Here is a 144179-nt window from a genome sequence, read left to right on the forward strand (position 1 = left end):
AGAACACAGTGTTTGTGAGAATCTCCCCTTCCCACCATGGGTTTCACATTAGTTTGTAGCCCAAACAGTTAGGATGCTACAAAACACAAGTTGGCACATCGACGGTACCGGCTTCAGACGAGTCCCCTGACCCTTGTGAGGGTCATAGAACAAAACGGAGAACACCACCGTGGTCGTGAAAGTCTCCCGTATTATGACCATAGAGTCCTAATCGTTTTGTAGGCCAAATGGATTGGACGCTACAGACGTTTTTGCGAGAAGAGCGATTTTCGGGATGGTCTAGACAAACTCTGCTCTAGCTCTGCTACCTTTCACCGCCAATGCGGATGAGGTGGATAGACTGATATCTCTAGCTTAAACTGTTGGATTTTGATGGGGATTTTCTTATTATGTTACTTGGATTGATGCACCGTTGCATCAACTGACTCTATGGGGTTAAAACCCACCTCTTCAGATGGTATTTCTTTCATAGTCCCAGTCTAAAATGTATTTAGCACCTAGCCAACTATTGCTATTGTACCTTCCTTGATTCTAAATGTATTTGGGTTTTTATTGTATATACGTTTTAATTTTTTCCTCCCAGTAAAAGAATTGAGATAACTGTAATGAAAAGCGCGAAACAAATGACATTTATTATTGTTATTATTAGAGTTGATAAACACACCATTTTGGTTCGATACAGTATGTGTGGAAAAGCAAAAAAACAATAAGCTCTGTCACATCATATCCAGTTCTAGCTGGTCTGACATTGACTCCTCAGCAGCCTTCCTATCTCTGCTCGTTTTATATCTCCTTTATGCACACACAATTAGGTCTGTCTATAGGGTTAGGGCTCACTGGTATTACTAGTTAGTTTAGCTGACAGCAGAGGAATGGCAGCAAGGCAGAATGTTATCAGCCATGACTCACTTTCATCCATTAGGCTCCTCCTGCGCTCCTCCCTGTGTCTTTTCTGTGTTAATGTACAGTTGAAGTTGGAAGCTTACATACACTTAGGTTGGAGTCATTAAAACTCATTTTTCAACCACTCTACACATTTCTTGTTAACAAACTATAGTTTTGGCTACTCCCGCTTACATTTGTGAATGATCACATAGACTCACCAGCCAGTTTATTAGGTACACCCATCTAGTACCGAGTCGGACCCCCTTTACCTCCAGAACAGCCTGAATTCTTTATACTATACATATAAATATATGGATGAGCGATGGCTGAATGGCATAGGAAAGATGCAGTAGATGGTATAGAGTACAGTATATACATCTGAGATGAGTAATGTAGGGTATGTAAACATTATATAAAGTGGCATTGTTTAAAGTAACTAGTGATACATTTATTACATCCAATTTTTTATTATTAAAGTGGCTAGAGATTTGAGTCAGTATGTTGCAGCAGCCACTCAATGTTAGTGATGGCTGTTTAACAGTCTGATGGCCTTGAGATAGAAACTGTTTTTCAGTCTCCCAGTCACAGCTTTGATGCACCTGTACTGACCTCGCCTTCTGGATGATAGCGGGGTGAACAGGCAGTGGCTCAGGTGGTTGTTGTCCTTGATGATCTTTTTGGCCTTCCTGTGACATCGGGTGGTGTAGGTGTCCTGGAGAGCAGGTAGTTTGCCCGCTGCGATGCGTTGTGCAGACCTCACAACCCTCTGGAGAGCCTTACGGTTGTGGGCGGAGCAGTTGCAGTACCAGGCGGTGATACAACCCGGCAGGATGCTCTCGATTGTGCATCTGTAAAAGTTTTTGGAGTGTTTTTGGTGACAAGCCAAATTTCTTCAGCCTCCTGAGGTTGAAGAGGCGCTGTTGCGCCTTCTTCACCACACTTTCTGTGTGGGTGAACCATTTCAGTTTGTCCGTGATGTGTATGCTGAGGAACTTAAAACTTTCCAACGTCTCCACTACTGTCCCGTCAATGTGGATAGGGGGGTGCTCCCTCTGCCGTTTCCTGAAGTCCACGATCATCTCCTTTGTTTTGTTGACGTTGAGTCTGAGGTTATTTTCTGACACCACTCTCAGAGGGCCCTCACCTCCTCCCTGAAGGCCGTCTCGTTGTTGTTGGTAATCAAGCCTCCCACTGTAGAGTCGTCTGCGAACTTGATGATTGAGTTGGAGGCGTGCATGGCCACGCAGTCATGGGTGAACAGGGAGTACAGGAGCGGGCTGAGAACGCACCCTTGTGGGGCCCCAGTGTTGAGGATCAGCGGGGTGGAGATGTTGTTTCCTACGCTCACCACCTGGGGGCGTCCCGTCAGAAAGTCCAGGACCCAGTTGCACAGGGCGGGGTCGAGACCCAGGGTCTCCAGCTTAATGACGAGTTTGGAGGGTACAATGGTGTTAAATGCTGAGCTGTAATCGATGAACAGCATTCTTACATAGGTATTCCTCTTGTCCAGATGGGTTAGGGCAGTGTGATTGCAATTGCGTTGTCTGTTACCTATTGGGGCGGTAAGAAAATTGGAGTGGGTCTAGGGTGTCAGGTAGGGTGGAGGTGATATGATCCGTGACTAGTCTCTCAAAGCACTACATAATGATGGAAGTGAGTGCTACGGGGCGATAGTCGTTTAGCTCCGTTACCTTCGCTTTCTTGGGAACAGGAACAATGTTGATGCATGTGGGAACAGCAGACTGAGATAGAGATTGATTGAATATGCTCTGATGACGCGGCTAGGGATGCCGTCTGGGCTGGCAGCCTTGACACGTTTAAATGTTTTACTCACGTTGGCTGCGGTGAAGGAATGCCCACAGGTTTTGGTAGCAGGCCGTGTCAGTGGCACAGTATTGTCCTCAAAGCGAGCAAATAATTTATTTCGTTTGTCTGGCAGCAAGACGTCGGTGTCCGCAACGGGGCTGGTTTTCTTTTTGTAATCCATGATTGACTGTTCAACCCTGCCACATACGTCTCGTGTCTGGGCTGTTGATTTGCGACTCTACTTTGTCTCTATACTGACACTTAGCTTGTTTGATTGCCTTGCGGAGGGAATAGCTACACTGTTAGTACTCGGCCATGTTTCCGGTCACCTTGCCATGATTAAAAGCAGTGGTTCGCGCTTTCAGTTTTGTACAAATGCTGCCATCAATCCACGGTTTCTGGTTGGGGAAGGTTTTAATAGTCACTGTGGGTACAACATCACTGATGCACTTGCTAATAAACTCGCTCACCGAATCAGCGTATACATCAATGTTATCCGGAACATATCCCAGTCCACATGATCGAAGCAATCTTGAAGTGTGGAATCAGATTGATCGGACCAGCGTTGAACAGACCTGAGCACGGGTGTTTCTTGTTTTAGTTTCTGTCTATAGGTGGGGAGCAACAAAATAGAGTCGTGGTCAGATTTGCCGAAAGGAGGGCGAGGGAGGGCTTTGTATGCGTTGTGCAAGTTCGAGTAGCAATGATCCAGAATTCTGCCAGCCCAGGTCACGCATTCGATATGCTGATAGAATTTAGGGAGCCTTGTTGTTTTCAGATTAGCCTTGTTAAAATCCCCAGCTACAATAAATGCAGCCTCGGTTGCAGTTTCCAGTTTCCAATAGAGTCCAATGAAGTTCTTTCAGGGCCATCGAGATGTCTGCTGGGGGAGGGGGGGATATACATGGCTGTGATTATAATCGAAGAGAATTATAGATAATGGTAGATAATGCAGTCGGCACTCGCTGTCATGTTCCAGGCAATGTTTTTCCACTCCTCAATTGTCCAGTGTCGGTGATCGCGTGCCCACTGGAGACGCTTCTTCCTGTTTTTAGCTGATAGGACTGGAACCCGGGGTGGTCGTCTGCTGCAACAGCCCATTCGTGACAAAGATTCATCAGTTGGCCGTTCCGAGATGCCGTTTTGCACCCCACTATTGTACTGCACCGTTATTTGTCTGTTTGTGGCCCGCATGTTACCTTGCACGATTCTTGCCATTCTCCTTCAACCTATCTCATTAATGAGCTGTTTTCGCCCACAAGACTGCCACTGACTGGATGTTTTTTGTTTGTCGCACCATTCTCGGTAAACCCTAAACACTGTCATGCATGAAAATCCCAGGGAGTGCGACCGTTTCATACTGGATCTGGTGACGCCTGGCACCGATGATCATATCACGCTCAAAGTCGATTATTTGACCAATTTTGCACATTTTATCAAACAGTAGCTAATTGCCTCGATGCCTGTCTGCTTGCTTTCTATAGCAAGCCAAAGCCACGCGAGTCACTGTCTGTAAGAGCAATTCATTTTCATGAGCGGGGTTGTGTACCTAATAAACTGTGTAAGTCGCTCTGGATAAGAGCGTCTGCTAAATGACTTAAATGTAAATGTGTATATCTCTCTATTATGTGTGGGAATACTTTGGAACAGATTTCTAAAATGTAAATCACTTGAAGCTGATTTGCTGGTGGTTTTAGTCGTTTATGTCAGACAATGACAAACAAAACAAAATAAAAATGTAAAAAATGGTCCAGAACAGTGGTTTTAATTGCTTCCACTCGTTAATCATTGATACCCAAGAAAATGACAGTGACGGGAATGTGACATGTCAAACTGCAATTATGGAATGAAAGTCCTGCTTCAGTAGTCTACAATACTACATATAGAGTACCACAGTATGAGTCATAATATCCACACAAAACCTAGTGGTCAAACAGGGAAATGGTTCCAATCGTTTTTTTCCACAATTCCAATTTTTCCATGGGGGATTTTAGAAACATATCAAATAAGGGCTGAGTTTCGTGTAGTCTTACCCGAGCCTAACATTTTGATAACCTTGTAATCTCCCTAGGACAAGGTGACTTTTAACAATATATTTGCCTGTATTTACCCCCTCAAAATGAAATGCTAATTTGATGCTAATGTGGCTATCATAAAGAACAACAAATGCCATGATGATCTGGACAAGATTACCGAATCAAGGCAAAGATAAGAATCTCTGGATTAACTATCTAATGTTTGCTAAATTTGAGTAATTCATAGATTGGCTACATTTCATTCAATTGACAATTTTGTGAACTGTCTGTCTGGTGCATGTTTTAAATGGACTTAATACATGTTAGCAAAGGCATCAGCAAGAGATGACATGCAGGAGCTTGCAGGGATTATTTAAAGTGTTTCTAAAGACCTTTATGGGAAAAATGAATGGTAGAAAAACAATTGGAACCATTTCCCTGTTTGACCATGAGGTTTTACCGTTACTATGACACCTTCACTTCTGGGCTGATGGCATATTGTTGTTTTGCAGCTCTCATTTGTTGCTCATGGTAGTCCTACGCCTACGTATTTGCTGCTGAGAAATATGATGAAAGCTATTAGTGCTGCCAGTACGGTCATTGGTGAAAAACACAAGGCTCCTCGTCAATAAATTGCACGGTAGACTATCCTTTGGAGGCTTCTGCTATGCACGATTGATGTAGTGATGTCCCATACCCGATGGTTATTTATCTCTCCCTAGTCCCTAACACTAGTTGCTCCGTTTGAGGGACACTCCCCCACCGAGGGACACTCAAAAACGAGGGGGAGGGCTTAAAGGGTGAGTATTTGGATCGAGCCAATGGCCGTGTTCAAATCAAATCGAACTTTATTTGCCACATGTGCCGAATACAACAAGTGTAGACTTTACCGTGAAATGCTTACTTACAAGCCCTTAGCCAACAGTGCAGTTCAAGAAGAAGACAACCTACTTTACCAAGTAGGCTAAAAAAAAAGAAGTAATTATAAAAAGTAACACAATAAGAATAACAAGGCTATATACATTGGGCACCGGTACTGAGTCAGTGTGCAGGGGTACAGGCTAGTTAAGGTAATCTGTACATGTAGGTGCCAATAACTGAAACAAATTGCAAAAATCACTGAAGCTGGAAACTCATATCTCCCTCACTAACTTCAAGCACTAGCTTTCAGAGCAGCTCACAGATCCCTGCACCTGTACATAGCCCATCTGTAAATAGCCCATCCAACTACCTTTTTTTGCACCTTTGCACCCCAGTATCTCTACTTGCACATTCATCTTCTGCACATCTATCACTCCAGTGTTTAATTGCTAAATTGTAATTATTTCGCCACTATGGCCTATTTATTGCCTTACTTCCCTTATCTTTCCTCATTTGCACACACTGAATATAGACTTTTTTTCCTATTGTAATATTGACTGTATGTTTGTTTATTCCATGTGTAACTCTGTGTTGTTGTTTGTGTCGCACTGCTTTTTTTTATCTTGGCCAGGTCACAGTTGTAAATGAGAACTTGTTGGTTAAAAAAGGTTAAATAAATAAATAAATAAATAAAAAGGTGCTGGCGAAGTGACTATGCATAGGGAACAAACAAACAGCAAGTAGCAGCAGTGTACAAGAGTGTGTCAATGTAAATTTTCCAGAGGCGCTTTTTATGAATTGTTCAGCAGTCTAATGGCTTGGGGGTAGAAGCTGTTGAGGAGCCTTTTGTCCTAGATTTGGCGCCCCGGTACCGCTTGCCGTGCGGTAGCAGAGAAAACACTCTATATAACTTGGGTGACTGGAGTCTCTGACAATTGTCTGGGCTTTCCTCTGACACCGCCTATTATATAGGTCCTGGATGTCAGGAAGCTTGGCCCCAGTGATGTACTGGCCCATTCGCACTACCCTCTGTAGCGCCTTACGGTCAGATGCCGAGCAGTTGCCATACCAGGCTGTGACGCAACCAGCCAGGATGCTCTTGATGGTGCAGCTGTAGAACCTTTTGAGGATCTGGGGACCCATGCCAAATCTTTTCAGTCTCCTGAGGGGGAAAAGGTTGTGTTGTGCCCTCTTCACGACTGTCTTGGTATGTTTGGACGATAATAGTTTGTTGGTGATGTGGACACCAAGGAACATGAAACTCACAACCCACTCCCCGTCGTTGTTAGTCCACGATTAGCTCTTTTGTCTTGCTCACATTGAGGGAGAGGTCCAGACACCACACTGCCAGTTCTCTGACCTCCTCCCTATAGACCGTATCATCGTTGTCGGTGATCACTGTTGTGTTGTCAGCAAACTTAATAATGGTGTTGGAGTCGTGTTTAGCCACACAGTCGTGGGTGAACAGAGAATACAGGAGGGGACTAAGTACACACCCCGGAGGGGCCCCAGTGTTAAGGATCAGTATGGCGAAAGTGTTGTTGCCTACTCTTACCACCTGGGGTAAGACTGTCAGGAAGTCCAGCATCCAGTTGCAGAGGGAGGTGTTTAGTCCCAGAGTCCTTAGATTAGTGATGAGTTTCGTGGGCACTATGGTGTTGAACGCTGAGCTGTAGCCGATGAACAGCATTCTCACATAGGTGTTCCTTTTGTCCAGGAAAGTAATGGCGGTGTGGAGTGCGATTGACATTGCGTCATCTGTGGATCTGTAGGGGCGGTATGCGAATTGGAGTGGGTCTAGGGTGTCTGGGAGGATGCTGTTGATGTGTGCCATGACCAGCCTTTCAAAGCACTTCATGGCTACCGTAATAATCTAGGTAGGTTACCTTCGCTTCCTTGGGCAGAGGGACTATGGTGGTTTGCTTGAAACATGTAGGTATTACAGACTCAGTCAGGGAGAGGTTGAAAATGTCAGTGAAGACACTTGACAGTTGGTCCGCGCATACTTTGAGTACACGGCCTAATAATCCGTCTGGCCCAGTGGGTTTGGGAATGTTGACCTGTTTAAAGGTTTTGTTCACATCGGCTACTGAGAGCGTTATCACACAGTCATCCAGAATAGCTGGTGCTCTTATGCATGCTTCAGTGTTTGCTTGCTTCGAAGCGAGCATAAAAGGCATTTTGCTCGTCTGGTAGGCTCACGTCACTGTGCAGCTCGCGTCTGAGATACCCTTTGTCGTCCGTAATAGTTTTCAAGCCCTGCCACATCCAACGAGCTTCAGAGACGGTGTAGTAGGATTCAATCTTAATCCTGTATTGACACTTTGCTTGTTTGATGGTTAATCTGAGCGCATAGCTGGATTTCTTATAAGCGTCCGGATTAGTCTCTCGCTCCTTGAAAGTGGCAGCTCTAGCCTTTAGCTCAATGCGTACGTTGCCTGTAATCCATGGCTTCTGGTTGGGATATGTACGTACAGTCACTGTGGGGACGACGTCATCGATGCACTTATTGATGAAGCCAATGACTGAGGTGGTGTGTTCCTCAATGCCATTGAATGAAGAGCATCAAAATGACTGCAGGCGAGTTCCCAACTAACTAATCTACAAATCACCTTGCATCATAAGTAATGACTCATTATTTGTAGATCAATTGTCTGTCAGTCACAAGGCACCCATGAAACATTGCGGTTTTGATCCTCTCGAACACGGCCTATGGCTTTCAGTTCTGTAGCCTTCACCAAGTGAGTGCCTAAGTGAATATTTGATCATTGAAATTATGCTATTTTTGACAATACATTACACATATCATAAGGACATACTTTGACAGCATAGATTTACCCTAACACAGTGGTCTGAATCTCCTGGTTTGCAGGCACATCGGGCAGGTCACACTAGGCTGGCATGCAAAGTGATATGTAATTCCCAGCCAGAGTTAGGATATCCAATTTTATTTCTATTTTTTATAACCTGCAACCTCCTTTTAGAATGACTGTCAAGCTGAGATAAATGGATAAATAAAGACAACAAAACCATCTTAACTGGAACAACCATCTCAGTAAAGGATTGAATTCGTTTTGAAAAAATATGTTATTTATCTTTGTGTAGCATAAAATCAATCAATCTATGTGCATGCAAAAACAAACAAACAATTCTAAAAAAAGTCAAGTGGCAATAGAGTATGCTGGGAAATATGATACTGATGGGCAGGTTTTTGAGTGTGTGATGATTGTAACTTCTATATTTTACAAATATTGGGTACAATGTACCATTATACTAGATTATCTGCAGATGTACCCTAAAAGGTACCACACAGTACCATGTGAGATTATATGTCTACCTTGAAAGGTACATTATGTGTATTTTGATATTTTTGTACACCTGTACACCCTCACCGCAACTTCTTCTTCTGAGCGTGAACGAGAAAGGTGGAATCACTGATGCTGATGCAATCCACCCCTAACGTGTCATCTGGGGCAGTGGTAGGCTACAATGAAGGATTTAGATACACTGATCTAGGTTCAGGATGATGCCCTCATTTTAGTGTACTTCTCATTTATCAAATGTAATTTCATTCGTCATTGAAACATATTTATCAATCATAGGAAAAATATGCGTGATTTAATTGCTCATTGTGCGTTTACTTATTTGTCCATTTGAAATTATTTTATTTGTGCAGTCATGGTTTATAAAATGTAAGATGATATTGCTCCCCTTCTATTTGATTTTAGAATTATTTTTGTATTAGGACAGATGGCCTAGAAAGGTTGTTTGAATAGTGTAATGTAATGAATAGGTAATGAAATGGGCACGTCACCAACCTGCATGAGCCCGCCCTCTACTTGACGTTACCAGGCATTTTCCCGGCGCGGGTTGGATTATAAATTACGGGCTGAGAGGCGCAGCAACTCACCGGAGTCATTTCGCTACAATACAAGCTCATTATTACCTCCAACGGCTACACTAACAGATCCTATAGTCAAACAATCTTTGACTATCATTTTCTCTCTCCATATAATTATTTTGTTTAGGTGTTAAGATACACTCAGGGCGCACAATGGCAGAAAAGATCAACTTGGAGGGGAATGCATCCAACGGAGAGGCGCATCAAGATGAGCTGGTAGCCAACGGATTCGGCCACAATACGTCTTCCAAAGAGACAACAACGGAGAAAATCAAGAGGTTAGTCATGGCCAACTTTCTGGTGATTCTCACCGTGGCCGGGGTGATCATCGGGGTGTTCATCGGACTTGGCGTGCGCCCCATGGAGCTGAGCAGGACACAGATCCTCTATGTGGGTTTCCCTGGTGAACTGCTCATCCGGCTGCTGAAAATGATCATAATTCCCTTGGTCGTGTGCAGTCTGGTGTCCGGGGCGGCCAGCATCGACCCCAAAGCCCTAGGTAAGCTAGGCGGCTGGGCCATGCTCTTCTTTTTGGTCACCACCTTAATTGCGTCAGCCATCGGGGTGATCATGGCGTTCATCATCTCCCCCGGATCGAATACCGGCTCCAAGCCGATTTTGTTGGATGACGGCGAGCTGCCCCCGACCAAAGAAGTGGTGGACTCATTCTTGGACCTGATCAGGTGAGATTCAATTGTCCGGCAGTGGCAGGGTGGTGATGTAGGCTAAGCAAAATGGGCAGAGAGGCTGATGTGACATAGTGGTCCTTCTGTAGCTCAGTTGGTAGAGCATGGCGCTTGTAACGCCAGGGTAATGGGTTCGATCCCCGGGACCACCCATACGTCGAATGTATGCACACATGACTTTAAGTCGCTTTGGATAAAAGCGTCTGCTAAATGGCATAAATACAAATAGCCATTTGGGGGCTCGTTCACTGAAGTGGCTGCGACCTTGCCTTGTGTTGTAGGCGTTCTTATTTGTCACAATGCACACACGTGGCAGACTCCCTCAGCCAGCAGCAAGCTAATGAGCCCACTGTTTGAATTTGAGTGGGGTTCTTTGGGATGTTGCTTTAATCTCCCAAATTAGGCATACAATTCCGTATATGAATTAGAAAACCGAGCCAAGCAGTCTGACTGCAAGTTTGTCTTAAAATTGTTGGCCAGTGCTCTCGTGCTGGGTCAGTACAAATATGGTCTCTTGACATTTTGAAAGAGGGGACTGTCAGTCCTTCTTTCTGGGACTGTTGTCGCCATCCAGGTTCATTAATAAAGGCACAGTTTTCTCAACCGGCCGGGGTTCCGTTTGCTGTGCGCCCGGAAAATAAAATCGTAATTTATGCCTCTGTCAAAACCAGATGAGGAAAGATATCTTGGACATTCCGTTCTTTCTTGGTTTACCACACTTTGTCATGCTTTAAACAAAATAAAGTTTTTTAAAAAGAGGGATGATGCTGTTCTCAGAGACAGACAACGAAATGATTGCACAGTCTTTGCTTGTAAGCACACTTTCCTGAAACATTTCACAACCCCAGTGCGCCAAGAAAAAACCCTATGCTCAGAATACTTTTTTCCATTCCTAGGGGTGACACACTAAGAAATACTGTTCTACATTATCTGTCTTGCCAGTCAATGAACAGTAATGGATGTTCAAACCGAATCAGTGGGCAAAATGATGGTTGTGTATTCTAGTTTTATTACAATGTACACCTCTACTGCTTTGGTGCCCTAAAAGGCTCAAGCACACTGATCATACACACGTCACCATGTCGTTGGATTTAGTAAGGAAGTGGTGAACAGCTGGTCACCATACTCAAAATCTCCTACGAATGTGGCAAATTCAGTGGCATTCTGCATTGAGCCCCTTACTACTACGATATCCTAAAACAAACGATTTACAAATGATTTACTGGACCTTGGTTGTCTGAACCCATCTTAATATGCTGATGTTCCAAAGCATCAGGTTGCGTTTACATAGTTACCCCTGATGGTGACTGTTGGGGGGGGGGGGAGTCATGCTACCACAAGAAGCTAGCAAACCTCTCCTTCCCAGTCCAACGCATAAGGAATCCACTTGTTTCTAATGCATTGTGCGCCATTTTGATATTAAAAAATAAATACATTGAATCAGACTTTCTTGGATGCGTGTGGCTCTCGGCAAGGAATCAATGAGAAAGGTTGTCAGTTTCGTGAGGACACACAGGCCACAAAGGATGATGGTTAATTGTGCAGCTTGTGTGACTCATGTGGCTCATTTGAAATGACCACTCTCTTTCGGGTTCCCGTTTTGGCAATAAGCCGGGCCGAGGAGCGCTTCACTACAGCGGAAACGAGGAGCCCTTTAAAGCACGCACGCTCGCACACTGTTTTTCACTCCCTCCTCTCGCTCTCCTCCGTTCTCTCGCGTACATATGAACACAATATCACAAAAAGTTGTGGCAGGTTCTCGTAGTTACAAATGACCTCAATAACTTACTGGTTTAAACCGGTCCTGAGGTTAAATAAAGGTCATAAACCAACTGAAGAGGAACAAGGCATCACATTTCCCGACCGGGCACGATAACCCCTCACTCCCCTTCACTTCCGGTTATACTTTGCTTACCTTCTCTTATCTCCACAGGAGGCTGGTGGCACGTTCATTTGGTAGGACGGGCTTGTGGTAATAGCGAGAGCAATATTAGTGGAACGGGGTCAAACACATCACACATGGTTTTGGTGCCATTCCATTTGCTCCGTTTCAGCCGTTTTTATTATGAGCTCTCCCTCCCCTCAGCAGCCTCCACTGCTTATCTCCACCTGGCTTTCATCCATTTGCTTTCCCACTTGTCAGTTCAGTGCTTTGTTCACAGGTGCCCCTATGCAGGCAGTGTTGTACTTGTTAGTCTAACCCTGAGACGAAACACAGAGACAAACATACAGGACAACGGGCCGTAGCTGTTCATATGTAGACAGCATTAAGAGCCAGAGAGAAGGGCAGTAAGTACTATTCATTCGGATTTGAATGGGGGATCATGGTAATACCGCTTCGGGACAAAGCAAGCTGGAGGTAAGGTATCAGGCGTGTTGCATCAGCCACCCTCACTGGCCTGCCCCACCCCACCCCTCCTCCCTGCGCTCGCTCTCTCTCTCTGTCTCTGTGGCATTTAGCTCACCTCCCTGAGCAGTATTTCAGGAGTGACTGCAAGGGTGTCTACCATCTGCGTCATTTAGCCACGTACAGCCAGGAGGGACCCATGGGTTCTCATAGGTCTAGAGAGGTCCAGGATGGGGGTGTGTTTTCACACTGGTATGTAAAATAAGGTGCCGCCATAATGGTTGCCACGTTCCACACGCAGTCGCAGATCCGGTTTGACCAGGTAGAGGCAGTCTCGGTTGGCCATAAAAGCGACATGTCAACAACACTGAATGGCTGAGGTCTACGCCACCCAGTAGGTTGTAAACACGACACGCCCATCACCATGCTCCACGTGTACCCAGAAGACCAGGCATGCTGTGTCGTTGTGACCCTTTTGCTCATTACTCAAACCCCACGGGGGTGTAAATCTGAACACTGACATGCAAATGCAGTATCAACTTGCTGTTACGCAAGTGTGTACGCAGCATTGATGGCAAAATGTCAACTGCGGAACTTTTGCTGTAATATGACATGGAGACGGATGGCGTCTGCGCACATCACATTCCAAAAGTGCACCCTGACCGAGAGGGGTTATTGTTTTTAAATGAGTGCTGTTGCACATTTACAGTCGTTTAGTGTTCATGGACAGAGTCTCGCGTTGAGAGGAGGGAGCGCCTCAATTAGGGATCTCTGTAGGACTGTGGTAGGGAAGGAACAAGGCGGTGACTTTCTGACTAAGAATGCAGGGAATGTCGGGACTGGAGATGCACAATGTCTGAAAACGAGAGAAGCCTTCCTTGGGTCTTTGGCATAGGTACGGCTGCCACACAGAATGTTTTTTTGTTTTTCGGGTGTGTCTGTACGCGTCAGTGTGTGTATTCCGCTTACACCTGTAGCCCTGTTTGTTCTCTTTTTCCGTCTATTCTAGCCGTGGCTATGCTAATTTAGCTCTAATGGCTGTGGTGGCATTGGGTTGTCATGACACGGCATAACAGGAAGAATAAATAGGGAAATGGAGGGGGTAGGCGGAGTCAGCCTGTTACTAAATATAAACTGAGATGTGAGTTTTGGGCGGGCAGACTGTTGTGCTGCTCGGGGCGTCAGGGGGAAAATCAGACAGCCACGTTAACGTCTTTACATCCTGTTTGCGCGGGAACCTTCACTCCCATCCAGAGCGACAGAGCGGTCTAGAGAGGGCATTTCCTTTCCCTGTTTGACCAGGTCCTGCAACAACTCATGGAAATAGATGGTTGTTGTTGAATTGACAGGGGTTGTTACTGATACAGGTCACCTTCCTAAAAATGTGGTTTCAGGGCAACTTCTGTCTCGGGTTATTCTATCCTCGGTCACATGGTGCGACAGCTTAAATCCCACAATGCATTGTTTCCTGTCCCGCCCGGCATGTGTTCAGGTCAGAAAGAGATACAGGATAAAAACATGAAAGAAGTTAATCCCTCATTACTCTAAATCCATATGGAGGTTGACTAAGAGGGAAGGGAAGGGGGGGGGGGGGGGGGTGGCTTAGTGCTCTGAGAGTTTCCCACTATGTTCGCCAGTATGTGGCTTTGAGGGGTGGTACAGCAAATCCACTGAGGTGTGTACTGTATTGTAGAGCAGTCATCTGCCCACCCCTCTTGGCAGGTCTTGGTTTGGACCTGTAATCCCAGCAGCAACAGTTCTGGGGGCAGTTGGAGGATTAAAACACTGAAATGCTCCCTGCTATTCACTCGTGGTTGGCTCCCTCGTAAGGCGTTTTGTGCCCAAGGTTATAGGCATTGAGTTAGCATAAAGGCATCATGGGAAGATCGCTTAGACGTTAGAACAAGGAGTTCAGTTAGTGGTTGTATCCCGTGGGTTTTACCTTTTAGTCACAGACCTAGGATCAGTTTACCTTTCCCAAATTCCATTTTTGGAATGATGTATATACACACACACACAGTCATTTGATTCTTGAAGAATTTCATTTATATATTCCTCATGAGTTTAGTTCAGTGGTTGTAACCCAGCAGAAACCCAAATGTAAGCGTATTTTACAACGTAAATGTAAACAAACACTGACTAGACTCAAAGCATGGTTAAAACTGGTCAGTTCTTGCATCCATAGCTCTGTATGCATTTGAGTGGATACCTTTCTTCAGCCCCATCCCATAGCTTTTGAGCGAAACAGGGGCGCGAAGAAAGCTTAGTTCTGGTTTCAAATGAGTTTTCCAGCTTAAATGGTTAAAGCTTGAATCCTTAACTGTGACTGCAGGTGAATGTCTCATGGCAACTTCTACCTCTTGTAGCACACTTAAAGGGCACAGGGCTGCATGTATACTGTTACTCACCAGAAAACAAAATACATTTTAGCCCTGGCTAACAAAATACATGTTTAGCCCCTGTGTCCCTCAGCACTGATTTTGACTGAATGTTTCGCTTTCTGTAATCCCCGACATTTTAGTTTCTAGCTGTGGTTTCTGATCATCATTAGGGTCACTGTCAGCATAGCTGGTGCCCGTGTGGTGTACTGAATGTGTCTCTTATTCTCTCTTCCAGAAACATCTTCCCCTCCAACTTGGTGTCTGCTGCCTTTCAGTCTGTGAGTATCCTCTTGTACCACACGTATATTAGTACGAGCGAGGGTGAGAGTAACCGAGATTTGAAGGACTAATCCACTCAAACTATCTTTTGGTATCCCCCCGTTAGTCCACTTGTTGATACAGTCCCAACATGTTTTGCATGTCCGCAATCAAGTTTTCAAGATCTGGAATTTTCAAAAAGCAAATTGTGATTTACCACAAAACGTGTCACCGTGATGATGTAGCAAGTTACAATTTTCTTTTTGAAAGTCCTATATCTTGACAACTTGATGGGACTGTATTAACAGTGGACTCATTAAACAAATATGTATGTGTGTGGATTATTCCTTTTTTAATGCTTTTTTTTGGGGGGGGGGGATCCACATAATTAACTAAAAAGAACATGTATTTCATCAGTGACCTAATGAACAATTCTCCTCTGTCTGCAGTACGCTACCAGCTACAAGTTTGTGACCAAGAATGGCACTAATGGCTTGCCCCACATCACAGTTGAGAAGGCGAGTAGACTAAAATGCCAAAATGAGTTTGAAATCTATATAGGATGTCACATTTGACTTTCTAATACCTACGGCTGTTGACTGTTTGAACGTGTCTAGAAGGCATCGGTCACGCTGACCTGAGATATTGCGTGTGTGTGTGTTTAGGTTCCCTTTGGCACAGACCAAGACGGTATGAACATCCTAGGACTGGTGGTGTTTGCCATAGTGTTTGGTGTGGCCCTGAGGAAGCTGGGAGAGGAGGGAGAGATCCTCATCAAGTTCTTCAACTCCTTCAACGAGGCCACCATGGTGCTTGTGTCCTGGATCATGTGGTAAGGGAGTCCTTTCCCCAGAAGCACTGTCGGGAATAGATGTGGGAGGGGACACACGCGTGATATGAGTTTTGTTATCTTTCACATGTCAACTCGTAATTGTTAGGATAATATGGTATTTCAGTTGTGTTTTTCAAGGGCACAAAGTCACTGTTGTATTGGTACTAGCATCACGTGGTAATATTGATACATATTATTTTTTTTAAATGATAATTTTCGGTACTTATTGTATTTGCGTCTTTACAAATTCACAACGGTAACCCACCTCTCCCCCTCTCCAGGTATGCCCCCCTTGGAATCATGTTCTTGGTAGCAGGAAAGATCGTGGAGATGGAGGACGTGGGAACGCTGTTTGCCAGTCTGGGCAAGTACATCGCCTGCTGTATCATTGGCCACGCCATCCACGGCCTGCTGGTCCTGCCGGGCATATACTTTATCATCACCCGCAAGAACCCCTACACCTTCCTGTGGGGCATCTTCACCGCTCTGGCCACAGGCTTTGGAACCAGCTCCAGGTACGGTTGTAGTCACTAGATCGCCATACTAGAGTTGATGGTAAGCCTTAATTACTCTTATACCAGTGTTGCTCTTATACCGTGCCAAAAATGCTCAACTCCATTACTCTGCAGTTCAAATACAACTATTCCAATGCTATGTAACATGTCACCAGTTACTATAAGACTAGCCCCTCACGCTCCCTCTCTCTCTCAGCTCTGCCACCCTGCCCCTGATGATGAAGTGCGTGGAGGAGAACAACGGTGTGTCGAAGCACATCAGTCGTTTCATTCTGCCCATCGGGGCCACAGTGAACATGGACGGTGCAGCGCTCTTCCAGTGTGTGGCGGCCGTCTTCATCGCTCAGCTCAACAGCATCCCGCTCAACTTCATCCAAGTCTTCACCATCCTGTGAGTCCCGCTCCCTCTAGTCCATTTGATTCAATCCAGTCCGATTCAGAGCGGCAGTTGTGTTGGGTAAAGCGGAGCAAACTGAAATGTAGTAGCTACAGTATATATACACACACACACGAAACAGACTTGTATAAACCTTGGGTCAAACTTGCTAGGCTTTAGAGTTTTCGGAAACGCTGTGCTCTTGAGTGACTAATTCTCCCCGTGTCTCTGTCAGAGTGACAGCCACGGCGTCCAGTGTGGGAGCAGCAGGGATCCCCGCTGGGGGTGTGCTGACGCTGGCCATCATCCTGGAGGCAGTGGGACTGCCCACCAACGACATCTCCCTCATCCTCGCCGTCGACTGGCTCGTGTGAGTACCTCGTGTTGACTGCAGTTCCATTGGAACGGCTCCTCCATCTGTCAAGGCCTCTATAATGCTGTCGTATACATGTCATAACAGCCATGACTGTTTTTGTGTCTGTTTCACACACTTGACACAGCATTGACATGACGTAGTTATGGATACGGTGGAAGAACCCGGGTTTGGTTTAACCGTGATCGGACAATTTCTCTTGTTTCCAGTGACCGTACCTGCACCGTTCTGAACGTGGAGGGCGACGCCTTCGGAGCCGGGCTGCTGCAGTGGTACGTGGACCGCTCTGCCAAGCCCGGGGAGGGGGAGGAGCTAAACGAGGTGAAGATGGAGGATGACACGCCCGCCGTGCCTGAGCACTCGCCCCTCATCGGGGAGAAGGAGAGCAGGGGTGCGGGCGACGAGAAGGCGGCGGCTCGCGGCTCTGAGAAAGAGTCCGTCATGTAGATGGTTCACTGCCGTGTCATCGATGACCCTCCGTTTGACCCCTCAATCTAGCCTCTCCATACGTGACCCCCTCATGCAGAAAGGAGGGGAGAGGACCTTTTCTGACTTCGATTCATAGACGATTCCTCTCCTTGTGTCTTCTCTTTCTAAGAGAAGACTAAGAGATCCAGGTTGGGGGAAGGGGGAAGGAGAGTGTGAACAGAGGCTGTTCAGATTTTAACATGAACCTTTTTTTCCCCCATTGATTTTTATAAGGACTCTAGTTTGGAATCCTTTGCCTCCAATTTTTAAATGTTTTATTTATTTATTTCTGCTTTGGTTCAGAAGAGCTGGCCTTGACTTCCTCTCTTTTTAAATATTTTTGACAAAATGTATAACAGCAGGCAGACTTGAAGAGGTAAATATCTCCCTATATTCTATATCTATTCCCATGTACAGTATGGTTTTTCTGTGTATGAAGTAGCCTACACTAATTATCTCACTGCACTCTGTGAGAGTAGATGATGACTATTCCTATGTTGTTACATAAGATGCACCAAATGAAGTTTAAATCCTCTGATGTTCCACTGCTGGGGAAAAAGGACCTTTCTGACACGAGCTCACTGTAAAATCACACACACTAATGTGGCCTCTGTTCAATGCTTCTCATCTGTTACTGTGTCATTTCAATTAGTCAGTCCGGGGCTCGCGTCTATGCCAAGCACAAGAGGGCCCCCACGTTCTTACAATCGCCCGTTTTTCTACGGTCCAAACTTTTTTACAATGTTACAAGAATGTGTGAGAGGTGTTGCCGTAGAGAGCCCCCTCTAGTAATTGAATAGGATATGTCATAATCTCTCTCAGTTCCATAATGGGACAAAATGGCAGCCATCTTGGTCAGGGAGAAATTCAAAACCAGTCTAATTGGAATTAATGGCAGTAGAGGCAAAGGTGATGCATTTTCTGATTTTTCTCAGGCAGGGGGGAAAAGTAAAGCATGTGATATATCAGAAATTGTGCTATAGAAATAATGTCACCCTGAATTATTGATATATATTATACAGGTTTTTCTGTATACATATCCTCTAAAATATATGTAACGAGACCATAAATGTCTCAGATTTTGTTTTCTTGGAAAGTGCTATTATATGATAGAATATCAATACTTGTTGCATTTATGGTCTTATCAACTGATTTGAGCCAGTGTATGGCTGTGGATTGACTGTATTGTTTTAAATGGAATATTCACAGTTAATTAGATTTTTTTTTGATAGAATCATTCCTCAAACTGTTTGGCTAATGAGATAGCTAATACACACATACAGTGCAGATCAATCATTTTTGTTTTACACTGTCTTACCACAGCGCTGGCAAAACATAGTTGACCAACATGGCTGACTTTTGGACCTTGATAAGAAGGTTCATGTCCGTTCTAGTTGCTAACACTATGGGTGTTGCACTCCGTGTGCCCTCATTAGGATAGGGGTCGCAGTAAGAGGAGGTTGCATGTCTTGTGTTTTTTTGTGGTTTAGGACTTTCGGGAGAAGCGTGGGAAGATGAGTGGGGTAAGTCTCTGAGGCAAATGAATTTATAGAGGGAAGAAATGAAATTCCAATTGTCTCTATGACAAAAGTGTATTTTTAGAGCAATTGTTATTGGCTGTAAGCCATTTATCAATTTGTTTTATTTCATTGCTTTTAATGGTCTCCAAAGCAGAAGAGGCCAGTAGGAACATACTCTGACATTATCCTCTTTTTGTGTCCGTTCTACCGTTTTAAAATTGTCTCCAAACCGGCTTCCCTTCGTCAAGTGAAGCATGTCCCTTACCGAAACCATTGGCACACCTTTAAAAATATATTTTTGCACTTATTTCAATTATTTTACAGTGTATTTTTGCTAGTTATTTGATGTTTTAATCATTTGTTGGTAATAGCTTTTTATTCTCAAAAGATTTTTATTTTGTCCAACGGTTATTTGTTTGTGTGCGTATGTACCTACTACTTCTGTTCGGCTCTTTCACCGTTGCGGTTAGTTCATGCAGTCTGTTCAGACAATGTGTCCTGTGGTCCGCTCATTTGTAATACCCATCCATCCAGCGTTGATAGGGTCAGTCCATACCGCTGAGAGGAAATCCATCTGTCACTGCCTGTGTTTTGGTTAAAAAGCGGAGGGATGGACCTGGATCAATTCGAAGCAAATAGTATGCAAGGACTGACAATCCGTGATATCAAAATGATAGTTTAAACTATGTTTTGAGGCCGTACAGTGTTTGTCTACAAATACTTCGTTTGGAGTATACAACGCTTTTATTTTGGGGTTCAGATTGGGGTTCAACAGTTGAACTAAGCCCATGAGCATTTCTAAGTTATATTCTTCAAGAATCAATGGGTACACTGTCATTAATTTATACGTCCGAGAATGTATGTAACAACTAAGGATTCTAGCTTGAACAATTCCTCACCTTTTCTCTGAAGATTTGGTTTCCTAACCTCACCGCCTGTATTGAAATGATACGCCCCCTATCGTTGGGCTTGAATCAGTTCTCGGGTTATCCAGCCTTCACCGACATCATCCGAGGCTCGACAATGAAGACTTGCCCGAGAACAACGCAACGAGCCGCCTGAAAACGTGCGGCGAGACCGCATTTGCGCCAGTACGATTTAGCACTTTCGAAGTAGAAGCATATACTTGGCCTGTTACTTGAGTTCCAGTTCAACATTTACGTTGACAACCATTTTCCTGAGCAAAAAAAAAAGAAAAAAAGACTCGATCTACTCTCTGAACTTATTTATTTTAGGGATAGTGATTTACAAAGGTAAACCTTCAATAGTGGACATACTAGCAATATGCTGGTTTACCGGGGATAGTTTGCAAAAAGAAGGCTACAAAAATACAGTTTACTGTATCAGCCAGGTTGATATCTCGTTTGGAACAATTGTCTTGAAGGTGCAGCATCCTATTTTTCAGATGTAAACATATATTTTTATATTGCAAAAACCACTTTTGAACCTTTGATGCCACCTTTTGGTTCCGTAGCCTTTTCTCCCTGCTGTCTTTTTATGCAAATCTGTAAATAAATGCTTATCATTCCACAGCGTCTTCGGAGTGACGTCACCACGTTTGTGTTTGTGAGTCAGCGTGTGTCCAGATATGTGTGGTGATGGTGGATGGGACTCAGAATGGCACACATACACAATCCATGTCTCAATTGTCTCAAAGCTTAAAAATCCTTCGGTAACCCGTCTCCTTCATCTTCACTGATTTGAAATTGATTTGTATTAACAAGTTATATCAATAAGGGATATGATCGCTTCACCTGCATTCACCTAGTCAGTCTATTGCATTTTGTACACAATATATATATATGACACATTGTGAATAGGCCCTCCAGACAAGACATGTTGGTTAGGTAGTAGTTACTGGCGATGCCCATGAACGAACACATTACACAGACTACCTGGTACTGCATCCAGCCTCCACGAGGTGTTGACGGAGAGGCCTGTAAAAGAACGTCCTCCTATTCATTCTAATGGAACTTCAGACTTTCCCAACACACACAAAATGCAGTCACCAACATTACAATATTACATCGCTCACCTGGGTCCCCACACTAACCGGCGCAGAGGGGTTTCATGAGGTTCAGTGCTATATGGCCCCTTCTGTCAGTGGAAGAATGGCTGGCATTAGGTTTTACAACAGGGGACATTTAGGGTAAATTGTACTACAGTGGCATTCCTGGGTCTCCTATTAGACCTGATCATGGTTCTTCGGTTAGCAATGTAACTTTACACCCCTCCCAATTGAATTCAGCCAACGGTTCTACTTTACATCCCGAGGGAAAGAAAGAAGACGGAGGTATATTGAGTACACTGAAGTGTGTTCTGGTGTTCTTGTATTTGGATTTAGCTTATCAATATAGGATTCAGAAATGCAATTTAGTTGGATAGATTTTGTCAGGGGGATTTTGCAGCTAGTTACTTTACCACGGCAATATTCATAAGTTACCCATTCAATGTCCACTACATGCCGCCTCATTCAGAGGTGGCTAGACATGGCCAAGGAGACTGTGCAAATGTTAAGGCTCTTCTGCCACCTGCTGGCGAGACAGGGGAGTTGCATACTAAATCCTGCTATTTTTGTCAAAACCAAAGAAAGCTTTAGGCCCTCCTGGTAAATGAATTTCTTAAATGATTCCTGAAAAACTGGAATGTATACAAAGCTGTCTCATCAAAGCCATACACCTCAAATGATGAAACACAAATAGCAGTGGTGTAATAATTTTTTTTTTTCAGTCCATGAAAAAGTGACACACACTGACAGCAAAATTCTGGTTAGTGTGCTGGTGAGTTTTGAGCCTTTTTCCTCACTTGTAAAAAGACAGGTCAAGCACAACAAGTGGCACCTACTAGACATCAGTCTTTCACCCACAATTCAGATGACTTCTAACATTCCAGTCAAGGTAGGACACAAATGTGACAGCAACACTCAACAGATGACACACATACACAACAGATGACACAGATACACACATTTAATTTAGAATATTGGATAAACTAGTGGATAGTTTCATAATTCATACCTGGGATTTGAACGCGCCCGCATGGACTGATAGAGCTTTATCCAAGGCCTCAGGTGAATATCCAAGTCAGAGTTGAAGAGGAAGCTCCTCATTTTACCACTGGGAAATGGGACGGCCATAATCGGCAAGCTGATGGAACATGCCAAGGCCTACCCCGATGGCATCAGTCGACAGTTCAAAAGGTCAAAAGTCATACATCTCATCCACTGAACACGAAGTGCACAAATCTCAAATAAGAAAGTGCATCAGTGCAACATATCCGCACATGTACGCCATGAAATATGTCTTTAGCTTTAGGACAGAACTGACCAACATATTTATATTCATGACAATAATAACACCGGTATCGACACTGATTGTGTCAGATATTGCTTAACAGCAGCTGACGTTGTGGTGGATATGCCATTGGATATCTGGTAGCACTTTGAGCACCTGAAAATGACTAGGGAACTATGTGGTAATAATAGCTAATACTTCCTGGTACTTAATGGTAACCCCCCCCCCAAACAAGGTTGAATATAATTACTGTGTAATTACCATTTTACCATGTAATTTCTTACTAAATACCTGGTCATGTATGTACAGGAAAATTATGTGCACCAGAATACCGTTTTGAATGTGTAAATACGTTGTCTCTATACTTAACTTACAGCTTATACAGAATAATGGACCTCTGCAAGGAGTCTCCAATTGACCTGTCATGTAGATACAGTTGAAGTCAGAAGTTTACATACACTTAGGTTGGAGTCATTAAAACTTGTTTTTCAACCACTCCACACATTTCTTGTTAACAAACTATAGTTTTGGCAAGTCGGTTAGGACATCTACTTTGTGCATGACAAGTAATTTTTCCAACAATTGTTTACAGACAGATTATTTCACTTATAATTCACTGTAGCACAATTCCAGTGTCAGAAGTTTACATATACTAAGTTGACTGTGCCTTTAAACAGCTTGGAAAATTCTAGAAAATTATGTCATGTATTTAGAAGCTTCTGATAGGCTAATTGACATCATTTGAGTCAATTGGAAGTGTGGATGTATTTCAAGGCCTTACCTTCAAACTCAGTGCCTTTTTGCTTGACATCATGGGAAAATCCAAAGAAATCAGCCAAGACCTCAGAAAAAGAATTGTAGACCTCCACAAGTTTGGTTCATCCTTGTGAGCAATTTCCAAACGCCTGAAGGTACCACGTTCATCTGTACAAACAATAGTACGCAAGTATAAACAGCATCATACCGCTCAGGAAGGAGAAGCGTTCTGCCTCCTAGAGATGAACATACTTTGATGAGAAAAGTGCAGATCAATCCCAGAACAACAGCAAAGGAGCTTGTGAAGATGCTGGAGGAAACAGGTACAAAAGTGTCTATATCCACAGTAAAAACCAGTCCTACTACGACATAACCTGAAAGGCCGCTCAGCAAGACACTGCTCCAAAACCGCCATAAAAAAAGCCAGACTACGGTTTGCAACTGCACACGGGGACAAAGATCGTACTTTTTGGAGAAATGTCCTCTGGTCTAAAAATAGAACTGTTTGGCCATAATGACGATTGTTATGTTTGGAGGAAAAATGTGGAGGCTTGCAAACCAAAGAACACCAATCCAACCGTGAAGCACGGGGATGGCAGCACCATGTTGAGGGGTTGCTTTGCTGCATCAGTCAGGAAGTTTAAGCTTGGTCTTCCAAATGGACATTGACCCCAAGCATACTTCCAAAGTTGTGGCAAAATGGCTTAAGGACAACAAAGTCAAGGTATTGGAGTGGCCATCACAAAGCCCTATCCTCAAGCCTATAGAACATTTGTGGGCAGAACTGAAAAAGCGTGTGCAAGCAAGGAGGCCTACAAACCTGACTCAGTTACACCAGCGCTGTCAGGAGGAATGGGCCAAAATTCACCCAACTTATTGTGGGAAGCTTATGGAAGGCTACCTGAAATGTTTGACCCAAGTTAAACAATTTAAAGGCAATGCTACCAAATACTAATTGAGTGTATGTAAACTTCTGACCCACTAGGAATCTGATGAAAGAAACAAAAGCTGTAATAAATAATTATCTCTACTATTAATCTGACATTTCACATTCTTAAAATAAAGTGGTGATCCTAACTGACCTAAGACAGGGATTTTTTACTCGGATTAAATGTCAGGAATTGTGAAAAACTGAGTTTAAATGTATTTGGCTAAGGTGTATGTAAACTTCCGACTTCAACTGTATATGTTTTGGGTCGTGGCTCGAATCGTTTTGTCCTTTTGTTGGGCCACATGAAAGCTCCAAAGGTCCCAGCCACACACCTCCCTCACAGCCGGCTCCTATCCAGCCTCTTCTTGGCAGGGTTGGGGTACTGTGGGTTCTCGATGACCCCCTCCCCAAACTTGAGCTCCAGGAAGGCGCGGTGGTTGTTCGGGCCGTAGGCGGTGACGCCGGCGAACGGCATCGGCACCAGCGGCTGCAGGAAGTGCTCGGGGAACTCCACATCCTGCGTGTGCTCCATCCACGTGTCTTTGGTCATGACGCCGTTCCGCGGGTAGAAGGGCCACAGGTCCACGTGGAGGTGGTTGGCCTCGCTGTATTGCACCCGGTAGAAGTCCCCCTCCACTGCCCGCTCCCACACATAGCCGTTAGCATCCACCAGAGAACCAGAGTCCAGGTTCTTCAGGTAGTCACAGTTGGGCACGTCCTCCAGGTAGATGCCCAGGTCCACATCATAGTCCCAGGGGATGATGTCCTGGTGGCGGGCCGCCCCCAGCAGGGAGCCTCCTTCCAGCCAGTAGCGCACCCCGGAGCTCTCCAGGATGTTGATCACATACTTGGTGGTCTCGCGGAGGGCACGCAGGCAGCAGGGAGGTGTCCAGCGCTCCAGGTACAGGTACTCAGGGGTGTCGTCCCGGACCGTACCGAAGCAACGCTCCGTCTCCTTCCCACAGCCGTGCCACTGCTCCTTCCCATCAGCCAGTAGGAGACGCTTCAGCCCAAAGTTCCTCATCAGCTGGCTAGTGGTCTCCTTCAGATGGCTGTCTGCCTTCCACTGGTTGTGGGCTGAGCTGAAGAGAGGCCGGTGGCTGGGGGAGAAGCAGGGGCTCTCCAGGAGCTTGACCTTCCAGCCATGCAGGGAGGTCTGGATGAAGAGCGAGGGCAGCAGGGGCCTCCCCAGTGGGACAGACAGGTTGAAGAGGTCCTCAGAGCGGATGAGGACCACCACGTCCCCCTGAAGGGCTGTACACACGCTACCACTGGTCCCAGACGCCAATGTGGAATAGGTGGCCGTCCACTCTCTAAGGCTGACCCGCAGGTGCAGGCACTGAACGGTCGAGCGTGCCAACACTGGGGAAGCCACCAGCCTCACGGGCCCCCCACCCTCCCCCTCCAGCTCCCGGATCAGCCTCTCCACAGCCCGGCCCTGCTCCAGCTCCACCCCGTCAGGCACCAGCAGCACAAACTCTGTCTGAACGTGGAACTCTGGCCGGTGGGCCTGCGGAGGCTGCTCAGGGCTGGGGGAGAGCACCAGGAGACGGGCCCCCTCGGGGAGAGACAGAGGGGGGTAGGGCGGGGTGTCAGACACAGCCAGGAAGGGCAGCTCAGGTCTCTGGTGCAGGAAGGAGCGTGCCACATCACCGACGTAGTTCTCAAAATTCTCAAACTCGCGTAGGAGGACAGTCACACGAGGGCCGTGGCTGTTCCCCTCTCCCCCGACACCTCCAACGCCAACCATCCCCGCACCAACCCCTATCAGGCCCCCCATGCCGCCCTCCAGCCCGGAAGCAGGTAAGGCAGCCTTCCTGGAGCCCCTTCCTGGGTCCCGGCGTTTCTCCATCATCTGCTGCTGGGCTTGGGACACATAGTAGAGGATGAGCAGGTTCAGAGCGATGGCTCCAGTCAGAAGGCCCTGGCAGAAACTCACTCGCATGGCACCTCCTGCTGCGCTCGTCTGGCTCAGGGAAAGGAGAAGGTATAGGATGGAGCTCTTTATTCAGAAAGCCTGTCCATAAACATCAGGACCCCATCGGTAAAGAGCTACACCCTATGTGCATCGGAAGAGTAATGGCCAACTGCTGGAATAGCTGAAATACACAGAAAACACAGGAATATAAAATGAGTCCTAAAACAAAAGGGTTTCTAAAGCACTTCAGGTGGCTGTGATAGGTTTTAGAGGCTGTAGTCTAGTTTATTACATTATATTCAAACGTCAAGGGACTAGGTGCAGTGTGTCTCCCATACATGTACTGGATTGCCCTAGTTCTCTTCGGCCAATACTTTGACCTAGATTGTAACCGTAACTATAAATTACAGCCAAAATGAGCCACAGAGATGCTTCAAATTGATGCTCCGTGTAAGTATAGGCCTATGCTCCCTTCTAGAATTGCTACCGTAGTCTGTCAAGTATTGCTACAGCAATACTACCACATTTCCAGTACCTAGAACTGTGTCTGCATCATGCAATGTACTTTTTATGCTGTCAATTTAATGCTGACAGTAGACTACACCTATGCTGCATGGCTTCAATGCAACCATGATCATTCTCCATCATTTCATAAAGACCACCCCACAAAATGACCCCTATAAACGCTTCATTATGCAGGACTCGTTTGTCTTCCAATGTGAATCACGTTCTCCCCGTTATATTGCCTAACATTCTCCAACTCGTTAGAATGAAATAGCATACAAACCATAATGCGCGGAGCGTTACGTCGAATTCGCTCGCTGTGTGGAAAGGTTGCTGAGCCAAGCACAAACACGGAGACACCACCTGTGCAATAGCGCTTACTGACAGTGTAAAATATGAATGTTATACTGACAAATAAACTAAAGAAGTGTTCATAGACTGGGAGTTTTAGATTATTATCAACACCGCGGTCTGTAACGTTATACCCTTGCTTTGTTGTTTCGGAAACGACACACAGGAAGCTTGCGTGAGATCACAATATGGCAGGAAGCGACGTCCCTGGTTACTGTAACGGGAGAGAGAGGGGAAAAACGACCCCCCCCTCTGTAGTAGATTTGCTCTTAGCTCATTTTTTGGCACCGTTCCTCCACGGGAGTTCTTGCGTTTACTCTTTACGCGAGAGAGGAAGAAAGAAGGGTCGAGCGTTAGTGCTGGGTTTGTGAGGGACGGGGTTGTTGTTATTGTTATCGCTGCTTGTTTTCCCCACCTCCCTGTCCTGGCGAAAGCTCAAAGCGCTAAAATGGAGGCGGAAAGATCAGGCGGAGTAGCAGGGGGAACGAACCAGAACTCTGGAGGCAGCGGCGTGGGGCGCAACCCGAACGGGCCGAAATCGGTGCTCGGGCAGGCGACAACAGCAGCGGCAGCGGCAGCGATGGCTGGATCTTCGCAGCCTCGAGAACCACAAGACGGCGACGCAGGCCTATCGCTTCCCGGGATCTTGCACTTTATCCAGTTCGAATGGGGACGCTTCCAGACCGAGAAATATCGTTGGGAAGCCGAGCGAGATGAACTCAGGGTAATTATAGTGTTATCATCAAGCAATAGCCGTGTAGACTATGTATTAATAGCTAGTCACGATTGAGAAAAAAGCTAGCCTAGCATTGCCAACATCCCACAGAAGTCACGATCGCTCCTCAATACTTTCCCCAATCGGACAGCATTACTGTCCACATAATCGCGAACCTATTCACCCCTATGCTCCTGGATAGCAGTTCTCTAAAGCTTTTTTTGTGTGATCAAAGCAAACCCAATATTTGGGGGTTCCAAAAAAAATGTCACCGTTCTTGACTAGTCTAAAACACTGGGTTGTGGATTTATTTAATGTACAGCATCATTCACAAGACGCTCAATTATCCATGTGTTTCACATTGAGGCGCAGTCACTGTCCGAGCCACACGCTGATCTCAACGCAGCCAGACATATAGTCCACATTGTCTAATTATAGCGGATCACACAGGTGGCGGTGTCAATAGGCTTTGTAGAGTTGCCCCAACGGTAATTAACGCCAGATGGTTCTTCAACCCCATCATGGTTTCTATTTTTCTCTCTGTGAGATTACGGTGGGTCACGTGACTCACTGTCAATTACAACGGATTCAGTGATGCGTCTGTAAATCCCGGACACACACACACACACACACACACACACACACACACACACACACACACACACACACACACACACACACACACACACACACACACACACACACACACACACCAAAAAGACCGAAGACCGATGACGTAATGCGGTTCTTCCGCCGTTTACACACGTTCACATGTACACTCATGCCTGCCTGGGGAGTGCAAAGCGTTTTTTAAATGTATTGCTTTCCCCATCATGTGGCCTTACTCCTGTCAACACGTTTAATTATAAGGATGCTGAATGAACATGAGCTGATGAAATACGAGTTTGCTTGATTATTTACAGTAGCCTAAAGGTCTGTCTAGAAAAGCAATACCATTCCACTGCTGTCAGTGTATTTCACTCTACCCTATAGGCTATAGCCTAGTTAGAAGTAGGAACTTTATATAATATGGATGAAACATAACAAACTGGCCGTGCTGATCTTATAGCAGTGTGGGGGATTGAAGTCAGAAGTATGTCACCACCACCACTCGAGTCTTACTGGGAAGGATTACTGTGCGTGAACGTGAGTGTGTGTGTGGTCTGATTTTCACAGGCTCAATTAGCAGCAGAACTCGGGCCAGGAGAGAGAGAGAGAGAGATAGAGAGAGGAGCGTTTGGGTGCCCTGTTCAAACAGTAGCCCAGCAGTTTACATAAGAGGACACCAGTGGCTGCTAAAATAGGGAAAGCCCTGTGGCACACACACACACACACACACACACACACACACACACACACACACACACACACACACACACACACACACACACACACACACACACACACACACACACACACACACACACACACACACACACACACACACACACACACACACACACACACACACACACACACACACACACACACACACAGCCTCCATGAACATATACACAGAACACACAACCCTATACAGAATAATAGCCTACAGTTTCCTCTGGGCTAGTGCTCTGTCTCAAACCAAAAGTTGATTGATGACTGCCTGGTGTGTGGAAAACAGTGGCCTTCCCTGCCACGTGACTGTGTGCGTATGTGACATTGACAGGGCGTGTATGGTGTGCCAGTGGTATCTTTTTTAGGGCTGAATCGTGTCGTTAAACGGGAACACCTGTGTGGCACTCTGTCTCCTGTGACAGCCAGCCAGGCTGTGGCGGGGCTGGGCCGAGCAGTTGGCTAGGCCAGGTGTGACCTAACGTAGCAGGCGTTTCTTTATATTTTATATATAATATATATTTTTATTCTGCATTGTTCAACCAATCCAGTTCAGTGTCGCCTTGTTGACGCCCAAAAGCGTAGGTCACGTCACAGGCTCTCTCAATTTCTCTGAAAACCAGATGCATCCGGTTGTCATTGACCCCCGCGAAGGGTGGGCCCTTTGTGACGTCCCCAGAGCAGAGCCACAGGGCCATGTGACCACAGCCAGCAGGCCGTGCCAGGGGACAGACAGACAGGTGGCACAGCTCTGGGCCCTGTTATTCATCACTGATCTCGCATGACCGGGGATAGGTCAAAGCTATGTGGCGGCAACCCTGGCTTAATCCTATCCGGTCAGGTAAGATCAGTGATTCCTTTAAGAAAGCGAGGACGAGGGATACTGCTATAAAACCCGCAGGCCTCTCACCTCTGTCAGGCTATATCTGTCCCGTAGAACTGTAGAGGGGGTCCAAATCAAACAAAGTCATTTCTCTACTGAATATCTGAATATACTCCTGCTGAGTCTGTAGAGAAAAGAGTCTCTAAATCTCGTGCCCTACTTCATTAGGCTTAGTACAGTCGGTGCTGATCAAGGACCTACAGCACTCCACGCTGGCTCATAAATGTCAGATTAGATTTCAACGTTGCGATCGCAGTTGCTACTTGCCATAAATGGAAGGACAGAGCGCTTTGTAGCCGTTGACACTCAAAAACAGTGGCACTCCGACTAGTGGTGACTCAGATGACACCACTTCCTGCTGGGGCATGTTAAGTGGGGCCCGTAGTGCCCTTCTCTCAGCTCTAATGAAATGCCCAGTGCTCTCATGCATGACACGCGTATGTACAGTACTGTGCTTCGCTCGCCCCTCGCACACTTCTGGGCTCTCTCACACTTCATTTGGCCTTTCTTTCTCACATTGACACATGCAAAGGCACACATGCACACAAGCGGACTTTTTGCACAACTTAAGCTCTCACACACACACACACACACACACACACACACACACACACACACACACACACACACACACACACACACACACACACACACACACACACACACACACACACACACACACACACACACACACACACACACTCCAGTTCCCTGTCCCAGAAAAGTCCTCTGCTCTACTTGTTGGCTGATGGGTCCCAGAGGGATGGAGGATGACTTAGAGGTAAAGGAGAGGAAGAGCTGCCCTTGACCCTGTTCAGCGGGGGTGGGGGTGGCTGTTCGGGGGTGGGGGCGGGGGGCTGACTGATGAAATGCGCCAGTCAGAACTCCTCAGCAGGCCAACTTCTGAGAGAGCCATACAGAGAGTGCTGTAGTGTTTTTACTCAGAAAGGTAGTTGTTTATCCTATCATTGTGCTAAGACTGTTGTTGGTTTATGTGCCAGTGTTCAACAGGCATGTTTATAACATAGCTGATGCCCTTTATATTACAGGTCACAGCTTTTTCTTTTGGTTCAGGTTGTGACTTAATTTGTCCCAGAGGGCAATTGGTTTTTGGCACCAAGGAGTACGTAGACGTACATACAATGCTAGTGCATGAGTCATGGGTTGGCAGCCGTCAATATCAATATAACATTGCTCATGATCAACCATTAGCAGCAGCAATCGTGTAAAGTAAGGACTACATAGAAGATAAGTAAAGGGCGCTGTGCACATTCTCCAAAATGTCACGTCAATATCATTCAAATGTGCGGATTAAAAAATGCTGACCGCGTTAGCATCATCGGCCCATGTAATGACAACCAAGGCGATAAAACTAGTTAGGACAGACTAACCTCGTCCCTGTATTCACGAGGCCAATGGCCGTAGGGGTCAAAGGTAAATGAGTGCTTGTACCTGTTAGTATTAACAGTTGGGGGAATCTACACCGGGAGCCAGAGGGTAGGACATGGAACTCCTGGTGTCAGGGGCAGGCACAGCCAGACAGGATAGATTCTAACTTCCTCAGCACTCATCTGCTATACAGGTCAGACAGACAACTCTGCTGGACTGCTGTGATCTTAACACTTTTACTATCCTAGCTAGTGCTTTTTTTGTTGGTTGTTGTTGTTTCGATACCAAGGTTACCATGCCAACAGATCAAGGAAAATGGTAGTGTAACGAAGTTCGTCTGTTTGAAGAGAGTCAGACCGAAATGCAGCGTGTAGGTTACTCATGACTTTTAATGAAGATAATGCGGTACATGAAATAACTGAAGACGAAAACAACAAACGAGTGAAACTAATTACAGCCTATCTGGTGACTAACACAGAGACAGGTACAATCACCCACGAAATACAACGCGCACTCAGGCTACCTAAATACGGTTCCCAATCCGAGACAACGAGAATCAGCTGACTCCAATTAGGAATCGCCTCAGGCAGCCAAGCCTAACTAGACACACCCCTAATAATACACACTCCCAATTAATACAAACCCCAATACGAAAATACAACATATAAACCCATGTCACACCCTGGCCTACCCAAACATATAACAAAAACACAAGATACAATGACCAAGGCGTGACAGAACCCCCCCCTAAGGTGCGGACTCCGGGACGCACCTCAAGAGCAAAGGGAGGGTCCGGATGGGCGTCTGTCCATGGTGGCGGTTCTGGCTCGGGACGTGGACCCCACTCCATAAATGTCCTAGTTCCTCCCCTTCGCGTCCTAGGATAATCCACCTTCTCCGCCGACCATGGCCTAATAGTCCTCACCCTGATCCCCACATAACTGAGGGGCAGCTCGGGACCGAGGGGCAGCTCGGGACAGAGGGGCAGCTCGGGACAGAGGGGCAGCTCGGGACAGAGGGGCAACTCAGGACAGAGGCGCAGCTCGGGACAGAGGGGCAGCCCGGGACAGAGGGGCAGCCCGGGACAGAGGGGCAGCCCGGGACCGAAGCAGCCCGGTACTGAGGGGAAGCCCGGTACTGAGGGGGAGCCCAGTACAGAGAGGGAGCCCAGTACAGAGAGGAAGCCCAGTACTGAGAGGCAGCCCAGTACTGAGAGGCAGCCCAGTACTGAGAGGAAGCCCAGTACTGAGAGGAAGCCCAGTACTGAGAGGAAGCCCAGTACTGAGAGGAAGCTCAGTACTGAGAGGAAGCTCAGTACTGAGAGGAAGCTCAGTACTGAGAGGAAGCTCCAGTAAATCCTGGCTGGCTGGTGGAACTGGATGATTCAGGTTGTCTGGCCGATCTAGAAGATCTTGGCAGACTGGCACTTCTGGCGGATCCTGGCAGACTGGCACTTCTGGTGGATCCTGGCAGACTGGTGACGCTGGGCCGACTGGCGGCGCTGGGCAGACAGGAGACTCCGGCAGCGCAGGAGAGGAGAAAGGCTCTGGCTGCGCTGAACAGGCGAGGCGCACTGGAGGCCTGGTGCGTGGTGCTGGAACTGGTGGTACTGGCGCGAGGACACGCACAGGAAGCCTGGTGCGGGGAGCTGCTACCGGAGGACTGGTGTGTAGAGGTGGCCCTGGATAGACCGGACCGTGCAGGCGCACTGGAGCTCTTGAGCACCGAGCCTGCCCAAGCTTACCTGGCTCGATGCCCACTCTAGCCCGGCCAATAGGAAGGGCTGGTATGTGTCGCAGCTGGCTCTGCACCCGCACTGGAAACACAGTGCGCTCCATAGCATAACACGGTGCCTGCCCGGTCTCACTAGCCCAATGGTGAGCACAGGGAGTATGCGCAGGTCTCCTACCTGGCATAACTATTCTCCCTTTTAGCCCCCCCAATATTTTTTTTGGGGTGACTTTCCGGTTTCCAACCGCGTCGCCGTGCTGCCTCCTCATACTTGCGCCTCTCCGCTTTAGCTGCTTCTATTTCCTCCTTGGGACGGCGATATTCTCCCGGCTGCGCCCAGGGTCCTTTACCGTCTAATTCCTCCTCCCATGTCCAAATCTCCAAATGATGCAGTCTCTCCCATTGCAACTGCTCTTCACGATTAACAGGGAGAGTAGGCTCAGGTCTGATTCCTGACTCAGCCACTCTCTCTCTGCGCTTTCCCCCGTTACCTTCGGTTTTCGCTCTGTATAACCGTGCTTTCCTTTTTGATTCCATACGTGTATAGCCCTCTTCGCATTGCTGTAGGGAATCCCAGGCGGGCTCCTGCACTCGCTCTGGGTCAACCGCCCACCTGTCGATTTCTTCCCACGTCGTATAATCCCTGCTTCTGCCGTCCATAACGTCCTCCTTTAGATCCTGCCAGTTCACACGCTGCTCGGTCTGTGAATGGTGGTGGGTGATTCTGTAACGAAGTTCGTCTGTTGTTTGAAGAGAGTCAGACCGAAATGCAGCGTGTAGGTTACTCATGACTTTTAATGAAGATAATGCGGTACATGAAATAACTGAAGAAGAAAACAACAAACCCCAATACGAAAATACAACATATAAACCCATGTCACACCCTGGCCTACCCAAACATATAACAAAAACACAAGATACAATGACCAAGGCGTGACAGGTAGGACCGACTCAATGTACGCTTTATAAAAGGGAGTCTTCGAGGTCCTGTCAACCTGGAACTTTTGCCCGTTTCCTGAGACAAAAAAAAGGTGTCGCTGGTACTTCTCGCACATCATGTCAGTGTTGGACTCAAAGCTCAATTGATCATCAATCATGGTCCCAAGGTACTTCTAATTGGCTACGGTGTCTACCACCTGGGCCATAAGGATAGTGTTCTGAGAGGTAGGGAGTTGACACCTGAAGTCGATACACATATCTTTTGGTTTTTGTCACATTCAGTTTTAGGAAACCGCCGTGGTACCAATGAACAAACTCCTCAACAGGCCCCGAGGCTAGTTTCATCGGCATGAAGCAGACAGAGTATTTCTGAGTCGTCCGCAAACTTTAGGGTGTGCTGGTTCTTGTACTGGCTATGGCACTCATCAGTGTGCAGGATATAGAGGTGGGGCGAGGACACAACCCTGGGGTGAGCCTGTTGAGAATGACCGCTTCCCTGCCAGGCTCCCATGCAACCTCACTCTCTGGGTTCTGCTAGTAAGACAGTCAATGATCCAGTCCACTACATTAGAGTCTACACTAAAACGATTAGGGAGTTTTGTTCGTAGACCTTGCGAGACACTACGTGACCAAAAGTATATGTGGACACCCTGCTAGTCGAACATCTCATTCCAAAATCATGGCCATTAATATGGAGTTGGTCCTCCCCCCTTTGCTGCTAGAGCAGCCTCCTCTCTTCTGGGAAGGCTTTCCACCAGATGCTGGAACATCGCTGCACTAAGAGCGTTAGTGGGGTCAGGCACTGATGTTGTGCAACGATTAGGCCTGGCTCACAGTCGGCGTTCCCATTCATCCCAAAGGTGTTTTGATGGGGTTAAGGTCAGGGCTCTGTGCAGGTCAGTCAAATTCTTCCACACCACCAATCTCGGCACACCATTTCTGTGTGGACCTCGCTGCCAGATTGTGAAGCGCGATTCCACTGCTCCAGAGTCCAATGGCTGCGAACTTTACACCACTCCAGCCGACATTTGGCGTTGTGCATGGTGAACTTAGGCTTGTGTGCGGCTGCTCGGCCATGGAAACCCATTTCACAAAGCTCCCGAGGAACAGTTCTTGTGCTGAAGTTGCTTCCAGAGGCCGTTTGGAACTCGGTATTGAGTGTTGCAACTGAGGACAGCCAATTTTTACACGCTATGCACTTCGGCAGTCCTGTTCTGTGAGCTTGTGGCCTACCACTTCGTGGTTGTGTCCTTATTGCTCCTATACATTTCCACTTCCATCAAACATTTACAGTTGACTGAAGCAGCTCTAGCCGGGCAGAAATGTGAAGAATTTGCTTGTTGGAATGGTGGCATCCTATGACGATGCCACGTTGAAAGTCACTGAGCTCTTCAGTAAGGCCATTCTACTAACATTTTTTTGTCTATGGAGATTGCATGGCTGTGTGCTCAATTTTATACACCTGTCAGCAATGGGTGCAGGTGCGGAGAATCCACTCATTTGAAGGGGGGGGGGGTCCAAATACGTGTGTGTGTATATATAGTGTATAGTGTATATGCTTGAACTTTTGATGTGGTTTTGATCACTGATCTGTAGGGAAGTCATCAGAGTGAACTAAATGGCATAAAGTAGACTCCTTCTCTCACATCTATTGGCCACACTTCCAGACTCAGGATCTACTCCCATACTTTTGAAATACATCATCCCTCCCTCCCTCCCTCCCTCCCTCCCTCCCTCCCTCCCTCCCTCCCTCCCTCCCTCCCTCCCTCCCTCCCTCCCTCCCTCCCTCCCTCCCTCCCTCCCTCCCTCCCTCCCTCCCTTCCATGAGGTCCTTGCTGATCTGTATATGGTTGGATGGCCCGGGTGAAGTTCAATTCCCACCTTATTTCTGTCCGCAGTCCAGCTCTTCCAGCAAGGAAGGAAGGAAGGAAAGGTGCGTGTTTAAAATGGGGCCCCTGGATTGGACAAGATCCTGTTGTTCAGACAGGGAGGGGACGCGATGTTCATGGATCGTCATGGTACTCTGACATGGACAGATGATGTGCTCCTCCTGTGCGTACACTGTACCACAACACACACACACACACACACACACACACACACACACACACACACACACACACACACACACACACACACACACACACACACACACACACACACACACACACACACACACACACACACACACACACACACACGGCAAGTAAAGCCATGTCAGATTGCAGGGTGCCAGTGGAAACAGAAGTGGGAATATATATTTCCAAGAATGTCGGGGACAGTGGGAGAGATGACTGATGCTTATCTGGGATGACAGGGACACTCCAAAGAAGTGTGTGTAAAGAAGACGTGTGTGTGTGTGTGCGCGCGCGTGTGCGTGTGTGTGCGTGTACAAAGCGTTAGAAAAATGGCTGCACCCAACACAGTGCATCTACCCGGTAGCTCCCTTCACTACCCGGCTTGGCCTCTGCTATACCCAGACGGACACAGCTCTGAGCATAGTGCCCTTCAGGTCTATTTTAGTACCGGGAGTCTGTAGGCGTGACATGTAGCTGCTGCTAAACCAGATAGAACGCTTCAATCTGAAACGCACGGGAGGTGCTGCACTCAAAGCGATGCGTCATCAGCAGAGGTCGTTTCGGTTCGCAGTAGCACCGTCACATTCTTCTTGTTTGCGCGAGTACGGTTCGCGTATCCCAGCCTTGTGCAGACCGCCATTGTAGACGTGCCGGCGGCATTTTTAGACCTCTCTACTTTTCTGGGGCCCGGGAAGAGCGATTGGACCACACACACGCACTTCTCTCCTCACGATGGTTTCCCCTCCAGATGTCTGGGTTTGCTGGTCAGGAGAAGTTCTAAATACAGAACGCCACTCCGTCCACAACCCGCTACTTAGCCCGGTGCTCGGTTGCGGAGCCAAACCAACGGTATTTCTGCACTGTACGTTGTATTTGTTTGAGTGGTCCAAACAAACTTCGCCTGGGATGTGCCATGCTCAGTAATGTTGTGTGTGTGTGTGTGTGGGTGGGTGTGTGTGTGTGTGTGTGTGTGTGCTCATATGCTTGACCTGTGCGTGTGTGCGCGCGCAGGCTCAGGTGACGTTCCTGCAGGGCGAGAGGAAGGGGCAGGAGAACATGAAGCAGGACCTGGTCAGGCGGATTAAGATGTTGGAGTACGCCCTTAAACAAGAGAGGTCAGACGCACGCACGCACACAGACACACACAGACACACACACACACACAGTGTAAGGCTTGGGTAACACTGCCATCTTGTGGTTCTTCCTCTCTCTGCAGGTCCAAACACCAGAAGCTGAAGACAGGCAGTGACCAGAGCCCAGGGGAGAAGAAACCAGAGGCAGAGCAAGGTATGCAGGCTCTATGATGACCTTATGTAAACTCTACGTATGCTCTAGGCCAGGGGTGTCAAACTCATTTTGCCCCGGGGGCCGTATTCGGTCTTCAAGAACATTTTGTGGGGTTATATTTCCTCGCCATCCAAATGTGCAAAAAATGAGTCCTTCTAGCCATAATTTGATGCTCCCTGACTTTCTACCTTTAATTTCTGTGATTGTTAGCAAGTTGGACACAGTCAAGAAACTGTACGAATGTAGGTCCTTTATCAGTTCTACTAATTTCTGTTTTGGTCTTTAGAAAGTATATTAACACACAAAAACATGAATATTTTTTCACTCAAATCACCAACAGGCCGGATTGGACCCTCTCGGATGGTCTAATGATTGGTTCACAATGTAGCCTTGATCTAATGCATTCTAAAGCAGAACTAGTAACTTCCCTATGCTTCTGTTTCCACGTTTTCACCATTGAAATGTGTGTGTGTGTGTGTGTGTGTGTGGAGCTGTAAGTGTATCTCTGGTGATTCCTTCTGTTATATCAGCGCTTCCTCCTCTAATTGACTCGTCCTGTACCCCGCAGTGCCTAATGGGCCAGCAGAGTCTGAATCTGAGCCAGCCAATCAGATGTCCTGGAAGGAGGGCCGTCAGCTACTGCGCAAGTAAGACTTTCTCCCCATAGCGGGAGCAAGGCCTCCTCCCCGTAGCGAGAGCAAGGCTTCCTCCCCGTAGCGAGAGCAAGGCTTCCTCCCCGTAGCGAGAGCAAGGCCTCCTCCCCGTAGCGAGAGCAAGGCCTCCTCCCCGTAGCGAGAGCAAGGCCTCCTCCCCGTAGCGAGAGCAAGGCCTCCTCCCCGTAGCGAGAGCAGGGCCTCCTCCCCGTAGCGAGAGCAGGGCCTCCTCCCCGTAGCGAGAGCAGGGCCTCCTCCCCGTAGCGAGAGCAGGGCCTCCTCCCCGTAGCGAGAGCAGGGCCTCCTCCCGTAGCGAGAGCAGGGCCTCCTCCCCGTAGCGAGAGCAGGGCCTCCTCCCCGTAGCGAGAGCAGGGCCTCCTCCCCGTAGCGAGAGCAGGGCCTCCTCCCCGTAGCGAGAGCAGGGCCTCCTCCCCGTAGCGAGAGCAGGGCTTCCTCCCCGTAGCGAGAGCAGGGCTTCCTCCCCGTAGCGAGAGCAGGGCTTCCTCCCCGTAGCGAGAGCAGGGCTTCCTCCCCGTAGCGAGAGCAGGGCCTCCTCCCCGTAGCGAGAGCAGGGCTTCCTCCCCGTAGCGAGAGCAGGGCCTCCTCCCCGTAGCGAGAGCAGGGCCTCCTCCCCGTAGCGAGAGCAGGGCCTCCTCCCCGTAGCGAGAGCAAGGCCTCCTCCCCGTAGCGAGAGCAAGGCCTCTTCCCCGTAGCGAGAGCAAGGCCTCTTCCCCGTAGCGAGAGCAAGGCCTCCTCCCCGTAGCGAGAGCAAGGCCCTCCTCCCCGTAGCGAGAGCAAGGCCCTCCTCCCCGTAGCGAGAGCAAGGCCTCCTCCCCGTAGCGAGAGCAAGGCCTCCTCCCCGTAACGAGAGCAAGGCCTCCTCCCCGTAGCGAGAGCAGGGCCTCCTCCCCGTAGCGAGAGCAGGGCCTCCTCCCCGTAGCGAGAGCAGGGCCTCCTCCCCGTAGCGAGAGCAGGGCTTCCTCCCCGTAGCGAGAGCAGGGCTTCCTCCCCGTAGCGAGAGCAGGGTTTCCTCCCCGTAGCGAGAGCAGGGCTTCCTCCCCTTAGCGAGAGCGGCACTGTCCTCAACACCTTCAAACAAACTGTTGAGTCTGAATGAAGAGGCTGATCGTGTGTGTCCATGGTTTGCTCGTGTGTGTGTTCGGTGTGTGTGTGTGTGTGTGTGTGTGTGTGTGTGTGTGTGTGTGTAGGTACCTGGAGGAGGTGGGCTACTCGGACACCATCCTGGACATGCGCTCGAAGCGTGTGCGCTCCCTGCTGGGTCGTACCAGTCCCGAGGCTAACGGCGCCCCGGCCAGCAGCGAGCAGCAGCCCGCCCCGGACCCCGAGCCCCTGGCAGGGGGGGAGTCACTCCTCATCAGACAGATAGAGGAGCAGATCAAGAGGTGAGACCCCCAACACGCACAGCCCTGTCCTGGGTGTAGGGTGCTGTGGACAGTGATGAATGGAAGCTTGTCTCCATGGTAGTCACTGTGAAGTTGATCAGTACTCTGTCTGTGTTGGTGTATTGCATATTCTTTGTCAAATTCCTATAACTGTCAGTATTGTTGCTGGGAGTTGTGTGTTGCCGCTGATGTGTGTGTGTGTGTGTGTTGGTAGGAACGCGGCGGGGAAGGATGGTTCTAAGGAGCGCCTGGGTGGTTCCGTGCTGGATAAGATCCCATTCCTACACGGCTGCCAGGATGACGATGAGGATGACAGTGATGAGGAAGATGACTTCCAGGGCATGGGCGCGGACCGTATAGACGGGCAGCGCAACAAGAACAAGAAGCCGCGCGTTAAGGTTCGGATCACGTCAACACGACAAAGTGTGTGTGTGTAATTATACCCCCGTGTGTGTGTGAGAGAGTGCATTAAAGGTCTTCTCTCTCTCTGTGTGTGTGTGTAGATGGGGACTGAGCCCACGACCACAGACCTGGACCCTGATGATGAGGAGGAGGATGAAGACGACTCGGAGGATGCCCTGAGCGAGTTTGACTTCCTGGGATCAGGGGAGGAGGGGGAGGGGGCGGGAGAGGCCCGGATCTCAGGGGACGGCCGGGAGTTAGGTACGCCGTCATCATAGCAACCGCCTCAACCACACCTGTCTGTCAAGCTTTCTGTCTGTCTTCTGTCTGTCTGTCTTTTCTGTCTGTCTGTCTGTCTGTCTGTCCCTCTCTCTCTTTCTAGGGAGTTATATGTTCTGTACACTCACCTCTACTGCCAATAAACCATTGTCTATGGTGAACCATTGTCTGTGTGTCTCTATCACATTTGTTGTTTGACGTTGTCATCCACGTGTCTCTCTCTCGATCTGAGGCAATGTGTTCTGTTGGCATAACGCATGCTGTTTGGTGTCTGTCTACTTTCTCTCTTCATCCGCCTCGTGGCCTGTCTCTCGGTCCGTGTCTCTTCGTCTGTTTGTGGGTTTCTCTCTTTCTGTCTCTCTTCGCTCATCGTCTCCTTCTGTGTGCATGGCCATGTGTTCTTTCACCCTTTACTTCTCTTTGTCTGTCTCTCTCTCTCTGCATGACTGTGTGTTTCTCTCTCTCTCTCTCTCTCTCTCTCTCTCTCTCTCTCTCTCTCTCTCTCTCTCTCTCTCTCTCTCTCTCACTCTGCATGACTGTGTGTTGTCTCTCTCTCTCTGCATGACTGTTGTCTCTCTCTCTCTCTATCTCTCTCTGCATGACTGTGTTGTCTCTCTCTCTCTCTCTCTCTCTCTCTCTCTCTCTCTGCATGACTGTGTGTGTTGTGTCTCTCTCCTCTGGCCTGGTTCAGAGAACCGCAGGAACAAGTTACAGGGCTTGATGTCGGACTTCCCCCCCAAACCCTCCCCGCCCCCCTCTGTTTTGGGACAGTCTCGCTCCGGGGAAGGTAAGACAACAGCCGAGCCCCAAAACTCTCTCCCTGTCTGGCTGTGCCAAGTGTTCTACAGTATCCTGTATTATGTCATGTTCTGTGTGAATGCCAGGACGAGTAGCTGCTTCTTTCGCAACAGATAATGGGGATCCTAATAAAATACCAGAGTAGCTCTCTCTCTCTCTCGTCTAATGGAATACTGCTCTGAAGAGGTAATTGTTTTAGTATTGGAAAAAGGGGGGGAAGGGATGTGTTTTTGATCAGATGGTGGTTGATGTGGTCGTGGGTTTAGCATTTGAGAGCCGTTCTTCCTCCGCTCCTTAAAGGTGGCGCTCTGGGTTTTTCCTCCGACGTCTTCATCCTGGACGCCGTCGGGGGCGGAGACATGAACCTGGGGGAGCTGGCTGACCTCACCGTCGCCAACGACAACGACCTCACTGTGGATGTGAGTACTTGAACGCACATACGACAGTGTTTCTCCTACGAATTTTTTTTCCAGCAGTGGTGGCAAAGATTACGTGGTGGGGGGGTGGGGTGGGGGGGGGGCTGAGAGAAGACATTTCAGTTTTAAAGCTCATTTCCTGCAATTCCACACATTTAGCCATGGCTTAGGCCGTGTTCCTATGCTCTCTGAGTGACTCAAACGTAATAACAAAATCAAAGGGGGCCCCGTGCAATGACATTTGGGGAATTTTAGTTTCTCCCTGGCTGTCTAGTCTGTATGTTGGAGGTTGTTGATTTTCAAAGATGATTTTATAGATATTTGGCTCAATTATCTTTTTTACGTACTTTATCTATCAGAGTTTAGTCATTAAAAAAAAAAGTTAGCTGTTGCTAAATGAATACACCCCACCAACGCTCTGACACCTGTGTGCGTGCAGCTACAAGATAACAGGGAGGAGTTCAAGAAGACGTGGAACCCTCGCTTCACGCTGCGCAGCCACTTTGATGCCATCAGAGCGTTGACGTTCCACCCCAGCCAAGCCGTTCTACTCACAGCCTCCGAGGACGGAACCCTGAAGCTGTGGAACCTCAACAAGGCCATACACTCCAAGAAGTAAGAGCCTATAATAGCAGGACCACAACACGCCAATATCAGGGCCTGTCTTCAGAGCGTGTAATCATATAGTTGGAATGCTGATCCAGGATCAGATCCCTCCTGTCCATGTTGTCATCTTCATTGTGATTTTAAAAAGGCATAACTGATCCCAGATCAGCGCTCACTCTTACTCTGAGATGCTTTATGAATACAGGCCCAGGAGTGGGAAAGAAACTGAACGGGGTCTGGTAATTTGCTATAACCCTGCTGTAATGTGTAAATGGATGTTGTTCTTGGCCTCCACAGAAATGCAGCGCTGGACGTTGAACCCATCTACACCTTCAGAGCCCACAGGTGAGCACGGACCACACACACATACACCCGCATGCATGCAAACACACATTTGTTGCAACTATCATGTGTTTCTGGGTTAATAGCTCATCTTTGTGTAATCGTGTGTGTGTGTGTGTGTGTGTGTGTGTGTGTGTACAGTGGTGCAGTTCTGTCTCTGGCAATGGGAGAGGACGGAGACTCGTGCTACAGCGGGGGTCTGGACGGAAGCGTGCGCTGCTGGAAGATCCCTGACATCAACGTGGATCCCTACGACAACTACGGTCAGCCCCTGACCCCTGTCTGACCGCTCTGTCACCTTTTTTTGCTTCCAGTCTACCAGTCTAGCCAGGTTTATCCCCAGCTAACGTATTCAGCTCTGAGTCCGTGGATCACACATGATCAAGTATCATCTCCGTGAAAAAACACATTGACTGACATTAGGGCTGTGGAGGTCAAGGACTTTTGGATGGCGGCTATTGGTCGGCCAAATGACCCCGGTCAGACGCACATTTTGTGCTGCTGCAGGGAGGAGGCATTGCCTAGGACAGGGGTTTTCACTTTTCTTGGGTTGAGGTCGGGTGATTGTGGATGCCAGGTCATCAGATGCAGCGCTCCACAGACAGTGTCACCAGTTAACCAGAATAAAAGTCATTATTTTACACTTAAAAAACACCTTGCTTGTTTCAGCAAGGAGCAACAAAGTTTCATCACGCTGTAGAATCCATTTGTGCGTGTCTCTTTTGTTGTGTAGACCCGGCCATAGAGAGCAGTGTGTTGTCGGGTCATGAGGACTCAGTGTGGGGTCTGACGTACTCTGCCCACCACCAGCGGCTGGCCTCCTGCTCTGCAGACGGGACCGTTCGCATCTGGGCACCCCAGAACTCTGCCCCCTGTCTCTCCGTCTTCAACAAGGAGAAAGGTGTGTGTGTGTGTGTGTCTGTGTATGTTTTTGTGTGTGTGATATCTTAACTCTCTCTCCCTCCCCGCTCAGAGCACGGAACACCCACCTCGGTGGCCTTTGTGAACTCTGACCCCGACCAGGCGGTGGTGTCATTCGACGGCGGCGAGACGCTGCTCTATGACCTCAACACAGAGCAGAGCGTCATGGTCCTGGAGACTGGCACCAAGGACGGTGAGACCTAAGGGCCTGCTCTAATACTGTCAGAATGCTTCCGGTGACCTGGCTGGTCGAGCGGTAGTGCATGTGTACGGTGTTGGCCAGGGGTGTTCAGCGACTGTTTCTTGGCGTTGTGTGTTGTGACCGGATGACAAGCTGCGCCAACCATAAACTAAAAAGGACAGCTATCATGCTTTTAAACAAATTATAGAGTAAAGAAAAAACACAATTATAGATTGCTTTTTATAAATCTTGTTTTGTTGTTGTGTTTAACTGGCGAAAATGCTGTTATAGAGGGCATTTCCTTAGTCGATGTTGTCAGAGGTCACCATGTGGGAAGAACAGGATTATAGACGAGTTCCCCACTAGTAATTACCAGTTGGTGTGCCATTTCAAGTGGACTTTTCCCAGTCGTATGTGGTAAATTCCCTCCGCCCTCGTGGTTACGAACGCACCATGACACCGCCTCCTTCAGTGCCAGATACGCACTTGTGACTCTCATTGAAGGTCTGTAAGCACAGTGCATCTCCCACTCTGGGGTTAATGTAACGGGCTGCCTCTTTTAAGCACGTTCAACACAGGGTGCATCGGCTAATTGATTGAAAACGTTGTCTTATAGAGAGCGGGTACTATAGCTGTTTGCTAAAATGGGTGCAAGGGGGAAGTTTGTAACGTCGTTTTTTGACAACTCAGATTTACCCAAGAGGTCATCGGCCTACAATGCAGTGTCGGCACACCCTATAGGACTAGTGTTTTTACATTTTTAGATATATTAATTCGGTTTCACAGTGCGGACCGAACCGAAGTCCCTGTAGCGAGCGGTTCGGGTACGAATACGTGTAGCCCTTACACCCCTAGTCGGCATAGGTTCAAATCAGGTATACTGCCCTAGGATGCAACCTCTCTTGTCTTTCCCCACTGTCATCCTCTCTCTGTTCAATCAAATCTGAAAATACCTTTTTTCTATATATATATATATATATATATATATATATATTTATAAGGTATTTTTAGATTTTATTTGTATATACTGTGCTACAGACCTTTATGAGAGTCACAAGTGCGTATCTGGCACTGAAGTAGGCAGCGTCATGGTGTGTTCGTAACCATGCGGGGAGAGGGAATTTACCACATACGACTGGGAAAAGTGTATATATATTATATATATATATTGAAAAATGTATCATTCTGTGCCTCTCTTCCTTAAGAGAAGCCAGGAGGATCTCCCTCCAATACTGGTCTGTGTGTGTCTGTGAGCTGATATGTGTGTGTCGCCCCCTGCAGGCAGTAAGCTGATTAACTGTGTGGTCAGCCACCCCTCTGAGCCCATCTCCATCACCGCACACGAGAACCGCACTATCCGCTATCTGGACAACAAGACAGGTCAGCCCCCTGTCCACTGCTAAATCCTACCTTTCTGTAACTATGCCAGAGTTAGGCCTCATCTGTTTCGTCTGGGTCGAACTAGCCCATAGCCACGTTACATTCTTTGACCATTTTAATGAAATGTAATGCCCACCTGCGTGTGTTACCAGGAAAAGTGATCCACTCCATGGTGGCACACCTGGATGCTGTCACCTGTCTGACCACGGACCCCAAAGGCACTTACCTCATCTCTGGCAGTGAGTACCCTGACTTGTAATTGGAACTGGGGGGCAAAAAGTCTGCATTTGATTAGATTTTTGGCCTCTAGCACCACACACCTGGGGGTGGAACACTGTTTCTAACCGCATATCGTTGACGATTCCGCCGCACTCGTAACTGTGCTCTCCGCTTCCCCCTGCAGGCCATGACTGTTCGGTGCGTCTGTGGATGCTGGACAACAGGACGTGTGTGCAGGAGATCACGGCCCACAGGAAGAAGCACGACGAGGCCATTCACGACGTGGCCTTCCACCCCTCGCAGCCCTTCATCGCCTCGGCCGGCGCCGACGCACTCGCCAAGATCTTCGTCTGAGAGGAGGCACAGACGGGGACCATCATCCTCCTTGGTGAGACACTAGGGTACAGAGAGAGAGAGAGAGAGAGTGTGTGTGTGTGTGCTTTATCTTACAATCTGTTACTTTCTTTACAGTTTCTGCTTATATGAACTTGTCCCTTCTTTTCATTACAGCCTGACAAACACAACTTGGCCAGAGGAGAGTGATGACTACAATGGACAAACCTCACCTGCCTACACACGCAATTTTACAGTTACACACACACAGACAGACAGACATCCAGTGACATACACACACGAGACTGTGTCCTGCACCCCACTGGCTGGGTCATCGCCAACAGGACACTATTACCCACAGTTCTCTAGCTGTCCCATGATGCCTCACTAACTTGTTGCAATACTAACCATACTGCTTTTCTAACGACTAATCTGGCTGCTCGGTTTCTTAGGTCAGTTTACTACACTGTAATACTCTGTTAATTTCTACCTTTACAGTCCACTCATGGTTCTAATTAAGGCAGTGTGCGTGTTGACATTGATCACTACACATGCCGATGCATCACCTACTACAATTAGTCACACACACACACACACACACACACACACACACACACACACACACACACACACACACACACACACACACACACACACACACACACACACACACACACACACACACACACACACACACACGCGCGGATTAACATTCAGTTTGAAACTGTGTTTTTTAAAAACGTTTTTTTTTTTTATATATACAAAAAGCTTAGCTCACCAGTTGCTAACACACATAAGTACCTGACTACAGTAGAGTCCAGTCCCCATCAAGTGACGGCGTTAGCCGTTGTCTACTGCAATACAGCGTGGGGTCACAATGCATTTCATTCCAAAGGCTTCTGAGGGTTTTAGTTTGTGTGTGTGTTTTGGAGTCTTCTCCTAGCCAGTGTTGGACAAACAGCTTTAATTTCAGCCTCATCGCCGAGACACTAAGTCTGAGTGTTTGTCTGTCCGGTATTGTACGGTCATCCATTTCAGTAGAATCAAGTTTGATAGGAAATGGGTGTGTGTGTGTGTGTGTGTGTTGCACTTGTTTAATCTTTGGTGCTAAGATCTCGTCAGTCCGAGTCTGAATCAGGGACATGTTTGCATTCGAGGTGTGTGTGTGTGTGTGGAGTAGTCTTTGTCTCACTGGGATATTTGCCATCAACAGTAGCATGAAATGGCTTGTATCATGCGTCACTCTCCAGCCACGCCATCTGTTTGTGTTGAGATACTGTATGGGTCATTTTTTTATCTCATAAGAAGACTAACACGCTATGCTAAGCAGACACTTTTTTTCTACTGGTTTCCTTTTATATATATGTGTGTGTGTGTGTGTGTGTGTGTGTGTGTGTGTGTGTGTGTGTGTGTGTGTGTGTGTGTGTGTGTGTGTGTGTGTGTGTGTGTGTGTGTGTGTGTGTGTGTGTGTGTGTGTGTGTGTGTGTGTGTGTGTGTGTGTGTGTGTGAGTGAGTTGGCATTTCATCAGGATAGCTGGTTTGTGAAAGAGTTTGTGGAGATGATGCCACAGTGGAGACCTCTGACTGAAACGGTTGACTTTGAGAGAAAGTGACACTACTCCCAATATGGCGTCCTGTATTCTCCCTTCCTTAAGTCGGCATCAAGTCAAAATGGTCCTTCGTGCCGGTGTATTTATTTAGGATTGCGCTTGGAAACATTATCCATTGAAATAGCTGTTAGGTTTCTGGTTTCGGTGCGAGTCCTCATAGTGGGAAACTGGCCTCTCTCCAGTGTCAATGGAGCCAGCAGGGGAAATTGCCCCCAGGATATGGGAACAAAAGGCACATAAAGAGCCCTCCTTCCTCTCCCTTTCCTCTATGGAGGGGAAACAAGAACAAACACTACCTAACCCTTAGCCCCCCTTACATTGGCCTCCGACAAATACTGAACTAGACAGGGTTGGTGTCTGTTCACCAAGCAGTCACTTTGGGCTTGGATTATTGTGCCTGTTTTTCTTCCTGGAAGGGAAAACAAGCGTGCGACGCCACTCTGAGCCGCGGGCGACCGCTAAAGACTGGACATCTCGGTCAGAGATCAGGGGTGATGTCGTTAGGTAGCCGGTTTATTTTTTTGAACTTTCCGGGGTGGAGGCAGAGGGAGCCCTACGGGCAGATCTCTGGCTGTGGAAACATGGTTCCACCAGGCCAGGGCAGAGCATGGCAGTAAAGAATTAATGGTCCAGTAGCACCATGTCAATCGGTAACTGGCCCTGAGCTGCCCCCAAACCTACTAATCAACCCCTCTCACACGCCAGAGGGACAGGTTAGAAGTCGTCCCTAACCACTGATTCCAGATCAGATATTTCTTAATCTCCTTAATGGTTAAAGCCAGATTTGTGGCTATGGTTATCTGATCCTAGATCTGTGGTTTAAGGTCAACTTTAACCAACTACAGTACATGCAACAGGGTCACTACAGGGATCCGAGAAATGACTGAGAGGTCAACGTTTTCCTCTCCACTGCAAGACCTTATGGGAAAACACTCTGTGGTCTAGCCAGACGGGTGTCTGCGGGCTTGGTTTAGTACATGTCAGCTTCATGTGTTTGCTAAAACATGATGGTTTCAGATGTATTGGATTTGATGAGGCAGAGAGAATGCCTAAAGTGCTACTGTGGCACATTGTGTGCTGTAATGCTTTGTTGTTGAGAGGATGCTGCACTACATCAGCTGCACTAGACCCCAAGACTAGACCAAGGGGTTATCTGTAGCTCAGCTGTGTCTTAGTGTGGCTGTGGAGACCCAGGGCCCAGTTTCCCAAAAGCATCTTAAAGAGCGACTGACCCTAAAAAAAAAGCAACTTCTCGTTTTTGAAAATGTCCTACATGAGTCAGAAACACGTATTCTACTGTCAAAAATTGACTGCAGAGCGTAAATTTTAGGTCATTTACAAGTCAGTCTCGTCCAAAACCGTTGTTACTAAAGTTGCATTTGAAAACGCTCGTTATTTTCCCGGCTGCCTCAGAACAGCGGAGTGAGTCGTTAGATGCTTTAAAAAAAATATATATATTTTTTTTTTACCCTTCCTCGTCACTTTATACACTAAACAGAAGGTCTCAGCTAAACACAGAATCAAGATGTTTATCTGTCTCTGTGAACGCAGTTTGACTGCTACAAATACAAAGTTGCCAATGTCCTTGCGATTGTTGCAAACCACAAGGTTCCAAAATACCAAACTGAGTTGACTGTGGGGAGCCGACGGACAAACAAAGCTATAAATACAGGCAATAGACGTATGTATATAGACTACATACAGTGCCTCTGGGAAAAGTATTCAGACCCCTTGGCTTCTTCCATACTTTGTTAGGTTACAGCCTGATTCTATAAGTGATTAAATTGTTTGTTCCCCCCTCATCAATCTACACACAATATCCCATAATGACTAAGCAAAAACAGGTTAAAAAAAACGGAAATATCACATGTACATAGGTATTCAGACCCTTTGTTGAAGCACCTTTTGCAGCGATTACAGCCTCGAGTCTTTTTGTATGACGCTACAAGATTGGCACACGTGTATTTGGGGAGTTTCGGGCTCTGGCTGGGCCACTCAAGGACATTCAGGGACTTGTCCCGAAGCCACTCCTGTCGCTGTCCTGTCTGCGGTCCTGAGCGCTCTGGAGCAGGTTTTCATCAAGGATCTTTCTGTACTTTTGCTCCATTCATCTTTAATTTGATCCTGACTAGCTTCCCTGCCATTGAAAAACTTTCCCACAGCTGCCACCACCATGCTTCACCGTAGTTTGGCCGGGCGGCCAGCTCTAGGAAGAGTCCTGGTGGTCCCAAACTTCTTCAATTTAAGAATGATGGAGGCCACGGTGGTGTTCGGGACCTTCAATGCCGCATATTTTTTTTTTGTACCCTTCGCCAGATCTGTGCCTCAACACAATTCTGTCTGTGAACTCTACAGACAACATGACTTGGTTTTTGTTCTTACATGCACTGTCAACTGTAGAACCTTTTATATAGAGAGGTGTGTGCCTTTCCAAATCATGCCCAATCAATTGAATTTACCACAGGTGGACTCCAATCAAGTTGTAGAAACATCTCAATGATGATCAATGGAAACGGGATGTTTTTTCTGTTTTTTATATTTAATACATTTGATAAAATGTCTAAACCTGTTTTTGCTTTCTCATTATGGAGTATTGTGTGTAGATTGCTGAGGATTTTTCTTTATTTAATCCATAACATTGGAAAAAGTCAAGGGGTCTGAATACTTTCTGAAGGCACTGTATATAGGCCTGTTTATCATCAGAAGGTCTCAAATCAGATTCAAATCAATTTCATGCTCAATCAATTGAGTTCTAGTTTGCTGGCTAGCCTACTGTGCAATTTTTACCTCGATACATTTCATGATATGTAATGTGTGCAATGATATGCCAAATCTCTGATTTGTGCATTATTATTGTGTAAGCATTAGAATATGCCGCCTCAATATTTGCAGCCATTAGGTGATAATCTCTCTAGGAGCTGATCCGTTGTCAGTATTGTGAAATTATTATAATGTTAAAGTAAGATATGAATAGACAGAACTGATCCGAGAGCAGTGCTGCCTTTCTTTCGATCCTACCAGTATTGACACATGCTCCAACAACGCACTTGGCGAACGTTCTTTCTACGTTGTGTTTTGGGAAACGCATGTTACATCTTCGGGCGTTGTAGGAACGATGGATTGTTAAAACACTTGTAAACCTAAATTCCATCGCTATCGGGAAACCAGACACCTGAAGTGTCTCACTGCCATTTCTCCTCCCTTCACGTAAATATTGAGACGGCATGAGTGTGTTGGATGAACTCTGCACTCAGTGTCTTTGTGTCAGTCAGTCTACATGTACGTCTGCAGCTTTGAGCTATAGACTGGTCCCGAGACGCTCAAATATGTCCCTCTTCTGAGAACAGACAAATCAATGTGGCAAATGAAACAAAGCGAGAGGAAAATAAAAATGACTGTAAATGATAAAAGACTGGAGCTGCCGTTATGTGGTGTACATGTCCATTTTCATTTTTTATTTGTTGCTTTTTTCCCCCTTTTGATTATAATTATTATGGAAGAATACTGTAGTATCACAAGTGAAATCATTATTCTTTGCTAGGCTTAGAACTTGCTTGTGATTGATAATGACAATGTATACCTTGTTTAAAAAATAAAAAAGGTTAACAAATCTGAAAAAATGACAAAAAAAACGAAAAACATCGAAAAGTGATCAGTCCGAGGCCAAGGTAAAGGACTCGTTTCTTTGTGTTTTTATTTTTTTAATAGCAACTTATCACTGTGTGATATTTTGTATATCATATTAAGCTGCATTCAAACAATTTCCTCTAACTACAAGGGATAAGAGACCTGCTTTTTATTGAGTTTGTTTTATTATATATATTTTTTGAACTGCATTTTAGCTTGTATCAAATGACAGATTTTCCTCCTTTGGTTTTGTTTACTTTGCGGGTCTCGTGTTGTATGTCATTAAAGACAAATGGAAAAAAAGCGATTTTGTACAGTGAATTTGAGAGCAATATTGTCATTCATTATTTCTTATCAACTGTCATTCTTTGCTGTATAACTACATGTTAATTATCAACCTAATGATCCAGGGTTTCCCTCATATGTTCCTTGTATAGAAACATAGTAGGGTTGTTCCACAAAATGAGTCCCTTTTGACATTTTAATTAGACATTTTGCGCCAAAATTGAATTTTTAAAGCCTGTTATTAAATGAAGTGCCCTTGTGATATATACACATGAAAATGCAAAAACAATGTGTGAATAAACTCTTGCTAAAATGCCAAAATTCAACATTTTGACATGTCCCTCTGTGCACCATCTGAGACTTCTATAGGATTTAAACCCACTTAACCCCAACATTTCTCCCAAGGTTTCACCATTGTAAAGCCCTAGTTATTTTGTTGCTTTGACAAAGTCATTTCTAAAGATTATCGTTTATTTGTGATTCATTTTTAGATTTAAAAAAACAACAACAACCTGGCCCTCATTTTAAATTCAACCATGTTATGTGAACTGAACTCACATTTTAATATCGTGAAACTTCCTTAAAATAAAGTTTTTCAAAAGAAATATTGAACATCAAATCATAGTGTAAAATCTTGACCTGGTTGTACTCTTTTTGGCTGTTTTCTGGTGTTTTGTTGTTGTATAAAACTGAGCAAGTTGAGCATAATATGTCAACCCCGTTGCCAATAGATCGACAGGCTAAAATGTTTTAACATTCCTCCTGTCACAAGGGGATTTAGAACTGATATAAGATGAAATGGTCAACCCTGTCACTTGCAAGTCATTTATTTAAAAATGTAACATGTCTTGAGATGGGAAAACATGTTTTTATTAAGTTTGTCCTGTCCTCTTTACGACAGAATGTAAACATTTGGTGAACATTTGTAAACATCAAATGTTACACTCCCCAAAAGGGACTCATTTCGTGGAACAACCCAATCAATACACTCTTCTCTCCCTCACCTGCCTTCTGTCCAGAACCGGAATGAACTAGACCGTTTTTACAGGTCTCTGGGACAACATACAACAGGACCCACAGCAAGCAAGTGACCAAAGGATTGTTCATGAAAAAGTCACATTAACATGACAGTCGTGACACCCACCTGCTACCCATGCTCTGGAGAATACAACTCAGAAATATCAAGCTTGCGTCACCCCTTCCTGAAGACTAGCAAGGTCCGTTGTATTACTTATGTGATGAAGATCAAAACTGACCTTGGATCAGTCTTATGATGAAGATGTCAGAGACTCTGAGGGATGCATGTCCCTTTAGTGGGACACAACTCTAGAACAACCGCTGATAAGAATGTGCTTTTTTACAGTAGGTTTATTGTGGTCACTTCTCAATCTATTAGCCATAGATTATGCTAATTAGAATATATCTAAATAATAGTTTTTCATAATAAGCTATTAGACGTTGAGCAAACATTCAACAAAGAGTACCTACCAAAAGTAATAACGCTAGTTAGTTACATACCAAAATCGATGTTTACAGTTCTGTTTTTACTCCCATTTTTTACAGCTCCGTTCTACTTCACTGAGTAGAACGGTAGATGCACTGAAGGTGCGGTCCTATATTAGAATCAGAGAGAGACCTGTATATGTCGTTGGCACTGCCAAGGGGGAGAGGAGAGAGAAACAAAAATGCAAAGCCACGGAGAAAAGAGTGATAGTGTTTCAAAAGAAAGAGAGACATATGTGTGAGCAGTTCCCCCTCAGGCTAGAGTAAGACGAGGCCAGCTGTCAGAGAAGGAGTTAACAAGAAGAATTAACTCAACGTTTAAACACAGAGGAAGAAAAAAGAGAGAAGGGGGCGGGGTTGCTAGCTTGGGAGGAGACCAGGGAGTGGGAGGGACTGACATGGGCTTATGCGGAGCTCACCCCTCCCCTCCCATTGGCAGAGAGCAGTGTCAGTCATATCACTTCCTCCTTGGTTGTGGCAAGTTCAGAAAGGACAGGGGAGGGGGAGAGGGAGGTATCCTCACGTAGTTGTCTCGGTCTTGCTTTTCTACAGAAAATAGTTAACTCGGCTGAAACTGAAACAGCGCAAAAGAAAAGCCCCACCAGGCTGTCTTTCTCCTTCGTTCTCTCAGTTTCCTGCTCAAGGAAGCTATTTTTGTACAGGTTGGCGTGTAGGACAACAAACTTTTGGTTGTTGTTTTTTCTCCTTCCTCAGTGTTTCCATTGAAAAATTTGGACTTTCTCATCTGCAGAGCAACTTCTTCACCGGAGGAGGGGTGGAGGAGAGGTAGGAGGGGAGAAGTTTTTCTAAGTCTGTCGCTCACTCTTGCCTTGCCGGGACAATGAAAGAACAAGTGTGAGTGCAGGTCACAAAAATCAAGAGGGAGAGAAAAAGGAAGGAGCAGTGCTTCCTGTATAGGGATCTCCTCTTGACTCCTCTAGGAGAAGGGGTGGACACAGGACAGAGACTCTGTAGCAGTGTGTTTGTGTGTGGATCAGCGTGTCCACATCCTCACGGTCCTGCTCTCTGAGGGAGGGTGTGTGTGTGTGTGTGTGTGTGTGTGTGTGTGTGTGTGTGTGTGTGTGTGTGTGTGTGTGTGTGTGTGTGTGTGTGTGGTGAGGGATGGCCAATGCCAGCCCCTGCATGTCGTCGGGACCCCTGTCCCAGGTCTTCTTCCACTCAGGGGGCCCCTCACCCCCAGGCTCTGTGGTGATGCAGCAGGGGACCCCCATGGCTGTGCCTCCCACCTCTACTCAGGGTGGCTTCCCCCCTGTGGACCTGGGGGCCGGGCAGGGCCCTGGGGGGGTTGCCATGTCCCACGTGCCCCCCATCCCGGCAGGGGTCTCCTTCATCCTCCAGATCGGGCTGACCAGAGAGTCAGTGCTGCTGCCACAGACCGCTGACCTAGCCTACGTCAAACAGATCGCCTGCTCCATCGTAGACATCAAGGTGAGAGCACATGCTGTGTGTGTGTTTGTGTGTGCAGCCTGGCCTTAGAGCCATAGGAAACATACTTGACGTATGTCTGAGCATCTCCACGATGTATGATACCTACTAGTGGTCTAGTTACTTTAGACAGAAACAAAAGTAGGAAGGCTGATCAGGGAGGATGGGTGGGTTTAATCTGCGACCGTCTAGCAATCCAAAGGTTGCGTGTTTGAGACGTGTTGTGACACATTTTTAAGTACAGAATAATACGAATTGCCCTGAGACTACATTGGTGTGTGTGTGTGTGTGTGTGTGTGTGTGTGTGTGTGTGTGTGTGTGTGTGTGTGTGTGTGTGTGTGTGTGTGTGAGATGTACGTACAGAATAATATATTTGCCCTGAGACCACGTTTGTGTGTGTGAGAGAATGTGTTTGTATTTTTCGTGTTTACCTGTTTAGTAATCGCTGAAAAGCTCTAAGTGATATAACAGTAATAGTGAGACTGTATGCCACCCTTTGCTCTCCAACGGTCTCTCTCTCTCTCACACACACACACAAACACAGAGAAGAAGCAAGGCGGCCATTTTGCAGCAGCCAGCAGGAGAACATTATCCGCAAATCAGTGCCTTGAATAAGAGGCATAGATTTTTATCAGCCAATTAGACTCTGAGATGGTTAGATTACCAGATTTCCAAAGCCAGTCACTGGAGGTTGGCCAGTGGGAGCTTGAAAAATTAGCCATGAACGAATCTCCCTCAGCCTCCACCACTACTTTCCAATCTGTAATTGTTGTGCGGAACAAAACCAGCCCAACGCCAATTGTATGAGTCTCTGTCGACTGTAAATGTGATGCTAGGACTCTCCTTTTCTCCCTTCAGAATACTGTAGTGTCCACTCAAGTTTAAAGTTTTCATGTCACTTGCATCTGTACAGTGACATGCCTTTCTTCCCAGCTCTAAACCCAATAATGCAGTAATCAATATCAATGTTTTCTTTTTTTAGACGCCTGACAGCAAAGCCACTTCACAAGACTAAACAATACATGAATTATGCTATAACCGTGACAAACGGTGCCCACAAACTGTTAGGGCCTACATAAAGTGAATCCTTACCACCGCTACACCTGGAGAGCCTCGTCGGGCAGCGACACAGTTCATTCAGCCTCATTTGCTGCCTTTAAATAAAACGTATCTGATATGGCTGACTTGTTTAAACAAATGTGGTTTCTACTGAGTTGTACAAACTCAGTACAACTCAGCAGATAAGAGCGGATAAGAGGCAATCCGTAATTTGGATTAAGACATTAATGGGGCGGCAGGGTAGCCTAGTGGTTAGAGCGTTGGACTAGTAACCGAAAGGTTGCAAGTTCGAATCGCCGAGCTGACAAGGTACAAATCTGTCGTTCTGCCCCTGAACAGGCAGTTAACCCACTGTTCCTAGGCCGTCATTGAAAACAAGAATTTGTTCTTAACCGACTTGCCTAGTAAAATAAAGGTAAAATTTAAACGAGCGGGATACTGTAGGACGGACGTAGTCAATATAACTATTTGTTCTTAAAGTATTTTCTCTGTACACCAAGTCAGAACCATAGGATAAATAAAGGGGCATATAAGAAAGCTCTTACTATATTAGGTGATTACATTTCTCTAAAACAGCCTAGAGGCTACATGTGCACCACCAAGTCAGAACAGTAGGCTAAATTATGACAGGGAAAGGGACCAAATTAGGGTGAGGCATAGGGGCTACTAACACAACACTTAGTATTACTTTCTTAGCGACAGTATACATATCTCCCAGGCATATTACATAATTTATGCAGCAGAATACAATACATTTTTGGACTCGCCTTGTTTTGCTGTGCTCACTTGAACAGGAAGGTGACATGGCTGTCCTTCTTGTAGGCTCTAGAAAGAGGCCAGAAATTGGATTACCTTTAAAAATAATTTTCTGTATTTTACCAGTTTTATCCGAGTTCCCAGTTGAACTCACTAAAGTCTGAGATCTCCCAGTTCCGAGTTTCCAGTTGTTTTGAACGCGGCAGTCAGCATGCTGGATTGACAGCATTGCCAATGTTTTCAAACTTTTCTAGCCCATGCAGTTACTCCCTTTTTTGTGATATCCAATTGGTAGTTACGAGCTTGGCTCATTGCTACAACTCCCCTATGGACTTGGCAAAGGTCGAGGGCCAAGCCGCACTGCTTCTGGACACTGCTCGCTTAACCCGGTAGCCAGCCGCACCAATGTGTCAGTGGAAACACTGTCGAACTGACGACTGAGGTCAACTTGAAGGCGTCACAAGGAGTTGCGAGAGCACGATGAGACAAGGACATCCCAGCCGGCCTAACCCGGACGGCGCTGGACCAAAGCTTCCGTAGATATGTGATTTGACGTTATTTTATCTGTGGCCAATGACCTTGAGCCTTCTTGGATGGGAACATCTCATTTAATTCTATGGCAGCACCCAAGGGGCTTGAATTTTATAGCTCTACCTGTAGATTTTGCAGTGACGGGACACTGAGCCAACACGGCGCAAGTAGAGAACATTACCAACCCCTACACTACATATTTTCTGCTGGCTGCCCCACCACCACAGAAAGCACTGAGCTTGGCTGAAACACCTGCATTTTGGAGCTGCCTTACTCAAGAAAGCAAAAAAGAGACCATGTTTGTATGCGGCTTTAATAACTCAAGTATTTCTTTATTGGACATTGTTTGCAAACTGATATGTGACACGTATTAATGATTTTCCAGGCCTTTTATTCGCACCGCCTGATATGGAGGTCCTGGATGGCACGGAGTTTGGTCCCAGAGATGTATTGGTCTGTCCGCACAGGGTTTGAGGGCCCACAGCAAACTTTTTCAACCTCCTGAGGGGAAAGAGGCGCTGTTAAGCCTTCTTTATGACTGTACGCATACGTGTGTGTCAGGAGTACGAGTGTTTTGGCACGGCTCTTCAATCATTCCTTTGGGCTCTCCTCTCCAGTTCGTCCGTCTCAGTCAGAAATGTTGAGTCACCATGGCCAGGCTACTCTCTGTTTATTTAACAGCCAGTCAGCCTCCCTGTGTTCCATTTGAAACGTTTTTCCATTAACTTCAGAGCCTACAGTATGTAAGAGCACAACTCTCTTTCCCTGCCCCCAGCCCCTGCTCCGAGTGGAATAGGAACAAATAAGACCTTAACACTAAGGCTGTGTCTATCTGTCAGTTCAACCCTGAAACAGCAGAACACTTGATGGTTTATTCAGTGATTTGTGGAAAGGCATCATTGCATTCCCTCTTCCTACGCTCATCTTCTCTCCTTCCTTCATTCCCTTTCTCTTCTTCTCAACGCTGTTATTCGCTCTCCCCGCTATCCTCACCTCTCCCCGCTATCCTCACCTCTCCCCGCTATCCTCACCTCTCCCCGCTATCCTCACCTCTCCCCGCTATCCTCACCTCTCATCCTCCCCCCTCCCACTCATCCTCACCTCTCTCCCCTATCCTTCCCTCTCTTCTTCTCACATCAGTTCTTCCCTCTTCTCCTCCTCTCCTTTCCTCTCCACTCCTCCTCCCTATCCCCTTGTCTATCTCCTTTATCCATCCCTCTCCCTGCTGCCCATTGTCTGAGGGATAAAGAGGAGGAAATGAGGCATGTTTCCTTTTGGAGTCCACTCTGTCGGGGGCGATCCACATCCTCCTCTTCCACCTCCATCCCCTCCTCTCGTCCTCCACATTTTCCCCCAAGGCACTCCCCCTCTCTCTGGGGTTGGTGGGAGAAGAGGTATGGTAGGAGAATTTGGTGCTAACTGTTGGATAGAGCTCTCTCATTGTTTCAGGACAATTGTGGTCTATAGAGCCTCCACTCCCTGTGTGTTGCTGAGGTTCATAGGGTAACTCTGACTCATAGAGATGACCCCGCTTCCCATTGGTCAGTTGCTAATATGGGGTTCCCCTATTTTGGTTGGCCTTACTGTAAAGCCACACGGGACTATCTACAGTATATATATATGTGTGTGTGTGTGTCAGGGATGTATGCTAGAAAGTTTAATGTTGTAAACAAGCACCAGTTGAGAAGTGGGAATTTGGGTGAATCCTCAAGCTCGTCTCCTCATAGATAACTGCCGGTCTCACGGTAATTGACCGTTCACATTAACACATTTAGCATCTCCTGGCTTCCACGCATAGCCTATAAGCCACTGATGCAGACCAATGGATCAACTACATTTTAAAAAGTCTAATAAATCCATGTAATATAGCCTACACCGTCACAATAAATCCATGTAATATAGCCTACACCGTCACAATAAATCCATGTAATATAGCCTACACCGTCACAATAAATCCATGTAATATAGCCTACACCGCCACAATAAATCCATGTAATATAGCCTACACCGTCACAATAAATCCATGTAATATAGCCTACACCGTCACAATAAATCCATGTAATATAGCCTACACCGCCACAATAAATCCATGTAATATAGCCTACACCGTCACAATAAATCCATGTAATATAGCCTACACCGTCACAATAAATCCATGTAATATAGCCTACACCGGCACAATAAATCCATGTAATATAGCCTACACCGCCACAATAAATCCATGTAATATAGCCTACACCGCCACAATAAATCCATGTAATATAGCCTACACCGCCACAATAAATCCATGTAATATAGCCTACACCGTCACAATAAATCCATGTAATATAGCCTACACCGCCACAATAAATCCATGTAATATAGCCTACACCGTCACAATAAATCCATGTAATATAGCCTACACCGTCACAATAAATCCATGTAATATAGCCTACACCGTCACAATAAATCCATGTAATATAGCCTACACCGTCACAATAAATCCATGTAATATAGCCTACACCGCCACATTAAATCCATGTAATATAGCCTACACCGTCACAATAAATCCATGTAATATAGCCTACACCGCCACAATAAATCCATGTAATATAGCCTACACCGCCACAATAAATCCATGTAATATAGCCTACACCGTCACAATAAATTCATGTAATATAGCCTACACCGTCACAATAAATTCATGTAATATAGCCTACACCGTCACAATAAATCCATGTAATATAGCCTACACCGTCACAATAAATCCATGTAATATAGCCTACACCGCCACAATAAATCCATGTAATACAGCCTACACCGTCACAATAAATCCATGTAATACAGCCTACACCGTCACAATAAATCCATGTAATACAGCCTACACCGTCACAATAAATCCATGTAATACAGCCTACACCGTCACAATAAATCCATGTAATATAGCCTACACCGTCACAATAAATCCATGTAATATAGCCTACACCGTCACAATAAATCCATGTAATATAGCCTACACCGTCACAATAAATCCATGTAATATAGCCTACACCGCCACAATAAATCCATGTAATATAGCCTACACCGCCACAATAAATCCATGTAATACAGCCTACACCGTCACAATAAATCCATGTAATATAGCCTACACCGTCACAATAAATCCATGTAATATAGCTTACACCGTCACAATAAATCCATGTAATATAGCCTACACCGTCACAATAAATCCATGTAATATAGCCTACACCGCCACAATAAATCCATGTAATACAGCCTACACCGCCACAATAAATCCATGTAATATAGCCTACACCGCCACAATAAATCCATGTAATACAGCCTACACCGCCACAATAAATCCATGTAATACAGCCTACACCGTCACAATAAATCCATGTAATATAGCCTACACTGTCACAATAAATCCATGTAATATAGCCTACACCGTCACAATAAATCCATGATTTATTTTAGACAGGTCTAATGAAACATGATATAAAGGAAATGTAGTCTATTTCAGAAGAACAGGATAGCGTCCTCAGAGTTGTCCTTATGTTAGGCCCTGATCTGGCTATGCCATATGGCTGTGGGCTACACTAGTTCATTCAGCAGACAAGATTAGCTTAGAATCCCGTGGCATTGTTTTTACATTATTTCGTAGTGTGAAGAATAGAATTGAACATGGCTGAGTAAAATGGAAAGGATATTTTCTCTAAATGATTTGAGGGAGTGCGCACATGCAGCTATTCTGTGTTGAGCGGTTAACAAAGAAACAGGTCCTCTTATATGCTTCATTTAGAGTTATTAATGTGACTTGTTGTTCTACAAAAGTTGGGTTATATGTTTAGGGTTATTATACATTCTAAGTCTGCGTGATGCGACTCCAATGATGATTTGAAAATAGTTGCATAAAAGGCATGAGCTCTGCTTTGTTTTTTTTTTGCGCAGGCTCCACACACTTCATCAGTCTCTCATTCACAATTTGACAAGCACCTGATAATACCTCGAATTTTCCGGCGACATCCCCATTGTGTGGACGTAGAGCCCCCTAAAAAGAAAATCCTTGCCTTTTGTGGCCAGTGGCCGTTTTGCCCTTGGGCTGAATATAATAAACGTAATTCCCTTCTCCCGGCTGCATTCCCACAAAGCACTTTTCATTTACATGGCTCTCTCAGATAGCTCAATTATTATTAGCCAATGCCTGTCACGTGACCAGGTCTTTGTCACAGGCGACATGTGAAGACGGACACATCGGGGACGCAACTCTACGCGTCCTTGTCCAATTCCGAGGTGCATATTGAAGATATTGGAAGAACTGTCTACATTTACTATTCGTCAGCCAACAAGATGAGTAAGGCCTAACGAACAGCAAAAGCACTAGCCTATGTCAATCTACCCCATAGTGCAAAAGTTGCCCTAGTCTGTGTGAGAAATAAATATGTCAAGCGTAGTCTGGAACAGTTGTGGGATGCGATAGATCCCAAATTTAATCCAAACACTCGGCATCAAAAAAACCTTGTTAAGCAATGAGGCTGACGCAACCGATCAAAACTTTTAGCTTAAAATGTTTGAAAAATATACAAATTGACCCCTTTTTTTCTCCCCAATTTCGTGGTATCCAATTGGTAGTGGTTACAGTCTTGTCTCATCGCTGCAACTCCCGTACGGACTCGGGAGAGGTGAAGGTCGAGAGCCACGCGTCCTCCATAACACAACCCAACCTAGCCGCACTGCTTCTTGACACAGCGCCCATCCAACCCAGAAGCCAGCCGCACCACAGCTAGCACTGTGCCTTAGACCACTGCGTCACCCGGGAGGCCTAGCTTAAAATGTTGATAACTATTAGGCTATTATCATGCAACTGTCTCGAAACGGGGGCAGGGGGGAAAATGACATGTAGTCTATACACTTACCGAATGGAGGATGCTTTTCCCGTCGTTCAGTGTCATGCCAACCAGGTAGGCGATACTCCTGTTGTAAATATAAGCAATGTGCTTAATATCAGGAAAGTTGAGAAATGACCATCAGCAGCATCAGAGCTCGGAGAAGCCTCATAACCGGGACTAAACAGTCACGTGGAATTTGACTGCCGTCATGACCCGTGACCGCCGTTGTGGCGGTAACTCGGTCAAAGTAACAGCCCTACTCAAAAACCCATTCGGCCTACTACGGCACCATGTGACTGTGAGCTTTATTTTGTCCCTCGTTTTGTCTGTCTTTCATCAGCCAGTCAAGTCTCACTGCCAGGATGTGTGTCTATTTAACGGGTCCTTAACTCTCAGACCAATAACCTGTTTACTAATTGTCCTTGTCATGTGAGACTGGGGACGGCCGACCTGTCGAGGCTTGACTGTGTCAGTGGAGTGTTATCGCCATAGGTTCATCATGTCAGATGATTGTAATACCTGCTGCCTGTTTGAACTTCCCACAGACCCATGGTTGGTATAGTTATTCACTAAGAAAACACCCTTCATTGTCTTCCTGTATTTCCGTTGGGCAAAAGGGGTAGAGAGAAAAATGGTTTCACATGCTCTATCAGGATCACAGATTGCTACTGTTAACTCAACCTTGTTTCCTTGCTACTTAGGTTTCAAAATGTGTGTCTGAATGTGTGTCTGATCCTCAGTCTAGCGTGCAGCAAGTGGCTACCCTCGCTACTCCCTTATGGGCCCTCTATAAAGTGGTATCTGTAGTGAATGAGTCTCACGGCGTGTTGTTGACCAGATTACCTCACATAGAGAGGAATGGAGAGAAGAAGAGGGAGTGAAAAAGATTTGCACAAGGGCAAAAGAGGGAGAAAGACCGAGACCAATAAAGGCTGCAATTGAAATGGGGAACTGTAAACAGGAAGAGGTGTAGCGAATTGGACAGGTGGGCCATCTCTACACACACACACACACACACACACACACACACACACACACACACACACACACACACACACACACACACACACACACACACACACACACACACACACACACACACACACACACACACACACACACACACACACACACACACACACAGCTGCGACTGAGAGTTCCTGGCCTGGCCATTGTTTCCACCTCCATTCTGGAATGGGCCTGGGAACGTGATCACATGCACACACAATCTCCTGTTTACCTCTGTCACCCGTTTACTTACATACACACGCACACACACACCCAGTGGTGGAAAAAGTACCCAATTGTCATACCTTTATAGAAAATGACTCCAGTAAAAGTGAAAGTCACCAGTAAAATACTACTTAATTCTAAAAGTATTTGGTTTTAAATTCTACTTAGGTATCAAAAGTAAATGGAATTGCTGAAATATAGAGTGCATTCGTAAAGTATTCAGATCCCTTTTTCCACATTTTATTTTGTTACTTTACAGCCTTATTCTAAAATGTATAAAATATAGCGTTTTCCTCATAAATCTACACACAATACCCCCCAATGACAAAGTAAAACAGGTTTTTAGACATTTTTGCCCATTTATAAAAATAAAACAGATACCTTATTTACATAAGTACCCTTTGCTCTGAGACTTGAAAATGAGCTCGGATGTGTTCTGCTTCCATTGATCCTCATTGAGATGTTTTATAACTTGGAGTCCACCTGTGGTAAATTCAATTGATTGGACATGATTTGGAAAGGCACACACCGGTCTATATAAGGTCCCACAGTTGACAGTGCATGTCAGTGTAAAAACAATGACATACGGTCGAAGGAATTGTCCATAGAGCTCTGAGACAGGATTGTGTCGAGGAACAGATCTGGGGAAGGGTACCAAAACATTTCTGAAGCATTGAAGGTCCCCAAGAACACAATGACCTCCATCATTCTTAAATGGAAGAAGTGTGGAACCACCAATTCTCTTAGAGCTGGCCGCCCGACCAAACTGAGCAATCGGGGGAGAACGGCCTTGGTCAGTGAAGTGAACAAGAACCCATGGTCACTCTGACAGGTCTCCAGTTCCACTATGGAGATGGGGGAACCTTCCAGAAGTACAACCAGTTTGGAGCTTGGAGTTTGTCAAAAGGCACCTAAAGGACTCTCAGACCATGAGAAACAAGATTCTCTGGTCTGAAGAAACCAAAATTGAACTCTTTGGCCTGAATTTCAAGCTCAGTAAAGCCTCAAACATAAATTGTCTGCAACAGTGAAATGGGCTACATCTATGTGAATTAATGAGGCGGAACACACCTCAATTCAAACTGTAATTTGAAACTGACAAGTTGAAACACAGCCTATAGATGATTAGCAGGCAACACGCGATGCCCTCCAACCAAGACACGTTAACTGTCCTGTTGTGTAACAATCGCATTTTGTACCAGTGAGTGAAGTCTGACATCACGCGCATCTCAAAACCTCATGCTGGGGCGACCGTTATGAGATATTTGGAACTCACCAGTGAAGAGGGTACATTTTTTATTTTTTACTTAAGTACTTTTTAAACAACTGCACACACACCACACTGTATACGGGCAGGGGTGTCACACGTACGCTCACGCACGAAAGCGGTAAAGAATACTCACGCACCCACACACACTGTAACGATGACGTTGATAAGGGTCCAGCCTGATGGACGGCGTTGCATTGTCGGGCTGAAAACAATCGTCTAGCATTCAATGCTCGTGTGTTATTGTACGTGGCGACTTCGGGCCTAACCCCAGGTCTGTCTGTCAAACCGATCCAGCCTTCTGAATGATAGGTCTGAGTATATGACATGTTCACTGGCTGACATGATCTAGTTTGATACATTAGGTCTTGTTCTAACCCATTTTGGTTGAATGTGTGTGTGTTTTCGGAGCCCTATATTGGTTACTAATACCTACACTGCTTATCAGACCAAAGCCTTTTGTCAGTGAATTCGCTAAACCCAGGCAGGTGCGCAGCAGAGTGAGTCAAGAGAGCATTAGCATGGTAGCACAATGGTCTGAGCCGCCACACCTTTACCACACCATAGCTTTACTAAGGCACACACACACACAACCAGCAGACTTCTGGAGGAAATGGTGTCCCATATCAAAAACATTGGCCGCCGCTAATGATCCGCGCAGTGCTCCCTCACCAAAACCCCGTACCCGTCCATCATTCTCTTTCCCCACTCGTTAATTTGCATCATAGCGGAGCAGCTTTGCATGGACGTACTGTGTTTCCTGGCGGGCATTAGCAGGCAGCGTACTCCTCCAGTTGACTATTCAAAACACTACTAATGGCAGAGATGGGATGAGAAAGAGCGAGAGATAAAGGTGTATTGACAGAGATTGAGAGAGCTTTAGGAAGAGGGCAAGAGAGCGAAAAGGAAATTGACAGAGATTGAGAGAGAGAGAGAAAATGACATTGACAGAGATTTAGAAAGAGGGAGAGGAGAGAGATTGGAAGCAAGGTCATACACTGCTAGAATCAATGGGAATTCTGTGGTTTTGTTTCCAATTTGAAGCCACGGTTTCATAGAGTTTAGCAATGCAGTTAATTTCAACACGATGAAAGTGGACTTGATCACTTCGGAATTGTTGATGCCTATCACTCAGTCTCGTTAGTTACAACCTTTTTCAGTGTTTTTCTACAGAAAGCGTTAAGGCTGTAGAGTAGATCCATACTTACTGTTACTGTAGAGCCCCTGCATTCCATATCACGCCAAGACCTTATGATACTAATCCAATGATTTAGCTCTGCTCGAAACCAGTTTTGTACCGTAATCCAATTTTAAGCAGCAGCAGAAGTATTTGGTGGCATGTTACTGTGCCAAAATCCTCCCAGCTGGTCCAGCAGGCAGGCAGGCAGGCATCAAAATTCCTCTCTTTTCAGGGCAACAGAGGGAACACACAGGGCTCTTTGAGAGCTCTGTAGAGCAAGGTTAGCAGGACAAGTACCCTTCTATCTCAACAACACGACTTACATAAAAGCCGCAAGGAAGCCCTCTACCAATTGGTATACATTGGAACCTGTGGAAGAGGCTCCTAAAGATCGCTCCACCGTTTCCTGGTGGCTAAAATTCCAATAGTTCGCCTAATTTCAGTTTGTGACAAAGCAAGTAAGTCGGGCTATAGCGTAGAGCGAGAGTCATTGCACCATCTAAACCGCTGTGAAATATCTTTTTCACAACCAAAAGTATTGTATTTTCAGCTGTTTGAAGCCGGTATACAAAACTGAAGATGCAAAAAACGTAGTGTTCTGAACCTGAAGCCAAGAAATAGCACACAGAACAGATCTACCGCTTCTTAGGTCATTCTGATTGAAAGCAAGTCAATCTATAACTCGCATTTCAATGTGAATTTGGTCAGGTCGCCCAGAAAGTGACATATTGCAACTTTAACTTACATTGTGTCTTTTGGAGAGGCTGCCTGGTTGATGTTGTTTGGTGCGTTCCAGGAAAAGCAGTGTTTGCTCTGGAGGGTCTGAGGGTCTTTTTATTACATTTTTTAATAAGGTCATAGATGGCAGCAGTGGTTACCAGGGACAGCTGCAGACTCCCCGTGGTTTGTGGGTCATGCTAAACTTGCGTGTCTGTGCTGGTCCGGGATGTGTGGTGGAGGCCTGTGTACACACACTCACACTCTGTCTGTGTCTGTGTCTCTCTGTCTCTGTCTGTGTCTCTCTGTCTGTGTCTCTCTGTCTGTGTCTCTCTGTCTGTGTCTCTCTCTGTGAACCTAGGGTAACCTGAGGTCAGAGAGGCATGTAGTAAATACTCAACCACTGAAGCTGGCACTGCAGTGACTTTCATAGGAAGGAAGGGAGCGACACAGACGTCAGCAGGGATGGGTGGAGGATGAGGTAGAAGAAACGGGGCCGACGAAAAGGGAAGATTACGAAACTGTAGATTACATGAAAGAAATATATATAGGCGTGTCATGTGGGTCTTCAACGCGCTTGGCCTCGTGCTCTGGGTTCACTGTGAAAAACCTGTTGAACCGTGGCTAATTACTTACAGTATGTGGGCTAACAAACGTGATTCATCCCAACTAGAGGTTTCATTCTTCTATAGGATCTCTGACATGCTACTTTGATTTTGTTGTTTTGTGTTTTTAGTAAGAATCACAGGAAGTACAGGACACCTCACACATCAATTCTACAGAAGTCAGTACGTAGTTTCATGCCCACATTATATTCCCAAAATGTAGCAATACCAAAATGGCCACCGTATGACAAGAAGGGTGTTAGTGTAGGAGTTAGGGTTGGTGTTTTGGTAATGGTCCGTGTTAGGTTAGCCCGACGACAATGGGTCAGTATGAGGGCTGGTTGGGTGGGATCGCACTGGTCCTCCTGGGGCTGTTTTGGGCCTGAGGGGGAGAGAGGACTGCCAGGCTGGCTGGGAAAAGGGATGGGGGTGGGCAGGAGAGGAGAGGATCTAGGCTACGGGCGCTACCTCAGTAGGTGAACAAATTACATTAGGGCTGAGGAGAGGACTCGGTGGAAAGACCGAGTGTAGAGAGAGAAAGAGATGGAGTCAGACTTAAATGTTTTGTTTCTAGTGTTGTGCTAGGAGCATCACTAGAAGGGATCGCTGGGGTCCCTTGTAAAAATGTCCTTTTGTTTTTAAATAAAAAATGTTCAGCCAAACTCTTTATGGGGTGGAATTCATTGAGAGCCGGGTGCTCACAATAGTGACTGGAGCTGGGGCACTAGCCTGCATATCTCTCTCTCTCTCTCTCTTTCCCTCCTCTTTCTCTCTAAGCAGATCAGTGAAAACCCTTTCATCCTGACCTGAAAATGGGAATGAGGGATAAAAACCAGAATGGGTTATGGGAAGGAGGGGAGGAATAAGAGCATAGGGAGGAAAATGGAGGGAGGAGAGGGAGCCTACATAAAGGGAATGACTCACGGCCCAGTAATGTGTCCATTGTGGCTCTCAGCGTGGATGTGGGGGTTGATGTGTATGTGACCGACCATGCACTCCCAGCACGCATTGGGAATGTTTAGCAAACACATGTTGTGCAGATCTCCCTGGAGAGTCCCATCTATAACACCCGGCCTGCTGAGTGGAGGGGGATGGAGGGAGGAGGAGAAGAATCAGTGTTTTTAGGGAAAAGAAGAGGGGAGGAGGTAAACAACTAGCTCCGGCATCACTAATCACTCTCTCTGTCTCTCTACCTCCTCTACATTTTGTCCATGTTGATCCCTCTTTCTCCTCCTTATCCATCTCTTTTCCTGCTCTACAGATGTAGGATCATAATTGGATCACCCTGTTGTACAGCAGGAAATGGCACGTATTCAAGGTTTAAAAAAGGCTTCTAAAGTTTGTCATTTCCACTTAAACATTTGATTTGACCTAACTAAAAATGTATCGACCCCCGCAAAAAACATGTGAATAATTGTGTGGGATATAATTAATGGACATGTCCTGTTGCTGCAGGATTATTTTCCTGCTGTGAGAAACTGGTCAAATGAAGATCCTACTTCTGTATGTTTCGTACACCTGTTCCCTCTCCTATCCCTGACTCCTTTACTTTCTCTCTTTTTCTTTCAGGTCTTGCTCTCCATCCCCCTCCTTTTCATCTCCCTCCTTTTCTTGTGAATATAGAAAGCTGTGCTGTTTGTGTAGATAGGAACCTGGCCCTGATCCCCTGGGCCTCTATCGGCTTAACTGGCCAGCCAGGCAGAGGGAGAGTCAGGCCCACAAAAGCCCCGTTCGGTGCAGCCGAGCGCAGCTCCTTTATCCCCAGGTCTCCCCTCTCCAGTCTGGGAACGGCTCTCATGTTACCCACCCGCTCCCACAGAAAGAATAAGATGCTTTGTCTCCGAGCCCCCACCCGAGACCAGCCCCCTCCAACACATACAAGAACGAACACACCGATCCCACCAAACCAACTTAAATGAAGGCGCACACACACATGGAAATGAACACAGCCCTTGATTATTTCCCCCTGCAAGCATATGAGCTTATCCCTCTTTCCTACGCATAACCCTCCGGTTTCACAAGAGACGCCTCACAGGACTGGGCTGCTCGAAAAACAACCGGCAGGTGTTTCTGTGTACTATAATAGGTACAGTACCAGTCAAAAGTTTGGACACACCTACTCATTCAAGGGTTTTTTCTTCATTTTTAACTATTTTCTTCATTGTAGAATAATAGCGACAACGTCCGACAAAACTATGAAATAACACATATGGAATCATGTAGCAACCACCAAGAAAAGTGTTCAACAATTCAAAGCATATTAGCCACCCCTTTGCCTTGATGACAGCTTTGCACACTCTTTGCACGTGGTCGTTGTGTGTTGTGGTGTATTGGTCAAGTTCTTACTATAAGTTATGAATGTGTCCCGTAAGGATCAATTCATATATGTTATAAATCGGGGCACCAGTCCGTTATTGACAATGACTTTTGAACAAGGCTTGACCCACGACACATCAGAGTTACACACTAAGACCAATTTAGAACAATAGCCACAACTGATTTATCTGAAGGTATATCTGACGAGCCTAATGTCAGATTCAGAAATGTCTACCGTTTTCTAAAAAAGTTGTGTATCAGAGAAACACACACGATAACAGGTCAAACGCAAGCGTTTTAACACTGAAAAGTGTAAGGGTGAATGATGATAATTGCATTTGATACCGGATTTGTTTAATTCAGCAGGTTGTTTACCAGCAAATTGTTAGAGGTAGAGGATAATGTTCTCAATTTGCACGGAGCAACATTTACATACTCAAGACTACACCTAATAGGTCACGCGGGTGCGTACTGCGAAAGAGTGTGGTCTGTGAATTGTGAGCGGCGAGAGTGACTTCAAAAAGGGCAAGTCGGGGTTCAGCGATAATGTTAACGTTATGCTGTTATTTAACGTTAACCTAAAGCACTACACATTAGAGAGAAATGGCAATTAGCTGTGTAGGGGTCATTGGCCAGATGACAGTGCAGCAGCACTATCTGATCTTAACCCTTTAACCTAACTCCTAAACTTAACCCTATCATTAACCCTGAACTCAACCTAACCCCCTTGCATAGTTAGCGTTAGCCGCCTAGTTAGCGTTAGCCGCCTAGTTAGCGTTAGCCGCCTAGTTAGCGTTAGCCGCCTAGTTAGCGTTAGCCGCCTAGTTAGCGTTAGCCACAACAAATTGGAATTTGTAATATATCATACATTTTGCAAATTCTTAATATTTCATACGAATTGTAATTCGTAACATATAGTATGAAATGGGTGATGGACATCCCCAAATTAATACATATCATACGAATTGTAGTATTCTGGATTTACGTTTATTATGTTACATTTACCCCTGAGTCCAGGTTGGACATCTTGGTCCATCGTTGAATGAATAGGCCTGTTTTCTTAGGCTTGGTCAAGAGGAAGTATCTGGATTTGAACTTTATTGCCCTGTTGTATACGGGAGCAAAAATAATTCCAGCTTGGGCTCTTTGTTTAGAATATGTCATAGCCCTGGATCATGATAGCAGGCTGATTGGGACTATATGCTGGCCCTGATGGTCAAGCCTGGCACTTCAAAAGGGACTTCTTCTGGCCAGTAGGGTCAACCAGGGTTCCTGGACTGGAGCGAGTTGATAGGCTCCTGCACAAGGAGCTTGTGCTGATGTGAAGCGAGGGTCTGTTCCTACATGGAAAGGAGAGACAAATGTTAATGCTAACTGGTGCTGACCCCCGCTTCAGTCCCTCTGGCCTTATGGCCTAACCTAGGAGGGTCAATTTATAAAAAATAAACAAATGTAACCTTTATTTAACTAGGAAAGTCAGTTAAGAACAAATTCTTAGTTGAAGCTCGCATCCGCTACAAGACCATGGTGCTTGCCTACGGAGCTGTGAGGGGAACGGCACCTCAGTACCTCCAGGCTCTGATCAGGCCCTACACCCAAACAAGGGCACTGCGTTCATCCACCTCTGGCCTGCTCGCCTCCCTACCACTGAGGAAGTACAGTTCCCGCTCAGCCCAGTCAAAACTGTTCGCTGCTCTGGCCCCCCAATGGTGGAACAAACTCCCTCACGACGCCAGGACAGCGGAGTCAATCACCACCTTCCGGAGACACCTGAAACCCCACCTCTTTAAGGAATACCTAGGATAGGATAAGTAATCCCTCTCACCCCCCCTTTAAGATTTAGATGCACTATTGTAAAGTGACTGTTCCACTGGATGTCATAAGGTGAATGCACCAATTTGTAAGTCGCTCTGGATAAGAGTGTCTGCTAAATGACTTAAATGTAAATGTACAATGACGGTCTGGGCCAATTGTGCTCCGCCCTATGGGACTCCCAATCACAGCCGGATGTGATACAATCTGGGTTCGAACCAGCGACTGTACTGATGCCTCTAGCACTGAGATGCAGTGCCTTTGACCGCTTCGCCACTCGGGAGCCCAGACTTTACACGTGTCTGTATTAACATGGTAGTCCAGGGGTGTATTCACTAGGAACCAAGAGGAAGCAAACATACCGAAATGGGGAGGGACTAACGTGAACTTGTTCTTTAAGAAAAGCTTGTTTTCATTGCAAAAGTTTTCTATGAGTGTGCAATAATGAATACACCCCAGATCTGTTTTGGTCAGGATCAGTGTGTTTTTGTTTTCTGTGGGGGCTTGTGTGAATGAAGTCTGCGTTATTATAGCCTGTAGACCTGTTTATACACTACAAAACCAAATGTATGTGGACATCTGCATGTTGAACATCTCATTCCAAAATTATGGGCATTATTATGGAAGTCCCTTCTTTGCTGGTATAACACCCTCCACTCTTCTGGGAAGGCTTTCCATTAAATGTTGTAATATTGCTGAGGGAACTTACTTCCATTCAGCCATGAGCATTAGTGAGGTAGGGCACTGATGTTTGGCGATTAGGCCTGGCACGCACTCGGCGTTCCAATTCATCCCAAAGGTGTTTGATGGGGTTGAGGTCAGGGCTCTGTGCTGGTCAGTCAAGTTCTTCCACACCGATCTCGACAAACCATTTCTGTATGGATCTGTCTTTGTGCACGGGGGCATTGTCATGCTGAAACAGGAAAGGGCCTTCTCCAAACTGTTGCCACAAAGTTGGAAGCACAGAATCGTGTAGAATGTCATTATACGCTATAGCGTTACTATTGTTCTGGGATTGATTTGCACTTTTCGCACCAATGTCCGTTCATCTCTAGGAGACAGAACACATCTCCTTCCTGAGTGGTATTACGGCTGCGTGGTCCCATGGTTTTTATACTTGCGTACTATTGTTTGTACAGATAAACGTGGTACCTTCAGACATTTGGAAATTGCTCCCAATGATGAACCAGACTTGTGGAGGTCTACAATTTCTTTTCTGAGGTCTTGCCTGATTTCTTTAGATTTTCCTCATGATGTCAAGCAAAGAGGCACTGAGTTTGAAGGCAGGCCTTGAAATACATCCACAGGTACACCTCCAATTGACTCAAATGATGTCAATTAGCCTATCAGAAGCTTCAAAAGCCATGACATCATTTTCTGGAATTTTCCAAGCTGTTTAAAGGCACAGTCAATTTAGTGTATGTAAACTTCTGACCCACTGGAATTGTGCTATAATCTTTAATAATCTGTCTGTAAACAATTGTTTGAAAAATTACTTGTCATACACAAAGTAGATGTCCTAACCGACTTGCCAAAACTGTAGTTTGTTAACAAGAAATTTGTGGAGTGGTTGAAAAATGAGTTTTTATGACTCCAACCTAAGTGTATGTTAACTTCTGACTTCAACTGTATATAGTGTATATGGCTGTGTGTATTCTTGTTTACACTTTGCATGTTTGTTTATATATTTTTATACACTGTGTACAGTATGCTGTGTGTATTTTTATTTGTGTGTATGTCAAGCATGTTTGTGTATGCAATTCATATACAATGTGTGTATGTGGGCATCTTTTATATTCATGTGCATTGTGTGTCATCAGTGTCTCCACTCCTCTCCCTCTCCTGTCCTGCTGGTTTACAGAGTGTGTTCTGGTATGCTCCAGCCACGTCAGGAATGTAAACCTGTGCGTCTTTCCATGCCCTACTCTCCGTGACGAAGTTCAGACAGATCACTGCCTCATACCTCCTTCCACTGGCCAACCACGAGTCAAGGGAAAAATATTTGGGTTCACTGAAGCTGAACATCCATAAAGAGCATTCCTTTCTGTGTGAGTCAGGTTGTTGAGTATTTAGCTAACTAAGTGAATGGGGAAACTAAGAAGATTTCTTTTTAATACCACGAAATATAGCTGTCTTTCTCTCGTTCCTTCTTCTTGTCCTTAATTTTTTTTTTAAAGAAATGTATTTGTTCAAAACGTTCTTTTTTTTGAGTGAACTACTCGCCAAACTTCGTGCACTGCAGCTAGCTGTAGCTTATGCTTTCAGTACTATATTCACTTTCTGATCCTTTGATCGGCTGCAAGAGCTCTGATAGGTTGGAAGATTTAGTCCGGGAATCGTCATAGTTAATGTGTGCGTCTTCGGAAGGGTTTGAGAACCATGAGTCTCCATAGGTTTTGAATTTAAGTCAATGTACCCAGAGGAGGATGGAAAATAGCTTTCCTCTGGCAACACCGTGGTGCTACCCTAGGGGGTGCTGTTGAGACTACTGCAGATCATTGTTGTGGAACAGTGTTTTAGTCAGTGTTTTGGTGACCTGAATATATTCAGTATAGTTTTATCTAAAAATAAAATATTACTTTTTAAAAATGTTTTACTTTTTTTTTTTTTTTTTTTTTTTTTACTTCACTAAGTAGGATGTCCTCCCCTTCTCCGAGGGTTGCATTACACAGCACTATGCCCATAGCCATGTATAGGGCAAACGTTAAAATCACATACTTAGTTTTAATATTACTCTAACTTTTATAATAGGCTAGTCGTGAATCATTTGGTATCCTACACCTGTAGTCTATGTTGTTCAACTCCAGGGTTTCCCCCTCTAAACTTGGGCCAGCTGTGTGTGTTTGCAGCCAGTCAAGCATTTAGGAGGCCTGAGCTTGTCTCTTCCTCTGTGTGTCTGTGTGTGTGGCAAGGTTGATCGTGAGGATGCAGGGGAATAATGCTCTCAGGGCTGTGACACAAACAGGAAGACTCTTACTGCCCTTTCTTGGACACTCTCTTCCAGAGAGAACTCTGACTTCCTGGCTTCCAGTATTGGGCCTTTAAGTCTAGACTTTAGTTAGTGGGTTTGACTCTCTCTCTCTCTCTGTGTGTGTGTGTGTGTTTGTATCAACTTGGACGTCAGCAGTTCTGCAGTGTTGGCGACAAGCTGTTACCCTCACACTTTTACATCTGATTTAGGGCATTAACAATAGGTGATTTTCCTGCCACCACCCTCCTCTCTCTTTCATGTGTATTTCATTCTCTCCCTCTCGTTCTCTCCCCCTCTCTTTATACTCTGACGTCCCCGGCCTGTGCTGTCACTCTAACCCTGCAGGTGCTGATTCGGGGCAAAGGGAGGACAAGATTAGATGACATTCCTGCCGTCGGTTTCATCCCTCCGTCACAGTGACCTCACAGGGTTAAAAAATAGCCTGTGCCCAGCGAACATGTTTGTTCTGCCACGCTGCTAACAGCAACACAAAATGAGAGCAGAAATTCCAGCGATGAGCCACGCCGTTGTCAGGTGCCAATGTCTTTTACAGCCCGGTCGCCGCGGCAACGCCGCATTAAACACCTGTCCCTGTTCCGGCGGGCAGCGCGGTTCACTTTCAGGTGCTCTGTTAGTCCCCGTTCGAAACATGTCCCTGAACAGGGATGGTCTTTCCACTTACCACCCTCTGCCTGTAGATACTCACATGCCCAGTGATGGGGTTTGGCATTGCTGCTGTTTTCTTTACAGTGTTTTCAGCTGAAAAACGAGACATGGCTGTCTAAACAATGGCTGTTGTTTGAGGATGTTCTTCTTACCTTTTAGAAGAACAGGAGGACAAACCTGTTGCGAGAACCCTTCTGTTTCTGACTCTGTTTCGTAAAGCCGTGTCTGGTTGTTGTACTATGGAGCCTGTTCACAACGTAAAGCATGGAGTTACGTTATTGATAAAAAGTGACTTTTTGGGTCTTAGTTGCACAATATTTAGGAGGAGGATGAAAGGGGTAATCCTGTGTCCCTGCTCGTAGGTTATGTGTGAAAATGTCATCGCTTTGGCGATCTAATGGCTGTTCGGAATGGCTGGAAGTGTACACTGTACAGATTGGATGGGAACAATCCCACATTGTTCTGGTGGCCCATCTGAATTTCCGTCAGGGTTTTTTTTACATGATAATCTTTGAGTGTGCATCTGTGGCTGAGTTCTTATCTCCGGTGATGAGACACTTCCTCCTGTGTGATTTGCTGCTGTCTCCACTTCCCCACCGCGCTCAAACACTTCTGCTCTCTCTGTGAGCTCAAAGAACTCTGTCCTCCACGCTCTGCGAGGTCATAGATACAGTCGTCCCTCTCTCTCTCTCTCTGTGTGTCAGGTCATAGACCAGGTGTTCTCAAACTTCTTTCATCCACGATGCCATTTTGATATCTGAAAATTCTCGGGACCCCAACCATGTGAAACAAAATATGTAACTAAAACTCAACGTTAACTTTTTATTTCATTTGGGGCTATGGTAGTCAATTGAAAAACATTCGAACAGTATTTCTGATTGTCTTCTCAACTCGCCATCACATATGCTTTTAATGTGGGGCTATGACAGTCAATTGCAAATTTGTGTGACATAATGTCGCTTTATCTCACCACCACTAGTGAGAGTGCTTGACGCATGTCCCTTTGCCACTTCTCAAAGTCAGGGGGCGTGGTCAACTGTGCACACCTCATCTCTGCTGTCACATCCATCCTGGATCAAGATTTGGTTTCACGGTGCCGTCAAGACAACTGGGAACTCGGAATAATACGAGGTCAAATCATGACGCCAGTGATCTTTAGGTCAGAATGTCGGAGCTCTAAAAATAGGTAAGAGTTCCGGAGATGGAATTCCGAGTTGGATGTTCACTGAAGTCAAAAGTTTAAGATTTCCGAGTTCCCAGTTGTTTTGAATGCTGCACTAGTGAAGACGAGAGCACTGCTGAATCCAACTTCACACAGAAATGAGCTGGCGAATGGTACCATGAGTTTTAATGCTCTGAAGGAGACTCTCTGGTTGAATTTTATCTTTTAGATTTCTATCGTTTAGATTTAAGGTTAACCACATTTCAATGATTTACAAATATATAAAATATATTTTTATTTGTTGAACACTTTTTTTCTTTACAACATGATTCCATATGTGTTATTTCATAGTTTTGATGTCTCCACTGTTGTTCTACAATGTAGAAAATAGTAAAAATAAAGAAAAACCCTGGAATGAGTAGGTGTCTATGTACACTACTATGTACACTACCGTTCAAAAGTTTGAGATCACTTAGAATTGTCCTTGTTTTTTTGTTCATTAAAATAACATCAAATTGATCGTAAATACAGTGTAGACATTGTTAATACTGTAAATTACTATTGTAGCTGGAAATGGCTGATTTTTAAAGGAATATTTACATTGGCGTACAGAGGCCCATTATCAGCAACCATCACTCATGTGTTCCAATGGCACGTTGTGTTAGCTAATCCAAATGTATAATTTTAAAAGGCTAATTGATCATTAGAAAACCCTTTTGCAATTATGTTAGCACAGCTGAAAACTGTTATTCTCATTAAAGAAGCAATAAAAATTGCCTTCTTTAGACTAGTTGAGTATCTGGAGTATCGGCATTTGTGGGTTCGATTACAGGCTCAAAATGGCCTAAAACAAACTTTCTTCTAAAACTTGTCAGTCTGTTCTTGTTCTGAGAAATTAAGGCTATTCCATGCGAGAAATTGCCAAGAAACTGAAGACCTTGAACAACGCTGTGTGCTACTCCCTTCACAGAACAGAGCAAACTGGCCCTAACCAGAATAGGAAGAGGAGTGGGAGGCCCCGGTGTACAACTGAGCAAGAGGAACGGTACATTAGTGTCTAGTTTGAGAAACCGATGCCTCACAAGTCCTCAACTGGCAGCTTCATTAAATAGTACCCGCAAAACACCAGTGTCAACGTAAACAGTGAAGAGGCAACTCCGGGATGCTGGCCTTCTAGGAAAAGTTCCTCCGTCCAGTGTCTGTTCTTTTGGCCATCTTAATATTTTATTTTTATTGGCCAGTCCGAGATGGCTTTTTCATTGCATCGCTGCCTAGAAGGCCAGCATTCCGGAGTTGCCTCTTCACTGTCGACTTTGCACCTGTCAGGTGTATGTTATGTATGTAAGTATCAGACCTTATTTTATATCCCTCAAAAACACCTACAAAAACACCTTTCATTTCCCCATAGGGTCTCTGTCCAATGAACCATGCACGAACGTCTCTGTCCAATGAACCATGCCTTGCGAAAGTATTCGGCCCCCTTGACCTTTGCGACCTTTTGCCACATTTCAGGCTTCAAACATAAAGATATAAAACTGCATTTTTTTTGTGAAGAATCAACAACCAATCATGAAGTGGAACGACATTTATTGGGTATTTCAAACTTTTTTAACAAATCAAAAACTGAAACATTGGGCGTGCAAAATTATTCAGCCCCCTTAAGTTAATACTCTGTAGCGCCACCTTTTGCTGCGATTACAGCTGTAAGTCGCTTGGGGTATGTCTCTATCAGTTTTGCACATCGAGAGACTGAAATTTTTTCCCATTCCTCCTTGCAAAACAGCTCGAGCTCAATGAGGTTGGATGGAGAGCATTTGTGAACAGCAGTTTTCAGTTCTTTCCACAGATTCTCGATTGGATTCAGGTCTGGACTTTGACTTGGCCATTCTAACACCTGGATATGTTTATTTTTGAACCATTCCATTGTAGATTTTGCTTTATGTTTTGGATCATTGTCTTGTTGGAAGACAAATCTCCATCCCAGTCTCAGGTCTTTTGCTGACTCCATCAGGTTTTCTTCCAGAATGGTCCTGTATTTGGCTCCATCCATCTTCCCATCAATTTTAACCATCTTCCCTGTCCCTGCTGAAGAAAAGCAGGCCCAAACCATGATGTTGCCACCACCATGTTTGACAGTGGGGATCGTGTGTTCAGGGTGATGAGCTGTGTTGATTTTACGCCAAACATAACGTTTTGCATTGTTGCCAAAAGGTTCAATTTTGGTTTCATCTGACCAGAGCACCTTCTTCCACATGTTTGGTGTGTCTCCCAGGTGGCTTGTGGCATACTTTAAATGACACTTTTTATGGATATCTTTAAGAAATGGCTTTCTTCTTGCCACTCTTCCATAAAGGCCAGATTTGTACAATATACGACTGATTGTTGTCCTAAGGACAGAGTCTCCTACCTCAGGTGTAGATCTCTGCAGTTCATCCAGAGTGATCATGGGCCTCTTGGCTGCATCTCTGATCAGTCTTCTCCTTGTATGAGCTGAAAGTTTAGAGGGACGGCCAGGTCTTGGTAGATTTGCAGTGGTCTGATACTCCTTCCATTTCAATATTATCGCTTGCACAGTGCTCCTTGGGATGTTTAAAGCTTGGGAAATCTTTTTGTATCCAAATCCGGCTTTAAACTTCTTCACAACAGTATCTCAGACCTGCCTGGTGTGTTCCTTGTTCTTCATGATGCTCTCTGCGCTTTTAACGGACCTCTGAGACTATCACAGTGCAGGTGCATTTATACTGAGACTTGATTTACACACAGGTGGATTGTATTTATCATCATTAGTCATTTAGGTCAACATTGGATCATTCAGAGATCCTCACTGAACTTCTGGGGAGAGTTTGCTGCACTGAAAGTAAACGGGCTGAATAATTTTGCACGCCCAATTTTTCAGTTTTTGCTTTGTTAAAAAAGTTTGAAATATACAATAAATGTTGTTCCACTTTATGATTGTGTCCCACTTGTTGTTGATTCTTCACAAAAAAATACAGTTTTATATCTTTGTTTGAAGCCTGAAATGTGGCAAAAGGTCGCAAAGTTCAAGGGGGCCGAATACTTTCGCAAGGCACTGTACATACAGTTGAAGTCAGAAGTTTACATACACTTAGGTTGGAGTCATTAAAGCTTTTTTTTCAACCACTCCAAAATTTCTTGTTAACAAACTACAGTTTTGGCAAGTAGGTTAGGACATCTATTTTGTGCATGACACCATTAATTTTTCCAACAATTATTTACAGACAGATTATGCCACTTATAATTCACTATCACAATTCCAGTGGGTCAGAAGTTTACATACATTAAGTTGACTGTGCTTTTAAAAATCTTGGAAAATTTCTGAAAATTATGTTATGGCTTTAGAAGCTTGTGATATGCTAATTAACATCTATTGAGTCAATTGGATGTGTACCTGTGGATGTATTCCAAGGCCTACCTTCAACCTCTGCCTCTTTGCTTGACATCATGGGAAAATCAAAAGAAATCAGTCAAGACCTCAGAAAATAAATTGTAGACCTCCACAAGTCTGGTTCATCCTTGGGAGCAATTTCCAAACGCCTGAAGGTACCACGTTCCTCTGTACAAACAATAGTAAGCAAGTGTAAACACCATGGGACCACGCAGCCGTCATACCGCTCAGGAAGGAGAAGCATTCTTCCTCCTAGAGATGAACGTACATTGGTGCGAAAAGTGCAAATCAATCCCAGAACAACGGCGAAGGACCTTGTGAAGATGCTGGAGGAAACGGGTACAAAAGTTTGCAGTGGTCTTAAAAATCCTACAATGAGATTTTCAGGATTTTTTGGTTGAAATGTACCTATGATGAAAATGACAGGCCTCTCATCTTTTTAAGTGGGAGAACTTGCACAATTGGTGGCTGACTAAATACTTTTTTGCCCCACTGTATATACATATGTATAAATATATATACACAGCATATAATCATAATTACATTTTTCTCCGGATTTTGGAAAGTTCATATCACACGACACCTAGTTTGGGAAGTGCTGTCACAGACACAGTTAGGTCATTGATGCAGTCGCTCTCGCTCTCTGTGTGTGAGGTCATACAGTAGATGCTGTCCCTTTGTCTCTGTGAGATCATAGACCAGGGATCATCAACTAGCCGGACAATTTTGTCTTGAGTGTATAGATGGGGGGGGGGGAATCAAAACATAATAATATATATTTAGGGCCTCCTGAGTGGCGCAGCAGTCTAAGGCACCCAAGAACACTCAGGTAACCTGCCGAAATGACTACTGACCCATAGCACTCACGTCTGTAGCCATGAAGTGCTTTGAATGGCTGGTCATGGCTCACATCAACACCATTATCCCAGAAACCATAGGCCCACTGCAATTTGAACACCGCCCAAGCATATCCTCAGTCCCTATTGCACTTCACACTGCCCTTTCAAACCTGGACCAAAGGAACACCTATGTGAGAATGCTATTCATTGACTACAGCTCAGCACTCAACACCATCGTTCCCTCAAATCTCATCACTAAGCTAAGGACCCTGGGAGTAAACGCCTCCCTCTGCAACTGGATCCTGGACTTCCTGTTGAGCCGCCCCCAGGTGGTAAGGGTAGGTAACAACACATCTGCCACGCTTATCCTCAGCACAGGGGCCCCTCAGGGGTGCGCGCTCAGTCCCCTCCTGCACCGCCAGGCACGACTCCAACACCATTAAGTTTGCCGATGACACAACCGTGGTAGGCCTGATCACCGACAACAACAAGCCTATAGGGAGGAGGTGAGAGACCTGACTGTGTGGTGCAAGGACAACAACCTCTCCCTCAACATGATCAAGACAAAGTCGATGATTGTGGACTACAGGAAATGGAGGACGAAGCACTGCCCCATTTTCATCGATGGGGCTGTAGTGGAGCAGCTTGTGATCTTCAATTTCCTTGGCGTCCACAACCCCAACAAACTAACATGGTCCAAGCACACCAAGACAGTCGCGAAGAGGGCACGACAAAAACTATTCCCCTTCAGGAGACTGAAAAGATTTGGCATGGGTCCTCAGATCCTCAAAAGGTTCTTCAGCTGCACCATCGAGAGCATCACTGCCTGGTATGGCAACGGCTCGGCTTCCGACCACAAGGCACTACAGTGGGTAGTGCGTATGGCCCAGTACATCACTGGGGCCAAGCTTCCTGCCATCCAGGACCTCTATACCAGGCGGTGTCAGAGAAGGCCCTAAAAATTGTCAGACTCCATCCACCCTAATCATAGACTGTTATCTCTGCTACCGCATGGCAAACGGTACCTGAGCACCAAGTCTAGGTCCAAGATGCTTCTAAACAGCTTCTACCCCCAAGCCACGAGACTCCTGAACATGTAATCAAATGGCTGCCCAGACTATTTGCATATATATATATATATATATATATGACTGCAAATTGACCATAAGAAGCCCAAACAGATTTTATTTTGTGACTAAAACATAATAATTTCATACCTTGATTACATTTGGGGACATGGGGGGCTGTAGCTTTTCGAGCATGTCTTTTCTCGCAACCTCAGCGCGAGGCTGAGCGGTTGTATATGGACCGCGTCGACAGCATGTTGAGCTGCAAGGGAGGAAGTCGTGGTGAGGATGTAAAAAAAGTAGAACCCTGAGTCGGACCGCCCCCCATCTGCGCTGCGCTTCACACCTAGACAGGCTATTTATAACTCATTGCCTAACTCTGAAGCCCTCTGGTGCGTCTAGCAATGAAATAGTGGGCTCCTCAAAGGGCGGAAACGGACGTTGGCGGTGGCGATGGTCGTGTGTATCATTGTAATATAGTTGACTCAGCCTGATTACTTGCTAGTGTGGTGTAGTGTTGAAGTATCAAGTGTAATAGATGAAGCGATACACTAAAATATATTTGTCCCACTCTGATCCCTCTCAGGGATACCGCTTTAATAAATGTTTGGGAGTTGACTATAGAATACTACAGTACTTACTATATAATTCTATAGTACTCTGTAGTATACTGTAGAGTACTATACTACTTACTGTGGTATCCCTTGATTGTGTAGTGCTTACTTTAGTATTCTACAGTATAATACTCAATTCTATACCACACACTGTAGTTTCCCTTGATCATGTGTAGTACTTACTATAGAATGTTGTAGTATATTGTAAAATACTATAGTAAATACAACAGTAGTATCCATTTAAAAAAAACACTGTAGTAAATACAGTAATGTCCGCAAAAAGACTACAGTTTGCATAAACACTACACTTTTTAAAACTAGTAAATACTACAGTATTTAATTTGCATATACCCTGCCCATTCCCTTCCCCCATATCCCAATTTGTGCCACCCATAAGTGAGAAACCTACATGCCAAGTATAGACAATATACTGTGTTCCCTACAAGTTACAGAAAAGAGAAGAATCTATTTTAGCATCTCTCCAGTAGGTTTCCTCAAGGAGAAAGTCCCCCACTTCTATGTCAAATATGATAAAACAGAAACACTATAGTAAATAATACAGTCTGCAAAAGCACTACAGTGTGTACTACAGTCTGCAAGAACACTGCAGTGAATACTATAGTATTTTTTTGTAAATATGGAAATGACCATAGTTGTGACATCGTTCTGACATGCCTAATTTCCCAACAGCATGTCGTTTTCCAACAACATTTAATCCCATCGTGTTCTACCGTATGATCACATGGTCTTGATATGTCTGGTCGATCCAAGACTGGAGCGGAAGGAAAAGCAATTTAGGGCTCGATTCGTTCCGTAGCGTGTTGTAGCTCGAATTTTAAAAAGCTGCGTTCCCGCTTTTACGGAGACTGCATTTTACGGTAAAAGCTGCACGTGTTGGCTTAATCGGAAATTTGCCTCAACTTTTTTCATTTCAATCGCCCGATAACATCGATTTGAATCAAGCCCTTAGCCTCAAGAGACAACAGAAAGAGGGAGGGAGAAAGAGAGAGGAAAAAAATGGAGAGAAAAGATGTCAAGAGAAGCCACATTCTGAGACTGTGCGGCAGGACAAAGACCTCTCTGCCAGAGGCTACTGAATACAGCCTGGATCACATCAGACGGCCAGGAGGTCAGGCGGTAACACTGTTCAAAGAAACAAGGAAGCAGTAAAACAAACAGATGGGAGGGCAGCGCTGTGGAGCGTGACATCATTGTGTTTGAATGGAAAATATTGTGTATGAATAGAATATATTGTTCTCTGAGCTCCCATTTCACTCTCAAAGAGACTTCTCCATGACACCCAGCCTATTCATTTGTGTGTGTGTGTGTGTGTGTGTGTGTGTGTGTGTGTGTGTGTGTGTGTGTGTGTGTGTGTGTGTGTGTGTGTGTGTGTGTGTGTGTGTGTGTGTGTGTGTGTGTGTGTGTGTACCCTTGACGTCACTATGTTTGTTTTGACTGCTGATGTTTTTGATATTTTTTGATGTGTGTGTATTTTCATTACTGGTGTTTGGATCTACCCTCTGCCCAAGATAAAGATTCTTGTGGTTATTGACGGTGGAGACCTGGTGGACACCCGGTGAAAGGGATAATGTGCAGTCTGTAGGGCTGGCTACTATACGGACTACTATAGGGTCCTCTTTCTACCCCTCTACTCTCGGTGCGACTCGAAACCGAGTCCAGTCAGTGAGAATAGAATGAATACAGCCTTGTCCCACATCCTGTACAATCGAGTGAGCTAAAATAAATACATCTCTGCTTTTCTGTTGAGTCCCCTGACTAATATCTACCTCAAATTAGTTCTTTTGGAAGTTTTTCTTGGTAAGCCCTTCCCTTGTTCCAGATCTGAATTATTTTTTATTTTTTTGCCTTTTCCTACTCCATTGTCAATCCGAACATGTTTGGCATGACAAATCCTCATGGAGTTGGCAAGAGAGCCGAAACAGACTAGTGCCCAGGCTAGAAGGAGGCCAAACCCAGAAATTCTGGAGACTATGATCGTCTTACCATTTTAAACCCAGCAGCAGAGCCTCTCCAGCCAGTAGACAGTCCAGACAGAACTCTCTCCCCTCAGTCACAGCCAACAGCAACATTAACTTCATCTGCTAATAGAGGGAATGAACCCACCTCACCGGGGGACACATTTCTCCCCATGTTTGTTTGGATTCTGAATGACAAGGGTGCAGGAAGAGGTCCGAGCCAGCGGAGGAGGTAGAGCGTAGTCACTATATGGCCATGCTAGAAAGGAGAAACGTGGCAAATTGGCAATGGTATCATGGCTTATTAGTGATGGGTTCTGACTTCTAAACTTGAACTATGAATTATTCTTTGTTCACGGTACTGCGGGAGAGCAGGGGAACGCAGGAGGTTTACGTTCATTCGGGACCTGTTGTTGTTAGACATCAGGTGTCCTATGGAAAGGAGAAGGACCGCAGCCTGGTTTCTATGCCAGAAGTGAATGGTTGTCTGTAGGAGGGATGTATATGGCGGGGTTGGATATGAGCCGTGGTTGCGGTCACTGATAAAAGTAGAGAGCTGTGGGTCAGTGAGGAATGGGGGGGGGGGGTCATGTCACATGAAGGGAGACTGAACAGTTTATTACCCACGTCACTTAATTTCCTGCCGAGCAACAAAGGTTGTTATGGTCAGCGAAGAGGAGGAGACTTCGCCTAAAGTGGGGTCTATATACTTGTGCTGTTGGGAACACGTTTGTGTCTGCTCAGCTGTCTGGCCCAGTGAGCGAATAAACTTGGTTTGAGCCTTTTCTTTTATAGTTGTCCGTTAGATTCTAAAACAGAGTTTAAAAAAAAAACTTAACAGTCAGCTAGATGGCCATGCTAGACAGGATAAACGGAGCAAATTGGCAATAGCATCATTGCTTATTAGCGACAACCTGAGGTATTTCATCTAGATTTACTGGGGTTGGAAGGAGTGGTTGGAAAGGCCCCTAAAGCCCTGGCGTCCTGATGGGATGGATGCATGTCAGGTGTTTTACCTTGGGCTGGGCAACTCAGCCTCTGAGCACTCTGGGTAGTAGCTCATTCTGAAGCCGGAATAGCAGGAGAGCAGAGGATGACGGTGATAGAAAGAGGAGACAGGAGGCAGAGAGAGCGGAGGAGTCAGGAAAAAGGGGAGGCGAGAGAGATTAGGGCGGGAGAAAAGTAGGAAGGGGGGAGGAAAAATAACGGAGGAATATGGCAGGATCACGAGAGAGAGAGAGGGGGAGGGAGAGGAGGGCCTCCGTAATTTACCAGTCAGTCATAATGAAGGCATTGGCCTGAGGAGGAGCTGGCGGGAAACCTAATCCTTGGCAACACAGAGACGCTTACTGGAGACACAGCCCTGTCTCCAGGCAAGCTAACGAACTCTATCTGCCAGTAGCTATGATTGCACCCACTCCCATTGTCTGAATACATTACTGTACAAACAACACTTGTGCAAAAAAATACTCACATAGCCTCCATGCATTTAGATACAGACTGCTTAGAAGCTCAGTATACTATGCTGTCCATACGCTATGCTAAACCAGATACTGGGAATGAGAGGGTGTGCTGTTACCCCCACCACAAGACACTCCACTAAAAAGTAGAAGACTAAGGCCTGTGAAAAGGAGGTTTGGTTGCGTCATCTCGCCTACGTGCCAGACAATGCTACGTTGTTAACTCGGCTTGTTTTGGCCAACCAAATTGGCAAAAGCAGAAAGACACTGGCAGCCAGGCTAATACTATCATTATCATCCACATCAAGGCTAGGAGGACGCCGGCAGAGCTACAGTGTGAGGAGGAGGCATTGTTGAGAGCATTGGAAGCTGCTGAAGGCATATGTTTGCCTCGGCCAGTAGAACCACAGTAATTGCCCTAGCATGCCTTGCGGGGCTTAGTGTGGGTCGGCTGAGGCCTGTCTTTGGGTTGGAGGGGAAGGGTGGGAAGGCGGTGGTTGTGGAGTCATTTGGCTGGTGTGAGTCTTTCTTTAGCTAGGGTCAACAGCAGCAGCACGGCAGGGTGTGGTGTCCTGGGATAGTGGGACAGTGTGTTGTGATTAGGGCCCACTACTGTGGTTTGGTTCAGGGGGAGATGGACATTTATGACCTGGAGTAGGTCTGTGGTGACAGAGTACTGGGTCTGGCCCTATGGCAGGTCTGGGTGTGGTGTTGACTAACGGAGTTGGAAGGTTAGTGTGGGAGCAGTAAGGTTCCTGGGTATTGGGACAGGCCAGGTCTGGAGTGTGTCTCCCGGTCTGTGTTGTTGACTCCTGTTCAGTAGCAGACCCGGCTGGGTGGGGTGGGCTAACAGTGTTGTTTGGCAGGGAGACAAGCCAAGCTCTTGGCCTCCCTCAAAATGTGCTGTTGTGGATTCCCCACTGCGTGAAAGAAAGAGGGTGTGTTTGGTGAACAGCAGAGAAGGAAACTGAGGGACTGTGGGAGTGTGTACAGGAGGCCGTGTGTAATGTCAGTGTGTATAGGAGGTTGTGTTTGGTGTCTAGTACCAAGGAGAAGAAGAGTTGAAGGGTGTGTGTGTGTCCGTATGTCTTGTATGTGTGCTGTATGCTTTGAGGCTGAGCGCATGGTTCCCTCTTCCTGTTTGTTTTCACAGCTTTTTGTTGTTACATGTACATTCTACACACATTTTACATACATGTCACAATTCTTTGTATTAAAAAAACTCTGTCCATCCCACTTATCTCCGTAAACCCACCCCTCAGCTACTCTGTCCATCCCACTTATCGCCGTAAACCCACCCCTCAGCTACTCTCAGTCCATCCCACTTATCTCGGTAAACCCACCCCTCAGCTACTCTGTCCATCCCACTTATCTCTGTAAACCCACCCCTCAGCTACTCTGTCCATCCCACCTATCTCCGTAAACCGCCCTCTTATGAATTCCATGTGCCATATATTTTTCAACTGTGCTGTGATCTTTCACATAAATTCTCATACAATCTAAAGATGGTAAGTTAAAGATACATATATTTTACTAAAAGTATTATTATAATATATGATAATGTTTTTACTGAAAATATTGATCGATTTACTATGGCTTTCCAAATCTCCCAACTGTGCTATTTGTAGTGTTAATTTAAGATCGGTTCAGGAATGGCTGAAACATGATATCTGTCTCCAGAACAAGCTACTGTATATAGGGGAAATAACAAAATAATTGATCTAATGATTCTGTCTCTACATAGAAAAATCTGCCGAGATGGGTATGCCCCATATACATAACATTCTGTTTGTGGCAAGAATTTTGTATAATCATTTCAATTGAAAAACTCTTTTGCGAATCAGATCATAAATCATGTGCCATGGAAGTGGCACATCGAGAATCTATTTCTCAACTCTTTTGCTACCTACAGTACCAGTCAAAAGTTTGGACACACCTAGTCATTCTTGGGTTTTTCGTTATTTTTACTATTTTCTACATTGTAGAATAATTGTGAAGACATCAAAACTATGTCAGGGCTATTTGACCAAGAAGGAGAGTGATGGAGTGCTGCATCAGATGACCTGGCCTTCGCTATCGCCCGACCTCAACACAATTGAGATGGTTTGGGATGAGTTGGACCACAGAGTGAAGGAAAAGCAGCCAAGTGCTCAGCATATGTGGGAACTCCTTGAAGACCATTGGAAAAGCATTCCAGGTGAAGCTGGTTGAGAGAATGCCAAGAGTGTGCACATTTTTCTCAAATGTTGGTCTTTAATAGAGGGCAGACAAACAAGTTCCCTACCTTCTTCCTCTTCCTGTTAGTGTGTAGGGTCTGGCCAGATGGGCTGTAGAGGGAGCAACCAGGGGTAAAAACAACAGATATAGGGGGTGGGAGAGAGACTGATGTTGAATCCCAAACCAGTCTCTTTCCCTTGCCTCTCGGCCCTCCATTTGCCTGTTTACGTGCACCTCCGCCACAAGTGTCCCAAAACTAGGGAGTGAAATTTATCGAGGGTGTAGGGCCTAATTAGACCCTCTGATAACCACTTCGACCAAGGCTGCATGCTCCAGAGCAAAGAGCTATCCCAACACACACCGCGATATGTTTTGGAGTTTACGCAATTTCATACAAAAATAGCGGAGAGGCGTGTGCGTGATTATCTGCCACATGCATTTGTTTGTCTGATTTCGAGACGTGACACGTAACACATGAAATACCTCCCAAATGAAAGGTGCAACTGTTATTGAGGTCAATACAGTCTATTGTAAATCGACCGAAGTTCTTATTTTGAGTTTCATGCTCGTTTTACCACGTCGAACTTGAGTTGCGTCTTTCAAGTTCCCAGTGCGTCCAGAAGTTGACTGGTTTATTTCATATTCCCCTCGTCAGTCTGAAAGCCAACCTCGGAGTGACAGGCCCTCCAGGTGAGTTGGTAGGAGGGAGAGCGGGTGTTCTGATGTTAGCTATTTCATGTTACAGTATATGTAAGTTCCAGCATATTGGCCTACTCTCCTCTCTTCTAGTAAAAGAGTAACCCTATCCCTTAACCCCGTCATCTCTTTGACACGCCTAGTATATAAATCCCTGTGCCACGCCCCGAACGGGAGAGGTCACCACCTGGCTCTTATAGATGACCCAGATATGCCAATTCCCTTGCTAACATTACCAGCATTCTGCATTGGATGCCATCGTCAAGCCATTCTATTTCATATCCTGTATATGCCGACTGTTTTATACAGGATCCTGGGTATTCTTGTGGTGCTGGGCGTTGAGATCATGTCCCCGCTCTGTTGACCCGTGCCCTGGAACATGTATAGTGCTGCTGACCTGAACCAGGCTATATTAACTATTCAGGAGCCCGAGGCTGTCCAATCAACCACCTAGGCTCGCTTAGGTGACTTTGACTGACGCTTTCATGTGTGTGTGTGTGTGTGTGTGTGTGTGTGTGTGTGTGTGTGTGTGTGTGTGTGTGTGTGTGTGTGTGTGTGTGTGTGTGTGTGTGTGTGTGTGTGTGTGTGTGTGTGTGTGTGTGTGTGTGTGTGTGTGTGTGACAGTGGTATAGTGTTACCCCTGTGTCTTTCTCGATGATGTCTGTCTGTATGTAACAGAGCACCCTTGCGTATCACTGGTCACTGGCCATGTCCGTAACTCTCAGATTTGGTGTGTTAATCCAGGAGGACCAATGGGCACATTGTGTTCCTTTTTAGGGTGGGATTGGCAAGATGTGTGTGTTGTGCCAGACGGTGTTGTTGTTCCCATCAGCAGGCTTGTCTGAGCTGTTGTTATGCCTGATTGGGTATGAGCTGTCTATTGTCTATCCTGTTGCCTCGTCACTTTACCACTACCTACAGTATATGTACATAGCTACTTCAATTACCTCGTACCCCTGCGCATCGACTCGGCTCTCGTACTCTCTGTATATAGCATGTTATTGTTATTCATTATTCACTGTGTACTTTTTCCTCGTGTCACTATTTCTATATATTCTAAACTCTGCGTTGTTGGGGGGAAAAAATGACGTATTTTGCTGTCTACACCTGTTGTTTACGAAGCATGTGACAAATAAAATGTGATTTGATTGTCGGTTCTCAGTTCCGTTGCTCAGGGAAGTGTCATTGTGACAGTGATGCTCAGTCAGCTGTGAATTTGATTTGACACCTGCCAACTCTGATACTTTCGTTTTGCACTATTTATAATGTATCTTTTTCAAACTCTCTTATCAATACATTGGACTGCTTGATATCTGAAATACAATCTGGGATTATATACAGTGGGGTCTGAAATGATTGACATGGCCCCAAGACATGCAAACCTCTCACCATTCCCAATAACAGGGGAGGTTCGCATGTCTTACCGGTATGATCTTTGACCCTCTGAAACGTTCTCACTCATTATTATTCACGTTTCATTCAGGATTATCCACAAATTATGGTAGCATCCACGTGACGGTAGAAGTGTTCCGAAACATATTCTATTCTCATTCACAATGAAAGGGACTCCAAAATGACACGATTCGTTTATATTGGGCACAAAATAATCTGAAAACACAACCAAAACAAACTGCAAATGCATCCAGGAAGTTCGTAGGGTCACATTGTGTGCTAGGAACATGAGACCTAATAATAAACTTTTGGCTACTTTTATAAGAATCTTTAGGGGTGTCAGTCATTTTTACCCCTACCTTTTTTGAGAGAAAAAAAAGTATTACTTGCTTAACAAAATGTATTTCTCTAAGCAATTAAAATAATATACTTTCCCATTTTGTTGAGCATACAATACAGTATTTGAATTATTTATTTAATATAGTCATCATTGCTTATCTTTATCAAGGGCGTCAATAATTTTGGAGCCCACTATATATATGTGTGTGTGTGTGTGTGTGTGTGTGTGTGTGTGTGTGTGTGTGTGTGTGTGTGTGTGTGTGTGTGTGTGTGTGTGTGTGTGTGTGTGTGTGTGTGTGTGTGAGAGAGAGAGCCACACACACAACAGGAAAACAGTTAATTATCCCCCTTTCCCCGAACTCACCACCTAGTTGCCAGGTGGTGTGCGTGCGTGCCTGCGTGCATAGGCCTATTAATGCGTGTGTGTGCTTGTGTGCACGTGCCCCCACTTCTCCTTGTGCTATCCTTCCGTAATGCTTCACTAAGTGAGCAGAGTTGTCCACTGGGGGCAAACCTGCAGCCTGTCACTATGCAACAAAAAAACTTGCCTCTGTGTTGTCAGAATTTTTTTCAAATCTCACCAACTTTGGTGGGACACCATATAACATTTCCGTAGGCTACACGTTACATGTCTCTTCTCCCTCTCGCATGCATTATGACGGTACAGGACTGTGTCCGAGATTACATTGATTTTAGAGATGATGAAATTATAAAAAATCTATGAATGAGGTATTAACCTTCTTTCTCTCGCTCTCTCTCTCTCTGTCACCCTTTCTCCTTCTCTCTCTGTCTCTGTCTCTCTCTCTGTTGTAGTTCCCAGAGTGTGGCTTCTATGGCATCTATGACAAGATCCTGCTATTTAAGCATGACACAGGCACCAACAACATCCTGCAGCTGGTCAAGTCTCCCCAGGACATCCAGGAGGGAGACCTGGTGGAGGTGGTGCTCTCTGGTGGGTAGCAATCTCTCATCCAGTTCTGCTCTCTTTTCATCCACCCGTCCCTCTTCTCCCCCTATCCCATCCTCTCATCCTCCACCCGTACTCGCCTTCCCCTTACCCATCCTTTCATCCTCCGCCCGTACTCGTCTTCCCCTTACCCATCCTTTCATCCTCCGCCCGTACTCGTCTTCCTCTTACCCATCCTTTCATCCTCCGCCCGTACTCGTCTTCTCCTTACCCATCCTTTCATCCTCCGCCCGTACTCGTCTTCCCCTTACCCATCCTCTCATCCTCCGCCCGTACTCGTCTTCCCCTTACCCATCCTTTCATCCTCCGCCCGTACTCGTCTTCCCCTTACCCATCCTTTCATCCTCCGCCCGTACTCGTCTTCCCCTTACCCATCCTTTCATCCTCCGCCCGTACTCGTCTTCCTCTTACCCATCCTTTCATCCTCCGCCCGTACTCGTCTTCTCCTTACCCATCCTTTCATCCTCCGCCCGTACTCGTCTTCCCCTTACCCATCCTCTCATCCTCCGCCCGTACTCGTCTTCCCCTTACCCATCCTTTCATCCTCCGCCCGTACTCGTCTTCCCCTTACCCATCCTTTCATCCTCCGCCCGTACTCGTCCTCCCCTTACCCATCCTCTCATCCTCCGCCCGTACTCGTCTTCCCCTTACCCATCCTCTCATCCTCCGCCCGTACTCGTCTTCCCCTTACCCATCCTCTCATCCTCCGCCCGTACTCGTCTTCCCCTTACCCATCCTTTCATCCTCCGCCCGTACTCGTCTTCCCCTTACCCATCCTCTCATCCTCCGCCCGTACTCGTCTTCCCCTTACCCATCCTCTCATCCTCCGCCTCTCATCCTCCGCCCGTACTCGTCTCTTCCCCTTACCCATCCTCTCATCCTCCGCCCGTACTCGTCTTCCCCTTACCCATCCTTTCATCCTCCGCCCGTACTCGTCTTCTCCTTACCCATCCTCTCATCCTCCGCCCGTACTCGTCTTCCCCTTACCCATCCTTTCATCCTCCGCCCGTACTCGTCTTCCCCATCCTTTCATCCTCCGCCTGTACTCGTCTTCCCTTACCCATCCTCTCATCCTCCGCCCGTACTCGTCTTCTCCTTACCCATCCTTTCATCCTCCGCCCGTACTCGTCTTCCCCTTACCCATCCTCTCATCCTCCGCCCGTACTCGTCTTCTCCTTACCCATCCTTTCATCCTCCGCCCGTACTCGTCTTCCCCTTACCCATCCTCTCATCCTCCGCCCGTACTCGTCTTCCCCTTACCCATCCTTTCATCCTCCGCCCGTACTCGTCTTCCCCTTACCCATCCTCTCATCCTCCGCCTGTACTCGTCTTCCCCTTCCCCTATTTTTCCATTCTCTCTGATCTTCTCGTCGTCTTATTCCTCCTTAACCGCCTCTGTTCCTTTCCCTCGCGTCCCTTATTTTAATGAACACGAAGTAGAGACAGAGGAAACGTGCATAACGCCGTGCACTCAACACCATATGCATTTGGACGGTGAAGCTGCCATTTTTTAAAATTCGGCTCTGTGTTCCAGAGCTTTGGATTTTGGGCCAAGCACGATCCGAGGCACAACCAAAACAAACAGCAAATCCGTCCTATAAGTTTATAGAGTCACAGGCTTCGTGTAGTCATTGTGTGCAGGGATTATTGGACCAAAATACAAAGCTTTTTACTTTTGAAAGGTTTGACTACACTATAAGTGGGTTTGTCCAAATGCTGATGACTTATGCAAATTGAAAGACTAGATACAACAGCACTCTCATTTCTAACCAGAAAAACAAACGTGTATGAAAATACACTAAAGTAAAAAATGACATTCTGTACTATTGCCTCATATGAAACATTTGACCTCAACTCCAAAATGCTGGAGCTTAGAGCATATTCACAAACGTATCATTGCTAAAGTGATTGACAGGTTGAAACCCAGACTGACTACTGTTGTTCCTCTGCTGTGTTGTCTGTCTGCAGCTGCGGCCACCTTCGAGGACTTCCAGATTCGGCCTCATGCCCTGAACGTCCACTCGTACCGTGCCCCGGCCTTCTGCGACCACTGTGGAGAGATGCTGTTTGGACTGGTCAGGCAGGGCCTCAAATGTGATGGTATGAGAGAGAGAAAGAGTGGAGGGAGGGGGGGGGCGCTGTTCTGCCTCACCGATAAACGTTTTGTCTAAAGAAGTGCATGGTGACATTTTAGTCATTTAGCAGACGCTCTTATCCAGAGCGACTTACAGTTAGTGCATTCGTCTTATGATAGCTAGGTGGGACAACCACATATCTCAGTGATAGTAAGTGCATTTTCCTCAAAGTAGCCATCAGCAAAGTAATTTCCCCTCAACTTCCCACCTCCTCTCCTTCCTTTCTCTCTCTGCCTATCTATCTTTCTGCCACTCTCTCCCTGTCTCTCTTCTCTTACTGCCAGCTCTTAGCAAACTGTTGTAAAAAATTGTTTGTCCAAATACAATGCTATTTCTCTGTAAATGAATGAACAAGACTTTCAGCATGCTTATAGAGAAGGGTACTCAACATGGGCTGAGCTGACACACATTACTGATGATTTGTTTAAATAAATTGATAATAAGAAGATTATGGGCGCTGTACTGTTAGATTTCAGTGCAGCCTCGATATTATTGACCATAACCTGTTGTTCAAAATACGTATGTTATGGCTTTTCAACCTCTTCCATATCGTGGATTCAGAGCTGTCTATCTAATAGAACTCAAAGGGTTTTCTTTAATGGAAGCTTCTCTAATATCAAACGTGAAGTGTGGTGTACTGCAGGGCAGCTCTCTAGGCCCTCTTTTCTATTTTTTTTTACCAATGACCTGACACTGGTATTAAACAAAGCATGTGTTTCCGTGTATGCTCATGAGTCAAGCATATACGCATCAACAACCACAGCTAATGAAGACACTGAAACCCTTAACAAAGAGTTGCAGTCTGTTTTGGAATGGGTGGCCAGTAATAAACTTGTCCTGAACATTTCTAAAACTAAGAGCATTGCATTTGGTACAAATAATTCCCTAAGTTCTAGACCTCAGCTGAAATGGGTAATGAATGGTGTGGCTGTTGAACTATTTGAGGAGACTAATTTACTTGGCGTTACCTTAGATTGTAAACTGTCATGGTCAAAACATATAGATTCAATGGTTGCAAAGATGGGGAGAGATCTGTCATAATAAAAGAGTTGCTCTGATTTTTTGACACCACACTCTAAAAAGAAAGTTCTGCAGGCTCTAGTTTTGTTTTATCTTGATTATTGTCCAGTCATGTGGTCGACTGCTCCAAGGAAAGACCTAGTTAAGCTGCAGCTGGCCCAGAACAGAGCGGCATGTCTTGCACTCCATTGTAAACAGATGGCTGATATAAATACTATGCATGCTAGTCTCTATTGGCTAAGAGTTGAGGAGAGACTGAATGCATCACTTCTTCTTTTTATAAGAAACATGTGTTGAAAATCCCAAACACACAGCTCTGACACACACACTTACCCCACCAGACATGCCACCGGGGGTCTTTTCACAGTCCTCAAATCCAGAACAAATTCAACAAAGCGTACAGTATTATATAGAGCCGTTGTTGCATGGAACTTTGTTCCATCTCATATTGCTCAAATAAACAGCAAACCTGGTTTTAAAAACAGATGAAGCAACGCCTCTCCCCTATTTGTTCTAGTTTGTGTGTATGTACTGATTCTAATAAAATACCAACATTTATATGATCCTAATAAAATACCAAAATTCTCTCCTCCGCTTTATCTCTGCCCCCCCCCACCACCACCACCACCCCCTGCAGGCTGCGGATTGAACTACCACAAGCGCTGTGCCTTCAGCATCCCCAACAACTGCAGCGGCGCTCGCAAGCGGCGCCTGTCCACCACGTCTCTGAACAGTAGCCAGTCGCTGCGTCTGTCCACCAGCGAGTCTCTGAGCAGCGTGGGCTCCAGCTCAGTCAGCTCCTGCATGGAGGATGCCAGCCTGATCCGCTCTCACACCACCCAGACGCTCCCGAACTCCACCTGTACCGCGTCAGCATCCCTGGGCCTGTCCACCAGCCCCTCCATCACTAGACCCATGGCCCGCGCCAACACTCCGATGGTACTTCATCCACTCAACTCCACTTAGTGTCTGTCATTGTTAGGACACTGCTCTGTGCAGCATTGAGGTCACTTCCATTTCAATTCAATCAATTCAGGAAGTAAATTGGCTTGTTGCTTTTCGGAAGAATTTGGGGTCAGTTTACTTCCCCTGAATCGACTGAGTTGAAATGGGATTGAGCTTTAACCTTGGCTCTGTGTGATTAGTTCTGGATAGCCAACACTGATTTACATGCGTGAAAATACCACGGGTAGAGCGATATCATTTGAGTTCCTCTGTCCCCAGCCGCGGACCCCCAGCGAGGCGCGGCGGTTCTACACGGGCCGGCCGGTGCACCTGGACAAGATCCTGATGAGCAAAGTGAAGGTGCCGCACACGTTCGCCGTGCACTCCTACACACGCCCCACCGTGTGCCAGTACTGCAAGAGGCTGCTCCGGGGCCTCTTCCGACAAGGGCTGCAATGCAAAGGTTAGTATGGAGTCAAAGGTTAGTGTGGGGGCCCCAGGGGTTTATCAAGAGGGGGATAACTTATTTGGAGTGCATATTGGAAGAAGATAAATTGTCTAACAATGACGTTGATTGTCCGTGTTGTGTCGTAGACTGCAAGTTCAACTGCCACAAGCGCTGTGCGTACAAGGTTCCCAACGACTGTCTGGGGGAGACCATAGGAGGTGAATAAGACCAAACGCATCTTTGTTGTATCATGTTGTGTCATGTTGTTAGAAGTGTGGCCGTGATTTGTTCAGCCACACTTTAGCGGCGCAGCGGTCTAAGGCACTGCATCTCAGTGCAAGAGGCGTCACTACAGACCCTGGTTCGAATCCAGGCTGTATCACTTCTGGCTGTGATTGGGAGTCCCATAGGGCGGCGCCACAAAAAAATAAATGTTTTTACATTGTCTACTGCAGAGATGAGTAACTTTTATGGGGGCCACAAAAAAAACAAATTTGTCATGAGGGGCCGCAGTGGCTTGTGGGTCTGCGTACCCACATCCATACCTGCCAATATTATATGCAATATTAGTACATGTAGAGTCCTAATATTATATAGTACTTCTCACCTTTTTTTCTCTCAGACAACAGAAGTTGTAAGTACTGCCCTACTCACATACTGGTGTAATGGGCTTTGTAATGGAAGGGGGTGTTATGCAATTTTCTCTGTCTATTTTTCTACATCTCTTTGTAGTCATGTGTGACTGGCTCTGTCCTCCTCTCTCCTCCAGACATGTTGAGTCCCAGTGTGGACCACGAGGTGCCTATGGACTACAGCAGTGAGTATGCCGACTCAGACAAGTCTTCTCTGACGGACGATTCAGACGAGGCCTGCAGCATCCCTGGCTCTTTCTCCCCCGAGAGTAACCAGGATGGGGTCGGCGGGGACCAGAGGTACGCTCACGCACAATAACACACACATACACACACGCATCACACCCACCGACCACCTAACCCTGTCCCGCTTGTTCCTCAGCGCTAACATCCCATTGATGAGGGTGGTTCAGTCCATGAGGCAGACCACCCGTCGCTCCAGCACATCCATCAAAGAGGGCTGGATGGTGCACTACAGCAACAAGGACACACTGGTAATACTATTGACTGGCTGATGTGCTGGCCGACAATGAGAAACATTTTTTTCTACCCCACCGGATTCAGTCTTTTTTTTCTCTTTCTACTTTGTTTCTAAAACGTATTCCACTCTTGTTTTATAAGGCCGCCTAATTAACATTTTCTTCTAAGGCATTTAAGTCGTGTGTTCGCCGTTTATGAATCGCTGCTCCCACGTTTGTAAACGTTAGTCAGCTAGTTATTCTCACATTTCTATTTCCTTAAGCGTCACTTGTTCTTTTACCAGGTACTGCTGGGATGTCTACCAATGGCTAGCCGATTTAAACTCAACTCCACGATTTACACTAGTCGCCGCTCAACTCCACCGTAAATCGCGGCGTTGAGTCGGCTAACCAATGGCAGGCCCATCTTTATTTGTGATAGATTACACTGGTCACCCCATTTATAACAAAACAACATATTTATAAAGTATAAATAGCACTCACTTTAGATTAGGGACTGTAAAAAGACTGAACTAATAATTAGTACGTGGGTCATAGATGTCAAGGTAATAGAACACACAGTATATGAAGGCCTTAGAAATGGTTGATTTTAGCTATCCTTTTGAAGTAGTTACCTCTCTTACGTTCTACTTCTTTTCTGGAACCTTCTGAGACGTTTTCTTCTCCGTGTTTGTTCTCCATGACGCTGACCCCCCCTCTGCTCATCGTTCCCTCTGCCTCTCCTACCCTCCATCTCTTCTTCTCCGTGTTTGTTCTCCATGACGCTGACCGCCCCTCTGCTCATCGTTCCCTCTGCCTCTCCTACCCTCCATCTCTTCTTCTCCGTGTTTGTTCTCCATGACGCTGACCCCCCCTCTGCTCATCGTTCCCTCTGCCTCTCCTACCCTCCATCTCTTCTTCTCCGTGTTTGTTCTCCATGACGCTGACCGCCCCTCTGCTCATCGTTCCCTCTGCCTCTCCTACCCTCCATCTCTTCTTCTCCGTGTTTGTTCTCCATGACGCTGACCCCCCCTCTGCTCATCGTTCCCTCTGCCTCTCCTACCCTCCATCTCTTCTTTTCCGTGTTTGTTCTCCATGACGCTGACCGCCCCTCTGCTCATCGTTCCCTCTGCCTCTCCTACCCTCCATCTCTTCTTCTCCGTGTTTGTTCTCCATGACGCTGACCCCCCCTCTGCTCATCGTTCCCTCTGCCTCTCCTACCCTCCATCTCTTCTTCTCAGTGTTTGTTCTCCATGACGCTGACCCCCCCTCTGCTCATCGTTCCCTCTGCCTCTCCTACCCTCCATCTCTTCTTCTCCGTGTTTGTTCTCATGACGCTGACCACCCCTCTGCTCATCATTCCCTCTGCCTCTCCTACCCTCCATCTCTTCTTCTCAGTGTTTGTTCTCCATGACGCTGACCCCCTCTGCTCATCGTTCCCTCTGCCTCTCCTACCCTCCATCTCTTCTTCTCCGTGTTTGTTCTCCATGACGCTGACCGCCCCTCTGCTCATCGTTCCCTCTGCCTCTCCTACCCTCCATCTCTTCTTCTCCGTGTTTGTTCTCCATGACGCTGACCCCCCCTCTGCTCATCGTTCCCTCTGCCTCTCCTACCCTCCATCTCTTCTTCTCAGTGTTTGTTCTCCATGACGCTGACCGCCCCTCTGCTCATCGTTCCCTCTGCCTCTCCTACCCTCCATCTCTTCTTCTCAGTGTTTGTTCTCATGACGCTGACCCCCCCTCTGCTCATCGTTCCCTCTGCCTCTCCTACCCTCCATCTCTTCTTCTCAGTGTTTGTTCTCCATGACGCTGACCGCCCCCCCCCCTCTGCTCATCGTTCCCTCTGCCTCTCCTACCCTCCATCTCTTCTTCTCAGTGTTTGTTCTCATGACGCTGACCCCCCCTCTGCTCATCGTTCCCTCTGCCTCTCCTACCCTCCATCTCTTCTTCTCAGTGTTTGTTCTCCATGACGCTGACCCCCCCCCTCTGCTCATCGTTCCCTCTGCCTCTCCTACCCTCCATCTCTTCTTCTCAGTGTTTTCCCGTTGGAGTTTATCTTACCTCTATAACCTCTACCTCCGTCGCCGTTAATGCTCTTCCTTTTCATCTGTGTGTTTGTGTGTCTCCGGCTGAGTGTGATAGATGGTGAATACCTGCTCCCTGCCGCACTAAAGCACTCGAGAGACGTGTATTGAATTCACATCCACAGCCTCTTTTTTTTTTCCTTCTTCTCTCGCTCCTTCCTCTTAGAAAGTGTTTCTGTTTACCTGAACTCAGACCTGGGACACTTTCCGCCTTCTCAAAGCTAACCTGTCCTGGCTTTTCTGACACTGCTGTGGTCTCTCTTCTCCTCTCTTCCTACCCACTCCCTTTTGCTTTTTCCTCTCCTCCACCTCTAAACTTGTCCATCCCTCTCCTTGACCACTCCTTCCTGGACCACAGCTTCACCTTTTGACCCCTCTATGAACCTTGGTTGACCCCTTTGAACCCTTTTACCTCCTGTCCCCTCCTACTCCTGTCCCCTCCTACCCCCCCCCCCCGCAGAGAAAGCGGCACTACTGGCGTCTGGACTGCAAGTGCATCATCTTGTTCCAGAACAACACCACCAACAAGTACTATAAGGTATTGTATTCTCCAGCTCCGCTCAACTCCGCTCAACTTCACAGGTACTATATGAGTCGGGTCTCAATCAATCAATCAACTTTATTTTATAGAGCCCTTTTTACACCAGTAGTGGTCACAAAGTGCTTATATACAGTAGATACCAAACTTAAAACCCCAAAGAGCAAGCGATACAGATGTAGATGCAAGTTTGACATTATTATTGTTATTATTATTTAGTAATCATTTCACGGTAAGGTTTACACCTGTTGTGACAAATGCAATTTGATTTGATACATTCCCTAGTGAAAGTCGACACACCCCTTGAAGAGTTTTCACATTTTGATGCCTTAAAATTGAATCTAAAAAGGGATTCAATTGGATTTTTTTCCCCGTATATATCTACACAACCTACTCCATATTTTCAAAGTGAAAGAAAAATTCTAGAATCAAAACAGAAATGTCTTGATCGCGTTTGTGTTCACATGTTCACTTGATTGCGTACATTCCCATATCCTGTAGGAGATCCCTCTGTCTGAGATTCTGGAGGTGCGCCCCTCAGGGGACTTCACCCTGGTTCCTCCGGGCACCAGCCCCCACTGCTTCGAGCTCGTCATGGGAGCCATGCGCTACTTTGTAGGGGAGGACCCCAACGTCCACGTCCCCGCCCTGCCCCCCACCGCCGCCCAGGCCTTCCCCCCCACGCCCCCCTCCCCCAGCAACGTGGCTCCCAATAGCGGCGTGGGGCGGGAGGTGGCCAAGGCGTGGGAGGGCGCCATTCGCCAGGCCCTCATGCCAGTCATCTTCCAGGATGCACCACCGATCGAGGGACACACTCCTCACAGTAAGATACAATACAACATCACGTTTCTAGCTAAACTTTAATTCCCAAGTTTCTTAGTTCCTAACGTTCCAGCCAAGTTGGCCATCGGAAGAACAGAATCACGGGGTCTGGATCTGATATCAGTTTAGCTCTTAGTCTGGATTTACAGTCCTGCTGTTTGTGATCTGGGGCAAGGGGGGCTGGTGTTGTGGGAGAGGTTACAGTGAAAGGCTTACGAGTGGTATGTAGTCCAAAGGTCGAGGAACAGAAGCTTGTTTTCAGAGCTCCTACCACACACACAAACACTCTATCTCTGTAGTGACGCCACGTAAGGTCAGATGGGAGTCCTGTATATGTTAGCGTGGATGGTTAGCATTTTTATTTATTTTAAACTTTGATCCTCAGGACAGGCTTCAGTCAGCATCTCAGTGTCCAACAGTGTGATCCAGGAGAACGTGGTGAGTAGTGTCTTGGCATACTGTCGTAATACACGACCGACCGTACATTATACACATTCACAATCATTACCAAGGACTTTGTGGTGATGATGATAATGAAATGTACGATAACGGTGATGTTTATGTTGCCTTCGTCAATTTCTCCTCCAGGACATTGGCATGGTGTACCAGATATTTGCAGATGAAATCCTTGGTTCTGGCCAGTTTGGAGTGGTGTATGGGGGTCAGTGTCTCCAGTCTTCTACCATTGCTGTATTGAGTCAGTTAATCACACTCCTGTAATTTCCTCTCTTCCTCTCTTCTACCCCCCCCTCCATCAGGGAAACACAGGAAGTCGGGGCGTGATGTGGCGGTGAAGGTGATTGACAAACTGCGCTTCCCCACCAAGCAGGAGAGCCAGCTGAGGAACGAGGTGGCCATACTGCAGGTGACCACCAGGGGGAGACACAGATACACATTTTCAACAGGTCTACCAGTACACTACTAGTCTAGTTCATCAGCTACACTACATGGCCAAAAGTAAGGTCGTCAAACTTCTCATTCCAAAATCATGGGCATTAATATGGAGTTGGTCCCCCCCTTTTGCTGCAATAACAGCCTCTACTCTTCTGGGAAGGCTTTCCACTAGATGTTGGAACATTGCTGCAGGGACTTGCTTCCATTCAGCCACAAGAGCATTAGTATGGTCGGGCACTGATGTTGGGAGATTTGCCCTGGCTCACAGTCAGCATTCCAATTCATTCCAAAGTTGTCCGATGGGGTTCAGGTCAGTCAAGTTCTTCCACACCGATTTCGTCAAACCATTTTTGTATGGACCTCACTTTGTGTACGGGGGGCATTGTTATGCTGAAACAGGCAAGGGCCTTACCCAAACTGTTGGCACAAAGTTGGAAGCACAGAATCGTCTAGAATGTCATTGTATGCTGTAGCATTAAGATTTCTCCTCACTAGAACTAAGAGGCATAGCATGAATCTTGAAAAACAACCCCAGACCATTATTCCTCCTCCACCAAACTATACAGTTGGCACTATGCATTTGAACAGGTAGCGTTCTCCTGGCATTGACCAAACCCAGATTCATCCGTTGGACGGCCAGATGGTGAAGCTTAATTCATCAATCCAGAGTCCGCATTTCCACTGCTCCAATGTCCAATGGCGGCGAGCTTTACACCACTCCAGACAACGCTTGGCATTGCACATGGGGATCTTAGACTTGTGTGCGGCTGCTCAGCCATGGAAACCCATTTCATAAAGCTCCCGACGAACAGTTCTTGTGCTGACGTTGCTTCCAGAGGCAGTTTGGAACTTGATAGTGAGTGTTGCAACCGAGGATGGACGATTTGTACGTGCTACGCACTTCAGCTCTCGGCGGTTCCTTTCTGTGAGCTTGTGTGGCCTACCACTTCACGGCTGAGTTGTTGTTGCTCCTAGATGTTTCCACTTCACAATAACAGCACTTACAGTTGCCCGGGAACATTTGAAGAACTGACTTGTTGGAAAGGTGGCATCCTTTGACGGGGCCACGTTGAAAGTCACTGAGCCTTTCGATACGAGCCATTCTACTGTTACTGTTTGTCTATGGAGATTGCATGGCGGTGTGCTCCATTTTATACACCTGTCAGCAACGGGTGTGGCTGAAATAGCAGAGTCCACAAATCTGAAGGGGTGTTCACATGCTTTTGTATATGTAATGTATGTGTGGCTTACTACTGCCACACAAAGGTGTCCCAAATGGCACCGTATTCCCTACATATTGCACTACCCTGGTCAAAAGTAGTGCAATATGTAGGTAATAAGGTGTCATTTGGGACGCAAACTGTTAGGCTCCCACCTACAGATGTAGGATCTTAATTTGAGCCAGTTTGCTACAGCAGGAAAATAATCCTGCAGCAACAGACAATGTGAATTATGTGGATTATAATTCAGGGTTTGAGGCATTTTTCATGAGGACAAATCAAGTTTTATAGTGGAAATTACAAACTTGAGAAGCATTTTTAAACCTTGAATACACATGCTGTGCAGGAAAATTCTCAGCAACAAAAAAATTATCCAATTAAGATCTTACCTCTGTACAGGCCACGAGGGTCCATTTTTTTAAATCGTAGGGTTGTCATGCCAACTGCGTTCAATTACATTGGCAGGTTTTGCAGCAGAATTATCATCTCTATGGGGTGTAGTTAGATAAAGGTCAAGTGACAAATAAACACTGCCATCGCACTATACTCTAACTGATAGTCTAATTCTCTCTCAATCTTCCATCCCCTCCATCTACCTCTCCCTGTTTCTTTCCCTCCCTGGGTGCCATTTCCCAACTCTTCTTCTGCCCTCTTTCTCTCTTCTTTTCTCTCTCTCACGCTCACTCACACACTGTCTCGTGCCCCCCCCGTCCCCCCCAATGCTTTCCCTCTCTCCATCTCCCAGAGTCTACGTCACCTGGGCATAGTGAACCTGGAGTGTATGTTTGAGACTCCAGAGAAGGTGTTTGTGGTGATGGAGAAGCTTCATGGAGACATGTTGGAGATGATCCTGTCCAGTGAGAAAGGACGGCTCCCAGAGAGGCTCACCAAGTTCCTCATCACACAGGTGAGTTTGTGTGTGTGTGTGTCTACTCCCATACGGGGGGGAGGGGACTTTAAAATATATATATTTTTATAAATGTTTCAGGATACATGTGAAATATGTACAATTAGACAAGTAATATATTTGTCGAATTGTAATGTTCCACGAAATTAGTGCTTTTTGTATCCCTTTGATAAGTTAAGTAGCAATAATTCACCAATATTTCATGTTTTAATCTTCTGTTATATGAAATGAAGTGCCCTTTAACATAAGAGCACATGAAGAATTCAATAAATCTACATTTCAAAATGAATAAAATTCAGCATTTGGACATGTCCCTCTGTGTACCCTCTGTGACTTCTAAGAAGATTTAACGTTAGCTACCGAGCTAACAAGCGAAGTTAACCAATGAAGAAGTTAACCAATGATCTTCAGGTCGGCGCTCTAGAAAGAGGCAAGAGTTCCCGACTTGGAATTCCGCGTTGGATGACCGTTCATAATGTATTTTCCCAGTCCAAACTGGTTTTTCCCCCGTGTTGAACGCACTGCAAGTCTGAGATTTCCCAGTTCCGAGTTTCCAGTTGTTTTGAACGCGGCAGTCGTCATGCTAGATTGACAGCATAGCCAATGTATTCAACCTTTTCTGTTGCGTGTGAATGTTTATCATTTTAAGCTTGGAAAAAATATATACTTTCAGACAGATGTTTTAAATCCTTAAACCCAGACTTGGACCACACACCCTCTCCACCGAATAGCAGGCAAGGGAAGCAAAACAACGATTGTTTTGTAACACTTGCAGTTAGCCATTAATTCCTTCCAAACCACTTATTGTGTCTGTGTCCAGCGTCTGTGTTCTTTTGCTCATCTTAATATTTTATTTTTATTGGCCAGTCTGAGATATGGCATATTTTTTTTTCAACTCTGCCTAGAAGGCCAGCATCCCGCAGTCGCCTCTTCACTGCTGACGTTGAGACTGGTGTTTTGCGGGTACTATTTAATTAAGCTGCCAGTTGAGGACTTGTGAGTCGTCTGTTTCTCAAACTATACACTAATGTACTCGTCCTCTTGCTCAGTTGTGCACCGGGGCCTCCCACTCCTCTTTCTATTCTGGTTAGGGACAGTTTGCTCTGTTCTGTGAAGGGAGTAGTAGTACACAGCGTTGTACCAGATCTTCAGTTTCTTGGCAATTTCTTGCATGGAATACCCTTCATTTCTCAGAACAAGAATAGACTGATGAGTTTCAGAAGAAAGTACTTTGTTTCTGGCCATTTTGAGCCTGTAATCGAACCCAAAAATGCTGATGCTCCAGATACTCAACTAGTCTAAAGAAGGCCAGTTTCATTGCGTCTTTAATCAGCACAACAGTTTTCAGCTGTGCTAACATAATTGCAAAAGGGTTTTATAATGATCAGTTAGCCTCTTAAAATTATAAACGTGGATTAGCTAACACAACATGCCATTGGAACACAGAAGTGATGGTTGCTGATAATGAGCCTCTACGCCTATGTAGATATTCCACAAACAATCTACCGTTTCCAGCTACAAAAGTAATTTACAACATTAACAATCTATCTATTTCTGATTAATTTTATGTTATTTTAATGGACAAAAAAAAGGGTTTCTTTCAAAAACAAGGACATTTCTAAGAGACCCCAAACTTCTGAACGGTAGTGTGTGTATATATACTTTTTCTTCCCACTGTGTATGTTAGAATTACCTGGATTTCTGCATAAATTGGTCATAAAATGTTATCTGATCTAAGTCACACCAATAGACAAACACAGTCTGCTTAAACTAATAACGCACAAACAATTATAATTGTTCATGTCTTTATTGAACACACCATGTAAACATTCACAGTGCAGGCTGGCAAAAGTATGTGAAACCTTGGATTTATTAACTGGTTGACCCTTCTTTGGCAACAATCACCTCAACCAAACGTTTTCTGTAGTTGCGGATCAGACCTGCACAACGGTCTGGAGTAATTTCAAATCAAATTTTATTGGTCACATACAGGTGATTAGCAGATGATATTGCGGGTATAGCGAAGTGCTTGTGCTTCTAGCTCCAACAGTGCTGTAGCATCTAACAAGTAATGGCATATTTTATTCTGTTGAAGTCATTCTGTTGTTGATTTACTTCTGTGTTTTGGGTCGTTGTCCTGTTGCATCACCCAACTTCTGTTGAGCTTCAATTGGTGGACAGATAGCCTGACATTTTCCTGAAAAATGTCTTGATAAACTTGGGAATTCATTTTTCTGTTAATGATAACAAGCTGTCCAGGCCCTGAGGCAGCAAAGCAGCCCCAAACCATGATGCTCCTTCCACCATACTTTACAGTTGGGATGAGGTGTTGATGTGCTGTGCCTTTTTTCCTCCACACGTAGTGTTGTATGTTCCTTCCAAACAGCTCAACTGTAGTTTCATCTATCCACAGAATATTTTGCCAGTAGCTCTGTGGAACGTCCAGGTGCTCTTTTGCAAACATCAGACGTGGAGCAATTTTCTTTTTTGTCAGCATTTGTTTCTTCCGTGGTGTCCTCCGATGAACACCATTCTTGTTTAGTGTTTTACGTATTGTAGACTCGTCAATAGAGATGTTAGCATGTTCCAGAGATTTCTGTAAGTCTTTAGCTGACACTAGGATTCTTCTTAACCTCATTGAGCATTCTGCGCTGTGCTCTTGCAGTCATCTTTGCAGGACGGCTACTCCTAGGGAGATTAGCAACAGTGCTGAACATTCTCCATTTATAGACAATTTGTCTTACCATGGTCTGATGAACATCAAGGCTTTTAGAGATACTTTTGTAACCCTTTCCAGCTTTATGCAAGTCAACAATTCTTAATCTTAGGTCTTCTGAGATATATTTTGTTCGAGGCATGGTTCACATCAGCCAATGATTCTTGTGAATAGCAAACTCAAATTTTGTGAGGTGTTTTTTTTACAGGGCAAGGCAGCTCTAACCAACCTCGTCTCCTTGATTGAACTCCAGTTTAGCTGACTCCCGACTCCAATTAGCTTTTGGAGAAGTCATTAGCCTAGGGCTTCACATACTTTTTCCAACCTAAACTGTGAATATTTAAATGATGTATTCAATATAGACAAGACAAATACAACAATTTGTGTGTTATTAGTTTAAGCACACTGTTTGTCTATTGTTGGAACTTAGATGAAGATCAGATCAAATTGGATGACCAATTTATGCAGAAATCCCGGTAATTCCAAAGGGTTCACATACTTTTTCTTGAAGCTGTATATGTTTGTTGTTTTTTTTTGTTGCTTTTTTGCTAAACAGGTGGCTCTGCCCCACATGCGCTGAATGACGGGTCGCCACTAGTTGTACGATGTATAGATTTTGTTTGAATCGATAAAAACAAAACAAAAACTTAAGAAAAAAACAAAAAGTGCCCAAGCTCTATTATTTAGTTGATTAATAAAATAAATACTTACTGTAGGCATTTTTTTTCTACCTCTTGAGATGGGAAAACTGTTTTTTTACATTGTGTCATAAAGAGCACATGTTCAAGGTGCACTATGCAGAAATTGCTATTTGAAAATGACATCGCCGAAGTCGAAGATCGGTAGGATGGTCAGTTTTACGAGGGTATTTTTGGCAGCATGAGTGAAGGATGCTTTGTTTGCGAAATAGGAAGCCGATTCTAGATTTAATTTGGATTGGAGATGTTTAATGTGCATCTTAGACTTGCTTTCAATGAGAATGACAGATCTCACATTTCTATGTGAATTTGATTCGGATCACCCAAAAAGTGACATTGTCTTATTCTGTTGACAAGACAATCGATGCTTGGCAGCCGTTTGAAAAATGAAATATCATGCTTTTTGGTCCATAATAATATCATGTAGACTAAACACTGCGTATACAAAACATTAAGAACACTTGCTCTTTCCATGACCATAGACTGACCAGGTGAATCCAGGTGAAAGCTATGATCCCTTATTGATGTCACTTGTTAAATCCACTTCAATCAGTGAAGGGGAGGAGACAGGTTAAAGAAGGATTTTTAAGCCTTGACACAATTGAGACATGGATTGTGTATGTGTGCCATTCAGAGGGTGAATGTACAAGACAATTTTTTTTATTTCCTTTGAACGGGGTATGGTAGTAGGTTCCAGGCACACCGGTTCGTGTCAAGAACTGCAACGCTGCTGTTTTTTTTTCAGGCTCAACCCTTTTGATGCACATATTTGTCCCTGCAGCGTACCATCGCCAATATGTGATTGGAACAGTAGCAACAGAATGTATGATGCCAACAAACGCTTCTAAACAGCATTGTTGTCTGAAAAGCATCTAAACAATGTTTTGTACTGATGGGAAATAAAGGTCTTCACAACGCTCTTCCTCAATTTCACCTTTTATTGTGAAAAATAAATGTGAACTTAATAGCATCACACAGAATACATCCACAGCCAAACTCATTCCATAATCCAGTCTATACAACAGGTTGCACTGACAAAAGAACTAAACATAAGTTAGTGACCTAACAGCTAGACTTGTTTACAATGTACCACATCTCTGGTGAGCACAAGGGAGAAATGCAACATTATTTAGAAAAGAGATGCCTGTCGGCTAATTTGTTTTATGATGGCAGCCATGTTTGTTTGTTTGACAAGCGAAAACTCCCTAATCCCCGAATGCCATTCATTTTAAGACGCAAATCAGTCAAGTCAAAGATGGCTGCGCCCATTGCCCGCATAAGATCTACTTGATTTGGCAACTCACTTTGGCAGCTCGAGCTTAGGAAGGTGTTCCTAATGTTTGCTGTTCTCAATGTACTCTGCAGATAGTGCTGTTGGCTAGAGATAACGCTGTTGGCTAGAGATAACGCTGTTGGCTAGAGAGCACGTGCCAATACCAGAGTGGACACACTCGCTATATAACGCAACATTTTTGTGAGAAAACCATTTTACTTGTTTTTTTTTGTTTAAAAAATAATAATTTATTTGATACACGGGAATTTAAACCCAAAATGTATTTGTATGTGCACTATGTCATCACAGCCTTTTAAATAGTCTATTTATTGGAACCAAATCTCTGGTAGGAAAATGCAGATTTTATAATATTTCGCATGAAAATCTGTCGCCAGGTGGATGGAAACTAACTACTGATCAATATGTAAAATGTATAGTTTCTCAACCGCTGTGTGTGTTTCTCATATTTTCTCACATCATGAAAATAAACCTGCAGTCAAACCATCAAAGTGTCAAATTTACTTCAGAGTTTTGTTGGTTCCCAGTTGTGTTGTGTTCTGTAGTTACTCACTCCACAGATCACTCACTACGTAACACATACGTCCTTCCTGAAGAGGATGTTTTCCTTAGGGGTATATTCTCACTCTCTGTGGGCGTTTTGGTTTCCTGTTTACAGCCCAGAGAGTCTAAACCATATCCTGTGTGTGTGTATGTGTGTATAGATTCTGGCAGCCCTGAGGCACCTGCACTTTAAGAACATCGTCCACTGTGATCTGAAACCTGAGAATGTTCTGCTGGCCTCTGCCGAGCCCTTCCCCCAGGTACATCACACACCCACCACGACTCTACACATCCAAGCTAATGTAGACAACCCTTAACTCAATGTAATGCACCTTCATGCATATTATACAAATTCACCCCGACTTTATTCCACTCCAAAGCAGCAATTCACACACTGTCTGTCTGTCTGATTTGCTTTATTGGCATGACCTAACAATATACACATTGCCAAAGCTTACTTTGGATATTTACAATATGGAAATAATAAGAATCAAAATTGTCAACAGGACAACAGTAACAGCAATAACCAAGTGTCAAAATAACCATACATTCAACAATAATAAGCATACAGTAGAGGACATGTGCAGGTTGATTGGTCTGTCAGACACTGTCCCTCATCTTATGGCAGGCAGCAATGTAGTGCACTGCCAACCCACAGCTCTCTGCGTCCTCCCCCAACAGGACGGGTAGCCTACTCTCATCAGAGAGGTCTTTAAAACCTTGCTTGAATAAGGGTTTCAAATTTGGGGAAATGACACTCTCCAATTGTTTTATATTTTAGACATTTTGTCAGGAAATGCAGCTCTGTCTCAGGTTCTGCTGTGGTGCAGTGGTTGCACAGCCTTTCCTCTACAGGGAGCCAGGTTTTCCTGTGTCTTCCCTTCTCAATGGCAAGGCTGTGCTCACTGAGCCTGTACTTTGTCAAGGTTTTTCTAAGGTTTTGATCACTCACTCTCTCTTTCTCTCTCTCACACTCTTTCTCTCTCTCTCTTTCTCACTTTCTCTCTCTCTGTCTTTCTCACTTTCTCTCTCTCTCGTTCTCTCACTTTCTGTCTCGCTGTCTCCGTCTATGCACGTGTGTCCAGGTGAAGCTGTGTGACTTTGGCTTTGCCCGTATCATTGGTGAGAAGTCGTTCAGGCGTTCGGTGGTGGGCACCCCAGCCTACTTGGCCCCAGAGGTGCTCCTCAACCAGGGCTACAACCGCTCCCTGGACATGTGGTCTGTAGGAGTCATCATGTACGTCAGCCTCAGTGGCACCTTCCCCTTCAACGAGGACGAGGACATCAACGACCAGATCCACAACGCTGCCTTCATGTACCCACCCAACCCCTGGAAACAGATCTCACCTGATGGTAAGACACACACACAAGACACACTTGTGCTCATGCATGTCAAATGCAACTGTCTTACGCAAACATGGGTAAGTCTATCTAAATATGCAGGTCGTTATGGCGTTCACACACTGTTCAACTGTGTGTCTGTGTTTCTCTTCAGCCACTGACCTGATCAACAACCTGCTCCAGGTGAAGATGAGGAAACGCTACAGCGTGGACAAGTCTCTCAGTCACTCCTATCTACAGGTACACAAGTCAACAGAAGCATGGTGGTGATACAAAGGTCCATTACCTACAGTGGAGACACGAGGCCACCTAACTTACTTATTTCTCGTGTTTCTCTCCATTCTCTAACCTCTTATCTCATCCTCTTTCCTCCTTCCATGCTCTTCTCTTCTTCCCCTCCTCCCTATCCTCCCATCAACCATCCCTCTCTCCCTCCATCCCGAACCTCCCTCAATCCCTCCCGCCCTCTCCAGGACTACCAGACGTGGTTGGATCTGAGGGAGCTGGAGACCAAGCTGGGCGAGCGCTACATCACCCACGAGAGCGACGACTGTCGCTGGCAGATGTTTGCCCGCGAACACACGCTCCCCTACCCGGCCCACCTGGTGCCCCCTCTGCCTGCGCTCGGCTCCGACGATGAGGACGCAGACATGCAAGGGCTCACCGAGAGGGTCAGCATACTCTGAGAACCTGGAGAGCCAGGACCCACGCGGACCCAAGGGACTCGGACTGACCCAGGGAAGCGAGTAGAGAGAGAGAGAGAGAGAGAGAGGGGCTGGCTGGATGGAGGTCTGGAGAGTGGGGAGGGGAGGCTGGGAGGTTTAGCTGTAAGAAAAGCGCCTTCTATTGAGATAATGCCGCTCCTAACCGTCTACTAATGGTCTCCCACTCCGGCCCTAGCCTGTCCAGTCTCCAGACCCCATCCTTGACCCCTCTCTCATCGGTCTAGCTTAGCTCTTCCACCCTTGAACTCTTTGAGTGTAAGATATTTGCTCTTCTGTATCCCACAAGGCCATGCTGTACTGTACCCAGTGGTCAGGGGATGTGTAGAATATTGTTGCTTGCAGTGTGCTCATTCAGTCTAAGCTGCAGTAAGGCAGAGGTCAGTTTGGGTGAAACACTCAAAATGCAATCTAAGCTCCTGGCAGAGGCACAACTTGCATCTTTCTATCTCCGAAGTCTGGGGAAGCACAGGGATCCCCTGCGTATTGAGACGGGGATAGAGACAGACAAAAAAACTTGAAGGACTCGGATCAATCCACTTACGTGGGACTTACATCCATCCATAAACAAATCCTTATGAACTGTTTTATTGTCATTGAACGTGATGACTGGAAGCGCCCTGCCTGTACTGTCAGAACGGTTTGCTGCAGACCTCGAAGAGTTTAATGGGGACAAAGGAGTCATTTAGTGCCTGTAAGTGGTAGATAAAGGGCTTCTAACAGTAGGCAGCAGACCAGCGCTCGTGGGCTGTCATGGTCTCCGAGGAAATCTGCCGTTTCAAACGACGACAGAAGAAAACAAAGCCGGAAGTGGATGTAGCAAACTGTCCACTGATACTTTCCTAGTTGGCGACTTTATTAGTGAAGACTCGCTTATCATCGGAAGTGCAAATTCACGAGTCCTGGTGATTCGAGGGTGTCCTAGACCCGTAGACATGCACGGTTACAATGAATGGGAGGGGGGTGCTATTGCTCTTCTAGTTACTGTAGAAAGACGACCGACTGCCCATCTCTGGCGTCAACGTTAAAGTGTGGGAGGAGGGCTCCGATATCGATGGCTGACTATGAACCTAGCATGTCAACTCGTTGGATGTCCACGTGAGGTCGATTTTTGTCTAGAGGAAAAGCATATTGGAAGGAATATTGTGTACATGTGTAACCATATCTTTATGTAGTGTAGTCAACGTATGCCCGGTGGAGAATGTAAACCCATGGAAGGTCCCATGACGTACAATTGTTCATCTGTGTCATTTTATCCGGTGTGTTGCCTCTTGAACATTGAGACGGAAGATTAGGGGGGGAAATGTGGAAGGCTGGGGCGACGCATAGGAGGGAATAATGACGGTGATTATGCATACCGCTCTTCAGACGTCACCTGCTCAGAATTTCCATCACACTGGAGCATATACACTATGTGGATTGAATGACAAATTGAGTGCGATAAATATGTAGCGAGCGTCCAATAAATAATCAGCGCGTATGGATGATGTTTTCCTCACACGATGCTTGCTCCCCTTTTTGATTGACAGGCCAAATGTCTGCCTATTTAATACATCATCACGGGTGGCCTGCTGCCAGGGCCTTTTCACAGCCTGTAAATCCGCTCTCCTAGGTAACGAGTGTAAATGACATGCTACACATGGACAGATGGGAGAGAACTGGGGCTTCAGATGGACGTGGGGGGGGACAAACTCATTCCACGGAGGGCCGAGTGTCTGCGGATTTTTGTTATTTTCTTTCAATTTGTGTCCAATTAAGAGCGAAACAACCAGATAAGGCGAGTTCCCAGCTAATCAGGGACCTTAGTTGTTCCATAGTGGACAACGGCGGAGAGAAAACCGCGGAGACTCGTCCCTCCATGAAATGAGTTTGACACCTGTGCCACTTGTCAGGACACAAAGCCAGCGTTTTGCATTATTCTACACAAGCATATTATGAGAGCCTTGTGGCCAGCTCTGAAAGAAAGGACCACTTGTTAATTACAATTTTTCATATGTAATTTAGCAGGCACTTTTATCCAAAGTGACTTAGTCGCGCATGTATACATTCTCGTATAGGTGGCCCCAGGGGGAATTGAACCCACAGCTCTTGAAATTGCAATGCTCTACCAACTGAGCCACAGGACCATGCTGGATGGTGAGAGCTCTTCACTAGACTGCTGGGTCTGCCAGAGGGACAATTGTTACTCTTAGTGTCTTGGAAAGGTCAAGAGGGGAGCATGGTTGGAGGATAAGTGGCCGTCTCACCCAGCAGGTAAAAAAAAGACATTTACATTTAACATTTAAGTCATTTAGCAGACGCTCTTATCCAGAGCGACTTACACATCATACTCTGAAACTGTTGGTGGCAGCAACAAACCCATCAAACCTGGGTTCAAATACATGTGTATTTGTTATTTAAATACTTATTTTCTGTGTCTTTTGAGTATTTTCAAATAATGTGGCCCAAATCAACTACTTCTATTGGAAGTATTTGAAGTATATTTTGAAAATGTTCTATAAATAGCCTACTATTTCAAAGTACTTATTTCAAATGCTATCTTTAGAAACCAGGGTTAAATGCATGATATATATTTGAGTGAGTGTATTTAAGTATTTTCAAATACTTTTCAAGGGCTTTTCCAGATACATTCCAATATTCAACTAGCTGTCTTTTCAATAATAAACAAAATATTTAAATATATCCAAATGTCTTTGAAAGTAATTGAAATACACTAAATAGTATTTTAACCCGGGTCTGAAACCCATAATTAATTGTTTTAAATTATGTGATGTGATCCACAAAGCAGTCAAATTATGGAAAGGGGTTGTTTCGATGATAGGACAATGTCTAGACTTTTAGCTGCCATGGCAACAGACAATAGGCCTACGAGTATACATATTCGACTAGTACGGTTTTCGTCTCGCTACAATGTCGGAAGTCATCACACGCACATCCTGGTGCCCATCCTGTCGAGCTGATCTGTGCATGTTGGTAGGCCTGCTGCGGCTGCATACATGTTCTAGTTGGGCGCAACTCTTTAATGTGCTATTCTATCAAAACGACGGTTGTTGATGTGCACGGCTACGTTTCTGGTACATTTGAGCATGCGGTAGGAACCAATCTACCTTGTGTTATTAGGGCTCTGACACAATACTAGTTGTGGATTTAAAATGCCCACTCGTGTATGTCATCCTGGAGCCAGGCCGAGAGGGAAAGAAAGACAGCGAGAAAGACAGAGAGAGGGGAAGTATTTTAACATTTTGCGGTAAAGCATGTCTCAGTACCCCACCTCTGCTCTCCTCCCCTGAGCTCAGTTAGTTCCCGCTCCAAAGCTCTGCACTGCATCATACAGCAGTTATGTCGACGCCTGTTTCCTGTAGCGTTCGTTAACGGATAATATCAAGGTGATCTGTACTTAGCAAGTAGGAAAATACCAGTTGGGTAGAAATGGCATGAACAAGACTGACGCTCTTACTCTGCTCCGAGTGCACAACTGTGAGCGTGTACGTCCAACGGTGTGTCTATCGGTGTTCAGAGAGATTCATTCTAAATCAATATTACTAAGGCCTAGAGATGAAAGACATCCGCATAGCTGGTGTTTTGGCTGTGTCGGAGGTGGAACTGTGTTGGAGCGTTTACAACTCGGCTGAGCAGCTGCTCTTGCACGACTGTCATGAATCCGCACCTGCCTCACTCACATTGGAAGTTCAGAACGAGAAAGTGTAGGCTGTGTCGATATAATGACGCTCAAGTAGGAAAATCACTCGACTAAATCATGAGGATTTCTATCATTCCCATGGAGGTGTAGATTACAGCTCACATTCTAGTGTTTGAACTTGTATACAAGGCTGCATGGGATTTCTGTTGTGACTCTGTGCAGCCAACGGCAATGTCTGCTTACGATAGAACGTTCCACTGCTGACACTGCCAAAACAACGCTATGCAATTTTCAGCTAAAGCGAATCTGGTTGAATACAGCCCTTAATTAATACATTGTAGCCCAGAGGAGAAACTGATATCTCAGTGATTCCTAAAAGATGGGACAATCCCAAACTTTATTTTCACAAATCAATTTTTCTTCATATTAAACATTTTAAATATATATTTTGAGAGCATCAGCTATCACACCATGTAACGGAAAAACCTCATAATTCTTAGTTGCATTTCATGAAATGCAACTAACTTGATTTAGGTCAACTCTGTCAGACACCATAAACGGCATTTCCTTTTTTTTGTTGATTGAAGTGTTTAAAAGCATTGATTGTTTAATTTTAACATGGGACAATTCAAGTATATATTTACACGTCTCCAAAGTTCGAGAGAGAGAGACTGAGAGCTATGTCATGCTCCAGGGATCAATTTTGTTAGCATTTTGGCATGTTTTTCTAGTTTCAGAACATGAAGCAACATTTGTAAAGCAAACATTATCCCTTCGATCTAGCACAGGACATATGTCAATAGTTTAAGCATGTGTTGCAGAACAGTGATGAACAACAAAACAAATCTGAATATTTGACAAAAAGATCTCAAGGTGGATGCGGTCAGTGACGGGGTTGATAAGCCACTGACAGTTAACATATGCTCAAAACGGACATATGTTTGCCTCTAAAATAATATCGAACCATTCTATCAGAACTTTCCGCACTCTTGGCGGAGTTGACGTTAGACAAAAATCTGAAGGAGTTTATGTTTTATGGAATTGCGGTGTTAAGTTCCCCAGCAAGAAAAACTGAAAATGTCGCTCGCTTTGAATAAAAATCCATGTTCTATCTTAAAATAAAAATCCACTCCAAAACTGTAATTAGGTATTTTTTCCATTAGTCCACCGTTGATACAGTGCCAAAATATTTTCTTGCATTTCAGCAGTCAAGTTGTCAAGATATTGGACTTTCAAGAAGCAAAGTGATGAGTCATGATGATGTGACAAGGTTTTGAGTGATTTCCTTTCATCCAGAGTTGATCGTTTATGGTTGTGACCATGGTGATTTCAATATTGTTTGTTTAAATCTATCAAAAGAAATGTGTATATATATATATTTGTATATATATACATACATTTGTGTATATATATATATACATTTGTGTATATATATATATACATTTGTGTATATATATATATACATTTGTGTATATATATATATACATTTGTGTATATATATATATATATATACATTTGTGTATATATATATATATATACATTTGTGTATATATATATATATATACATTTGTGTATATATATATATATATATATATACATTTGTGTATATATATATATATATATATACATTTGTGTATATATATATATATACATTTGTGTATATATATATATATATACATTTGTGTATATATATATATATATATACATTTGTGTGTGTGTATATATATATGTACATTTGTGTGTGTGTATATATATATATACATTTGTGTGTGTGTATATATACATTTGTGTATATATATATACATTTGTGTATATATATATACATTTGTGTATATATATATATACATTTGTGTATATATATATATATATACATTTGTGTATATATATATATATATACATTTGTGTATATATATATATACATTTGTGTATATATATATATACATTTGTGTATATATATATATACATTTGTGTATATATATATATACATTTGTGTATATATATATATACATTTGTGTATATATATATATATACATATATATCATATCATACATATATATCCTCTGCTCTCATCCTTCTAGACCTATCGGCTGCCTTCGATACTGTGAACCATCAGATACTCCTCTCCACCCTCTCCGAGTTGGGCATCTCCGGCGTGGCCCACGCTTGGATTGCGTCCTACCTGACAGGTCGCTCCTACCAGGTGGCGTGGCGAGAATCTGTCTCCTCACCATGCGCTCTCACCACTGGTGTCCCCCAGGGCTCTGTTCTAGGCCCTCTCCTATTCTCGCTATACACCAAGTCACTTGGCTCTGTCATAACCTCACATGGTCTCTCCTATCATTGCTATGCAGACGACACACAATTAATCTTCTCCTTTCCCCCTTCTGATGACCAGGTGGCGAATCGCATCTCTGCATGTCTGGCAGGCATATCAGTGTGGATGACGGATCACCACCTCAAGCTGAACTTCGGCAAGACGGAGCTGCTCTTCCTCCCGGGGAAGGACTGCCCATTCCATGATCTCGCCATCACGGTTGACAACTCCATTGTGTCCTCCTCCCAGAGCGCTAAGAACCTTGGCGTGATCCTGGACAACACCCTGTCGTTCTCAACTAACATCAAGGCGGTGGCCCGTTCCTGTAGGTTCATGCTCTACAACATCCGCAGAGTACGACCCTGCCTCACACAGGAAGCGGCACAGGTCCTAATCCAGGCACTTGTCATCTCCCGTCTGGATTACTGCAACTCGCTGTTGGCCGGGCTCCCTGCCTGTGCCATTAAACCCCTACAACTCATCCAGAACGCCGCAGCCCGTCTGGTGTTCAACCTTCCCAAGTTCTCTCACGTCACCCCGCTCCTCCGCTCTCTCCACTGGCTTCCAGTTGAAGCTCGCATCCGCTACAAGACCATGGTGCTTTACGGAGCTGTGAGGGGAACGGCACCTCAGTACCTCCAGGCTCTGATCAGGCCCTACACCCAAATAAGGGCACTGCGTTCATCCACCTCTGGCCTGCTCGCCTCCCTACCATTGAGGAAGTACAGTTCCCGCTCAGCCCAGTCAAAACTGTTCGCTGCTCTGGCTCCCCAATGGTGGAACAAACTCCCTCACGACGCCAGGACAGCGGAGTCAATCACCACCTTCCGGAGACACCTGAAACCCCACCTCTTTAAGGAATACCTAGGATAGGATAAAGTAATCCTTCTCACCCCCCCCTTAAAATATGTAGATGCACTATTGTAAAGTGGCTGTTCCACTGGATGTCATAAGGTGAATGCACCAATTTGTAAGTCGCTCTGGATAAGAGCGTCTGCTAAATGACTTAAATGTAAAAAAAATGTAAATATATATACATTTGTGTGTATATATATATATATACACAAATGTATATATATATACACAAATGTATATATATATACACAAATGTATATATATATACACAAATGTATAAATGTATATATATATATATACATTTGTGTATATATATTTGTGTGTGTGTATATGTATCCATGTTATACTATATTTAGTTTGAGCTGGAGAAATATGGTCATGGGCAGGTAATTTATTCTTAAACATTACTGTTGCATAGTACAGTGCCTTAAGCTGAAGCCTTTCCATCACAAGTTCACTTCAACAAAATAGTTGTCAACAACAGCAACGAAACATTTTGTTATGAAGTCTTTAATCAACATGGCTGTACGTTCCTTGGACCTAAACAGGGAGATATCAGCCCATTTATTATAAACTCTGTAGGAGAAGATGGATGGGTGCACAGAGGTGAGCGCTGGCTTTGGTCTCTCTCTGAGATATCAGAAAAGCCTGGAATCTCTCATGAGTTATTTAAAAGAGCCGGACTAGAATATTCCCGGCAAGAGGAAGCCGTGGTAAATCAATAGAATGGCCTTGATGCATTAAGTGGAATTTCAGCCCCATCCATTTTCCCTTCACTGACATTATTTATTTCACTTTCACGTCAGCTTGGTTTATGTGTGTTGTTCCATGGATGAATAATGTCACAATGACATCCAGCACTGTACATTTAGTATAAAGTTGTTTCTGTAGGAGCTTATCAAAGATTCTTACAGGCTTCAAAGCTTAAACTTGAAAAATTAGAACTATAGGCTACATTTAAAAAAAAAAAATGTTACCCCTTTTTCTCCCCAATTTCGTGGTATCCAATTGGTAGTTTATGGTCTTGTCCCATCGTTGCAACTCCCTTATGGACTCAGGAGAGGCGAAGGTCGAGGTCAAGCCGCACTGCTTCTTGACACAATGCCAGGTTAACCCGGGAGCCAGCCGCACCAATGTGTTGGAGGAAACACCGCACACCTGGCAACTGGGTCAGCGTGCATGCAGTCAGTTGCTAGAGAACGATTGGCTGGCCGGCCCAACGCCCCCCTAACGACACTGGGCCAAATGTGCGCCGCCTAATGGGTCTCCCGGTCACGGCCAGGTGTGACACAGCCTGGAATTGAACCAGGATCTGTAGTGACACAGCCAGCACTGTGATAAAGTGCCTTAGACTGCTGCGCCACTCTGGACGCCCTTATAGGCTACATTTCTGTTGAATTTGTGACACTTGAGCGTAACCAAGCCATCACTTCTCCAGGGGCGCAATATTTTATGTGTGGGAGCGTTTCAGGAAAGACAACTCAATCAAGCTAAGTGCATATTCTATAGTCATAGCTGATGTAAAATGTCCTACATGGCAGTAGCTAATTTTAATCTGCCGGGAATAAGACTAAATGCCCATTCTGAGAGCAACACACACACACACACGGCATAGCAAGAGAGCAGGGAGGGTGCCGAGAAAGTAAGCCGTTTTCATAGTATCGGGCTACATTTACAGTAGCCCATCACACAATGACTTTGTAATGCAGAACAGAGTCAAAGTTTGCCTACTTGTTTCAGTAGGCTACACACTGTATGGGTCCTACATATAAGACGTACCAAAAATGTAGGCCTATCTGAAATGCAGCCATATACACAACTGACTGTCGTGTCGCACACAAGAAAGCACCAGGCGTTGAAGAAAACACCATTTATTCAGGACCATGGACAGAAGGCTACCTCCAGTCAGCGCAATGAAAGGAGGACTTTTAAAAAAAAAAGCACTTCCAATTTCAGCATCACCTCAGAGCGCAACAAATAGGCTACATTGGTCATTGTCACCATGCCTGTGGAATAATGTAAAACTGTATATCGATCAATAGCAATTAGACCCGCAAAAGCAAGCAATGACATTAAGAATCACAGATGCATCTAAAGTATGCATTGAAGTAAAAAGCAAAGGTTTAAACTATACGTTACATCTGCCAAACAACCAGTAGGCTTACATGAGGGAAAACCAATGAAATAACCCTTCTGGCACAGCAGATAGGGCCATAAAGGTTGTAGCTTACCATTTAGACAAGTTTTTTTGCCTCCTCCATGCTGTGTTGAACCTCTTGAGAAATCTCTGATTCCATTCTCCTTCCTGACGAAATATACTTGCCAGGTCTAGTTCAAATGCCAGCTGGACCAGCTGGGCTTTCCGTTGATGTAACATCACTCAGTAAGCTCTTTAGAGTGGAGAAGGAATTTTCACACACTGCTGTCGATGTCCCAAATGTTAATCCAAACCCATATTTCAGTGCCAACAGCACAGTCGGCATTGATGACAAAGGCCTGCCGACTCTTTTAAAGACCACTGAGTGGGATCCATTTGTTGTTGCTGGCTGTGGTTGCGATTTCACTTTGCAAGAGTCCAAACAATCTGTTTCCACTGGTTCAGTTTTGGTTTGATCAAACAGGTCCGTCAGGTGCAAGTTACTAGTGGCTGGGGAAACGGCGGTGTAGGTGCTTGTCGTGATGTTACCCTTGTGCAGCTGGTGCTTGGCCCTGGCTCTCCTCCATGTTGTTGGTCAGCAGGCAGTATGCGCGATGGACGGGTATTACATTTGCTGCAAGGTTCCTCAACCTCGGCCCAGCGGGTAGGCCCAGTGGGTAGGCCCAGTGGGCTGCTTGGTAAGCTTGGCATCGACATGGTGGTCCTCCGTTTTTATGCTCTTGGCAGTGCCTAGCCATTTTCAAAAATCCACGCTGATTAGCCAACTATAAATATTCAGCTCACTGCTACCAAAACTTAATGAAGCTAGTAGCTACTAGCTAGCCTATTAAAACGGTCAATTTGACTCTGCCCTGGGTGGAATCCAATGAGTTTCCTAAATGAAGGTAATGAAGATGGTACCTTATGACAATGAATGGCTAGGTGCATTTTGGGATTTTAACTACTAAACATTACATTATTACATCCCCCTCAGATCATGAGCCCGTACCCAGCATAGCCTCTATCCCGGGTCTGTGCTATTGGCAGGCCCGACAACCCTGCATTGGCAAAATTCATAAACCATTTGTTATGTTTATGGGGAAACAAAACTGGGGGGTATGTCTGGGGGTCCATGCCATGTCCGGCTTTGCCACCCCCCGTACTTTGCCAACCCATAGAGGCGGCTCTGTCTCTCGTTTCGTCTCTCCATCTCCCTGTTGAGCACAACACATCCTCACTTCCGACTTCTAATTTCTGACCGCATCTCTGAAACTTATCACCACTGACAATTGTAGACTATCTGCTCATTTACCCACATACCTTCATGTCTTCCTGTACATTTCCCTGCGGCAACGTTCATTCAACCTCAAGTGCATATTGAGAGAGTTATTACAAGACAAAATGCAAAGATGGGATGATAAATATTAACACGGAGTGTAGGGCAGGTCAGTTTATAAAGGATATTCGCTTCCCATTCCCAGTTGAATTGTGACTGTGATACACATATTTCCCTCCTCTATTAATTAATAGGCAGATGCCGTCCAAGTCATGTAATCTCCGGATGTGATTTACTTCTGGTACGGAGATGACGTTAGAGACGACCTGACCCGTGATGAATCATTTTAGAGTTTTCACTGATGGTTTCAGTCCAGTTTGACATGTGTATCACATTTCTACGCCAACAGGAATAGCCCATTAGTCACATCTAAAGATAATTTTGCTCTATTGTGTTATTGACTCACATTGCCTGTGTGTCTCTTTGTGGTCTCTTGTGGAGGAAACGACCATTGTGATCAGCCTGACTGCCTGTCAAGTTGTAAGTTTCAGTCTGAACGATCCATCTAGTGGTTGCTGGGGAGTTGGTGTGTTTGAGAAGTGTCTACCCCCCCTGAAGTAATTACTTCTCTAATGCACGTGTATGCTGAAGGAAACTCCCTCCTCCCCTAAACATCACTCTTCTCTTCCCCTCTCGTGTCTGACTTGTTCTCTCTCCGTGTCTCTCGTGCATTGGCTGTCTGTCTGACATCTTGACTTCAGTGAGTGGACTGACTGCTAATGGTTGGCATTTCCCCATCACAGAGGAGAGGACGTGTACTGGGTTGAAAACCATCAGTCTGTCGGTTGTCTTCTCTCATCAGAGTGCTTCTAACCGGAGTGGACGCAGCTCTCTTCCTGTCGTCATGTGGGACTCTGGTCTGGCAGTAACTCAGAGGTCCTGAAGCCTCCCCTCAGGCTGTCTGAATGGACATCTCCTGTGCCTGAGGGTTACTGAAGGAGACAGAAGTTCTTGACCCACTTTGGAGAACCATTGTCGACAACAAGCTGAGTCCCACAACTGACAGGTGAGGTCTTGATGATAGCGCTTTTGTCAACTTTTTCCTTTCGGATGGAGAGCAGACATTCTCTGGAAGTTAGTACACAGAGTATCACTGTATGTTTTAGAAGATAAGACATACACATATTGTCTCAAATTGATTGAGAGTCCTTGAGGTCTCTTCAGAGATGCACGTCTATGCCCCCCCCCCCAACACACAATATCCCCTGTTGCTCTGGCCCCAGGATGACAGTGGTAAAAGGAAACCTGTAGCTGTGTGAGTCAGTCTTACTAAATGATTAGACTAGTGACTGATTCAACGTTCGAAAACATGCAAATTGCTCCCACAGGTGCTTAAAGGGCAAACCAGAGGGTTGATTCTGAGAACTGTGGAGGACTGTCTGCTGATTGAGAACAAAAGTGGACATTTTCAAGGATGTAAACGAGTTACGCTTTGGGACCGTTGGGACACGAGACTGTGACCTGGGAGATCTTTCGTCTAGCTGTCACTGTACGTCTGAGTCCCATCCCTGTGCGTTTGGCTAAAAGAACATTAATATACTACTGGACAGATGTAATGGAGTGAAATCCACAATAGAAGCGGTCTAGAGAGGGCTAGTCAGGATGGCTTCAGTGGGTAGATATTACATGTAGTGTCAGTCAAATGGACTCTTCTAATTGCTAAGCCTGGTTCATTTGACGTTAAGAGAATACGGACAACACGAGGACTAAACGAAACCCACAATCTCAGGGAGTTAACCAAGATGGTGTGCAAATCTGACAGACAGAGAATCCTGTAGGAGAGAACGCAAGGCAAGTAGCATGTAGAGTTGCAGACTTATGAAGGGTAGCCTGCTACACAAATATTCATGATGTTTTATTAATCAGACAGGACAGATAGCTTAACAAGTGCATTCTTCAAGTCAAACATGAGATGACAAAACTTGCCTGGGAAAGTAGACCTACGGTGTTCTCCAGTAATGTACTGGAATGTACAGTTGAAGTCTGAAGTTTACATACACCTTAGCCAAATACATTTAAACTCAGTTTTTCACAATTAATGACATTTAATCAGAGTAAAAATCCTGTCTTAGGTCAGTTAGGATCAGCACTTTATTTTAAGAATGTGAAACGTCAGAATAATAGTAGAGAATTATTTATTTAAACTTTTATTACTTTCATCACATTCCCAGTGGGTCAGAAGTTAACATACAGTCAATTAGTATTTGGTAGCATTGCCTTTAAATTGTTTATCTTGTGTCAAATATTTTGGGTAACCTTCCACAAGCTTGGGTGAATTACGGCCCATTCCTCCTAACAGAGCTGGTGTAACTGAGTCAGGTTTGTGGGCCTCCTTGCCCGCACATGTTTTTTCAGTTCTGCCCACAAATTTTCTATAGGATTGATGCTGGGGCTTTGTGATGGCCACTCCAATACCTTGACTTTGTTGTCCTTGAGACATTTTTCCACAAGTTTGGAAGTATGTTTGGGGTCATTGTTCATTTGGAAGACCCATTTGCGACCAAGCTTTAACTTCCTGACTGATGTCTTGAGATGTTGCTTCAATATATCCACATAATTTTATTTTCTTTATACTTGCTTACTACTGTTTGTACAGATAAATGTAGTAACTTCAGGCGTTTGGAAATTGCTCCCAAGGATGAACCAGACTCATGGAGGTCTACAATTAATTTTTCTGAGGTCTTGGCTGATTTTCTTTTGATTTTCCCATGATGTCAAGCAAAGAGCCACTGAGATTGAAGGTATGGCCTTGAAATACATCCACAGGTACACCTCCAATTGACTCAAATGGAGTCAATTAGCCTATCAGAGGCTTCTAAAGCCATTACATAATTTTCTGTAACTTTCCAAGCTGTTTAAAGGCACAGTCAAGTGTATGTAATCTTCTGACCGACTGGAATTGTGATATAGTGAATTATAAGTGAAGTAATCTGTATGTAAACAATTGTTGGAAAAAAAGACTTACTTCAAGCACACAATAGATGTCCTAACCGGGTTGCCAAAACTTAACTTTGTTAAAAATATATTTGTCAAGTGGTTGAAAAATGAGTTATGGCTCCAAACTAAGTGTATGTAAATGTCCGACTTTTCTGTAAGCACATTCGTTTAAAAAAAAAAAAGTCTAAACAGAGTTGGGTTTTTTTTTAAAGAAAGAGGAAATGAGTCTGTGTTAGAGCAAAGGGTAACCACAATAGCGCACTTATCAAGAACGCACCCACAGTGGTCACATAGATACAGCATTATATATGTGGTGCCGTGTCAGCATTTGGAAAGATTTTCAGCAGTTCTGAATTTATTTTTGGTTAAGAGTCAACGGAACATTAGTAATCTACACCAGACCGTTCTTTATTTCCTTGTTACTAAGAGGGGCTTGTTACGAAGAGGGGAATACCACGGTTACTCACAACTCAAGCTATCGGTATGCCACCGACACCTACATTCAGCCTTTTCACTTTTTCTGATGAACGTTGTCACGGGCGCAAAATGTTCAACTAACGCTAAGATTATTCCATCAATGTCTCTGAAAGTGAAAGATCTTTCTAAATTCCACAGTGATTAATGGAGGCCAAATGGCCTAACTAGTCAGTAGATTGCACCAGCATAGCAGAATGCTCTGATTAATGATTAGCACGTTATGGTCCGTCATCTTTCAACAAACCAAAGTACAGTGTTCAGGTTGCCCAATTCACCGTGGTAATAATACAAAGGAAAGTGTGCAGGTCGTCACATAGTCAACGCTCATTCTTATTGGCTGCAAAATGCCTACCTTAGGTAGTCTATTTGCCGTCATCCACATGGTGAGAACTTAGATTAATGACAGATCTGTGGATCAACCATAGAATTACCCTTTAAGATCCCTGTCATGAGCATTAACCCACGGAATAGGAACGAGTGCTTGATCAGTCTGGATTACATACTAATTATATACCTTAGAGTACATTTACATCACATGCCAATTCATGCCAATGTATTATCATCCACTTATACCATTAAGGGCCTTCTGTTTCTGCACACTGACAACCAACAAAGCCTGAGTGTGGGATGAGGATGGAAACATAGCAACATCATCTTCTCAGCCCCATCATTTTAATTAAACTTTTTTTTTAAACAATTTCCTGTTTTATCTTTCAGAAATGGGCTTTTCTCCAATTCGAGCCAATCAACACATTTTCAGTGCAATAATTCAAAAAGAAGACTTTGTATTAGTCCATCAGAGAGCTGAGAAGGTAATTATGCGATTGTCCTACTAATCATCTCAGAAAACACACGTTGGTGTATGTGGTATCGAAAGGAACATAGATGTCCATCTTATGAACGGCTGCCACGTTTCCCAGAACCTAATTTGGGATTAACATTAAAACAGTGATGTTTGTTTCATGTGATCGTCAGACTTACATGTCTGTTTCAGGAGCAAGCGAGCACAGAAACGTACATCTGATTATCAGTGTGTAGTACCAGTCCGAAAATGTCATCACCAATTGATTGATAAAGGGACATATTTTCTTTCCGCTATGACCGTAGCACCCCTGTGACCTTATTTAGAACTATGTCCTTCCTTGCATTTCACTAAAGTATTTAAATAAGCATTAAAGCTACGTACTGTCCTGCTGTCCGTCTTATTACCTCCAAAATATCTGGTTAATCCAATCCCAGGGCCTGGCTCGGGCACATTGAACGTCACGATGAAGTGCAAATGCTCTCCCGCGAATCACAACCTGTGCCGTGGCAGATAGTCAGCCAGTTTGAAACCGTGCAGAACAATAACCATGGAAAATGTTGATGCAATTTACTGGACAGCGGCATTAACATAAGGTCATTTAAAGCCGTTAGGAGGAGGGAGCCAATGACAGTGACTGCTATCATACACAGAGGGGGTCAGACAATATAGAAGGTCACAAATCCTGAAATTGGTGAGGCTTTTCACACAAAGTATTTAAAAGTGGAGAGATGGTTTCACAGGCAATTTGGAGTTAGCCAGTTCCACTGCAATAAGGCTCAAATCAATATTTGTGAGACCATGACTAAACCTCAGAGGCCCACTCATATTTTCCATCCAGAGCCCATTATCAAGCTCAAATAGTATGTTACATTTCTGACTGTGTCAGAGTGGATAGCCAAAGGGTTTTTATCTTTTTCACACAATTTTGTCAATGAAATGGGTTGGAGCAAAGTGTGATGAGCTGGATACTGGGATATAAAAAAAAAAAAAAAACGATTGTGAGTAATGATTGTGAGTAAGAGGATGCCATCTTTTGAGGGATGAGTTCAACTCATGTGTGCTATATATATGCTATATATTCAGACCCCTTCACTTTTTCCACATCGTGTTATGTTACAGACTTATTCTAAAATGGATTTAAATGTTTTTTCCTCATCAATCTACACACAATACCCCATAATGACAAAGTGAAAACAGGTTTTTAGAAATGTTTGCAAAAGAAACAGAAATAACTTACTTACATAAGTATTCAGACCCTTTGCTATGAGAGTCAAAATTGAGCTTAGCTGCATTCTGTGTCCATTGATCATCCTTGAGATGTTTCTACAACTTGATTGGAGTCCACTTGTGGTAAATTCAATTGATTGGACATGATTTGGAAAGGCACACACCTGTCTATATAAAAGGTTCTACAGTTGACAGTGCACATCAGAGCAAAAACCAAGCCATGAGGTCGAAGGCATTGTCCTTAGAGGATTGTGTCGAGGCACAGATCTGGGGAAGGGTACCAAAAAATACCAGCAGCATTGAAGGTCCCCAAGAACACATTGGCCTCCATAATTCTTAAATGGAAGAATTTTGGAACCACCAAGACTCTTCATAGAGCTGGCATCCTGGCCAAATTGAGCAACCAGTGGAGAAGGGCCTTGGTCAGAGATGTGACCAAAAACCCATTGGTCACTGTGACAAAGCTCCAGAGTTCCTCTGTGGAGATGGGAGAACCTTCCAAAAGGACAACCATCTCTGCTGCACTCCACCAAACAGGCCTTTATAGTAGAGTGGCCAGACGGAAGCCACTCTTTAGTAAAAGACACATGACAGCCCACTTGGAGTTTACCAAAAGATACCTAAAGGGCTCTCAGTCCATGAGAAAGAAGAATCTCTGGTCTGATGAAACCAAGATTGAACTCTGGCCTGAATGCCAAGCGAGACGCCTGGAGGAAACCAGGCAACGCTCATCACCTGGCCAATACCATCCCTACGGTGAAGCATGCTGTGGGGATGTGGGAAACTAGTCAGGATCGAGGGAAAGACGAACGGAGCAAAGTACAGAGAGATCCTTGATGAAAACCTGCTCCGGAGCGCACAGGATCGCAGACTGGGGGGAAAGTTCAACATTCTCTGAATGTCCTTGAGTGGCCCAGTCAGTGCCCGGACTTGAACTCGATCAAACATTTCTGGCGAGACTGGAAAATAGCTGTGCTGCGATATTACCCATCCATCCTGGCAGGGCTTGAGAAGATCTGCAGAGAAGAATAGGCGAAACTCCCCTAATACAGGTGCGCCAAGCTTGTAGCGTCATACCCAAAAAAGACTCAAGGCTGTTATCGCTGCCGAAGGTGCTTCAACAAAGTACTGAGAAAGGCTCTGAATACTGTAAATGTGATATTTAAAAACTAAAAGCTTTTGCTTTGTCATTATGTGGTATTGTGTGCAGTGATTGCACTTTATGGGCTCTATTCAATCTGTAAAGCTGAAGTGTTACAGATTCCGCGATAGAAATGTGAAGGTCATTTCCGAATGAGCCGACATATGCAGTGTTTACTGTGAATGCAGTCTCCTGCCAAAATGTTAAATTTCAATCAAGCTTTAAAGCTGAACTTCCGCAATGCGGATTGAGTAGAGCCCTATGTGAGTAACTTTCTACTAAATGAGACTACAGGAAGATCTATGGAAAGACAGACTAGTCTCATTTATGACTCAAGACTGTGTGTAAATACAACTTTCCTGGTTAAATAAATGTTTTTTTTTAAATGGCAAAGACTACAAAAACCTGATTTTGTAACACAGGTGATAATCAAGCTTTTCTGATCAAGAACACATTATGCCTGTGCCCAAGAACACGAAGGTAACCTGCCTAAATTGCTACGGGTCAGTAGTCCTCACATCTGGAGCCATGAAGTGCTTTGAAAGGCTGATCATGGCTCACATTAACACCATTATCCCAGAAACCCTAGACCCACTCCAATTTGCATACCGCCTAAACAGATCCACAGATGACGCAATCTCTAATGCACTCCACACTGCCATTTCCCACCTGGACAAAAGGAACACCTATGTGAGAATGCTATTCATTGACTACAGCTTAGCGTTCAACACCATAGTGTTCCCTCAAAGCTAAAAAAATAAGCTAAGGACCCTGGGAGTAAACACCTCCCTCTGCAGCTGGATCCTGGACTTCTGGACCGGCCGCCCCCAGGTGGTAAGGGTAGGTAACAACACATCCGCCACGCTGATCCTTAAAACAGGGGCCCCTCAGGGGTGCGTGCTCAGTCCCCTCCTATACTCCCTGTTCACTCTTGACTGCACCGCCAGGCACGACTCCAACACCATCATTAAATTTGCCGGTGACACAACAGTGTTAGGCCTGATCACCGACAACGAATAGACCGCCTATAGAGGGGAGGTCAGAGACCTGGCCGTGTGGTGCCAGGACAACCTCTCCCTCAAAATGGTCAAGACAAAGGAGATGATTGTGGACTACAGGAAAAAGAGGGCCGAGCATGCCCCCATTCTTATAGACGGGGCTGCAGTGGAGCAGGTTGAGAGCTTCTAGTTCCTTGGTGTCCACATCACCAGCAAACTAACATGTTCCAAGCACACCAAGACTGTTGTGAAGAGGGCACGGCAAAACCCATTTCCCCTCAGGAGACTGAAAAGATTTAGCATGGGTCCTCATCCTCATAAGGTTCTACAGCTGCACCATTGAGAGCATCCTGACGGGTTGCATCACTGCCTGGTATGGCAACTGCTCGGCCTCCGACCGCAAGTCACTACAGAGGATAATGTGAATGGGCCAGTACATCACTGGGGCCAAGCTTCCTGCCATCCAGGACCTCTATACCAGGCGGTGTCAGAGGAAGGCCCTAAAAATGGTCAAAAACTCCAGCCGCCCTAGTCATAGACTGTTCTCTCTGCTACCACACGTCAAGTGGTACCGGAGCATCAAGTCTAGGTCCAAGAGGCTTCTAAACACCTTCTACCCCCAAGCCATGAGACACCTAATCAAATGGCTACCCAGACTATTTGCATTGCCCCTGCCCGCCTCTTTTACACCACTGCTAATCTCTGTTGTTACCATCTATGCATAGTCCCTTTAATAACTCTACCAACATGTACATATTACCTCAACTAACCGGTGCCTCCCGACATTGAAACAGTACCGGTACCCCCCCTGTATATACCTCGCTATTGTTATTTTACTGCTGCTCTTTAATTAATTGTTACTTTTATTTCTTATTCTTATCCATATTTTAAAAAACTGCATTGTTGGTTAGGGGCTCGTAAGTAAGCATTTCACTGTAAGGTCTACACCTGTTGTATTCAGCACATTTGATTTATTTTGATTTGTTTGTGTTTTCAGGAACTACTCCAGTTTGGACCTGAACAAAGATAGAGAAACAGATGGATAAAACAAACTTCAACTTGACTTGCGTGACCATCTCTAATAGCCCTATCAGTGACTTCCTGATGGGCATCTATATCCTGGCCTTTATCCTGGGCTTGGCCTTTAACCTATTGACCCTTGGCCCCATCGTCCAGCAGGTCCGCAGCCAGAACACCCTGGGGATATTCCTGCTCAACCTGTCCCTGTCTGACCTACTCTATATCCTTACCATGCCTCTCTGGATAAACTACTACCACCGGGACCACCACTGGAGCCTGGGCAGCCTCTCCTGCAGCGTGGCCGGCTTCTTCTACTACTCCAACATGTACCTTAGCATCTACCTGCTGTGCTGCATCTCTGTGGACCGCTGCCTGGCCGTCACCTACCCCCTGAGGACCAAGGCCTTCCGCAGCGCGCGCTACGCCTGGGTGCTTTGTCTGGTCATGTGCGTGACTGTCATGTCCGGACACGGCCTGGTGCTGTTCAAGGACAACCTGCAGGACGCCCACGACGACACGCAGGACCGCTGCTACGAGACCTACCCCATGCCGCAGCCCGTGGCCCTGTTCAACCTGCTGCGGGTGGGCATCGGCTTCCTGCTGCCCCTGCTGGTGCTGGGGCTCTGTTACTGGAGAATCCTGGGCCAGGTGAAGCAGAGCGAGGGGCTGGGGGAGCAGGCTAAGAGGAAGGTACGGCTGCTCTCCTTCGGGGTGATCGGGATTTTCTCTGTGTGCTTCGCCCCCTACCACCTCCTCCTGCTGACCCGCTCCCTGGCCTACTACCACATGGACGAAAAGATGTACTGTCAGTTTGAGCAGAAAATGCACTTCCCTTTCTCGTGCACGCTGGCCCTGTCCAGCCTGAACAGTGTGGTGGACCCAGTGCTGTATGTGCTGGTCAGTAACGGGGTGAGGGAGGACATGAGACTGTGCTTCTGTGGGAACAGACAGGGTCAGAGGGAGAGAGAAAGTCCCCTCTCCACTGAACCATGGAACACACATATGATCTGATTACATACTGTGTGTTTGTGTGGAGGGTTGGGTAGGTTACTTTCTAAATGTAATCCATTACAGTTACTAGTTGCCTGTCCAAAATTGTAATTAGTAACGTAACTTTTGGATTACACAAACTCACTCTTAGTTACTTTTGGATTGCCTTCCCTTTAAGAGGCATTAGAAGAAGACAAAAAAGGATCCATTCAAAGCATTTGGTATGTCATCATAGTGGTCTCTGACTCACCCAGGTGGAACAAACTGATGCTTTTCCCAATGCTGAATTGAATGTCATTGAGAAAACAATGTTGTCATAAGGTGTCTGAATTTAAAAGTAGTCTAATCATGTTGTCGGTAATCTGATTACAATATCTTTGCTGGTAACATAACTGAATACAGTTACAGTTTTATTGTAATCAAATGACGTGTAACTGTGAGCGTGTGTGTTGTATTTACGGCCTTCGTCTATTGCAGTAAATCCCTTCCGTGCACATTGTAAAAAGGACGGCATGTTTGTTCTGTGTGACTTCAATAACATGTTCTTTCATATCAACCCACTTTCATGGACAATCAGTCAATCAGGTTGTCTTTTTAAAATGTTCAAAGAAAAGCCTTTGTGAAGTTTTTCTGAACATTCCGCTTGGTGATGAGGATGGGTATTGTGTTTCTGAATTGGAGCTTTCTATTAAAACGCCTGTCCTCATTGGTAAGGAAAATCCTTTCAAAGTCTGTCTGTTCTGGCTTTATGTTACAGGATTGCTCCGGTTGAAGGGCCCTCGACTCTCTTCAGGGCTGCCACAGGTTTTTATTGACATGTGCTTGGTTTACAAATGAACCTTATTGTTCTAATTTGCCTGTTTGTGGACTGACATGAATCAGAAGAACATTTGTCAATTATATATATATACACTGTATATCCCAAACTAAATCTACGTCATAAACAATACTGGCGTTGAAATCAAAGAAAATACAGTACTGGACATTGAAGACATGTCGTACAAATGTTCACCCAATAAACATAAAAGGAAGCTACCCAAACGTGCATTTGTTCTTACGTTTCCATGTACAATTCCATTATCGGACAAATCAGTTCCCCTCTCAGTCCATCAAGGTAAAATATTTAAAAAACAAAAATCCAGCGCTGGAAAACAATGAACTGGCTCATCAATTTAGACACTTAGTCAATACAGCTCTTTAACAAATGCTCTGAACATGAGAGGTCACTGTAGACCGTCGCTTTAATTACGGAGTATGATGCTGATTTATGTCGGTTGCCCCCCCCCTCGGGTTGTGCCGTGGCGGAGATCTTCGTGGGCTATACTCGCCCTTGTCTCAGGATGGTAAGTTGGTGGTTGAAGATATCCCTCTACTGGTGTGGGAGCTGTGCTTTGGCAAAGTGGATGGGGTTATATCCTGCCTGTTTGGCCCCATCCGGGGGTATCGTCATACGGGGCTACAGTGTCTCCCGACCCCTAAATGTCTCAGCCTCCAGTATTTATGCTGCAGTAGTTTGTGTCGGGGGCTAGGGTCAGCCTGTTATATCTGGAGTATTTCTCCCGTCTTATCAGGTGTCCTGTGTGAATGTAAGTATGCTCTCTCTAATTCTCTCTTTCTTTTTCCCTCTTTCTCTCTCTTTGTTTCATTCTCTCTCTCTGAGGGCCTGAGCCCTAGGACCATGCGTCAGGACTACCTGGCCTGATGACACCTTGCCGTCCCCAGTCCGCCTGGCCATGCTGCTGCTCCATTTTCAACTGTTCTGCCTGCAGCTATGGAATCCTGACCTGTTCACCAGACGTGCTACCTGTCCCAGACCTGCTGTTATCAACTCTCTAGTGACAGCAGGAGCGGTGGAGATACTCTGAATGATCGGCTATGAAAAGCCAACTGACATTTACTCCTGAGGTGCTGATGTGTTGCACCCTTGACAACCACTGTGGTTATTATTATTTGACCCTGCTGGTCATCTATGAACATTTGAACATCTTGGCCATGTTCTGTTACAATCTACCCGGCACAGCCAGAAAACGACTGGCCATCCCTCATAGCCTGGTTCCTCTCTAGGTATCTTCCTAGGTTTTAGCCTTTCTAGGGAGTTTTTCCTAGCGGCCGTGCTTCTACACCTGCATCACTTGCTGTTTGGGGTTTTAGACGGGGTTTCTGTACAGCACTTTGACATCAGCTGATGTAAGAAGGGCTTTATAAATACGTTTTTGATTGATTGATGCGGCTGTGGGGATGGGACTTACTGTAGTCCCTCTGTTCCCAGTTGGGGGTTGGGGGGGTGGGGTATTTGTGGGGCTCATGGTTCCTATCCTAGTAGTGGTCCCTTTGATCCTTACATTCTGGATAACAGCTCTCTGGTGCTGATGAGGAAAGCTGAACAGAAGACTCGGGAGACGCTATGGCTGACAGAGAGCACGGCTCCAATCCGGCCTCGCTGACATCTAACATAACGTAAAATGAGCCGTAATTAAAACAGTCCATAATCAGCAGACCGCCCCACAGGCCATAATTAAAATGACCAGCGATGTTACGTCTCTGTTGCTGCAGTTACGGAGAGGGATGGACAATTATCCACTGCTTTCAGAGCGTTTATTTGAACATCGCTCCCGAGCAAGGTCACGTCGGCCCTGCTTGATGAGTTGGAAGAAAACGGACATTAGCCAATAGGCATGTCTCATGAAGCAAATCCAATAACCAGCGGTGAGAAGGAAAGTTTGTAATGGAATCACTTACTACAATCCAATATAACGGTCTTTGCATGGATGAAATGACGTTTGTTCTATCTGCTCAGCGCTGATCAGATGATAAGAGCTGAGAAGAGAAGATGTTTAACTAAATCTGACAGGAACGGTCAGGTTCCAGACACGGTCCAGACTCAAATGGTTTTGGAACACAATTGGCCCGCCACATTCTTTGTCACCAAAAGGAGGGTTCAATAAATCGCTTCTCAGTGGCAAGCATTTCTGTGACCTTCCTTAGCTCTGACAGTGGAGAGAGTTAGAGGGACAGCATTGAAATTGCAGGTTATCTTGCTATGTGTGGAATGGTGTCCAATGATTCACATGATAGCATGCTGCTTGTCAATAAAGCTCCCACTGTGCCCGTCGATACTGTAGCAGGCTGAGTGGTTGGCATTTTACTGGTGAGACCAGTTGTGTACGACGTGAATGCTTGCTCTGATTCTGAGCTGCTCACGGGGACTAAACTCTTGAAATGAGACTCACTGAAAAGCACAGATTTATCTGTCATATTGAATTGGTTTCATGAGGGCTGGGGACAGCCTGTTTACAGAAGGAAGCCCCCCCCTCTCTCTTAGAGATAACGATAAGGTACTTTCACATAGCTATAAAAAAACTAATTTCCATTGTAATTTCCTCTCTTTACCTCACTGAAATACTATTGGTCTGTCTCAGTGCCAGAGCCTTGTTGAGCATGATGCAGAGGAAAGATATGCAGACAGTGCTCATTTTGGAGACATTTATTTCTGAACATTTTTCAGAAATACAACTCATTTAAGATGGTAGACTAGGTCCTACTTCTCTAAAAGCCACAGGAGTGGTCCGGGTTTCTGCTTGCTCTGTTTGTTATGCTGCGCCCGGGAAACTACTCATGAATTATGTATGTTGCAAAAGTGAGTTTTGTTTGCGAACACAACATGTAAATCTAGGATTTTTATAAAGGCAGTGCCTCATTGAAAACCAATTTCCTCTGTCTAAGGGTCCTTGATAGATCTCATCAAATTATGGAAGAATATTAGATTACCTAAACCCTTACTTCCATGTGTACCATTTGTGAAAGCAATGTGCTAAATTATGCATGAACTGTAGCGATATAATGTTATTTTATAATCTATTAATGCAGCTCTCTAGCACTCAAGCACAAATGGCCTAGATGAATAGAGTTTTCAACCTGTGATAGATGTAAAATGATGCTAATAAATGAATGTGACTTTAACCCTTTCTGGGCTACGCAGAAGTAAAATGATCTTGGGGGGCCCAATTAACAATTGTGAAGCAAAGGAGATGATCGTGGACTTCAGGAAACAGCAGAGGGAGCAGCCCCCTATCCACATCGATGGGACAGTAGCGCAGAGGGTAGTAAGTTTTAAGTTCCTCGGTGTACACATCACGGACAAACTGAATTGGCCCACCCACACAGACAGCGTGGTGAAGAAGGCGCAGCAGTGCCTCTTCAACCTCCGGAGGCTGAAGAAATTCGTCTCGTCACCAAAAGCACTCAAACTTTTACAGATGCTCAACTCCAGCCACTTTAATAATGGAAAAATGTATGTAAAAATGTATCACTAGCCACTTTAAACAATGCCACTTAATATACTGTTTACATACCGTATATTACTCATCTCATATGTATATACTGTACCCTATACCATCTACTGCATCTTGCCATCTTTATGTAATACATGTATCACTAGCCACTTTAAACCATGCCATTTTTATGTTTACATACCCTACATTACACATATCATATGTACAGTGGGGAGAACAAGTATTTGATACACTGCCGATTTTGCAGGTTTTCCTACTTACAAAGCATGTAGAGGTCAGTAATTTTTATCATAGGTACACTTCAACTGTGAGAGACTGAATCTAAAACAAAAATCCAGAAAATCACATTGTATGAATTTTAAGTAATTCATTTGGATTTTATTGCATGACATAAGTATTTGATACATCAGAAAAGCAGAACTTAATATTTGGCACAGAAACCTTTGTTTGCAATTAGAGATCATATGTTTCCTGTAGTTCTTGATCAGGTTTGCACACACTGCAGCAGGGATTTTGGCCCACTCCTCCATACAGACCTTCTCCAGATCCTTCAGGTTTTGGGGCTGTCGCTGGGCAATAGGGACTTTCAGCTCCCTCCAAAGATTTTCTATTGGGTTCAGGTCTGGAGACTGGCTAGGCCACTCCAGGACCTTGAGATGCTTCTTACGGAGCCAGTCCTTAGTTGCCCTGGCTGTGTGTTTCGGGTCGTTGTCATGCTGGAAGACCCAGCCACGACCCATCTTCAATGCTCTTACTGAGGGAAGGAGGTTGTTGGCCAAGATCTTGCGATACATGGCCCCATCCATCCTCCCCTCAATACGGTGCAGTCGTCTTGTCCCCTTTGCAGAAAAGCATCCCCAAAGAATGATGTTTCCACCTCCATGCTTCACGGTTGGGATGGTGTTCTTGGGGTTGTACTCATCCTTCTTCTTCCTCCAAACACGGCCAGTGGAGTTTAGACCAAAAAGCTATATTTTTGTCTCATCAGACCACATGACCTTCTCCCATTCCTCCTCTGGATCATCCAGATGGTCATTGGCAAACTTCAGACGGGCCTGGACATGTGCTGGCTTGAGCAGGGGGACCTTGAGTTCACTACAGGATTTTAATCCATGACGGCGTAGTGTGTTACTAATGGTTTTCTTTGAGACTGTGGTCCCAGCTCTCTTCAGGTCATTGACCAGGTCCTGCCGTGTAGTTCTGGGCTGATCCCTCACCTTCCTCATGATCATTGATTCCTCACGAGGTGAGATCTTGCATGGAGCCCCAGACCGAGGGTGATTGACCGTCATCTTGAACTTATTCTATTTTCTAATAATTGCACCAACAGTTGTTGCCTTCTCACCAAGCTGCTTGCCTATTGTCCTGTAGCCCATCCCAGCCTTGTGCAGGTCTACAATTTTATCCCTGATGTCCTTACACAGCTCTCTGGTCTTGGCCATGGTGGAGAGGTTGGAGTCTGTTTGATTGAGTGTGTGGACAGGTGTCTTTTATACAGGTAACAAGTTCAAACAGGTGCAGTTAATACAGGTAATGAGTGGAGAACAGGCTTCTTAAAGAAAAACAAACAGGTCTGTGAGAGACGGAATTCTTACTGGTTGGTAGGTGATCAAATACTTATGTCATGCAATAAAATGCAAATTAATTACTTAAAAATCATACAATGTGATTTTCTGAATTTTTGTTTTAGATTGCGTCTCTCACAGTTGAAGTGTACCTATGATGAAAATTACAGACCTCTACATGCTTTGTAAGTAGGAAAACCTGCAAAATCGGCAGTGTATCAAATACTTGTTCTCCCCACTGTATATACTGTACTCGATACCATCTACTGCATCTTGCCTATGCCGTTCTGTACGATCACTCATTCATATCTTTATGTATATATTCTTTATCCCCTTACACTTGTGTGTATGAGGTAGTTGTGGTATTGTTAGGTTAGATTACTCGTTGGTTATTACTGCGTTGTCGGAACTAGAAGCACAAGCATTTCGCCACACTCGCATTAACATCTGCTATCCATGTGTATGTGACAAACAACATTTGATTTGATTTGGATTACCTTTGTGCAAATGGAGGAAGTGAAATCTCCTCCCTAGCAAATGGAAACTATAGGACAAACCCCTGCCTTCTGCTAATTTAACTCGTGTTTATCATGACCAAAAAGGGAAAGGTTTGTTTTCATGAATTATTACTACATAGCCAATTTTGACTTAGTGCAGACCGTACAACCCAATCGCGATTAGTCCAAATAATCAATGATGAAAACCCAAAACCAGGAGCTACTGCGTGTAATCACATAATTCTACGTGAGCCTTGAAACGTTCTCGCCATTTAAATCTGTCCACGAGAGATTAAGGCAGCTGAAGCTTGTATATGATCATGCTACATAAAATGGCTGTATGTATAGAAAACACTTGACCAATGAGCAGTTTGAAAAACAATATCAAGGGCTAGGCACTCTGTGGAACAAACAGTTATGATAATCTCCCTGATATGCATGTTGTGTGTGTGTGCGCGTGTGTATGCTTGAAGACACTTTTGAAGACACTCGTCCCCTTATGTATCCTCAAGTCTTCTCATGTCAACTACGGCTTGCATACACGCGGTTGATCATGTTCGTCTGAGCATCTCCGCCGCTCTCCTTGAAGCCGACACAGTGTCCCATTCACTTCACACAGATCTGTGTAAAATATTAGGGTTGCAACATTTGTGGACATTTCCACTAATTTTTCAACCCTTGTAAAAACAATGAAATCTCATTGCTACACTATAGGAAGAAAGCACAACAAGACAATTTGCTTTCAATTACGAATGTGGAAAACGTTCCCTCACCCTGTCACTAAAGAACGTCATGGTCTTGCAGTGTGTGTTGGTACTATCAATGACAAGCTCCCTTAAACATTGATATATGGTACCCAACACGAATCCAGTGTGAGATACAACTAAGCTCTTAGAGGAGTAGAAAATAGAAAACAGAAATCACAAAAGATAAGTACTTCAGATCCAAGCTAAAAGCGAATCTATTGTCTCTCAGTGCCACATCTTCCATTACTGCTAAATGTGGTATGGAGCAGCTATAATGAACATACTAGTAACAACTGACAGATTCCCTGCCACACCACTCTCACAGGTGGTGTTCCAATGTGTGTTATAGTGAAAATTAGAAGTGTTTTTAACACGGGAGGAAATTGAAAAGTTGGAGTATAGGTGGAAAGGAGAATAAAGTAGGCCGATTGAAAATGATATTTGTAGTTGGTGAAACTGTCTGTTTTTGATATTACAACAACAAAGAAGTTTACTTCAAACATCCAACACTCTTGTGTCCCTTTTACCGCAATGCTGAATGCCCCCTTTTTAATTTCATCAACGAAACAAAAACAGTAACAAAGGCGCTGGGTGGGGGGGAACAGCGGCGCTCTTTCCCCTTCTACAGATTTCAACTTTAAGGGCTCTATTCAATCCGTGGCTCTGAAGATCCGTTTTGTAACAGGATTGACAATTAAAGGCAATGTTCCCGTAATTTCAATCGGAAATTAATTCTAAAATGTTCACACAGATGTTCCGCGATACGGATTAAGGAAACACACACAAAGCTCTCTCTACAAGCAAAAACTCAAAAACAGGAAGTACCAGTGATGCGCCCAATTGGGAAGTGGTCCGATGAAGCGGATGCTAAGCTACAGGACTGTTTTGCTAACACAGACTGGAATATGTTCCGGGATTCATCCGATGGCATTGAGGAGTTTGCCACATCAGTCACCTGCTTCACTATTAAGTGCATCGACATCGTCGTCCCCACAGTGACTGTACGTTCATATCCCAACCAGAAGCCATGGGTTACAGGCTAAAGAATAGAGCTGCCGCTTTCAAGGACGCTACAAGAAATCCCACTACGACCTCCGATGAGCCATTAAACAGGCAAAGCGTCAATACCGGACTAAGATCGAATCCTACTGCGCTGGCACAGATGCTCGTCGAATGTGGCAGGACTTGCAACTGCCACGGATTGCGACGGGAAACCTAGCCGTGAGCAGGATTGGAGTGTAATGGATTACAGCATGTAAACATCATTAAAGTGACTAGTGGTCGGTTATTAAAGTGACCAGTGATTTCATGTCTATGTATATAGGAAAGAGGCCACTAAGGTGCAGGGATGAGTAGCCGGGCGGTAGCCGGCTAGTGATGGCTGTTTAACAGTCTGATGGCCTTGAGATAGAAACTGTTTTTCAGTCTCTCGGTCCCAGCTTAGATGCACCTGTACTGACCTCGCTTTCTGGATGATAGTGGGGTGAACAGGCCTTGGCTCAGGTGGTTGATGTAATTGATGATCGTTTTGGCCTTCCTGTGACATTGGGTGCTCTAGGTGTCCTGGAGGGTACAGTGTTCCCCTCGGGGGTGCGTTGGGCAGACTGTACCACCCTCTGGAGATCCCAGTGGTTGCGGGCGGTGCAATTGCCATGCCAGGTGGCAATACAGCCCGACAGGATGCTCTCAATTGAGCATCTGTAAAAGTCTCTGAGGGTCTTAGGGGCCAAGCCAAATTTCTTCAGCCTCCTGAGGTTGAAGAGGCACTGTTGCGTCGGCCTTCACCACACTGTCTGTGTGGGTGGACTATTTCAGATCGTCAGTGATGTGTACGCCGAGGAACTTGAAGCTTTCCACTATCTCCACTGCAGTCCTGTCGATGTGGATAGGGGCGTGCTCCCTCTGCTGTTTCATGAAATCCACAATCAGCTCCTTTGTTTTGTTGACGTTGGGTGAGAGGTTATTTTCCTGGCAACACACTCCCAGGGCCCTCACCTCCTCCCTGTAGGCTGTCTGGTCATTGTTGGTAATCAGGCCTAGTTGGAGGCATGCGTGGTCATGCAGTCACAGGTGAATAGAGAGTATAGGAGGGAACTAAGCACACACCCTTGTGGGGCTCCTTGAGGATCAGTGAAGTGGAGGTTTTGTTTCCTACCTTGACCAACTCCGAATAACTCTTCTCCGCTGGCGGCGTACTGGAGCAGCCTCTGTGATTTAAATTTCCCTGCAGGGTACGAACAAAGGATCGAATTCGGAAAGTCGTATTCCTAGTTGTAATACTGGTGAGTTACTGCCTCTTTGATATCCAAAAGTTATTTTATGTAATGACACAAACATTCTGGGCTATAATTTAAGAAGTAACACACAAAAAAAACGAAATACTGCAAAGTTGCTTAGGAGCTAGAAACAGAGCTGGCATGTTTGTCAGTGCCATCTTACCAAGCATCAAGTCTGGAGAAAACCTGGCACCATCCCTACGGTGAAGCATGGTGGTGGCAGCATCATGCTGCGGGGATGGTTTTCAGCGGCAGGGACTGGGAGGCTAGTCAGGATCGAGGGAAAGATGAAAGGAGCCAAGTACAGAGAGATCCTTGATAAAAACTTGCCCCAGAGCACTATTTTTTGTCAGCAGGACCATACAGCACTGAATGAGAGCAAATGTGACTTAGAAAGTTGTCTATTATTCAGCTACCAAAAAGCCAAGCTTACATTAATTATAAATATTCATAGTTGATGTTTCCACCTATAAATATTTCTGTGTTTACAGGTATATATTTCCAAGATTAATTAAGATTTCGCAATGCTGTTTGTTTGTGTATGAAGGGAAGACCACTGACTACTTGTAATTTCACATTTTTAGCAATATCAGCGCTTGTTAAATTGGGTTACATGAGTTTATGTAGCCCACCCCTCTCCAACCAGGCAATATTCTGCACATTTTGAGTTAAGGTGGACATCAAAATATCTATTAATTTAATTGAACCACTTTTGTATTAAAATGTGTTTGGTTGTCCGTCGGTTAAAAACCAAAGCTCATTTTGAGGATTGGCCACTCGCCTAATATTCTTGTACTTCTCTTTCTATAAAAATGTTTTTATTAAATTACAGCTCAAATCGAGACCATTTCGAATGTGCGATTAATCACAGCAAATCCTGCGGTTAACTTGATTCAATGGCCCTAATTGCAATGCATGTCCGTGTTGTAAAGGTCACGTGACTCAGTCCCTCCCTACATGCCACACATGCACGCACACACACAGGGAGAAGGGACTTATCTGGGGAGCTGGCGCCAGCGAGAGAGAGCTCTGTCCCTAGGGTTCATCCGTAGACTATACACTTATCTCCTTAAGCTGCAACTGCTGCTGTTGTGTGTTGAGCCCTGCTGGTCCTGGGAAAGACAGGCTATATCCAGGCTTTCTAATCCCATTACTGTAATGGCTGCCAGATAGGATATATTAAACAAATTAGCATGCACACACATTTAGCACCATGGCATCACTGGCCCATCTCACACCTCTGCCCTTTGTTAAGAGCCACTTCCTTTGGCACTTGTCACTGCTACTGGTCTAAATAGCTACATCACGTTGCTATTGGTGGGTGTGCATGTGTATATTTCATTGTTTTGTCTGTGTGTATGTGAAAACCTGACAAATGAAATAGACAACAAAAAAAAGAACAGAGTAATTGTTTTTTCTTCCCACATGTATGATTTCACAGTCTTTTTAATTAGTAAACGAACAGGATCGGGGGCGTGCGTCATGCAGACATTATTTTCGGAGGATGGAGGGGATGGTAAGTTGGAGCTTTTTGCATTTTTTTTTAAACACCCGAAACAGCTTCTTCCTGCAATCTAGAGCCATAATCATTATACCTAATTCCTACTAAAAATATATATATATTTTTTTCTGCATAGTCAGCATACCTCTTTACCTGTTCAATTGTCATTTCAATGAGGGTGTCATTTTGACTGTTGTAAATCCCACACCTCAATACACTGCACTAACATGCCTAGGATATTACATCCAAACTACAACACGTTACATGGGATCATAACATAACATCATCAATACAGGCACATATCATGGCATCATAATTAATACACAAATAATCTGATATTATCATAAATTGTCAGATCACATTTAAAGTATGTAAGTATGTTCCTGACCGGTGTTTAAAAAAAATATATATTTAAGAAACTAAATATGCTTTTTCTGCAAAAAAAAAATCTGGGTAAAAGAGGAATGTGAATGTTCAGTACATTTTAGCATTTGCTTGCTTTTCTTTAAGTCAAACAACCTTGCCAGCAGGCATGCCAGCTAAGATGGTTAGACAAGCTACTCCAACTTGATTGATAGCCTGAAATAGCTTGGTAGCTGGTTATGAGGTTGGGAGATTGGGACCATAGCTAGCTGGCAATAATTGCTAGGTGGCTAGTAATACAGAGAAACAATCAAACATTTTTGCTTTATATATTTATCAAGAAGGAATCAATAGTCTACATGGCTTGATCAAATTCATTGTCAAACATACCTCCTGCAAGTCCTGGCCTTCACCGGCCACTAAAATCAAATCAACTGCCGTGTCTGTCACTCGACACTCTCTCTCCTCCTACTGACGATACTGTCCGCATGCACTAGAGCCCTCAAACTCAACTCTGGACTTTGAAGCCAGTTCAATTGTATTATAAAATTTAAAAAAATAATAGTCCCCCTCTAATCAGGGACTGATTTAGACCTGGGACACCAGGTGGGTGCAATTAATGATCAGGTAGAAAAGAAAACCAGCATGGTCCGGACCTCGTAGTTGAATACCACTGCACTAGAGTACAGTATTTAGCGTCCTGCCGAGCCAATCTTTACTCTGTGGTGTACCGTTTCCCGCCTGTGTATAGTCTCACTAATGTTATTTTACTGCTGCTCTTTAATTACGTGTTACTTTTATTTCTTGTTCTTACTCTTTTTTAACTGCATGGTTGGTTAGGGGCTCGTAAGTAAGCATTTCACTGTTGTATTCGGCACATGTGACTAATATAATTTGATTTGATTTAACCCTGGAAGGAACCATTTACTAGGTAGAATGGGGGGGGGGGTGTACTGTTTTCCTGGTCCAGTCATTGTGCCCTCTTTGCAAAATACAGCTGACCGATCTTTTTATAAATAATTATGAGAAAATGTGGGGTTAAACATTTTGTTCAGTAATTCATGTAACATCTGCAAAAAAAAAGTATTCCCTTGTAGCCCCCTATGTGCATGATGCCTCTGAACCTCATACAGGAAGCCAAGGTGATGCCAACAATAAGGCAGGGTAGAACAGGTGCCTCTACAGAGAAGGAACAGAAACGGGGATGTGTGAAACTACAGGCATGCATTCGCTGCGAGTAATTGTTTCTGATGTGTGTACAGTATGTGTGACACGGTGTATTACTCAAAACCTACATTATCTATTTGTTTAAAGGAGGTTCATTCAAAACCCCTGTGCCTTTTCCATTATATTTGATTATGAAGATTGAATAAACAACAACATTTTGCTCACACACTTGAAGTCAGATTGATGATATCTGGTCGTACACAAACATCCATACAGATCACAATTAAAGCCATTCAAACCCAGCGTTCTTGTTGGACTTTGACACCGTGGGTGGTGTGCTAGAGTGAGTCAGTGACAGCTTGCTCAGAGGCCTTGTGAATGTCAGCTACATGAACCCCGGCGAACTAGACAGACATGGACACCGCTGCCCAACCCTGTTAGAAATGCACCCGTCCTCCTCCGATGCAGCCACTGAAACCACGGCTAGAAAGCTCGCTTTCACTCAGTGTAACCATCGCTATAAATTGTGTTGTCAACAGATGACAACAGGGTTATGATTTGGGGTTGAGACACACTAGGAAATAAGATGGCAGGAGCTTTGTGCAACATCAGGTTTTTTTTTTAAACAACTAACGTTTTTAACAGAACATAACAGCAATTCACAGACACCAACGGAAAGGGCCTCTGGGAATGAATCCATTTTATTAGGCTCAAAGACAGTGTCTCTGGGTTCAGCAAGTGGCATAACAATGGGTTAAAAAGTGTATGTTGTGTTCTAGATGCGCTACTCAGCAACAGATAATAAACACATCCAAATGTGAGGTACATTTGGCAGACCGGGTGCTGTTCCTGGGCTGTCAGTCAACATGGCAGCCATAATATCACTGTGGGTGACTGCACAGATAGCGCTTTGCTTCGGATTAATTGAGTTCCGGGGAGCTGATTGGGTTTGGGACTGCAGGGAAATCCTGCAGGGAACAACACCTGTTCAAAGATACTCCAACACACCTAACTAGCACTGGGCTGGGGAATCGCTCCATATGGCCCAGGCAGAGAGAAAGACAAGACGGAGAGAGAGAGAGAGAGAGAGGAATCAAAATAAAAAGTAAAGCTACATGCATTGAAATGAATCGGAAAAATGGATAGAGAGAGAGAGTAAGACGAGGGAGAGAAAGTACAAACCATGTCAAAATCAGGCGAAGGCACAGCAGAACGAGGGAACAACAGAAAGGGTGAGCTATCTTTGCGGACTGTTTGTGCCCTGTTGCCCTCCTCTGTTTCCTGTGTGTGTAATCCATTTGGAGAGTGAGGAGTACAGAGCAGGGTCATCACCCCCTTCTGCCGTTTTCCAGACCTGCATCCCGGCCCAAGGTCCCAACAGTGTTTACACGCTCTGCCTCACAGAAGATGCGGGACCCTGCTCATCGTCCTGGGCAGCAGGGCTGCTGTAGTGACACCCAAGGTGAAAGTGACGATCTCCAGAGCAGCCTGATCCCACCCCCCCTGTCCCACGGTCTCTCTGCCTCTCCTCATTCTCCCCTTCCTCCCTGCTCCTACGTCGTCTCTAACTGCGTGTATGAGATATATGTAATGGCTGCTGCTATGGCATATGACCTTTGAACCCTATCTATAAACCATACTGTGGTTCCTGATGTTCTCAGAGGGTGCTGTCGGACTCTCGACCGGCGGCCCCCGGGGTCTCCTTGCCGGGGGCGGGGACCTCAGAGAGCAGGCTGAGGCAGGTGGCCGGGTTCCGGGAGGTGCAGCGGGAGAGGAGCTGGCCCCCTGGAGGCCCCTGGCGGCGGCAAGGGCACAGGTAGCCCTTGAGGTGCAGCCATATCTTGCTGTGCAGGGAGGCGTAGATGAAGGGGTTGTAGCAGGCGGAGCTCATGGCCACCAGGTGGCAGCACACCTGCAGCACGTTGACATAGCGCTTGTCCACGATGTGGTAGTCTGGGTCCAGGTCCAGCAGCAGGTTCAGCACCTGTAGGGAGGGAGGAGGAATACACATGCTCAGGGGTCACATACATTAGGATTACAGTGGATTACAGTGGATTACATTGGGATTACATTAGGATTGTATACAGCCTAGGTGATGCCCCTAAAATGCTTTTTCAGCATATTTTCTCAAAGACATCAACTCAATTATATAAAAATGACAGGAAAGTTGATGGGCTATCAGGAAAGTGCATCGTGCCTGTGTGTGTGTGTGTGTGTGTGTGTGCGCATCGGTGCATGCGTGTGTGCTCACCTGCAGGGGCAGCCAGCAGAGGGCAAAGGCAAGCACAGAGGCCACCAGGAGAGAGAAGGTTTTCCTCCTCCTCTGGCTCCAGCGCTGCTGGCAGTGTGAGGGCTCTCCGGGCAGCGTGTGGCGTCTCAGGTGCACTGTGATGGCACAGTAGGACACGCTGACTGACAGCAGAGGGATCATGTAGGAGGCTACCAGGATACAGCAGGAGTAGAGCAGCCTGAGCTGGCCAGAGCTCGGCCAGAACTCTTCACACACCACCAGCTCCACCCCACGGGGCCTCAGGTCCAGGTAGCGGGTGTGGAGGGAGGGAGGGGCAGCCAGGGCCAGAGACAACCCCCACACCCCCAGAGCCACCGCGCCGCAGCCCCCGACAGAGATCC

At 45.3% G+C, this 144179-nt stretch overlaps 6 protein-coding genes and 1 long non-coding RNA gene across 10 annotated transcripts in view; 4 read left to right on the plus strand and 3 right to left on the minus strand.

Annotated features, from left to right (window-relative positions):
• The first annotated feature begins 9448 nt into the window (after nucleotides 1-9448).
• LOC124005246 (neutral amino acid transporter B(0)-like) lies at nucleotides 9449-20759 on the plus strand. The gene is made up of 8 exons (XM_046314325.1): nucleotides 9449-10151; nucleotides 15118-15160; nucleotides 15590-15658; nucleotides 15806-15972; nucleotides 16254-16487; nucleotides 16684-16878; nucleotides 17099-17233; nucleotides 17446-20759. Exons 1-8 carry the CDS (start codon nucleotides 9622-9624, stop codon nucleotides 17681-17683), a joined length of 1611 nt encoding a protein of 536 aa, XP_046170281.1. The 5' UTR covers nucleotides 9449-9621; the 3' UTR covers nucleotides 17684-20759.
• Nucleotides 20361-23070, minus strand: LOC124005247. Its single transcript, XR_006833593.1, has 3 exons — nucleotides 22242-23070; nucleotides 21260-21321; nucleotides 20361-21161 (listed from the first exon to the last, which is right to left on the minus strand). It is a non-coding gene; the product is annotated as an uncharacterized LOC124005247 (long non-coding RNA).
• Nucleotides 23071-24339: 1269 nt separating this feature from the next.
• LOC124004846 (fukutin-related protein-like) lies at nucleotides 24340-27949 on the minus strand. The gene is made up of 2 exons (XM_046313674.1): nucleotides 26910-27949; nucleotides 24340-26303 (listed from the first exon to the last, which is right to left on the minus strand). Exon 2 carries the CDS (start codon nucleotides 26147-26149, stop codon nucleotides 24542-24544), a length of 1608 nt encoding a protein of 535 aa, XP_046169630.1. The 5' UTR covers nucleotides 26150-26303; nucleotides 26910-27949; the 3' UTR covers nucleotides 24340-24541.
• Nucleotides 27173-48753, plus strand: LOC124004845 (striatin-4-like). Its single transcript, XM_046313673.1, has 18 exons — nucleotides 27173-27701; nucleotides 37056-37159; nucleotides 37261-37331; nucleotides 37900-37978; nucleotides 39193-39387; nucleotides 39602-39785; nucleotides 39891-40050; nucleotides 40760-40855; nucleotides 41167-41285; nucleotides 41722-41897; nucleotides 42186-42233; nucleotides 42372-42493; nucleotides 42964-43131; nucleotides 43204-43344; nucleotides 44614-44712; nucleotides 44865-44951; nucleotides 45116-45319; nucleotides 45442-48753. The coding sequence occupies exons 1-17, from the start codon at nucleotides 27426-27428 to the stop codon at nucleotides 45283-45285; spliced, it is 2295 nt and encodes a 764-aa protein (XP_046169629.1). The 5' UTR covers nucleotides 27173-27425; the 3' UTR covers nucleotides 45286-45319; nucleotides 45442-48753.
• A 4006-nt stretch (nucleotides 48754-52759) lies between these two features.
• On the plus strand, nucleotides 52760-110488 carry LOC124004849 (serine/threonine-protein kinase D2-like). The gene is made up of 18 exons (XM_046313677.1): nucleotides 52760-53738; nucleotides 89698-89836; nucleotides 91820-91951; nucleotides 93644-93945; nucleotides 94231-94414; nucleotides 94546-94617; nucleotides 95169-95331; nucleotides 95414-95525; nucleotides 98033-98110; nucleotides 98612-98933; nucleotides 99318-99370; nucleotides 99521-99593; nucleotides 99691-99797; nucleotides 101792-101953; nucleotides 107363-107461; nucleotides 108287-108554; nucleotides 108697-108782; nucleotides 109016-110488. The coding sequence occupies exons 1-18, from the start codon at nucleotides 53412-53414 to the stop codon at nucleotides 109226-109228; spliced, it is 2892 nt and encodes a 963-aa protein (XP_046169633.1). The 5' UTR covers nucleotides 52760-53411; the 3' UTR covers nucleotides 109229-110488.
• A 6661-nt stretch (nucleotides 110489-117149) lies between these two features.
• Nucleotides 117150-130176, plus strand: LOC124006168 (G-protein coupled receptor 4-like). Of its 4 annotated transcripts, none has more exons than XM_046315992.1 (3): nucleotides 117154-120552; nucleotides 123678-123772; nucleotides 128129-130176. In XM_046315992.1, the coding sequence occupies exon 3, from the start codon at nucleotides 128170-128172 to the stop codon at nucleotides 129160-129162; it is 993 nt and encodes a 330-aa protein (XP_046171948.1). In that variant the 5' UTR covers nucleotides 117154-120552; nucleotides 123678-123772; nucleotides 128129-128169; the 3' UTR covers nucleotides 129163-130176. The 4 variants fall into 4 exon arrangements, with proteins under 4 accessions (XP_046171949.1, XP_046171948.1, XP_046171946.1 ...); XM_046315990.1 differs by lacking the exon at nucleotides 117154-120552 and adding an exon at nucleotides 122433-122964; XM_046315993.1 differs by lacking the exon at nucleotides 123678-123772 and having other exon boundaries at nucleotides 117150-120552.
• A 12935-nt stretch (nucleotides 130177-143111) lies between these two features.
• The window catches only part of si:dkey-202l22.3 (7 transmembrane receptor domain-containing protein), a 3642-nt gene continuing 2574 nt past the window's right edge, over nucleotides 143112-144179 (minus strand). Inside the window, exons 2-3 of the mRNA XM_046316334.1 lie at nucleotides 143800-144179; nucleotides 143112-143532 (exon numbers count right to left, since the gene is read on the minus strand). The exon at nucleotides 143800-144179 is cut by the window's right edge and continues 465 nt beyond it. Of these exons, the coding sequence (XP_046172290.1) occupies nucleotides 143206-143532; nucleotides 143800-144179 (707 nt within the window). The 3' untranslated portion in view covers nucleotides 143112-143205. The remainder of the gene's footprint in view (nucleotides 143533-143799) is intronic.

Source organism: Oncorhynchus gorbuscha, linkage group LG19 (assembly GCF_021184085.1).
Source record: "Oncorhynchus gorbuscha isolate QuinsamMale2020 ecotype Even-year linkage group LG19, OgorEven_v1.0, whole genome shotgun sequence".
NCBI classification, from domain to species: Eukaryota; Metazoa; Chordata; class Actinopteri; order Salmoniformes; family Salmonidae; genus Oncorhynchus; species Oncorhynchus gorbuscha.

Bases quoted from the DNA above. Each gene is read 5' to 3' on its own strand.
- LOC124004845 (XM_046313673.1), top strand. From the start codon at position 27,426: ATGGAGGCGGAAAGATCAGGCGGAGTAGCAGGGGGAACGAACCAGAAC. The intron at 27,702-37,055 runs GTAATTATAGTG...GTGCGCGCGCAG, and splicing joins CCGAGCGAGATGAACTCAGG to GCTCAGGTGACGTTCCTGCA. The intron at 37,332-37,899 runs GTATGCAGGCTC...TGTACCCCGCAG, and splicing joins GAAACCAGAGGCAGAGCAAG to TGCCTAATGGGCCAGCAGAG.
- LOC124005246 (XM_046314325.1), top strand. From the start codon at position 9,622: ATGGCAGAAAAGATCAACTTGGAGGGGAATGCATCCAACGGAGAGGCG. The intron at 15,659-15,805 runs GCGAGTAGACTA...GTGTGTGTTTAG, and splicing joins CCCACATCACAGTTGAGAAG to GTTCCCTTTGGCACAGACCA. The intron at 15,973-16,253 runs GTAAGGGAGTCC...CCCCCTCTCCAG, and splicing joins CTTGTGTCCTGGATCATGTG to GTATGCCCCCCTTGGAATCA.
- LOC124004846 (XM_046313674.1), bottom strand. From the start codon at position 26,149: ATGCGAGTGAGTTTCTGCCAGGGCCTTCTGACTGGAGCCATCGCTCTG.
- LOC124006168 (XM_046315993.1), top strand. From the start codon at position 128,170: ATGGATAAAACAAACTTCAACTTGACTTGCGTGACCATCTCTAATAGC.
- LOC124004849 (XM_046313677.1), top strand. From the start codon at position 53,412: ATGGCCAATGCCAGCCCCTGCATGTCGTCGGGACCCCTGTCCCAGGTC. The intron at 98,934-99,317 runs GTAAGATACAAT...TTTGATCCTCAG, and splicing joins CGAGGGACACACTCCTCACA to GACAGGCTTCAGTCAGCATC. The intron at 101,954-107,362 runs GTGAGTTTGTGT...ATGTGTGTATAG, and splicing joins CCAAGTTCCTCATCACACAG to ATTCTGGCAGCCCTGAGGCA.